Here is a 144,179-nt window from a genome sequence, read left to right on the forward strand (position 1 = left end):
TGTTAAAGGGAAGAAAAGCAGAAATATAAACTGATGAGAGCTTGCCTTATGTAGCTGCCAAACATGATCCTTTGGCATTAGCAGATTAACCTAAAAAAATTCTGGCCTCTGGTTTTTAATCCGTTTCACATCCCACCCATCATTACAGGCGAGGCTGTTGGCAGACCTGGACGTGTGTCTGAGGGGATGGGACCAGTGAATGTCCTCAGCAGGGGATGTGTGTGTCACATGGGGTCCTGGAAAAACTCCATCACCCTTCCACTGAGCAGGGTGTGATGGAGACAGGGTGCTGGGATGACAGCAGATGGATCTGAGCTCTGATTTCAGCCCAGGCAGCAGGTGGGGAAAGAGAAATAATTGATACAAGGCAGGAGGCTGCTGCAGCACCACGCCCAGCAAGGACATTTGATGTGCTTCAGTCCAAGCAAAGCCACAGGCTGCCAATCACCCAGGATGTGTGAGAGCATCGCAATGGAATCCCAGGAGAGACCTGTCTGTCTACCACGCAACACACACCCCTGAACACAGCCTTGCAACAGCCTCTGGGAGCCAACATGCTTCATTTTACCAACAGAAAAACACTTGCAACCTCAGTTCCCAGGAGGGAATGATTGAAGGAATGTCTTTTGGCCAAAGGATGGAAATGGATCAAACCTGCACATCTGCCCACAGCAGTGCAGGTCTGCTGGGTGCTGGGCAGGTGAGGGGAGGGAGGGCTCTCTGTGGAACAGGGTTCGCCTGGAGCTGCTGCTGAACTCAGTTTTTAATGCAGTATTTTCGATTATTTCCTATTCACTTGATACGCCACCAAAAGAGATCCAGTTCTCCCCTGTTTTAGCCTCTGCTAAAACCCTCAGACCACATCTTCTCCTATAACAAAAAGTATGTGGAATTGGCTAAAAAAGAAACATTCCTGTTCTCACAACACTTAAAAAAAAAAAAATCCACTTCTTTCCTAAAGAAAAAATAGCACTTATAAGACTTTATAAAACTGCTTCTGTCCAGAAGGCTCCTGCGTCATCTCAGCTTCGTCCCTTTAACCATTGCTGTGCCAAGCCTCGCTATGAATTATTAATCAGCCCAAAATAGCTGCTGAAAAAAGAAGCAAAAGGGAAGGTTCGATAACAGCAATGCATATGGCATAATTTATTTTCATCTTACTGAAAGTCTTTAAGAAAATCTTTGAGAGCTCGGGGCAGGACAAGGGAATGATGAAGCCGCAGGGATGCAGGCAGGAGCCCACGGCCTGCCAGGGAGAACGAGGGATGCCTTCCTGGACTTGGGGAGTAGTTGTGAAAGGGAGAAGGAGAGAGAGGGGAAACCGAGCAGCGAGCTGAACTTGCAAATGTTTTTGGCATGAAATCATGAGGGCAAATGCAGAGCTATCCGCCCACCAGCACATGTGTGGAGCTACCACTTTATGGGGACAGTCCTATATATATGCATATGTGTGTATGTGTCTGTATGTGTAAGGCAGCGAATGAACTGGAGAGGTGCTGTCAAGGGCTCCTCACCCAGAGGAGAAGGCTCGTGGCCCTGCTGCACAATCCCAGTGCTGTGCAACAGTCTTGGCACGAAAGCTGGGTAAAACCACTGTTTGGCAGCAATGTGGTGACTCCAGGAAGGTGCCCTGCCCCTATAGGTGGGGATGGTTTGTGGTGTTTTGTGCCCAGCCATGGGGTGACCCTTTCCCTGCAGTGAAGGTGCTTTGAGCTCAGCAGTGGGGTGACCCTGTCACCAGCAGTGCCGGTGGGATCAGAGCAGAACAGACTCTGTGCCTCAGTTGTGGGGAAGTGTTGGGAAAACCGCACCCAAGCAGAGCTGCTGGAGAGAGAAGGACATTTTGTTGTGAAGGGGTTTTTCTTCTTCTTCTTAAGATTTTTTTTTTTCCAAGCTGCATTTCTTTGAGAGGCTTTGTGGACAGTGTGGGCAGAGCCAAGTGGAAGGAATTTAAAGGGAGAAGCCAGTTCAGGGTCACGGCCTGATATGCGAATGTAAACCAAACAGTTGTGGATGGTACGAAGCAGCTCCCCAGGGCCGACGCAGGGCTGTGGACATGCGCTGTAGGACTGGCTCTGGGGGCTGTGGAGAGCAGTGTGCTGGCTGGCCATGGGCATCCCACAGCCAGGAGCACTGGGGGGTGTGTGGGAAAACAAGGACCATGGCACAAGAAGGACCTGCACAGGGTGACAAGGCATGGCAGGAACCCACACAGCAAAGAGTCCCTTTGAAGCACAAGTCTGATGAGGAGCGGCTGAGGGAGCTGGGGGTGTTCAGCCTGAAGAAAAGGAGGCTCAGTTGGGACGTTCTCATCTCGCTCCCTACAACTCCCTAGAAGGAGGGTGTAGCCAGGTGGGGGTCAGTCTCTTCTTCTCCAGGGTAACAAGTGATAGGACAAGAGAAAATGGCCTCAAGTTGTGCCAGGGGAGTTTTAGATTGAATATTGGGAAACATTTCTTCACCAAAAGGGTTGTCAAACACTGGAATAGGCTGCCCAGGGAAGTGGTAGAGTCACTGTCCCTGGAGGGATTTACAAGTGGGACATGGTTTAGTGGCCTTGACAGTGTTGGGTTAATAGTTAAACTCGATGGTCTTAGAGGTCTTTTCCAACCTTAGTGATTCAACGATTCTAACAAGCCGGACTGGGCTGATTTTGGTCTTGGCCCTTAAGCTGGGGAGGGAGTTCCTGGGCAACTTTCCAGCGGGGGCAAGGGGAATCTGGGAGAGAGCAGCTGAGTGAACATGGGCTGAGGAAAGACAACATCCACGCCAAGAAGCCTTGCAGGAAAAAAAACAGTTGTTTGCTCTGTTGGCTTCACATACAGTTGAAGACTTTACCAGTAAGGGGTCTGATGCTCTATCAGGCTATTATGGCTTTAGCAAATGAAACCTGGAAGGCTGGATTGCTCTTCTCTTGCTCTGTGTGTAATGACCTTAGTGCCATTTCAGAGTAACCTCTTCTCTGGCACCTGCTTCTTTCCAATTCCTGCACAGCGAGGTTAGAAAATAACCATCAGCAGGAAGGAAGGCTGTACCGCAAGAAATTGTAGCTTAGTTTAGTAAGGCTTTTGGATCCTGTGTGCATGACCAGATTTTGTTCTCACACTGTTTTAATCTTAGGGACACTTCAGACACAAATTCCTTACTTGCTTTTTACTCTTTCTTCTGACACTTTGGCAAAGTGTCTCTCACCTCCAAGGAGTCTCTCACCAGGTACACGTGGGATCAGTCAGACCTCTGGGACTGCAGAGTTCGAGTTTTCATGAGACTTAGCAACGATGCAATTTTAAAAATGGCTTGAAAGGTAATTTGGGAGAGAAGGAAATGTTTTCCCTGCAGAAGCTGGCCAGGTGGGCAGTGCTGCAATTAGAATTTCCCTTGCCACAGATAGTGCAGGAGTACTGCTAGAGACTGCAGCACCCTGTGCAGCAGGGGACACTTCCCTCTGGTTTGAGGGACCCCCACATACCTCTTCAGACCTCCCAGCCAAAGCAGAGGGTGTTTATAGGGGAAGTTTTTCTGGCATACATACACTAGGAATTGGACTGAGCCCACGAAGTTCACTGTGGATCAGAGCTGCATTTTGGAGCATTGATGTCGAGGTTACAGACTCCACTGCTGATTCCCAATCTCTTGAGCCATCTGGCTCCCTAGCAGTATTTTATCTTTCTCAAGTGCTATCAATGCAGAGGCCCTGCTCTGGTGTGATGGCATTTTGAAATAAATTGTCAGCCAATTCGGGTTATGCAACCACGAAACAAAGAAACAAAAGTCCCTCCCAGCAAAAGGTGTCTGATGACGATGACATTTATGGGAGTAGGTGGCCCAGGGCCTTCAGGGGAAATTCCCGATGGATGGGAAAGTAGCAGTGATACAGCAAACCCCTACAGAGGGTGGGACCATGGGCACATGGTGAACCACCAGAGGAGCTGTGGTTATGAGATCAGATGGACGGCCTGGGGAAAGTCAGCAGAGATGTGTGGAAAGCCTGTGGGCTGCTCCCAGTGTGATGCCGAGATAAGCAAGAGATGGGAAGGGTGTGGTAAGGCAAACTCCAAAAGACTAAATACTTGCTTAATGCCAAGAAAAGAAGCAGGTCCATCCTAATGATGACGTCAAGAGAGTACTCCGTGCCCTGGGTTAGTCATGCTCCTTAGTGCTGGGTTGAATCTGGGCTGTGTTTGACCCTGCCGCTCCATCCCTCAGGAAGCCAGGATTGAGCAAGACCACACATCACCAGCACACCTCCGGAGGGAAGTGATTAAGCCATGAATAAGAGATCCACCAGCTGTTGTGCTTTGTGTGTGTGCACACACCATGGAACTACTGCAAAAAGCTAAGCCTAGGGCCAAGAGAGCCTGGGACCAAAGGTGAGACCTCCATGAAGGACCATGACAATAACTACACGACTAAAAGCATGAGCAATGGAAACAGACACCATGCTAGCGTGGATGTTTGAATTTGGCATCTTAATTTTAAACAAAGGAGGATAGAAGAGTATTTTTCAAATCCTTCTCATTAAGTAATGCCCCCAGCTCCCATTTCAGCGGGAGTTGAACACGCACAAATCTTTGATGCCCTTGGAAATTTTGACCTAACTTTAGTATCAGCCCTACAAAGACAGCTGGGTTTGTTTTGGTTTTTTTTTTTTTGTAGAAGTCTATCATAGCTGGCTTCAGATTCAGCCCTTCCTTGTTTCTGAACAGCTTTCGTGTCTGGCCACAACACCATTTAAAGTCATTGACAATTACAATAGAAGACTAATCCCCAAAGACTTCTACCACTGGCTTCTGTAAAAACAGGCTTTTACACTGGGTGTTGCTAAGGGCACATATTTTCCCCAGTGGCTTTGGACTTGGACTTGCTGTCCACATTCAGAGTAGAAGTGGAGTAGGCACTCAAATAGCATCAGACTCTGATCTGGCCTTTTTCACTTCCACAGCAGCCACTATGAGCATCCAGAGTTGAAATGATGGCATTCCCATCCAGCAGCCCTCATGGCACTGCCCCCAGACTCCAGACATGCACTGGTTGGAGGAGCATCCGACTGCTCTGGGGCTGTTGGAGCATGCTGGAGCAGTTGGGCTGGCTGGCTGCAGCTTTCATCCTCCCTGGCATCCACAGAAACTGAAATGACACAGGAAAGATACGGCAGAAGATGGAGAAAATAAAGAGGTGGAGGCAATCTGGAAATCACAAACTAGGGAAAGGCTGGGCAGGAACAAGGGAAAAATGCAGGGAGAAAAGAAAGAAAAAGTCACAGCAAAGGAACCGCAGTAGTAGCCCCTGTGATACAAACAGAAGCAGTTTAAGGTTTGTGTGCATTGTGGCTGGGCTGTTGCCCGTGGTATTTAACTTCACAAACTAACCAAGCCATTATGCACCGGGGGATCGTTAATGCAGCAGATGCAGCCAGACAAACGTAGGAGTGTGTTAATATAAGGCCTGATGTAAAAAACACCTGCCAGTTTGGCAGGGTGTCTCAGGAAAGATACATGTGGCTCGTGTGAGGGTGCAGTATTTACGAAGGTATCTGCTGCTTTCCCATCACACCATGTGTAATTCCCATTTGCCTTAACAGGAGCTTCACACAGTGACCGTGTAACAGAGACACCGGACTGAAGTTGGATGGATCTGGTCCCGTTTACACCAGCAGGGAAGCTGACGTCTTAAATGTTCTTCTTATTTTTCCTTTTTTTTCTTTTTTTTTTTTTTCCATCCAAAATATCTAGGACATGGAAAGAAATTCTCTCCTACAATACCTAGGCTCCAAGGCTGCTGTGTTTACAAATAGCTTAAGCTTTTATAAGCCTGAAGGAATTGCACTGATGCCATGAAGTTACAAGGGGAAGAGGTACTTTTAGAAGATTATAACAATGTGGCTGCGTTATCCTAATTCCGGATGTCACACCACTGAAGTGGATGTGTGACACTACCAAAGTCTTAGAGGGGCTGGCACATTCTCCCAGTATAAGATTCTCTTACAAACTGAAGTCTGGGCTGGTACTGGGCAATTAGGCAGCAGTGCTGAGCCAGGCTACTTCCAGGAGCATCCCAGGGATGGAGGGCTCTGGCTTACATGTAAATAGCAAAGAGCAGACAGCTGCATTGGTTTAAGATGTTACCCCACAGCTGTCTGGCTGGGTTCTTGGTGGGAGGCTGCCCGTGAGCAGGGGTGACCAAATGGGAGGGATGCCTGGGTCTCAGCTGTCCCAGCTCAGGGCCCAGGGGATGCATGGAGAGGGTAAATGGAGAACTGGAGCTGCTGCAGCGTGGGCACTGATGGCTCCAACACAAACCGGGGCACCACTGGCACTGGTGCAAAGTGTGGTGAAGGGAATGCCACAGACCATCCCAGGAAAACTAATCAGAGCTCATTTGCTAGGACCCTCAGCAAACAGGTTTATTCTCTGCTTCCCCATTGCTCCATGGGATTTCTTTCCCATGCTTTGCTCACTTTTGCCTCTCTCCTTGCCCAGCTATCCTTACTGGAGCTCTGGCACATCCCACTTCCTACCTCTCTGCAAGATGCACGCACAGGAGAAAGCCTCTGGCACAGGTAGTCACACCATGGGAGCTGGTGGTGGACAGCCAGCACCACAGCCAGCCTCAGCAGTGAGCCGAGACACAAAGCAGGGATGCAGGGAAAGCTGTTCTTTTATGTCCTGGCTTTTGCCCTTCTTCTTGGTGTTTTAAACCTTTTCTGCTCATCTTGCTCTTTTCAGATTTTCTTCCAGCCCAAGATAACTGCAGCAACAGAACCCACTGCCTTGCATTTCATTTTCAGCCTCTCAGTCACCACTTTATTTTGCCTTTTCATGAAAGAACGCAGTCGCATGAATAACAGGATTATTTATCATCCTCTCCCTTCCCTTCCAGGATGACTTGCTGTTTATGGAAAGCACTCGAGTGCAGGAGAGATCGTGCTACAGTTAAACAGACAATGCTTAAAGGGCCATTGCCTGCTCGGTTTTTACCCTGTACTCCTCACTGGTTTGCAAGAAAGAAGGAGTTCTGTATCCTGACTGATGGGTACAGCTTCTCAAACCACCACTGAAAGGTAAAGAAATGCTATGTTCAGTAGGATGGAGAAGATGATTGGACTCGATGATTTTAGAGGTCTTTTCCAACTTCAATGATTCTACAATTCTACGGTTCTGCACCTTTTTGCAAGAACCAAAAAATTCATTTCTGGTGTAAATGTGGTTACGTGTTCCCTTTCCAGCCCAGCAGCATATCAAGAACACATTCTTAGTGACCATGCAATGGTGTCTAGCAGGTGACAGATCAAGCTAAGACATCTCCATGTGATTCAGCCAAATGATGTGACCACTGTGTGCTTCTCAGGTCTGTTGGACCTGGAACATAGCAGGGCAATGATAAAACCTGTCCTGAGGTGGTGGGTGGCTGTGAGAAAAGGGCTCTGGCAATGGTTGCTCCCAGCTTCTCACCTGCAGCTTGGCCACAGCCCCATGGCAGGTTCATTGTGTTCTCTCTGCATTTCTGATCACTGATGCACCTTGTGGCTACAGGGCATCATTATTAGCTTTCTGTAAGAAATTGCTTAAGTACAAAGTGTTGAGAAGAAACAGCTGGAAAGGACTGAATTCCCTCGTAATTTCTGCTGAGGAACAGATGCCACAACATGGGTTGCCTGCTCTGGTCTGGCAACAATTATTAGTGGGTCTGTGGGTAACAGTGTGCCTCAAAAGAATGGAAGTGCTCAGGGAGGATCAGCTTTGGAGACTGAGTATGGGCCCCATGAAACCCTTCTGGAAAGATACTGCACTGGCTGGGGACTTCAGGCATGATCCTTTGAATAATGTGTAGCCACTGAGACCATGTGAGGACTAGGGTGCTGCGATGCAGGAAAATGAAAAGAAAAAGGTACATCACTCTACACCGGAGTTTCTGTAAAAAAAAAAAAGGCAAAGCAATCACCAATCCTATTTGCTCTTCTCCTTCCCCTATATTAACTGGGTTTCTGTGACAAAAAGGGTCAGAAATTCAATTAGGAAACTTCACAGCCATTACAAACATCTGCAGTTCAAAATAAATTAGCAGTTTCACTATAGCAGCCTCCATATCTCCTGCGTCCTTTTGGTACTGCTGGATCCTGCAGTCTCTGGTGTGCACAGAGTTGAAAATGTGTGTATCATTCTCGTGAGTTTTTATTGTAAGGGAGGGAATCTCACAGGACAAATGTGTAATGTTGTAAGAACAACAAGGTTGCATAGATACAAGAACACAAACGGGGCGGCTTGCACTTTGAGAACGAATACGAATTCTTCAGGAAGAACAACTATCTCACTGTGTTTGGATGGAGCTTAATAAAACTGACTGCTCCAAGCTAGGCCTCTACAGGCCTCCAAGCTACAAACAATGAAGAATAATATCAAAATTTTATGGTACTTAGCATGGCTGAGTTACATCCTGGATGGTCTCCACAGAATCGCTGCAACTGGCTTTGATTTGAGTCAGAAGAGCTTTACACCCACATTGCCAAGGAGACATGAGCACACCACACATGGGACCCCAGGGGCTGAGCCCTGTGTGTATTGCTCTCATTTACAATGTGTATCAGCATACCTTAAGCTGGGTTGGTACTTTTACAGTCATTCAGCTGGATGAACTACGTATTCCTGACAAAACACAGCCCATTTTTATTAGCTTTATCCACCAGGCAGAGGATATCCCGCACTCACAGCAGCTCCGTTGTCCCACAGGGGTGGGGAGCAGGGATCAACTTCATACACCCACCAAAATAGCGGCCAGTGCTGGTATGCAAGTGCCCTAGTTTAATGCCTAAACATGGTATCTTGCTACCCAGGCTGGCAGGGCTGCCAGTTTGTGCTCCAGCCCTGAAGGTGAACTGTGTCACTCAGCAGTGGCTCCAGCAGCAGGGAAGGTCAAACAGCCCCTTGCTTTCTGCTGTGCTGCTGAACCTCCTGGGTAAGAAGCAGGTGGGGAGGGGGGAGAAAAGAGCACATTAACAAGAGCATTACTAACTGTCTTTCTCAGCTATTAGACCAAACCATTTCTCCGGGGAAAGTTGGGTCTAACCCCCTCTGAAGTCAAAAGGGCAGTTTTGGGTGGAGGATCAGCTCTAGAGGGATCCTGCCCCATTCACTGTAGGGCAAAGCATCTTAAGAAATATTGTGGCTTTAAGAGTAAACCCACGTAGGTGGATGTTGGCCATGGCCACCCTCTGCGTTCAGGGAAAGGACATCATAAATCTTTTCCACACCACTTCTGATCACTCCATTTAGCTGAAACCTTGTAGCAGATTTGCATCTCATGACTATTTAAGAAATTATCAACCGTGAAAGCATCTGGAAAGCTGCACCAACAAAAGTTTCAAAGACAACAAAGCTCAGCCAGAAGGACAGAGCCAGTGCAAGGATCCAAAAGGAAGAGTTGAGAAAGAAGGAAATCATGTTTGTAGGTGTACCAGCTGGAATAGTAACTGCCTTGCTTGTTCTTCTTGCAGTTTTCCTTGTTGCTCTTTATGGGCTAAGATTCAGGAAAGGGAATGGCGTCTGCCATCAGTGCTTTCTGCATTTGTAATTCCTTGCCTGTACGTCACCTGCACCTCTGCCAGCTTCGTGCCTGTTAATGCAGGTAGGCAGGAATTGAGCTGCAGAGTGGGAAAACAACCTCCCCCCACCATGGCCACATGCCCCTCTGAAGCTACATGCCAAAGAAATGTTCAAAACCAGAGAGGAACTACCCAAAGTGGGTCAGATTCCTGTCCAGCTGGATTTTATGTTCTGAACTTTTATCCTTCATTATACACTGTGTGGCACTGACACAGAACAGTGCAGGTCCAAATCTGAGACCTGAGACCTGGTCCCTTTCCAGAGCCAGGACACTCTTGGCTCCTGGCCCTTTCTCAGCTCTTGTGGTGGGATATATCCTGTAGAACATACTGAGCTGCTTTGGCCAGCCCCAAACACTACAATAAAAACAGTTCACCCTTCCAACAAAACCCCTTACCCACATTCATTGTTCTGTTAATTTTAACTGGACTATCTATGAGGCAAAATCCCCACTAAAATCAAGTCTGAAAAACACTCAGACAGGTTTCCCAAGACTCCCTCAGCAGGAATGTCATGAAATGCAACGAAATGATTCCTCTTGCAACCTCAAGACTTATCAGGGGGGACAAGCAAGTGTCGTTTCAGCCTGACATCTGAAATAGAAGCCAAAGGCTGAAGGTACCATTTTGGAGCCAGCTCAGTGCCCCCCATGGTACTTGACTCCAAGTACCGCAGTGCCCACCTTGCTGCCCATCCCTGCACTGCACTTCTCCCAGTGACCTTTCCACAGCCGGGCTGCCCCTGTGCATGGCAGCCTGGCACATGTCTGTGAAACATGACTTGGCCCTGCTACATGAGCTTGACCTGTGTTTCTAACAACTGAGCCAGCAGAGATTTAAATGAGCTCTGTAGTGGGTGCTGGAAGCCTGATTTGGGGCACCCTGGCTTCAGGTGACACCGTTCGCAGAAAGCACTGGTGACACTGAAGTGGTTTCATTTTGTGTCAAAGAGCTTCTGCATCCCTTCCCCCATGCCAAGTGCTTTGCAAACCCTGGGAATCCTCCCTCTCAATGCTCTGTCATGGTGTAATTCTATTATAATTCCTCACATTTGAGGGACTTCTAACAGTACATGCTTTAAATTAGACAAGGCAATATCTTGCTCGCTGCTCTCAGATAAATAAAAAAGGGCAAAACCTAATTTTCTGGTGCTCTGTTCTTCGTACTGATTTTCTTTTAAACCTACAACTACCATCCTGTCACTCTTTCCTCATGTGTGGCTTGTAGGTGTTACATAAAAGATGCTGCTTCATGTCTGGTGCACACGTGTGTGATAGATGTGCAGACTGCAGGAAGGTGCCATGCTGAAGCAAACACGCACTGGTGTGATGTTTTTCACTCAGCCGTACCTTTGCGTGCTTGTAAGGACTTACAGGGCACAAACACATTTTTAGATCAAACAACAGACAAGGACAAAATGTGTTTTGTAAGCAAACACACAACTCAAGTATAAAGTTGTTTGCAGAATCTGTGTGAATTTTATTTACGTTCCCTGGCCTCTGCTCTCTCCTGGGATCTTACATATTTTGCATTATTATCAAATATTTGCAATGATCCCCATAAACAGTCTAATGCTAAAAGCTACTCCAAGTGTAACTTGACCCAGAGGAAAGATGCTTATCTGAGCTCCACAATGACAGATTTAAAAAAGATGCTGATGCAGTAGTCTCCTGTAAAATGAGAGAAAGGTAAGAAAAATCAAAACCGAATAGATTTTTTTTTTAATCAATAGATAAAGCAGGAGTTATCTCTGTTGGTTTTCACAGTGGAATACCACTTGCAAGAGCTACAAATACCCAGCACTTCTGATCCCAAACACTCTAGGCAACCAAGGAAGAAAGGAGAGGAGTAAATGCTCAGCCAGCCTGTACTGTCAGAATATATTTCACTGTTTGGTAATTATTTTTTTTTATTACTATGACAACACAGAGCATAAGAATTGTTTCTTTAACCCCAGCAAATGATAAGTGCAGATGAGACTTTTTTTTTAACTGAAGTCATCACTTTTTACTTCTGCCATGTAAGAAAGTGATGGCACTATGAGAGTGCCCTGCCCCGCTCTGCCTCCTCCTGCCCTGCATGGATGGCTCTGCTGCAGTGTCAGTGTGGCACTCGGGTCATTTTTTTTATATCAGGAGGCATTTGAGAATGGCTCCACACTGGCTCAGCATTTTCTATCTCGAAAAAAAAAAAAAAGTAGCAGCAGTCTGCTTTTTAAAGTGCTTCCAAATCTTTTACATCTCTTTTCCTTTTCTCTCTTTTCAACCCCCACCTTTTTTTTCCCCCCTTGTGGTCCTGGAGACCACCCTGTAAGCCTACATGACATCATGAGAGAGAATTAAATGTACTTGAAAGGCCACTTCTGTTTTGGTGGGAACTTCTATGCAATTGCAAAGTGCCCATTAAAGCACAGGTTGTTTCCTAGAAGCATGTCCAAGCCAGTAGCGTGCAAACCCCTTCAGGGCTTCTAGAAAGCATTCGCTTTTGAAATGCTGAAGGAAATTCAGAGATGAAAGGATAAGTCTCCCTGGCTGTGCATTTACAGTCTATTGTCTTCCGTGAAGGATAGTATCACTCCTCAGTTGTGTTATTGCAGTTAATCCACTTAAATGCTATTGGATTTTCAGATGAGCTGAATTCTTTGCATCTGCTATTAAGAAGCTTTGTTTAGATGAGAAAGGCCTGTTATTTAAATCACAATGAGTTCAGGGAGATGTCAGGGTGCAGCAGGCACCTTGTGCCAATCTGCGCCGGGGAGCAGGGGGCAGTTTTCTCGCCGGGGCAGCGGGGAGGCAGGATGGGAAGGGAACGCCAACGGAGCGGCGGGGCCGGACTGGGGCCGGCTGCGGGGTTCGGAGACAGCTTGGTGAGGGTGCGGGGTGCCGGTGCGGTTGCGGGGGGTGGGTCCGGCTGCGGCGGAGCCCCGGGGCGCCGCGTCCCCGCGGCCGCGGCGGGGAGCCCCGCGCCCGCGCTTGCCGCAGCCGGATGCCGCAGGGCGGAGGGCGCCGCTGCCCCCGCTCCCCCCTCCCCGCCTTCGTTCTTTTTGGGGGTGATTTTGTGTTCCTTAAGGGGGGTGTGTGTCTCCGTGTGTGCGTGTTCTCCTTCGCAGTGAAGGCTGCGCTGCAACAGCAACGTTAAAACCCCCACACCACAACCCTCCGCCGCTCTGCTGCCCCTCCCCTTCTGCAAAAGGAAAGCCCCCTCACAGCCCCCCCCGCTAAAAAATAATAACAACAGTAAGAAAGCGCGCACACACACGCGCACACACACACACACACGATCGCTCCGTGGCCATGGCGATCCGCTGTGCCTTATGTAAAGGCAGGGCACACGGCCGATCCCGCCAGGTTACACGCCGGCTGCTGCGCAGCAGCGCCCGCCCCCCCGCCCGGTGCCGCAGAGGGCCGGCGGCGGGGGCTGCCCTGCTCCCCCCGGCCCCTGCCCGCCGCCGGCTCCTTATTTTCCCCTCGCAGTGGGCAGAGCCCCCTCGCCCTCGAGCAGGCGCCGCAGCTGCCGGCACCCCCACGACTTGTTGTTGGTGGGTCTGGTGCCGGAGCACCCGGGAGGAGGGGCGGGGGCGGCGCACGGCGGGGCGGGAGCGGTATATGCTGCTCCTCGCCGGGGCCACCCTCCAGACCGGCCACTGCTCCGGAGCGAGCCCGGAGCTTCCCTCCGCCTGGAGTTGCAGTTCGTCTCCGATCCCCTTGGGATTTAAACCTTCTTGCATATATATATATAATTTTTTTTTCCCCTTCCTCCTCCTCCTCCTCTCTTTTTCTCCCGTGCAAAGTGGAGCAGGAACTGCACCAAGGCAGCCCGCGAGATCCTGCAACACTGCTCCGATTTAATTCCCTGCTATTATTCCTAATTAATTATTATTTTTGACCTCGCCCCCCCACCCCTCCGCAGGGGGGAGGGAAGCGGGACCATTCTCGGCAAGAGAAACATTTCGCTCCGTATCTATAATAAAGATTTTTGATTTTTCCCCTTCCCGAGGAGGGGCCGGGTGGAGGGCAGGCACGGCAGGGGGGGCCGGCCCTCGGTGGAGAGCGCAGCCCCGCGGTCCCGGCGCGGAGCGCGGCCGCGGCGGCGGGGGGAGGCGGCCCCAGCGCCGCCCGCGAGAGGGGGGCAGCCGCCCCAGACAGGTGATGGGCGTTTCGGCTGCGCTCCGGATCGACTCCTTGGGTTTCACTTTGGTCTGATCTAAGCAAATATGCAGAAGTACCGGCTGGTCTAGTCCTAAGAGCCAAGAGGAGCGAGCGAGAGCGGCAGAAGGGAGAGCAGCCACGCTCCCGTAGCGAGGGGAACGTACAAACAGCGGCCGCGCCGTCATTAAGCTACCGCCGCCCCGGGCAGCCCCGACCCATCCCTGGATGCGGAGGACCCCCGAGCCACCCCGCTGCCTTTCCCCTGAGGGATGGTACTGAATTTCTGCGCGGCAGGAGCCGGCCTGCAGCTCCTCTCCATCAGCGTTGCCTTCCCTCCGTGTCTAAAGTGCACTAGACCGCGATGAGGACCTGGGCTTGCGTTTTGCTGATAGGTTTTGGCTACCTGTCCTTTACCTTCTCCGAGGTAGGTGAGAGCGGCTCCCTGCGCTCCCGCTCCCCGGGGCACGGCCGCAGCCGGGGGTCGGGGCGAGCCGGGGCGGAGGGCAGCGGGGAGGGAGCGGGCTGCCCACCTGGGCTCCGCGGGCATCCCTGCGCCCCGGCCCCGCCGGCAGCGCTGCCCTGCCCCGGGCCCTGCGCGGCCGAGGCTTGGGAGCAAGTTGCCATTTCACGCATGGCAGAGGCGAAGGGGAATGACCGTGCATTCCGCTCCCAGGCTGCTGGCTGCCCTTAACAATTTATATATATGTATATAATATATATATTACGTATATTATAAATGCATGGTAAAATATCCACGCCCCGCGGCTGCCAGCGAGCTGCGGCTATGTGGGAGCCGAGGGTGCGCGGAGCCGCCCGGGCCGGCGCGGCCGCCCCCGCGGCGCCCGGCGCTGCACCGCGGGCACCGCCAGTGCCGCGGGCAGAAGTTGGGCGAATCCCCCCCCCCCGCCCCAAAACGCCCCTCCCCGATTTGTGAAGCTCCCCCGGAGCAGCCGAGAGCCAGCCAGCCCGCCCGCCCGCTGGGGACGGAGGGGGCGCGGAGCCGCGTCCTGGGGCTGCTACAGGTGGCCGCGGTCGGGGCGGGCGCGGTGCTCGGCGCTGCACGGCGGCTGTAACTTTTCTCGGGACCGGGTCTGCTTGGCACTGGGAGCCGCGACGTGGGCGCTGGTAGGATGGCGGCGGCCCCGTGGGACGCGGTCCTCCTCCTCCTTCTCCTCCTCCCCGGGTCGGGGGAGCCCGCGCCCGCGGGGGACTTGGCACCCGCTCGGGCGAACTTCGGCAGGCGCTGCCCGGGGTGGGCTCCAGCCGCCGAGCGGGGCGCGGGGGCACATCGCTGCCGGGCACACGCTGCCCCGGCCGGGCCGTGCGGGATCGAGCCGTGGCGCAGTCGGGCGCGCAGGCGGGGGCGGCGGGAGCGCTCCGTGGAGCGGGGGTGGGTGTGTATGTGCGTGGGTTTTTCTCCTGCTTAGTCCAAACGCGTCCCGCGAACACCCCGCGCCCTCCCTGCACCCCCAGAGCCCCGCCACGCCGAGCGCCCGGCGGTGCGGGCGCGCCTGGCGGGGACTGCGCGGTGACCCGCGGTGTGTGTGTGTCTTTGAAGGAGGCCGAGATCCCGCAGGAGCTCATCGAGCGGCTGGCGCACAGCGAGATCCACAGCATCCGCGACTTGCAGCGCCTCCTGGAGATTGACTCCGTAGGTAAATTAGTCCCGTCCTCCTTCCTTCCGCGCCGTCGGCCGCCGCCGCCCCGGGGGGAGGCACCGCGGGCGGCCCCGCGCCCCGCTCCGGCCCCCGCGCCTCGGGGGCGAGACCCGTGCGGGGACCCGGCCTCGGTGCTGGGCTTCTTGTCAGAAGGGAGGCGGCGGCCAAGGGGCCGATCGGGAATTAAAACTTCGGGGAGTTCAGGGTGGAGAGGGACCCAGTGACCCCCCGTGTTTTCAGACCTCTCCGTCTCTCAAGCGGAGAGAGGAATTTCCCTGAGGTTTGTTGTTGGGTCTTGTAATGCTCTGTTATCTTTAAACTACTGTCCTAGAGGTATTTAAAATATTTGAAACAATATTTATGAATGAAGTAATGTCTCTTCAAGCACTGGGCTTTATTAAAAGGAAAATAAACCGTCCGCGCTGATTTTAAACAGGAACCTGCATATGAAGCTTACCCTGAAAAATACACTTTTTTTTTTCTCCAAAAGAAAATAGTGCAGGGTTATTTTCTGCATCATTAGGCATGCAAATGGGTGTAGTGAGAACGTGCAGTTAAACAGATCGTTGCAGCAGTAAATCAGATCTAGAAGCACTGTATTGCTGGGTTTCTTATCATTTGGTTTCACTTGATGCACTTTGTTCCTGATGATTTCTTCCCTCAGTTGAGAGAGAAACCCGGCACTTTTGATATGCCCAAGGGAAACCTGCATCTTGCTGAAGCACAAACATGGAGAAAAATGAATGAGTTCTTGCTTGCACTGGTACTGGGCCATCCCCCTTTAAACCATATGCTGTGTATTTTTGTAAAGTCTGTGCCAGGTTCAATCACCTTCATTCAGTGTTGCAGGATCCTTCTAGAGTTTTAACTCACTGCTTTTTGTACAGTGCTCTATTAATGAGCAGGAATGCATTATTTTGCAGGCATAGCTTTCAATTTTCATGTGATTAGGGAGCAAACGGTTTCCCATTACACCGAAAATGGGAATATTTCTCTCGTGACACTTTACCATAGAGGCTAATTACTACTTACCAGATTGGCATCGGTTTAGTATTTTTGGAGAGTGGTGCTTCATCATTGTTGTTTATCACTGCAATTAAAGAAACTTTCACAACAGGGAAGGGGTATGCAGTACGTATTTCCCCAGTGAAGGCTGTTTTGGACAGACAAGTGCACTGCTGCTAAAATCTTTTTCCCAGTGAACTCGGTAGAGTTGGCTGCTGTTGCAGAAGGGCTGGATCTGAGTGCTCACATTTTAAAATAATGCATGCTGCTTCTGCCTTTGAGTCAGGTTCTGTAGCTACCAGAATACGTTATTTTTTCAAATACCTCAGTGTAAGAAGCACATGCTTCATTTTTAAATACCACTTAGAAGGAGAGCAAAAGTTCACGTGGCTCCATTGCAAGAGAATCAAGCAGACAAGTGGAGCAATGGCAGGAGATGAACAAATTGGTAGATGGAGCAGAGAAATTTATTTTGGAACATAATTATTTACCTCGTGGCGAATATTAACCAGGGGATACAAGACCAAAAATGGAAGAGGTCAGCCACGAGTTTACCATTTCATTTTGCTGTTTTCTTGCAATTTGTCAGTTTAGAAACCATTAGAGAAACAAGACACATAAATATTTTACTATTTCAACATGAAACAGTAATTCCTTAAGACATGAACTCAAACAATATTAAAAAATAAAACGAAAATATTCAGCCTTTCACCCGGTTCTTGCTTATGTGAGTGCTCCCTTTGCCCGTGTGCTGAGCTGTACTCTGAGCTACACAGGCACGATTGGGTCTTTTCAGAGTAACCTGTCTTTACTACCAGCATTTGCATTTTCTGGGCACAGTCCCACGGGCTTTACTGTCATGAGTAATTCTTACTAAGGGCTTATCAGAGTGACTAATCAAACATTGAAATTGCCATGCTTTCTTCAGTAAACAGGATCAGGCCTGTTTACTATATTTAGTATTAGCTTCAATTAGCAAATCAAATGTCTTCTGGTTGTCCCTGATAAATTGATATTTATGAAATGCATTTCCCTAGGGCTGCAATTGCCTTTAGGGAAGGGCTAGTTCAGTGAGGGCTTGTACAGTAGGTATATTCCTCTTTTATAGCATATACTCATTTTAAACTGAGGCTCAGAGCAAAATCACTCCAGTGACTGTTCTCTCCCTCATTTTAGTGTATGGTATTGCCAGTCCTTCTGCATGTGAGTAGCCCTGTTTAAACTCTGTGGGTGGACTTGAGAATTAAGAATGATCTTGTAGGCTAAGAGTTTGCAGGATCAGGCATGCATGCAGAAAATGTCTGATATTCCTGAGTAACAAGGCGGAATCTGTGGAAAATGAGGGAAGAACAGTCATTTTCTCTCCTGCAGTGCAAAATATATATTTTTAATTGGAAAAGTAAGTTCTGTAAGTCAGAGTGGGCAGGTTTTTCTTCTATTCTGACAGATTTGGTCTCTATATTGTAGCGCAGAGATGACTGATAACCCCCTTCATAAAATTAGAAACCACACCCCCAGACCATCTGGCATATTACTTAAAGAAAAACACTACCCAACATTGTATTCAAAAAAGAAAATCCAGGCCAGTTTGTCAGAGCCCAGTGCTGCATGTCCGAAAAGGCAACGTGAAAATTCTCTCTTAACATCAGAAAATAGGGGTCTTGTATTAATTTGCTGTGGTTGGGACCCGTCGGCAGTGGCAGAATTGCCTTGGCATGAGGGAGAGCAGAATCTGACCCTGTTGGAAGCAGAAAGCATGCCCAGCCCCAGGAAGTAGGCAGCTCTAGTGTGCAGAGTACAGTTTTACTACGAGCAGACTAAACCACCGAAACGGGGGCATTTCCTATATTCTGCCTGTGAAGTTCTCTTCGGCTTAGCAGGGTGGTTTTTCTCCTCGCGCTTCACCTCTCCCGTCTGTCCTGTGGGAGGTAGGGTTCATTTCATCACCTATTATGTTTGCCTCCCGCTGGGAACAGATTTTCCCCCAGTCATCTCCCTGCGTGGGGAAAGGCAGGGCTGAGTGTGCTTCTTTGCATGGTTTAAGGGCATCCACCGCAGGGTCCCCTTAGGCCATGTGAATTTAACGGCCTGTGATTAAGAACCAGCAGAGCAGCTTTTGTTAAGTGGAGAAATGTTCTAAATTAGCAGTAATACTTTCATGAAGAAGTGTTAGATTGCTGCAGAGCTCAATCTATTGGAAAATCTGCTGTTGACTTTGTGGCTTTTGGTGTGGTGCTCAGATGGAGGATGTTACAGTGTTGGCTTTCCTTGCACCTCTTAGACATGATGAGAGGAGGGCATCTGCCATGTGTGTCCTGTGTTTTTCCTGAGACAGATGAGGGAATACTCCTCCTCCTTTACAGATGGTTGATCACATCTAGGTAAAAGAAAAAAAAAAAAGCTAAACAAAACAGGATCTTGCAGGCTGTTACTTATATTTCCTTCAATAGATCAAAGTTGAAAACTTAATGACATCTATCTCTGCAGTTGGATGTCAGAAGGGCGTATTTTGAATCAGCCAAAAAGATCAAACAAACAGTCTGATGTTGCCTTGGGCTTTCTGGCTCTAGGACCGATTTGTAAGACAGACCATTTCTGTTTATTGTACCTTACATTGAATTCCTGAAAAAAAAAGAGATGATGAGAATTTCCTAAACTGCTGCTGTTGGTACTAGAAGTCTTGGATCTGTACTTTCTGGATGCACATCAAAGTGACGTCTAGGAGGGTTTGTGTTGAGACTGCATGTATTGGGAGTTGTACCTCACATAAAGCAGTTTGGAAGGAAAATGGTAATGCAGAAGTATAAATTGATAAATATAAAATAGCAGTAATCTTAGGATGCTTTCCACATGCTTCTTCAGGGAGAAGAGTAATCACGTATTGGCAGTGTCACAGAAACTCTGTGATTTATACTCCATGACCCAGTGGAAAATTGCCAATCTGACAAAAAAGAACAATTTCAGCTACACTAATGGATTGACCAAGGCTAATTGCAAGAGTTTTTATGCCCATCATTGATATGTTGTCAGTACATAAAAGATTACAGAGAAATTTCTTGATCGGCTGCCACGAAAACATTTTTTTATTATTAAAACGTTAAAAGAGAACTGCATTAATCTGGCTCTGTGCAGCATCCTCCATCTTCACTTGGTGACAAGCAGTGTTCGATTTCTAAACTAAGAACCACCCGTTTCTAGGCTTTCTGCTCTGAGCCTCATTTTGTGAGGCGCTAAGCACCCATAAACTCCCATTTCCTTTGCTAAGAGCTCATCCTTATCCTGCAACTAAATCAGTACATTAGGGGGAAAAACTGATGCAAATTAGGTATCAGCCTTCCTTAAGTCAAACTAGAGAGTGCTATTTGTAGCATTGTAGTTTAGGTGAAATAAAAGTAAGTCTTCTGGCCATACATCCACGGTCCAGTGTGAGTTTCAAGGCTGACTGGGTGATTTTTCAGTCCTGCTTGGGCAAGACTCCTGTTGACTTAGAGATTGCTTGAAGTGCAATGATTTTCCCATTGACTTCACTGGGAAATGGAATTTCTTCCAAATGCCTGTGGGGATCAGGGGGATGCCAAATGCCTTTAGCATTTTAGTGTCTTCTGGCTCCAGCCATGTGCTCTGTAATTCTGTTTATTAAGAAAAACCCAACATGGATGCTGTGTCGATAGAAATAATACAATTTCTGTTGCATAATGCACTGAGGTTTGACTGGAACTTGTTTTGCAGTCTGCTGTGCTGGCTTTGTAGATCTCTTTTTTTAAGCCTCACAGAAGAGACACGAACTTAGGAAATGATATACATGTTTAAGATATGTAGTGAGACAGTGAGATACAGTATGAGCCAGGGGCCTTCTTCACCTTAAAAATCATCTTATAAGCAACACATGCTCCTCGACGTGTCATTTTGCTTTGTAAACATGACGATGGAACGTGGCTAATTGCAGCTGAGTCGAGCAGTTATATATAAGCACATGGCTTAACATATTGGTTAGCTGATCATACTAGTCCTTTAGTCTAACCAGTTTCTTTAAACAAGACAGCAAGAAATCCATCATGGTAGAAGGGAGCTATGCCAGTGTGTTGAGTGTGGGATTAGGGCCTGTGGCCCAGCTGGCAGCATCCACAGTTTCTCTTTTCAGCAAGGATGCATGTGCCCACCAAGCAGTTCAGATTAGAGGTATTAGTTTTGTGTTTAATCTCTTTTTAAACACTGTTTGCTTGTGGACAGAGATGCTTCTTGCTCTGAGCCTAGCTTGGATCTTAGGCCGAGCAGAATTCATGCTGCTTTCTTTTGAGTATCACTTCATTGCCTCAGATTGAGGGAGAGGTTATGACAACTCGAAGCTGCCAAAAAGGAGGTCAGTATGAAGGTGTTGGGTGGCTGAGTGCTAGGAAACAGAAGAGGGCTGGAGACACATCAGAACGGATCCTCATTTTGCATAACACCATTTGGGATCAGGTGGATGGCCTGGTGCCATTGGAATGGGATGTGGGAGACCTGGCTTCACTCCCCAGCTCAGTTGCAAACTTCCTGTGGGATCTCTGGCAAGCCATTTTGTTTATCCCACTGATGAGTTTTCTGGAGTATGGGGTACAATAAAAGCAGGAATAAAATCCATTAGTCATTGCTGTGTTACATGACAGGACTGGGACTGCAGATAAGGCCCAATACCAGATAATTGGTCAGGTTCCAAAATTTCCCATCAAAATCTATGAGAAACAAGCGCCCTACATAGGAAGCAGGAGCCAGTTTATTTGGGTAAATTGAGACTGGATTTCACAATGACTTATTTCATACAAGGATCTGTTCAGCTGATAAGGAGAATAGGCAGGAGCGGTGGGTGATCCTGGCACTGTCTCTTGGACCTCCCATTATATCTTCTCTTAGCTACCTAAGTGGAAATATAGTATTTTCCAAGAAGTGATGATAAACCCTGAGGCACAGAGCTCTTTCTAAGGTGCTGAAGATACTGCTGTCTTCACATCTTACCTGGCTCTGCAGGTGATTTCACAAGCTCCATGTTCCTTAGGGCACGGTTTCTTGGAGGGAGGAGGAAAGGAGTTGGTTGGTTTGTAGACCAGAGGCTTATCATGTGTGTTCTTAGTAAAGCTGAGAATAAAGCAAGTTCCAGACTCAGAGTCAACTGAGTATAGAAAAGGAACTGGAAGCAAGGAGTGTGACAGTGCAGAAGATGGGAGTATAGGATTTTGGTAGCTCACAGAGAGGGTAATTGAGTCCTGTGTAATATCCATTTACATTTTTTAGTGCACATCACAGTTTTCTTTGGAGCCAGCAGTGAAACCTTGGAACTCTCCAGTGATGTTACAGAGGACACTCCAAGCAGCAGAGTGCTAAAATCCTTAGTTTTGGTGTACTGGAATCTGTGTGCAGTCCTCTGTTTGCTTACATCTTCCTGATCCCCTGTTTGCAGATTGTGCTCGTCATTTTCAGAACCCCACTGCATGGGACACGACCTGAACTGCTTCACTTAACAAAACCAAATAGTTGGAGCAGTTATTTTGTTGTTTTTTATGATGAATGAAATGCCAAGTTTTCCATCTTTGCTTTTTCTCATGGCCCTTTAACCCATGTGGTAGGCTTATTTAGGGAACAAGACAAGCCTGGATGCAGTCCCAGAGTCTGCAGTAGCTTCAGATGCCCCTCCAAAGGTTAGGATACTTCACAGGGGATTTGTTCTGCAACAGAGAGGCTAAAAGGAAACCCATGCTAGTTACTTTTTGCTTTTGATTCTGTCCTAGTGCTGCCCTGAAAACCAAGCAAGAGAAAATTTACAGAGGCAGCATTGTTGCTGTTGGGTCTATAATACCATATTTTCTACTGTAGCCTCATACAAGAACTTCAAAATGCTTGTTAGAAACATTTCACATGCAGTATTATTGTTCCTATTTCTACACCTTTCCAGTAAGAAAAGCTGTATTATGCCTTTCACATAAAAATGCAACTGTTTAACTTTAGATATGGTTCTCTGCCACAGTGTGTGCACTGTTTCAGTGTAAAATGGATATTAGAATTAAATTGTGCATGCTTATACATGACATTTAACTATGTCTGTGTCTTTCCTGCCTTTTGCCCTTGCAATTGCATTAGCAGGGAGTATATTAGACTAGTTGCAGCAGGATTTGGTCTTGTGCATATGAACGGCACAGATTTATATGTATGGAACAGCACTGTAGAGACATTGATGCAAATAACATACCTGAGATTTAATATTTTGTTTCCTGTCCTAGGATATGATGATGTTTCAGAAACAAACTTGAGATCCTATAGTGTTCATTCTGCTAAACATGTGCAAGAGAATCGTCCTGTGCCCATTCGCAGAAAAAGAAGCATTGGTAAGAAACAAGCTGTTTGTACTTTGGGAGTGAAAGCAGAGGGGGTGCTTTTGGTCAGCCAAGCAGGACATTTCACTGGAAAAATGTGACATACACAAAGGGAAAAAAGGGCATTTCTAGTTTCTGCCTTTCTTTTTGCACAAAACGAGCCATTGCCTGAGAAGCTGTCTTCTGGAGGATGTCCATAGGAGACAGACAAGCACAAATTCTTTACATTCACTTTCTTGTTGCAGCATGTTCGAAAGCTAGACCTCGGTTAGAAAATGCTGTGATATTCAATGTATAATTCATAGTGTGGGGAACAACTACAGCAGTGTGCTTTAAAAAACATCAACAGTTGGTAGAGTTTTCAGTACAGAAGCTCCACAAAAGGAAACAGCTTGACTCTTTATTCACAAGAAAAATACAGTTTATCCTAAAAATTAAAAGCCATTGATGGAAACGCTGGGACATTGATTTCCATCATTGCATAGGGCACCGGGCATGTTTACAGGGGATTTTATTCTTATTAAGCGACGATGACGGTGACCCGACAACACCCGAATATAAATTTAAAGAGATGCTAGCACAGGGTTTGTATGCAGTGCTTGTTCATCTGATTAGGCCTGAGTGTTCTGCCGTTCCCATTTGAGTGTGGAAAACATCCATGATCTTATCTGGGATGGGTAGTTCAGAGTCAGTCTATTTGTGCTTTCAGCTGTGGTGGTACGCAGAGATAGCGCAGCATGCTGTCAGCGTGGATTGCAGTGTGAATTGGCAGGCGCGCTCGTCACATTGAATGCCTCTAGAGAACAGCGGTTCTGAAACAGTCTGCTACACTTGGCACCTTACCCTGCAAGGTGTTGAATGCCTCCCCATAAAAGTCAGTGGGAACTGGATATGCTCAATAACTTGTGGGAGTTGCCAGCTATCTTGCAGTATTGGATCCGTTAATTTTCTTGAGTTCACAGCACCGGGGATTGAGAAAAAGAATTTTCACTCTATTTAGTCCATTGAAACGCATCTCTTTCAAAACTGAGCCTAGATTTTCATGTTACAGGCACAGGCCAGGCCTGAACTTCTTGTACTTCAGAAGTAACTGAAGAAGTGCAGGCAGTGTTCCAGTTCCTTGACACATCTAACCCAAAGCTATCACTGCTTCCACTGTAAGGCAAAAAAAAAAAATCCAAGCTGTCTTTGGAGAACTTATCGTCAAACAACTTGTCCCTGTGATTGCTATTTTTTGCTGGACCATTTTGAAATATCAGCTTGACTTCTTAGGCAGTCCCTAGGATGAGAATGATAACATGGTTTGGATTGTGACCGCATTACACAGTAGTACAGAGCTATATAATATGGCTGAAGCTGTGATTTGCAGGCTCACCTTACCTAAGGCCCAGCAGGATTTGGTTTAGATGCAGATTTTTTGGTCATGCTGCTCTTGTGGGTTTGCCTCATTCACGAAATAATAAATTAAATAAAACCCACCATGTACAAAGCTTTGATAACTTCAGTAAAAATTGCAATTGCCCTTTGGAATGGTGGATGGACCAGACTCCCTGATGTGGGGATGTTAAGGTTTTGGAAGTGGAAACCCAAGTCTCGAAAGGTTCAAGCTGGTGCAGGTTTTCTCCCAGCTGAAGCAGTTTGGGTATGACTCAGATATCCTCAGTGGAACCGCTGAGGTGGTATTTGCCAGGTGCTGCATGTTTGTGTGATACCATGTGTGTGCAGGGATTGCCACAGTGCTGGAAAACAGCAGCCGCTGTTACGCAGTCGCTATGAGGCTGTAGTAGAGGGTCATCAAATCTAGAGGAGCCCCTGGCTTGCTGTCACTTCTAAAGGGCCAGGATTGTCTTATCTAATGGTATGTGCTCCGAGCTATGTCGGGAGCCAGGCCATTGTAAACCCTCGTTTCTGGGCTGGGCTTTTGGGAGTGAGTCAAGCTTCTCCCTCGAGTAGCACACACACAGTTTAGTGGCAGGCAAACAATGCTCAGCACCGACTTGTCAGTAACCAGTGGGAGCTCAGAACAGGAGCTCAGAACACCGTCTCAGCTCACAGCTCAGGGGTGCCGCTTACGGAGGGTGTAAAATGTCTGCGTGCTGTGGGGTGAGAGCAGCTGCTCACCTGGAAGTGTGAATTTCTTGTGCCCGCAGAGGAAGCGATCCCGGCTGTCTGCAAGACACGGACGGTCATCTACGAGATACCTCGGAGTCAGATCGATCCCACCTCGGCCAACTTCCTGATATGGCCGCCCTGCGTGGAGGTGAAGCGCTGCACTGGCTGCTGCAACACCAGCAGTGTGAAATGCCAGCCGTCCCGGATACACCACAGAAGTGTCAAGGTGAGCACATCCTGGCTGCAGAGCCCTCCGAGGGTCCTCTTCGGTCCGAAAACTCCGTATATTCTCATGGCTGTGCCGTATGACCTGGATCTTCATTATCCATCCTCCTGGCCACAGGATCGGATAGAATGCTCCTCTCCGTTTTGAGTGAGCAGATGGCCTTTTCAAGTTATGTGATCATTGGGAAATCTCGGGTTTGGATTTGATTTTCGCAGGATTCCCTTTAGGTTTTCTTCTTTTGTAATGAAAATAAAGTTGATTGTGTCTTTCCCATGATCTCGCACAGTACAGATCTTAAAGTTAAGAAGATAAAATGACTCAAGGGGCATTGGGCTTAAAAAAATAAATAAATCACAGTATGGAATGCTGTTTTCTTAATTAAATATTATGCAGCCTAAATTGGGCTTTTATATTTGACAACATAACACTTTTGATCTGAAAAAATGTGTTTCAAATTATCTTACCCCAGGGATAGAAGACTCAACAGCTTCATGCTGTATTTACTCATTAGGCAAAATCCCTATTGCAGCTTTCCAGTAAATATTACGTGAAATATTTATGTTCATTTGGCTTCACTGTGTTCTAGTTTTTATCAGTATTTAAACAAGTACTGTTGATCTACATCTGTGTGTAGGAGATTAGACTTACACTTAGCATTTATATTGTGAAGACTCTAAGTTCTTGTTGTTCTTGTTGCCCTGAGTATTTTAAGAGCAGAGTTTAAAAAAAAAGAAACCATCACACTCTTGAACATAAAATTGCCCAGCACAACACACTAATCAGTGTACTTGCAATGGGTTTCTTATTTAGAAAAGTGCTGTTCACGTAGTGCTGTATATCCTAGACAGAAAATTTAGGCACCAAAGCCATTTCATTGTTTTTCATACGTGCAGACATGACTCTGAGCAGGATTTCTTTTTCTTTTCTCTTTCTGAATATCTGAATAATAAGCTGGAGAAACATCTGAGCAGATTCCCTCAGTGTTTCCAAAAATAATCATACTTTACACTTGCTTACTGCCTTTCCATTGTGGGATATGCTTTGCAGAAACAATTAAAAATGAGTTAAAAATTGGGATCAGTAATTATTTGATGGTTGAGAACAAACTGAGCAAGTTGAATGACTGCAATTGTAAGCCTTTCCAAATAGGAGCTAAACAGTAGAGTTTAGTGCCTCAGGGTTTAGTGCTGTTGCCTTTGGGTTTGATGAAGCTTCCAGTTAGTTTTGTGTAGCAACTAACACATACAAAGCAGCTGGAAGTGCCCAAGAAAGAGTTGAGATGTGTATTACAAACTTGCTGTTGGTACCTGTGTGTGATACTGCAACCTTGTGCTTCTTTTCCTACCCCTGCAGTGATGGGGGAGACAAAGATGAGAGAGAGGTTTGGCTGCCAAAGTCCCCCACTACTGGGGACACCAAGCGTCCCCTAGAAGCTGCAAACTCCCCAACTGGCAGCAGCTTTGCAGGATGTCATTGCTGGGGCTGCTTCCCTCATTCACTTTGCTGATATGGTTGTAGTGCTTTTAGATTTGCATTCATTTTAGTAGGGCACAAGCTAAAAGTAGGCTCAGCTGAGCAGCTGCTTTTCGTGGCTGTGTAAATATATTGCCACCAGCAATATCAATATACGTCAGCCAGCTTTGGAGGACATTTTTTTTTCCAAGCTCCAAGACTGCTCCAAACAGTCATTAAGTAGCAGGGAAAAAAAGGACAAGAGGTCAAGCAGGAACAGGATGTTCATTGTAAAGGTTGTAGGCTGACCCCACTGTCACACCAGAACTCTCAGAACACAATCCATATTTATGCCCTCCAGAGTCAGATCCTCTTGTAGCTTTGATGTAATTGATGGTTTTCTGAGCCTTTTGCCAATCCTGCGTTTAGAGCTGAATGTCTGCTCATGCCATTAAGTAGCTGGCCCAGAGTGAGGGTCGCTGGAAAGGTAGGGGGAGCGGTTTTGGAGAGCCTTCTCAGCTGTTCTGCGGTGCAATTGGAAAGCCGACTTGTGTTTTCCCCTGATGTCAGACTGCATAAAAGCTCTCTTTTGATTGAACATTGAAAAGGCTTTCCCCGCTTCCTCCTCATTGACAAGGTAGTGAGATCATAGCTGGCCCATTCACACTAGAAAAATGTTCATCCAGAAAGGTCAGCAAGTAGGTTTGCATCATCCAACAGGCGAAAGCAAAGGGTGTTTTCTTTGTCTTACTGAGGGCCACTGTAGTCAAGTTTAAGAGATGACTGTGGCAGTGTGGGAGGAGCAGTGGAGGTGCTTGCCTTGGGCATTCCGTTCTTGGGACATGAGTCAGGGGCTGGAGGGTTGGGGGATGTCCTTACTTTGCCTTCACTGAGCTCTGGTCAGTGAAGCACCATTAATGGGCTTGTGGAATTGGAGCTGTAGGGAGGCTCCAGGCCAGGGGTGTGGGTGGCAGAGCTTCCCTGAAATGAGCCTTCTAAGATTTCCCTTTCGTGGGGTGGGTTAGTGAAAGGTAGGTTTGCCTTGCACCGTAACAGAGTGAACCCATGAGAGCACAGCCTCCTGGCCCTAAAGACATCTCTGTATAGCAAGCTGCACCTGCAGAGCACTGCAGAAATCAGACTGAAATGAAGAGGCTGGTTGGGAGTTGCTCTTTGATAGGAAGGAAAGGATTGCATTTCTCTCCTGGTAGAGTAATGGTGACAAGAATGGGTGAGTTAGGGGTGTTGGTGTCAGTTACAGAGAGATTTCCTCCTCTGTCTGCAAAAGCATTTCAGTAACATCTGCAGATTAGTTGCTTCTGCCCAGAGAGATCAAGTACTTACCAAGTACCAGACTTGATTTTTTTTTGGAGGAGTTCTGAACAGAGTCTTTTGAAGAGGCTTTTTTTTAGTGTTGAGCATGATGGTGTTCTTGGTGGTTTTGGTCACAGCAGCATAAAATAGTTAATCTTACAGAGCAAATCTTGACTATACCGCTAATTTTAAATAGCCAAGCTGAACATTATGGTTGTTTGCTCATTTTCAAACTAAGAAACAAGAGCTAAATGACTCCATCTACCTCAGGTTGGCCTTCAGCCATAGCCCTGCCAGCTTCAGCCATTTCTGCATATTCAGTGTTGAACTAATCTGGGGAAATTTAAGCTGGTACATTCTTACAGTACAGTAATAGGAGAGAAAGATGCAGAGAAAGGACCTGGAAGGGAGGGAATGCAGGAGCAGCTCCTCAGCTGTCATCGGGGAGTTGTTCAGAGGTTCGAAGAGAGATGGAAAAAAATGCAGGAATTCAGAGTGAGTTGTTCAGCAGAGCTACCCAGCCTCTGAGGAGGTTAAAAAGGCCTTGCAGAACAAATGGGACATGTAGGTAAAATGGCTGTATGTCATGTTTGCAGGTTTAAGAACATTTTTCTTCAGTGACTTTCTGTCAGTAGGATAAACAGCAGTTTGATTTAGCTGTGGCTTAACTGGCGATTACAGCCAGCACTCGGTGGGACCTGCAGGCAGGACTTGGTATCAAAGGTCAGTTTAGGAATGGGAGAAACAAAGGAAACCCTGATACAGGTGAAGGCGGAAAAGCAGCGATGTGCCCTCAGAGCGTGAGGAGCCCTGGCAGAGGGCAGGGTCTGGCTGCTCTGCTCAGGGACGTGGCACACAGAGACCCCACATCAGCCATTCCCTCTGGCAAGGGGGTGACGAGTTTGCTTCAGCTGCCCCTGGACCTTGAGGCTTTTCTGAGGCAAGGATTTTGGCAGAGTAGTGACCTGTAAATGTGTTTTTAGGGTGGGTGGGTGCCAGGCTCTGAGGTGCTGGGCAGGCGCAGCTGGCACAGTGTGCCCTGGAAGGCACCATTCCAGTCCTGCCTTCCTGTCCCAGGAGCGGTGACTTGCCAGGCCCCCCAGCATCCCTGATGCCTCCCCAGTACTTTATTCCCTGTTGATTTATGTCTTCCTTGTAGACAGGTGTTCCCTCCATCCTATCAGCATGCATAATACGGAGGCAATATATTCCAAAAGGTATCCTCATTCAGTTGCTTTTAGGGTTTATTTCTCAACCAGTATTTAGCTGTCAACCACATGAGTTCTGCTGTTATGAGGAACTTTCTGTGCCTTGCAAGTTCCTGCCCATGATAAGGTTTGGCTTTGTGCTAGAGGTATTTTGGACATTTCTGCTTGCAGTCTAGTTTTTTTCCTGCTGTTAGTCCCTGATTTCAGCTCTCCCAGAGCAGCTTTAAAAAATGTGTTCCCAAGATGTTTCCATTAGGCCATATATTTTTATCAGATTTTATTTTCATTTTTACGTAGCCACCACACTGTATTGTAGGATGTAGACCTAGAGTCTACACTGATGCAAGGATGGTGCCACTGATTATACACCATTTAAGTTAGTCAGTCATTTCTCTGCCTTTCTCTTGAAAAGTTTTTACGTAGTGACATTTTGTGGGTCTGGAGGATCTGAGGATTTTTATTTTTGTTGCATTAGAGACAAGTCAAAGAAGCTTGTTGATTTGTGGAGGACTGACCACCTCAAGGCATTGGGTAATACACTTGAGACTAACTGTACAAGATAAACACTGGGGAGAAAAATACAAAGAAGAAAAAAAGATCTGTAGACAAGGCCAGCTCTCATGCTGTTCACAGCTATCCCTGTTTATGCCCACTGAAAATCTGACCTGCAGCCTTCCTCATTGTAGATCAGCGTTGTGTGTGGCAGCAGCACCGTGTGTGTTAACAGGTGACACAAACACTGCAGCTTGTTTGGTTTGTGCTGCTTCAGTTTGAATATTTGCAACGTCTTACAAAATGACATTGCTTTAACTTGTGTAGCATGAAGGAGGACAGTGGAACGTGTTCTGGATTGTATTTTAACTGCAGTAGTAAAAAACAGCTTTAAATTGCTGCGTAAATTAATTATGATCCTCTTCAAAGTATTATCTTTTTTTTCTAACTGGTGTTTAATACCAAATAGCCACAGGAACTCCATGTATCTTTCAGTTTGGAAAACGAAGCAAAACAAGGGTAGACTTTTAAAAGCTTGATTACAGTTTATTTTTGTTGCGTGTAATTTTCAATGAGACTGGTTTATTCTAACAGCTGTAATAAGCATGGCAGATCTGAAAGCTGTTTCATGATTGCTGGGTCTCCTTCTTTGTCTCTGATGATGGAGGTGTCTTAATTACTGTTTGTTTTCATAAATTTTAAGGATTAGTCATCCTTTGATGCCGCATGACTCAGTTGTACCATACATTTTCAAATCTTTGTGTTCAAAGGCTGGATGTAGTTGGGTTCTGATAGGAGATTTTGAAACATACTGCTTCAACCCATAGCTAGTCTTTCAGCTGAAGCGTTGTATGTCATGGCTAGCTGCTGATCTGTTTATATGGAGATCTGACAGTTTTGGAATGCACCTTTTAGTGTGGATACTTTATTATTGCATCTGTCTCTGTAACTTTTGTTTGCTGGGTAAATGAAAATCATCTCCAGATCCTGTTGACACAGGCAGTGACTAGAACGTGGATCTGAATTCCTTGTTCCATGAAGGAAAAGGCAGATCTCCCATTGGCTTTAAGAAGGCCAGGGTTTTGCTCTAGCTTCTGTCACTGTCGGTCAGAGGTCCTTGATAGTTGTGTCCAGAGAGCCAGAAGAGTGTTTCTGGGAGCTTGGAATGTGATGGGTTTTTCCAGCCACCGCTCCCATTTTGTGACACTATTCCAATTTTGGAAGGGCAAGGGAGTGATTTTCATAGTGTGAAGGTTGATTTGGAGCATTAGATCCCCATCAAACACACAAGTAAACCATGACTGGGAGAGTCTAGTGTAATTGTGGATGCTTTATTTGGTAGCGACAGGAGCTTTTGGCTGAACCAGCCTTTATGGCTTTGTCATGTAACTTTTGTAGAGACAACCAGCCTCTCCTGTCCTTCTTCTCTCTTATTTATGCATCCATGTGATATGTTGTCTTCTTGTTTGTTGGGACAGCCACATTGCAGTGCCCTTTTGTCAAAGGATGAATAGGACTGAGAAGCCATGATTTCGTTTCAGTGATTTCCATTTCAAGCAGCTGATTATCACTTAATCTGCAGTGTTCAACACAAAACTACACATTGGACCCCGTACAAACTCTCTAGGACTCTCTTTACCCAGATAATGCCATATTCCCTTGCACAGCCATAATCATCACACCCATTACACTTTGCACAAGTCAGTGCCCAGCATCCCACAAGCCATTTCAGCACCCCAGAACATGAGTGTTCCTGCCCTCTGTGCCATTCCTCCTCTCCTGGCTGCCGACCTCTTGGTGAGGATGTCCTAAGGTTTGGCGTTCCCCCAACCAGTGTCCTTCTGTTCTGCACTGGTTCCCTTCAGATGAGAGACCTGTGTGTAGCCAGAGCTGCTCCAGCAGCACGCTCCTTCCTCCAACCTCACTTTGCCCTCCAGGATTTTTTGTTGTAAGGATCCCATAAATGGAGCAGTGCACTTGGAAGCAGTTGGAAGGACTGGGGAGGAATAGTGTACCTGCCAGCAATCCACAGTAAGGCCAAAGGCTGTATCCAGTTTGCAAGTGGTAGTTCCCTTAGACCTAAAAACTATTCATGGGAGCTCCTGTAAACAAGTTCTAGGTTGTTGCAGGAAGTGAGAAGGAATGGGATTGCTGCTTTCTGAGGTGATGCTCAGGTCCTGGCTATGTAGAGTTGAGCACTTTACATTCAGAAGGCTCCGAGACACCAATTTGTAAATAATAAAATGAATTACAAGCCAGTCTAATGCTTTCACTGTCAGCCTTTAATAACATGTACAGAAGATTGTGCTAAAAGTGGCAGTTTACAAGAACAACCACTGATTTGAATCCATATGGAAGTTTATTGTGATATGTGTGAAAACTGAGTTGCTTAAAACTTCAAACCAAAATGAATGGGAAATTGTTTTATCTCTTGGGGGAAAAGCAAATGGTTTCAAACTGCTGAACTTGAGTAAACAAATAGTCTGTGCAATAAATAGTTACACGATGCACAATTAAGATAAAGGATGATTAGTATGCTAACGTTTTGTATGGGTTTGGCTACATTAAAAACAGAGGTATATAGTTATGTGTCTTCAGTTCTGAACTATAACCATGTAAATGTGTCTCAGTACGTACCTCATCGTATTTTATAGGTGGCAAAAGTGGAATATGTTAGAAAAAAGCCAAAATTAAAAGAAGTTCTGGTGAGATTAGAAGAGCATATGGAATGCACCTGTACATCATCAAATACTAATTCAGATTATAGAGAAGAAGAAACTGGTATGTTTTCCTTTTATTTTTGCATTAATGCTGATTTCATATGGACCTTATATTTTTATTAGTAAAGAATGCAAAGCAAATGTTGCTTCCAGTGAACTCAGTAGAGAAGCTCCCAGCTACTTCTCTGTGTGTTGAGGATGCAAAATTAGGGTCAGTTTGTGCTATATAAGGAGTTTGGATTTCAAGTTTAAAGTGTATCAGTTCTCTTTAGGTTAGACTTTAAATAAATGTAAATGCCCAGTAGTATTCAGGTCTTGCTTCACTAAGTTAAAGGTTGTCATGTTGCAGCTTATTGGAGAGCTCTGTTGCCTAATTTCTTTAGACTTTGTGGAGACAGGGCTAAGTCTGAGATTTACTTGACCTTGGGGAAAATATTAATGAAATTAATGTAAAGCACTTCAGAATAAATTCAGTGTTCAAGGGTAAGGAGTTAGTTTTGTAACAGCATTGCCCATTCCTGTTGTTTTCTTATGTATGTATGGTCAAGAATTTGTCAGTTGTCACATTAAACCTAAATTTGCCTCATTGAGACAACATTTAAGTTACAATGGGGAAAGATTAATGGGGAAAATGCTTTTTCAATCTGGCTTTCATAAAATCACTCTAAATTGATCTAAAATCATAATCTAAAATCATAGCTCAGGTCTTCTTACTAGGGTGCAATCAATGCACAGCTTGACACATGTATTAAGGAACCCCACTACAGTAGAAAGGACATCTCCCTTTCTTCTGATACTGATTGAAGGCGAACTGAAAAGTTTGTTTTGCACCTCTGCAGGAAATTTAAGGGTGCAGTAGATCCAGCCCAAAATTAACAGTCAGTGAGGAGCAGGTAAATATAGGAGGAAAGCTGCCCAAAGGTGAATTTTGTGGGTGGCTGGGTAAGGAAGGGCTTTTTGTACTGTCTCCCTCCAGCATGGAGACATAAAACTGGTCCCAGCAAATGTAAACTTCAGTTGCTATGAACAGAGCAGAAGAATTAGAATTTGTATAAAAGCAGATCTAGACCTCTGCTGTGATTTTATTGGACATCAATTTATAATCTGAGCTGAGTGTTTAGCTGAAAATATGTGGAGTTATGAGTAGATAAAACCACATTTGAAGTGGTTTTTTTGGATGTCTGTATGGTTTGATATATTTTATGTGTCTTCTATTTGGAAAAAAAAGTTTCTTTTGATCAGTTGCACTTTTCCAAATTGTCTTTAACTGCCAAAGACTAAGCAGTTAAGATTTTAAGATGAAAATTTTTCTTTCTGATATGTGTAAAAAATGGGGTAGAATTGTCATGGAAAAATATAGATTTCTAGGATTTAATTACTGATGGGAACAAAACTTGCACCAGCAAGTGCATGGTGAGCTGAAAATAGCTTAACTCCAGAGCTGAAAGCAAATGTTGAGTACTGCATGGTAACAGTAATTATAGCTGGATCTTGGAAATGACGTATGCAATGCCAACTTCATTTATTATTTCTTTACTTTTGTATAATTACTTTGTAAACCGAATGTCAAATCAGACGTTATAAAGTTATTACTTTAATGCAAAGGATAATGAGATTTCTCTGAAATGTAAACGGTTTGAGTATTTATTACTTCAGTGTTCAACGAAATGCATTACCTTAGGGCTTTTTACCAGCCCTGCCCTTATGTTAACAGGAAGGCCTAGGGAATCAGGTAAAAAACGGAAACGAAAAAAGTTAAAACCAACATAAAACCTACTGGAACTATTTGATATTCAGGTAGGACCTATATGCTGAACACCCTAATAGCACAAGTACTGGAAAACTTAATCAAATGCCATCACTTCAACTTAATCACTGTTCAAAATCTTGACACTTGCTACCTCAAGGCTGCAAAGAGATTAGATTTGATTGGCTTTGATAATTCTACCTGCTGGTATTTTCCCTTTAAGCTCCACATCACCATCAGCATCTTACATTCTTTAGCTACTTCCTTTTCTTGCCTTTTTCATTTCTTTTTTATTGGAGGGTGCTAATACTTCAGCTTCTGAAATCTCAAGTTCCATTGCCTCTGCTTGTGTTTCATTATTATTGATTTCTGAGGTCAAAGCATCACATAATAATGCATGAATGAATTACCAGGTTACAAATTGTTGTGTTCCCAGTCCTTGGCTGTAAAACATTGAGTGTACATACAGCAAATACTATTATATGTGTGACCATCAAACCCGTGTTCTGGCACGAACTGGGATTGATTGTTCATGCATCTGATAATCTGCCTACCTGGCAAGGAAGATGCTTAGAAATACCACTTTTTGTGTTGCAGGTCCCTGTGTTATTTACACTAGAAAATTAAGATCTTTTTTATTTTTTTTGGTCTGTGCAGTCTCAGTAGGATGATGACAGTCAGTCATCAAAATTCATGAGGTTTTCAGTGTAGTGAAAAACTAACACCCTCTCAGTGCAAAACTGACTGAAATCCTTTGGCCAACATATTAGCAGTGTATGATGATGGCGATACACATTCCAAATTAAATATGGAATTTCCATTTCTAAATGACTCGAAAGTATGTAAACTGCAGCACTTGCAACTGATTCTAGTATTTGGAGTGGGAATGATTTGGATTTTGCAGTGTATGTGCCTAACGCCTGGATGATGGTGAATTTAATTTCAAGCCCCTGTTTTTGCACGTAAACTCCCAATGGCAGTTTTCATTTATACTGATGTACCGTTTCTGAAGAATGCTAAACTTGATATCCTGTTTCAGATTAACAGGTATTTATTGGGAGTAGTATGATAGAAGCAAAGATTTTCTAAAATTCAACTTTAAAAGTGAGCATGTAAACTCAATCAAAACAGCATTTAGAACTTCTTGTCCCAGGTTAGTGACTCTTCATGCAGAACAGTTTTTTTTTAAGTCATCTGCTTGGAGGACAGGACCTTTGATTCTAATCATAGAGTTATTGTATCTTTTTTCTCTCCTACAGATGTAAGGTGAAAATAAGCTAGAAAAAAAAACTTCTCTCTGGGACATGGATGTACATGGTTTGTTACATTCCTGAACCTACTATGTATGGTGCTTATTGACTGTATACTTTATTTGTTCTCCCGTGTGAAAAAACTGGCTCAAAAGAACACTTAATGAGAACAAAGAGACAATGTACATTTGTTTAATGTGACATCAAAGCAAGTATTGTAGCACTCTGTGAAACAATAGGAAGCTTCCCTGTCCAAAAAAGAAAAAAAAAATGAAAGAAAGAAAAACAGAAAAGAAAAAAAGACAGTTGAATGAATGGAGGATACCAAAAGTACTCAAAAACATGACAAAAATCTAAGTGAATAGTGGATTTCTGTCAGAGCAGTCAACGGCGCTTTACGTCAAGAAATGTGCCTGCGTTCTTGATGAAGATGGATGGACACTGGTGGACTTCAGGCACAAAAAAAGCAGGAATGTACGAAATGATCAAATGCCACGCAAACACTATAGAACAATACATCCTTGCTTGGTGGTGTTTTAAAAGTCTATACAAAAAAACCTTCTGGGGAGCCTTAAGTGGATTTTTTTTTTTACACCATAAAGTGATTATTAAGTTTTCTTTTTACTCTTTGCCTAGCTTTTTATTATCTCTCGGACTACATTTGCCAATAACACATATAAAAGACTGGTATAACAATAAGCAGAACACAAAACATTATGGTATTTCTCCTAGTGGGATGCAAACTAATGAGATGTATTAAAATAAAAATGGTATACCTATGCATAATTTTCTAGACGTTTCTTGGTTTATGTTCCCCAACCTCCCCCGTAATTTAAAGCATTACATAAAAGAAAAAAAAAAGAGAAAAAAAAGAGAGATGTGCGTAAACAAATCATAGGCTATCCATGCAAAAATCTTCCTTCTTTTTTTCCTTTAAGACTTATGCCAGTTGCCTACTAGTGATATTGTGTTAGCAATTGTCATTCTTATCAGTATACAGATACTTTTATTTCACATGTTGGAGCTGTGTGAAATGTACAAATTCTTGTATCTGCATTGTATAATGTCATGGTGGCATGGGAACTACCTTGCTGCAAATATTTGAACAAAACCTAAAATTCTTTATTTTTGGTAAAATGTTATGCTTTATGTGTATTCAACAGAAATATGTGTTTTTGTAAAGGTGAAGTTTGTATTTTTATCTAAAAATTAACAGTTTTATATACCTGAGAAAGCCTGCTATGTTTTCTTGAACCAAAAAAAAAAAAAAAGAAAAAAGAAAAAAAAAAGCATTTTGTGGTCATATTTTTGTAGTAGAATAGCCCAAATAACATCAAAATCTATTTTAATTATAGCAGGGCAGATAAAATACTCTGGCAGCAGCTCCTGTTTTTTCAAAGTGCCAAAGGATTAAATGTTCAGTTCCCCTCGGATTGCGGTGGGAGCCACATGGCTAAATCCTTCTGTATTGCTTTGGAAATTTAGGGCTGTGCCAGATATGACATGGCTACTCACTTGGCCAAAATCACTGCCCCACCCCAGTAGTTTGGATTATGTACCCTTTGTTTTATTTGGATTATCACACTGGATATGTAAAATGAACTACTGGATTCTTTTATTGTGAAACATCTACAAAGAGATGAAAGAGTTTTCTTAGTTTGGAACAACAAAAAAGTTTGTCTTGAAGACAGTTTTTCCACTCAAAAATATCTTCAAATGTGAATGAACTGCAGAACCTTAAAACAACAAAAGAGAGCAAGATTTTTAACCTTTCCACTTCTCTAAATATAGTTCAAACATTCCCCTCCTGTTCCTGTAGCTATGTCGAATTTCAACCAAACAAAGCAATGTTAGCTAACAGGCATTATTGGCTTCAGATGCTAATGCAGAGATAGAGTTAGTCACCGTTCTATTTTGTGATCATTTTCCCAGTGTATTTGTTGAGCACCAAAACTGGAAATACATTTAACTAAGATTGTCTGTGCTTGTTTTCCACTAAGTGTACTGTTCACAATGTTATGCACATGAATGTATGTGTCTGCGTTTAAAAAAGTGTATAAAATGTAATTTATATATTTATGTTTCAGTGGGATGCCAGTAATGTTGCTCCGTTCCTTTTTTTTTTGTCTAAAAGATATCTAATGAAAAAAAAAACCAAACATATATCCATTAAAATCATGTAAATGAAAAGCATTATGTGACCCACTCAGACACTGTGCAGGTGATGAAAGGATGTCAAAGTCACTTAAGTGGAATAATTTGAAAAACAACTCTTTGAGAGTCCTGCACTGGCATAAGAAGGTTGTATTGGGATCTGTGGGCCAGCTCCCCTGGAATGACTCCACGGAGCATCCTGCAGCTCTGCTGATTTGCATCACGAGGGAGTCTGGCCTTAGAGTAAAGTCTTGAAAACAAAGCCAACCGAGGGGCACGTGTTTTGTTGGTGCCAGCAAATAAATGTGTTATGCCAAATTCAGCAAACCAGGGGAGAATGAAGACTGAATGGAATCCTTTCCAGTAGTCATTTGTTTGAGACTTGTGGTCTCGAGTTAATTTTGTTACGGGGAATGAAATGCACACGAGTCTTTGTTCTCAAGCACAGTGTTCATGTGGCATGCGGCAGAAAACACAGAAATCTCAGGGCTACATTCTCAGCTACTATAAATTGGCAAACGTTTCTGACTTCAGCTGCCCCCAAGCTAATTTACATCAGATGAGGATCCAGTCCATGCTTTTTAAATTACGAGGAGTAGTGTCATGACATGAGCATCACTTCCTCTAGTCCAGCTGAGATCTTACCCGCCACCCTATCCAACGTTGCAGGCTGTGGGGTTAGTCCTTCAGAGTGGCAGATACAACCAGAAGGAAGAATGACACTAAAGTTTGTGACACGGGAGACATTAATTCAAAGTTAAGTTGGACATTTCAAGGGCCATGTCCTCAGCTGGTGTAAATCACCATCACTCCATTGCCTGCAATGGAGCTGTAGCAGCTTACACCACTTGAGGGGCTGGTCCCTCATTCTTGCTCATCTCTTCCACTCCTCGGTCCCGCAGGGATCCCAGGTTGTCGTGTACGGTCAATGTAATCCTGTGTTCTCTAATACTTAAGCACAATAAGTGAATATAAGAATGAGTGTCAGACTTAACTTTGAATGTCCAAGCTCTGAAATGGTTTGTTTCACCATTGTGGCTGTAAATTAAACAGTTCTCTGTGCATTTGTGAATGCCGTGTCCTATCTTCTTCTGCTGTCTGCTGGAGGTGGACTCCCTCTGGACTTGTAATGTGCTGCATTTGGAGTGTTACAGGGAAGGGTGTGAGCAGTTGGAGCCACAAGGTTTCTGACTGACAGCTCTGTGGGGTGGGGGGCTAGTAGGGGGCTTAATGGAGCTGAGGATGATAGTTGTCATGAGTCGCGCTTCCATGCGATGCTGTAACACCCTGTTGGTTTTGTCCTTCCACATTGTAGGTAGTGATTTTTCTGTTTCACATTCTGCAACCACTTCCTCTGTCCAGGGATTCAGAACTTGTTGATCTGATTATATTGGTTTTTTGAGGTCTTGTCTGAACAGAAAATATAGAGAGAGAGGACTACCCCAAACCAACCTCAGTTGTTAAAATATGGTGCATGATCACTGATTCTCCAGTCAATTCATTATGTTTAATTCTGTGCTTCATCTTTCCAGACCTTTCAGTTGCTTTTGTTGAGTGAAATCAAGGATAATGTGCCAGTTTGCTTTCCCTTTTTCCTCTCCTCTGCCCTCCTTGGCATCTGCTTTATTGGACAGTGCAGAGTAACTACAGGCAGTTGCTCCTCTCCAGCCCTGGAGGTTCCTAGGCAGCTCCACCACTTTGTCTTTGGGCTTAGGCTTTTTAACCTGCTTGGAACAGCATCTGTGGGTCTCCTCCCTCCAATGGGTTTCAGCATTCCAGCTGTGAGGTTCTCTTGCCTGTCCTTCTCAGGTCCATGTTTTCTTTCTGTGGTCTCTTTTCCAGCTATTCTCTGCCTGACTTTCCCATCCCTCTGTTTCTGTCTCTCAGAAATTATTTTACCTTCCTAAGATGTGTCTCATCTCTCTTTTCTCCTGCCTGACAGAACAACCTTTGATCTGTTTGTCTCCAGTTCAGCTGCTTTATCTGTGTGCCCCGAGATCCTGCATCCCAAACCTATAGGCACATAACTGACCCACCCCCATAGACATGAAAGACAAATGCTGTTGTATAGATGTGTTTTTGTGGAGAGAAAAAGATTCAGCTTTGCATTTGGAAAAATACCCATTACTGAAGACTCTTTGCTAAAGCTCTGTCCAATCCCAGCAACATTGTGACTCTGGAAGAATGGCAATGAAGCTATTCCAGAGATCTGACAGTTTAATTAAGATCAGTGGCCTCATTTATGATTTAATTTGAAAGTTTCAAATTTTATTTTGAAGTTTCAAAGCTACCTCAGATTTGCAAGCTCACATTTTACTGTAAATTGAAGGAAATCATGTTTGTAGGCCCCTTCCATAGCTTTGAAAATCTTACTGAGAATGGTTATCTGACCCTGTCTTGAGCTGGAAATTACAGTTGTTTTAAATCAGACACTATGTGAGGTTTTCAATGAAGTAATTTTCTTGGTGTTTCTAATACACAGCTTCTGGTACTAGCAGATCTCAGGTGAACTCATAAAAATCCCATTAAATTTCCTTTAATTTCAAGTAACAGAGAAAGGCCTATCAGTGCTGCATTCCTCAAAAATCAGCCTATGTTTTGTATTTATTATTCAATTTAATTACTGTCTGTGTTCCCACATTTTAATAGCAAGGCATTATTCCATGTCTGAGCTTTTCTATGCTGCTCTTTGCTGTAGCATCTCTGCGGCACAGCCTTGAGCTGGTTTGTATTCATATCTCTGAAATAAAGAACTATTGTTGTCCCATTTTAGGCGAGACCGAGGCATGGAGAAAAGACTGTGCAAGGTCATACAGCAAGGCTGTGGCAGAACCAGGGATAGGACTCAGATCTGAGTGCTCATCCAGTGCCCTAAATCACACGACCATCTTCCCTTTCCAAGAATGAATCCTTGCACCCTTAGAGCTAAATACTGAAAAGATTGAGGGTAAGTCATTTTGCCTAATTACTGTGCATCGGATACATGATCAAAAGCCGCTGCTGTATCATCAGAGAACGTAGTGACTGATGAAAATCCATCTTTCTGCCCATGCAATTAAGGAGCCTTTTATCCTCTCATGAGCTGGTCATTTCCTTCTCAAAGGAGTCAGCCTTTCGTGACTTACACTGAAAATTATGCACGTAGAACAAGACTCAGATTTTATGGGAATTTACAAAAATTCAGTAGACAATTTTCATTCCTTCCTTTTATGGTGTGGGTAACATTTCCTAAGGGAACTGTTTTTATCATGGGCCCAATCTTAAATTTTTTTTTCCCAGACGCTAACGTGGAAAAGCACTTTAGGAGATGCCTCTGTTTGCTCTTCAAACTAAGCATGCTCCTAGCTTTGGACAAACATCCCGCTGACCTCAGGCAAATGGAGCAGAGTTGATGCTTTCTTATTTTTTTAAGTAGGGTGTGCCCTCCTGACACAGGCTCCTAGGTGTGGGATGGGGGTCTTCATGCTCGTAGAGGGTTGAAGTATGTTTTAAACAACCTTAAAGATGAAGTATCCAGACTAGTATATACAACTAGGAAGACAGCTGGGAGAGTTCCACTCTCTTCTGCTCCCATGGAGGCTGCCATTTTGAAATACATGTTTGTTCTTTTTGGGGAAAATACTTTCTTGGCATGGGTGGATTCAGGACTGCAGTCACTAATGCCAGTGAGCCCATTTAAGATTATCTGTTTGGGTACCTCAGAGAATATAATCGAAAAACTCACAGTTGTACTGATAACAGACAAATCTGAGATGGGAAAAAATTAATGAGAGCAAATCTCATGTGAAATTTGGCAACTTTTAGTTTAGGGAAAAAAAATGAATGAGAAGGTAGAACAAACAAGATCAAAAGCCCGATCATTCTTTTTGTAGTTGTGGCATGTCACCTGTCCCTTTAGTCATTCTAAATATTTGCTGCATCAGGCTAAAGTATGTGCTGAAGTAGCTCAGAATCACTACAACATGTAAAAAGTTATGGCTGGTTCTTGTTGAACTGCTGCCTATTATCATGGCATATGACTGTGAGGTGGGGCCTGCAATCACAGTTGTAAATCAAAGAACAAGTCATAGGTTAGGTTCTGTTTTCCTTAGATATTGTCTCTAAGTTTGTTTTCTGTATGTTAGTCTCGAGTGACGTTTGGTGAGCTTTCCAAATAGGTGTAAAGTCACGAATACCCAGTTCCCAACCTGAAAGTAAGGAAGTGCCAACTCTTGGTCATGTTCACAATCAATAGATGAAATTCTGGCAACTTCTTAGTGGTAGAATTTCTGTCACTAAAAGTTTCAGTGTCACATTTTTCCAGTGTCAACTTCTTCCCTTAGAGGGGAATGCAATCACTATTATATTTGACTCATTAGCAGGCCATCAAATCTGACTTGGTTTGAGTTTTGAGTAACTCAGAATTTCCATTTGGACTGATACCTGTGCATGCTGGTTGTCTTCCAGGAACTTAGATAAAAATACACAAAGAAAGGCTCACTTGTGTACTTCAAAAGAAAAGAAATTCACATATGAAGGCTGGAGTGGTCCCTCAAACCAGGAAATAAGGAGCCAAGTTTTATAACAAGTGTTACATACTCATCTGCAGATCAGACTTGGTGTTTTGGCCTCTATGTACTATCTTTGATCTTGCATAATGAAGGCAAGTGGTTCTACTGTCCATCTTTGAAACTGAGGGTAGGTGATAAGATCAGGGGTGCCAAAAAGCAGAAGCACCCAGTGATGCAGTTGAGCTCTTAGTGCTTGAAATCCCCTGGGGATTTTGAAAACTTCCTGATTCTGGAAAGCAATCACAAATAAGTAGATTTTGAAAACTTCCTGATTCTGGAAAGCAATCACAAATAAATAGAAGAAAGGCATTTTAAACACTGCTGAAAATCCCATCCTGGATTATTTGGCAGGTGAAAAAAGAATCCAAAAAAGAGACTACTTATAATGATCATTCAGTGACAAAGTAGATATTCATGGAGAATGCTCGTGCTTAAATCTCTCAGCGGTTAATTATCATCTTTACAGACCATAATACTGGAATACTTCACTTATCATCAATACATCAGGGCTTGGATGAACTTTGAGACGCATGAAAATGAGACACTCCTTGGACTCATGGTAGCTCTGTGTTCTAGTAACTGATCAACCCATTACATAATTGGTCAGATCACTAACTTGCATAAATAGATATAACTCCGTTGACTTCACTGGAGGTGACAGTTACCTGAGAATTGACCCGAAACTCTTGCCACAAAGCAGATAATGGTTTCATATTTTGCTGTTTAGTGTTGTAAAAATAGACTCATTTCCTGGAGCAGTTAAAACAAGAAAATAGGGAAAAGCAATTTCCCACAGAGACTCATCCACACTGGAATTCACCGAAGTCCCCGGATGTGAACATGTGCTGTTAGAAAACATAAAACAGCAACTTTGTTTAGGGAAGCCTCTGACCTGTCAAAAATGCAGAGCATTTCTTACCAGACTTTTCCTTGGCAATTAGTGGGTAGAATTACTCATAGAAATTGTTTTGTTTGCTCACAATGGGAAAAGCAAGACATAAATTCAAGATAGCCCCCGTTTGACCACAAGAAAAAAGACTGTTCACAGAGGGCCTGTGGGTGAAGTGCTGAGTGGCTTCAGCTCCCTTTGGGGATGAACTCAAATTTTTAGACCTCAGTGAAGTATGAAGAGCCCTTCCAGACTTACTGAGCATCCCTAGCTGTGATTTTTTTCAACAGTTTAAGGGCTTTGGCATCCAGTTTTAATTAATTTTTTATGTGACTTTCAAGAAACCCTTTTTGCCTTCAGAATGTCTCTGTTCTGAAGAGAGACTAATTTCGACCCAATGATGTGATCATGCCTTCCATCTCTAGATAGCAGCACTCAAACCTTAGGTTTGTTTTTTGTTTGGTGTGTTTCCCAGCAGTGAATTTTCAAGTGCCCCATTCCCTGCTGGAACAGCCTGACAGTTCAGGTGTGGAGTTCCCCCCACTCCAGCCACGCATCACCTTTTCCTTAGCACTTGGGCTTTACATGTGTTTTCTGTATAAAGGTGGTGCTGGTTTAACCTGAAGACCAGGGAAGTTTCAAGTGGTCAGATTTTGTGCTATGGGCCCTGTTCTGCTGCTGCTGAGTCTGTTGCCCAGCTGTGTCAGCTCTGTGGGGCCAGAGAAGGAGGGAGAGATGCTCCAGCACTTCGAGGAACTGGGCTGAGGGCTCTATGCTCACACACTTGGAAGTGAAGGCATTTCTTGGTCCAAACTCACCCACAGTAAAATAACCTGCTCAGAGGTCTCCTTGGAGTCAGGAAGCTACTCAAAAACTTGTTCAAGATCTGAATTCCCCTTGACTGCAATGGGTTTCCCCAGCAAAAATGAGAGAAGCAATTTGTCCCAGATAGAGTGGTTTCTTCAACAGGAGTTGATTGCCCCAAATACTGCTTTTAAATCAAATTTGAACTGTTTTTTCTGGAAGATGTTTCTCATAGATGTGCTTCAGAAGAGCTTGCCTAACAGCTTGTATCCATTTGTTGAGAAGAGCCTGCTGGCCCATCCAGAATGGTTAGCCTATGCCTGCGTGGCTAATAGGGATTTTGGGACCTTGAAGCTGGGGTTAGCAAGTGCAAATGTTTCCCATTAGCTCCCTGCATACCCTAAGTTGTGATTCATCAAGAGAGACGGTGGAAGGCTGAACTTGAGGCATGAGATGTTTCTTTGGAGTTACTCGTGCCTAAAGTTAGACATGATCTGAGCTGGCTTCCTAAGCTGAGCCCCTAATGAGCCCACTGTGCTAACACAGTGTAGTTTAGTCTTTTCCTCCTATGCATTGACCAAAGTGATGCTGTTTCAGAAGGGTCTGGAACCTTTCAGAAAACCATTCCATAGTAACAAGGGAAAACTTGAACTATTCAGTGGCTTTCTACCAGCAAGCTCAGCTACACTAGAGAGCCCAAAGCAATGCTTGCCCTCTCTGGGCCTCTTAAGGTATTTTCCTTCCTTATTTTCTTTAGCATGTTTCTTTTTTAAGTGAGAAAACTATCTTAAAATGGTACCGCAAAAAGGTGGGAAATTAGGTAGATCATATCATCTTGATTCCTTTATCTCACTTAATTAAGGAGAAGTTTGCCCATAGTGATCTGGTATTTCCTAAAACAAGCATACATGAAGAACACTTTGAGGAACTTCAAAAGAATTTTCAGGCTAGATCAGGAAAAGATAAAACCAGAAGTGGAAACTTCTAATACACTTTATAGCTCATTACTTACAGGAAGTACATTGTTACATAGGATACTAATGAGTTCTGCAGGATGAGGTTTCCAAAAGAAAAATAAAATGGCACCTTCTCTATCTTAGAGGAAAGGTCTGAGGGCTTTTGCAATTATGACAGATATGCAGTGGATATGTATGGTCATATCACCTGGATAGAGTCTATCTCTGGGAAAAGGCTATTTAGAGTTTCAAGTGTGTACACTATTGAATTTCTGCAGCAACTTCCTGGTCTAGCTGTTAAAAGTGATAAAGGGAATGGTAAAAGTCTATCTTGTTTTCAGGTGCTCTGTTCTACACCCCAGAGGGCAGAAGTGCTACCCTGTGTATAGCTGGCTGTGAGCAGGGTGGCAGGAACACAAATTTGGGTGACTGAGGATGAACATGTAAAGTTGATGCTGATGTTCCCAATCAGGTAGTGAGGCCAGCAAAGTGGAAACAGCAAAATGGATACTCAGATTTTCCAGTGAAAATGGAAAATTATTATTTGACAGAGTCTTAATTAACTGAAATGAACAAGTAATTATAAAATCCTGATTTTGGAATCCCAAACTACTGGATTTACTGTTAGTGAGTTAATGCTGTCAGAAGTGTTGTGGTACAGGAATATTTCACATCTGTAAAGCACACAGAAGTCCTAAGGATAACAGGTAACAGTTTTCTACTGTCTGAAGAGTTCCCTGGTGTAAGGAGGCCCCTCGATGGTGCCTCAAGAGCTGAGGGGTTGTGCCCCAGGCTCAGCTCATGGTTTCAAGTCCAGACGTGCTGTCCCCAAGTCAGCAGCACCTGGAGCTGGGTGCACCTCTGTCACATGCAGTTACTGCACACATGCCTGTTACCTTGTGTTCTCCACCATGGGGGAAATGTCACCTGCCAGCTCCTGTATTTCACTCAGATTGTGAGGATAGCTTTGCTTTATGTATGAACATATTTTAGGTGGCAAAGCATTCCCATCAGGACTGAAGCACATGGGCAGTGAAGCTTGAACATTTTTTCCCTGTGTACAGGCAAGATATTTAAATATGGGATTAGTTGCTCTTTGTATCTTCCAGGGCCCAGATACTTCTAAACCTGTGGTCACTGGAAGGCTGTCTTGCTGAAAATCCAGAGGCCTTTGCACTTGTGAAAATTTCTACTCTTGCTTGAAAGTGCGATTTGGACTCCTGAGTCTCAAAGATGCTTTTGCAAGTGTTGTATCTGTCTTTCTGCTTTTCTATAAATCAACTTGCTTGGCCTGAACTGAATGTTTAAATAATAAACAGCTGAAGGACAGTCTGATCGCCTCTTTCTGAGCGTTTCCCATGGGGAGTGCTTGGGGTCACATGGCATCTGCTCTGACCTTAAGGACCTGCTTTCTGGAGGCTTTTTTACGATGCTGACAAACCTCACATTTTAACTAGCTGTTAAATAAGCCAGTCAGTGGTAACTATTCAGGACAGGGATTAGAAGAGTATTCTTGCTAGGATACAAGATGGCTCTGTCCATGTGCTGGCCAGGGATGAAGGGCTGGAAAACTGTGTGGTGGAAGAGACTATTGTGATTTTCCACAACTTTCCTTGCAGCTGCATTTTTGAGAGGAGAGAGAGAGATGGCTAGGCTTGCAGTAACATGTTGTGCCGTCATAAATGCTACAGCCACCATCTGTTTCCAGCCCACGACTTGAAAGAAAACTGAGCAGTAATCTCATAATTCACATGAGCGTTTTACACTTCTGAACCCTTCCCAACCTTTGTCTAATAATGAGGGGAGTGTGTGGTGCTAAGTTTTATGTTTTTTCCTGCACTTATTAGTGTTTATTTGTATGTCTCTTTCTCTTTTGTTGTTTCTGTTTTGTTTTTTTTCCATAAAAAAAATTTCACTGGGAGGAAAATCAGACCAGTTCCACAGACAAAAGAAACATAATGAAGGCAAAATCCCAATTCCATTGATCTTGCTGACAGAATTCTCCAAGAGGAGGTGCATTTAATATTCCTCACTGTGTCTGCCTTATTTACTTGTTGATTAAAAGAAGGACAGTAGAAAGTGAAGAGGCAGGTTGCTGAACTGCCCTTTCCCTGCAGAAACAGAGCTGCTAGAATAGCTGGACATGCGCATTTTAAACCCAAATCTCAGAGAGGATGGTAATGGTAGGTTGGATTTTAATGAAAACAAATTCTTCTGCTAATCTTCGCTTGGGGCTGGCCCTCCACAGGATTAAGGATACCACCTGCTGTGCCAAAGACATGCTCAGGTTTGAGGCTGCTGGTGGGTGGGAAGAACACAAACATCTGAGAGCGACCACGGTCTGTCCTGTTGTAGTGCCCTCAGGGAAGCCAAAGAGTTGAGATCATTTAGTTGATGGAAATACTGCTCCCCTCCAGCCTGCAAAGCAAGGATAGCATCATTAAGGATTTCTTTTTGGCTGTTCTGCAAAACCAAGGGCTGCTGTTTCTCTAGGCCTCCTCTCGTCCTTGGACCCAGTTTGCACATCTCCTCCAACCACAGCCAGACCGGCTGAATGAACTCCTGCTCTCCTCTGGCCTTAGGAACAATGGCTTTCATCATCCCCACCAGACTGCAGAGCACTTTAAGGATGAAAGGGCTTCTCATTTCATATATCCCACTGCTGCTAGAACTATAAATCATCAATGGACTGAATTTATAGCCAACTGCTACTGCAAGTGAGTGAAATTTATTTTGTGTTGTCATATGTATGGTCAAACTGTCCAAGAAGTTGCCAAACAAAGAACTGAGCTGCTGATGGGCAACCCACTCAATCTACTCTCATTTTATTTAAAAATAATAAATAACTATCAATCAGAAGAACTTATTTTGACATGTGCTACCTGTTGGGTGATCCTGAGTATGTCTGAGATGTGTCCATAAATGGAAGAAAACTGCCAGCTGTTGCCAGGTCCAGCAGATATTACGTGGATTTCCACCAAGAAAAGGTTTGTGGGCTCACTAGGGTTGGGGACAGGTTAAGGGCCATCTCCGTTTTTAGCACTACTTGCTGTTCTGAGAGTGTTTGCTCAGGTAGCAGGTGTGCACAGGGGCCACATCCAGCCACGCTGACCTCTGCTTGAATCAATGACAAATCTGCATTGACCTGTATACAGCAGTGGTCCTTCTTCTGTCTCACAGTTTGATGACAGGTGGATTTTTTGTGGATCTTTGGGGTCTGGAAAGCTGACCTGTGTCTATTTTGGTGCCTTGTGATGGTGACGAGCTAAAAAGGAGATCGTAGAAACTCTTCAAGTTGCAGAGGTCTGAATCATGCATTTCTGTGTGATTTTCTTACAGAGCGAACAAGCTTGAAAGGTCATTTTTGTGTTTTACCCAGGCTCATTAATTATAGCTGGAGGTGTTGGGAGCTGCCTTTCCCTGCTTGCTCCTGTTGTCCTGCCCGATTCGATCCCTGCAGCCTCCCACCCCCTTGTCTGCGGTTTATGGCCACATCTGGAGTGTCTCCCTGCACACGTGCTGGTAGGAGCCTCCACCCTGCCAGCACACACATTGTGGCTCTTTGGTGTTCGTGGAGTTCTAGGCATCTTTCCCCACACTTGTTTTTGCGTGAGAGGGAAAGAGAGAAGGGGCACGGGAAGGGCAGTGGCAGAGAAGGCCTCTGACATGAAATTCCCAGGAACAGGATTTGCACATTTTATGACCGTTCAGATGGAAATGCAACGGAGCTGAATTATTCCTCCTTAATCCTGCTTTCTCACTTTTCTCCCAGCAGCCTCTTCCCCTCCAGTTTAGGTAATACAGAAGCTTATAAACAAATCCCCCCGCGTGAAAAATAGCAAAGCCGGGGAAAAAAAGGACCTGGGTTAGGGCTGTGATGGATAGACAGGTGGAAGGCAGGCACCAGAAGGGAGGATGAATGGTAAAAGCCTTTGATGGAAACACTAAAGAGCTATTGAAAATCCAAGGGGTAGGGGGAGGGAGGAGAAAGAATAGCAGGAGGAGGGAAAGCAAGGCAGCCGTGCCCCCGTCCCCCCGCCCTCTTTCTCAGGATGTTGAAAGTATTTGTCCTTCGTTACAAAATGATTGAACTGCCGCCAGGCCAGGCCACCCTTCCAGCCATTGCACTGGGAAACTGGCACTTCTGAAAGCCTCGTCGCCTCTCAAATTTTATAGCTTTCCCTTTTTGTGGGAGTTTTTGTGTTGTGCTGTTTGCAGGATTGTTTTCAGATTTGCCGCATATCAAAGAAACTATATTTTGTTGCTGTGACAAACACAGAACCCAGGTAATGAAAAGAAGAATTAAAAAATAAAGGCCCATTTTTATCAGAATACCCAGCTGTCTGCCTTTCATTGAGTCAGAATTTCATACATTTGGTATTCAGTGTGTGAATTTGGTTTACCTCTGGTGCTTTTTGAAGGAGGAATTTCATGCTGTAAGTAAAGCTTCTACTTTACTAATGTCTCTATTTGCACAAAAGTGATGCCTATTCTTCATGGTCAGAGTAGTGAGTATGATCTTGTTGTATCATGATTAAAATAGTTTTTGCCTCAGGTACACATAGACAACAGTGGAAAAAAATAATAATTTCCCTTTTCAGAATGGTCCCTGAAGTTCTACAATGTCTTTATCCTGCAGGATCTACAGATGGGAATAACTATTGAAGATCTGCGTACGAGACTGTTCCTGCTGCCAGAGGCTGTATTTTTATCATGTATTTATATGTGTATGTATTTATATAAGCCTGATGCTTGGAAAGGACTTCAGCCATGTGTTTTCTCAAGAATTAGATTTGGGTGTCTGTAGATGCAGCCTCCACCCAGGCTCTTGTTAACCAGAGGACGACCCAGGGCCATGGTGTGTCCCTGATGACAGTCACAGGCCATCCCTGTCAGAGAGGTTGAGGAGCTTGTGGTGCCCTGGCCAGGTGGATGATCAGGGCTGTCCCTGGGCAGGTGCCTGCTCTGCGTGTGGGGTGGGCACCTCGCCCCCACCACAGCCCCAAAGGTGCTTCTCCGAGTACACTGTGCAGACAGTCATCTGTCTGTTGCCTCCAAGATTAGATCCTGGGATTAAGTCTCTGATGAGCTGGTCGTGACATATAATTAAAATAGTCCTAGAAGAGCAGAGAGGCAATATGCCACCCCTACACAGCTGAGTACTAGGGGGCTGTGCTTCCTCACAGACCTGCTGCAGCTGAAAACAAATCTCTCCTCTACCATAATTTACAATAGCAATTTCCACCTAAACATCTCCAGTGGCTGGTTATGTTTGTTATTGTTTGCAGAGAGAGGGGTAACACTGCCTTTATCCCCACTTCCAAAAGAGGAGAAAGGGTAAGTGGTTCGCTCAAGGTTAGATGGGGAGTCACTGGAGATGGTGCTCCAGTTTCCTGCCTTCAAAGGAATTTGCTGCAGTGACCAAAGCAAACAGTCCCTGCTGTTACTACGCCGGACTGTGGCGTGTCATTCGCACTTTGTATCTGAGATGCTGTGTCTGGGTAGGTATCACTGTCCTTGTGAACTAACTTTTAGTTCTGGAGCGTGGGTGAACACTTGTCATCATGCCAGGATGACACAAAGTCTAGAAATTATGATGGCAATTCAGGTCATGGGATAACAGGGGAAAAATGCTGTCTCAGAAGTGTCCCTGTCTGGTGTCACCGCTGGCAATTATTTAAGCTGCAGGACATGGCTGTGGCAAAGATCAGGTTGTATCTGATATGAATCATGCCTTGAAATAACACTTTCCTTCTTACATTGTGAAAATTACAGCAGTATGGGAAGTGAGGGAAAATGGGATTTCCCTGGAGGTTAAAGATTTTCCTTTAATCAGCTTTCATAATGTTAATTAAACGTTTGGAACAATGGCTCAGTCCTGGGATCCGCCCGCTCTTGCATAACTATCTCACAATACCGTTTTCACTTTCATGTTTATTTGCCAGCATGATTCAAAGTGAGAGCTGAGCAAGATCGCCTCACCAAGGAGCTATTTGGGATTTGGGAAAACTCACCTCCCTCTCTTCCCTCACCTAGAGAGAGAAGACCCCAACTCTGCCCTCCAAAGGAGGAGCAGCCCAGGGGGATCGGAGCACTTTGTCTGTCATCATCACCCCATCTGCAAAGGGGGCTAATAAAAACTTACTGGTATTTTGAGGCTGGTACATATAAATATATACCCACCCATATGGAGAAAAGGGTGTGTTTATAGAGATCAGTACATGGATAGATCTATTCCGGGTAGGTAAGATAGATTACAGTGCCACTTGTTCCCTGAATTTTTCACTCTCTCTGTAGCGTAGTTGCTATGTGCCCATGGGACCCATCGTCTCTGGTCCTTTGAGCAGTGGGCTTAATATAACCCAGTCTCATATCACACACACATGGAGCATTCTGGGGAAGATATAATTTGGGGAGTGGTTCACCGGCAGGGGATGACACTGATTACCCCAGGGACCACACACCATGGGAATGGGAGTTGTGCCGGGCACATTTCCTGGGCCTCTTGGTGTCAGACTGGGACGTCTCTCCTGGTGGTCTGAGATGTGTCAGTGTGTCCCAGAGCTGGTCTAGCGATGTGCTCGGAGCACCCACCAGCCACGCACGTGCAGGGGGTGCACGTGCATCCAGAGCCACAGCCTGGCCACTTTGTTCTTCAAGTTAGAAAAGACCTTTTTCAAAAATAAGGTATTAAAAGGTACAAATGTCAGACACTATCAGAAAAGAAAAAACGAACCTTTTATATTTTAGGTCAAAGTGTTATCTAGCTCAAGATTTCTAAATATGTGCAAAATGCAATTTCTGCAGAAGGACCATTAATCAGTCCCTGGAAGAACTGCCTTTTCTGCCTTTTTTTAAGCTGCAAAGATGAAAACAGAATGCAGTGAGTGCCGGGGCAGCTCCATTTTCCCATTGTGCGGACGGCGGGTCTTGGAGCAGGAGGGCACCTTTATCCATGAGGGCTCCTGCTTCCCTAGCAACGTGTTAACATCTCTGCAAAAGCTGTTTAAATACACTGAGCTGCTTGCCATGCAAGCTCTACATGGCAGTTTCCCTGTTGACACATGCTTTTGTCTGCTCAGAGGAGGTGCTCTGTAAACACCAGCGTTAGACGGTTTTTATGTTACTTATTTCTGATTCATTGGTTCTAAATTAGTAGCTCAGAGGCACATACCTTTTGTACAGGCAGGGAAAGGGATTGCCTCTTCTCCCCACCTTTGGAAACTTTGACCTGCTAAGATCACAAACTGTAGGAAATCTCAGAGGCGAAGTCCCAGGTACCACCAGCAGTAAAAGCTTGGAGTAAACAGATTAGGTGTGTTTGAAAAACGCTTTAAGGGAGCTTGGACTGGCTCAGTTTCCATATACCACAAGCAAGATTAATTTCAAGACTGATTTTGATGGTATGAAGCCTTCCTCCTTAATATAGAAATTGGCTGTGTAATTTATATATATATATATATTTATCTTTTTTCCTGTTCGGCAGTGCAGGACACGAGGAATCGAAACTTCTTCTCCACACCCCTTTGATTAGCACAGGAGTGGCAGGAGGAATTTTTTTTCTCTTAGTCATTCTGGGCAACCTTTGAGCCCAGGTTTTCCACCCTGTTCCCATTAGGAAGCGGCAGAGGCCACGCGAGTTCCTGGCCAGCTGGGAGCCGTCAGCTGCCTTCAAAGCCTTGGCCAGCCCTTCTGTGATAAATCTATGGCAAGGTGTGTATGGTATCAGCCCTGTATCCCACATAGTTCCTGTCCCAACAGTGATGAAATTTTTAAAAAAATTAGAGTACAGAAGGGGTAAACCTATTTCTTGAACTTATAAGTCAGTTTATGGAGCAGTCAAGGGTATTAGGGTTGGGTCTTACTCATGTTCAACTGAGGGCTGCTGGCTGTAGGTTTTACCACCCTTTCACAGGAGTGCAGTGGCAAAACCCTGGAAGCTGAGCTGGTCCCTCCCTAATCCTCCCTTGCAGATGGCAAAGGACATTGTTAATCTACACAAAAAAGAAATACAGAATTCTGTCTATATATTTTGGCCTGAGAAAAATGAAAATTTTGTTGTCAGTCTGGCTTGGCATCACCTTTCCAATTCTCTTTTGTTTGGTCTCTCTGTGATTCATCTCTCCATTTCACTTCTCTTTTGTTTGCTCCATAATTGCTGGCTTAACCTGGAGGCATGAGGCTTCCTTGTGGAAACATCACCAGGCTGTCAGTCAGCCACGGAGAGGTGGTACAGCTGGTACAGTCCATCCTCCCTCTCAGGAGTGAGTGAATCATCCCTTGAATATGCAATATCATCCAGGACAGGAGCCAGGATTCTCAACAGGCACATGAATTCCAACATCTCTGGAAACATTATTTCCACATTTTGGGCAGACTAAGAGACAGTAAGTAAATAAGCAAGCTGTGGCATTTGCAATCTCTGTAGTTTTATTTAAAGTGACTGCCTGTGCTCTAAATGCTTGTGTGGGTATTAAAAATACAAAGAGAAAAGCGTGTATCCTTGATCTGATACTGCCCAAGGCAGCTTCACGGCATGGCCCATTTAATGCCATTGAGCAGTCCATTGAACAGTTAAGAACCCACCAGAAACAGTAACTGCCTGCTTTGCTCCTGAAAACTCACATGAACTGACACATCCCAAACCCTCTCTGTTGCAGGCCTCTGGATTTCTCCTTTGAAACAGTGTCTGTGCTGGCTCTTGGTCCTGCGTGGAGTTGTTTCCCATCACCCTCAGACAGAAGCAGTGAAGGGCACACAGGCTCCTTCCCTCAGCTGGGATCTTGTTCAAAGGTGTCTCCTCTCCAAGGAAAAGGCCAATTTCCCATGATCGCTCCTGGGTTGTGGGTGGAATGTATCTGGAGAATCAGGGAATATTCACTGCATCATCAGGTAGCCCATGACACAGCATTTTACAACGTCAACTGGTTTTCCTGAGCTCTCGTGTGTTCTGCTCGTGAATTCATTAAAGCTGCCCCAGAATGAATATACAATTAGATTTCACTGTTGAATGTGTGAGAGAGATACAATGGGAAAGGAACACTGCTCTGACTGAGCTGGAAAATACTGGTCAGAAGGGCTATGATATGGTTTTCTCTACTCTGTTATTATTACCAATAGCTAAGACTTTTTCTGCTTTGCTTTTGTGACAAGGTTATAGTTATGTGTTAACCTTCATCACTCCTTCCGACGATAACAGTGAAAGCAAAGTACCATTAAAATTATCTTCCTATATGTTTAAACCACTCTGGCACTTTTCCAAGCAGTATTTGTGCCCCTGTTTATGCCGCAGACCCTGGTGACCCTGGAATACTTTTATTTACGACAGCATAAGCATCATTTCCATGGCAACATGCTTTTCAAGCTGCAGATTGAGGATTGCAATTTCCTGAGCAATAGAAGAAGCAATGGTGGATTTTTTTTTTCCTAATCAGCTAGTAGCAACTTTCATGTGCAAAACGACCAGCCACGACAAATCATTTAAAAGCTACATTATCATCAAGGCAATTTGAAAGCTCAGCATGGTTAGCCTAAAAATAAAAGAGAGTTAGATCCAGTTGTTTAATGGAAATGAAGATCGTGCGATGATATCCTCGCTGCTACTCCAGTAAATTGGCTTCAATGTGCTCTGCAATGCTGCCTAATGAGGAGCAGAACAGTTCCCTTCGCTGGAATGACATGTTATTTACAGGAAGACTAGGACATGGTTATGATCCTATATGGTTTAAGACAATGCTTTCCCATATTGGAGGAGACGACAAAGCCTGTTTGAAAACAGCCCAAGCTATCAACAAAGGAATGTTATTAGCAAATATGCTGGTGAGTGGCTCATGTGAAGCTGCACTCAGTGCTTTCTGCCTTCAGAGAGCACCGGGGTGGAGCTGATCCTCGAGACGGAACGGCTGCCTGTGCACACACAGGTGCCAGCACAGCCCTGCCCGGTGCTGTGAACAGAAACACAGAGCTGAGTCTATGGGGAAGCATCATTTGGCAGTGCCACAGCATTGCTTCCCTCCCCCAGGTCAATTTTGAACAGTGGTTAAGCGTTGTCACTCCACAAACAGGGATGCTAAGGGGAAGAAAGATGCAATGATGTGCCCCAGTTTGCCCTGGCTGACACTCAAAGGTATTCCCTGGAGTCCCAGGACATCATCCTGTCTACCAGGGGCCATGATCCATCTATCAGAGTAGGGTGTTTGAAGGCTTGAGCTGTCCTCTGCTCAGCCAGCTTGATGCCCAGCACCACTGGGATCATCACCACTCGCTGGAGGACAGCACTTCTCACAGCTGCTCTTCTCACCATCTCTCACTGGCAGAAAATTTGCACTAAAAATAGTGCTTTAAGGAATTCAGAAAAAGGTGAGGATTTTCTTTCCTGTTAGATTGCCCTTGAGAGCATAGAAATCTTGCTTCATATCCAGGCAGGATTTGATGCTGACGAGCCTAAGCCCAGGGAACTGCTATGTGCCAGAATGGGTGGGCTTAGCAGCACTTATTCACACCTCTCTATTATCAGTTACTCGTCTCTGAGTTCCAAGTTACACTTAGTGGTGAGGGTATCACTTTAGAATTATCAGAGACAAATTTCCAAGTCATGGTAGAAATTTAAAAGAAAATAGGTTTTACTGCTGGGTTTCTTTTCCCCAGAATTATTTGGTGTGACAGGTAAAGAAACATTAAACTACATTCTGTTATGGTAGAGGTACACCTTACTTGATAAAAAACTGATTTGCTTTGGGCCTGCAGTAGTTTTGTGGCAAAACCTTCACTGGTTTTGAAAACATTAGAACAGGAGACGTGGCCTCCAGTTTTAGGGGGCCCTCACATCTTGCAAGGTACAGCTGGTCATTAACTCTCCTGGTGGAAGCTGAGGAGATGCTGCTGTTAAACACCAGGTTTTCCATGCCAGGGGCTGGGGAAGTTAGTGTTCTGGGGTGTTAGATATTGGACCAAGCACACCACAAAGCTCAACATCAAAAGCTTTCAGGAGACATCAAGAACTGCAACAAACCCTGGACTAGATGACCTTTAAAGGTCCCTTCTGATCCAAACCATTCTGTGATTTATGACTGAAGTCTCTGCATGCTAATGTGCAATGCCAGCTGTAGCATCCCAGCATCCTCCTCCCTTTGAGGTCACTTGTCAGACTTGATTTGGAGCCTGGGCACCTGGGATAGAAACTCAGGCAACCACTAAGTGTGTTCTGCCCTGGGGAGAGCGCTCACCCTCACGCTGGCTGGTGATGGAAGAGGAGGAAGGTTTTTCAGCCTGTTCTTATGGTTTAGACTTGAACTTGGAACTGTTTGTTTTTGCTACGCCACCCCTTCCGCCCTAGTTAATAGCCAACTTTGAAACCCAGCTTTATGTCCCATGTGTTTGATTTACATTTCAAATGCAGGGCCAGGAGGGCAGGCTGTCTAAATCACTTGTCAGCATAAGGGAAGGAGGTGACACAGTGGGAGGAAAAAAGTGAGATGCGGCTGTGGCCCAGTATAAACTCTCAGGCAGCTGGACAATGCTGTTATTGGGAGAGTCCCCAGCAAGTGACAAATGCTCACCTTGCTCAAAGGTTGGGGTATAACCCAGGCACCACACAGGGACCAGCTTGTCTCCTTTGATTTACACTCCATTCCTCCAACTCTACAACCCTGTATCCTGTTTTCCTTCTCCTCTGCAGCTGTATGTGGAGGTGAGAGCTCAAAAAGACCTAGTGAGAGGAGTTTCTTTTGAAACCAAAAATAGTCTGTCACGATTTTACCTTTTTTTTTTGGTCAGCATGTCTCAATCTTGAATTTATCATCAATCTGTAGCTGAATTGGCATACAGGAAGCCTCTCTAATCGCCAGTTGAAGGGCACAGGGCAGAGCGAGTTCACCGGCCACTCTTGAAAACAGTCTGGCTGGAAATATCATTTTCAGCTGCTCTTTGATGAGGTAACATCAAGGAGCAAAGCAGTTGCACACACTACCCGGGCCACTGCCAAATGGTTTGCAGGGCCAATCAATGCCACACTGAGGAAAAGGGAAACATTTGCAAAATCGGTCAAAAATGAATTAGATGTGTTTTAAAGCAATTACTTTCCAGACTGTTTACTCTGAATTACACAAATATGGTTGGCCTGTCCTTAGAGACTTTCTCAGGCTTGACCTGATGGATGTGGTGATGCCTAATCCTGCCCTGCTGATGCTGCCTGGAGGCGAGTTGGGCATGTCTCGACAGCTCATCAGCAGAGTCTTGCTGGCTGCCACACACTGCCCTGATGCGTTTTTACAACAGGACAACCTTTCCCTTTCATCTTTTTAAATTAAACACAAGATCCTCGGGCTGCAGAAGGAACAGTCCCTTGTGGAGGTGGCAGGTGGAGAAGACAGCGCAGAGCCACAGCCCAGCACCATCAGTGGTGTGAGCATCATGCCTCTCCAGCGAGCCACACCTGCTCCAGCTTCTCAAGATTTTACTGGAAATAGCTACCTCTGCTTCTTGCAAGCATGTTAAAAACTACCTGCCGGGTTCAGCCGATGTAAATCCCCATAAATTCATTCACCAGCCTTATTCCCTGAGAAGTGCTGCTTAACGCTCTGTTTCTTCATAGCTGCAATTTCTCTCAGTTTATTTTAACGTGGTGCCTTGCTCTCAGTTTCACCACACATGTCCTCTGTATTGCCAAAAAGGCACTGGTGAACATGAGCTGTCTTACCAGAAATCACATTCCTTGGCTCATTTCTCCCTCATTTCCCTTTACCTTCCTATTTTAAGACTGCATGCATGACATACCTGTCAGCTAGATCCACTCAAATATTTATCCAGTAATTTAATCAGTGAATTTCATGGTACATTGCTAACTACATTGATGATTTTTTCCCCATTCACATAGTTTGGGTTGCGGTGTGTTCGGGAGCCGGAAGGCTGCAGGTTCACGGGGATGTATGAACTCAATGAAGTTTATAAGCCACAAAGAATTTCTCCTTTTTTTTCTTGCAGCCCAGAGACCTGTGAGGAGCCTTGGCTGTGTGCTGTGCTGAGGGGAAGGGGAAAGTGCCAGAGCTTGCTGAGACTTGGACATTGATGTGACCCCTCATCAGCCTGAGCTGTGGGCCAACTGCCGGCACATGCCAAGGGAAAAGCAAACAGAAAAGGGGCAGAGTCCACTGAAACAGGGAGTGAGGGATTTTACCTTTAAATTTCAGAGGACACCCTTTCCCCCCTCCCCTCCCCGCCTAATCCCCAGTCATTCAGGAGAAAGAAACTAGTCTTTCATAGGAAACTATTCCCCACAAAGAAAACTCACTCTTAAGCCAATCCCAGCTTCCAGGCTAGAACAACTTTAGGGGATACACCAAACCTCCAGACTCTGCTCTTGAAGCCCACTATGACCCCAGGCTGGATCACTTGCAGCCTGCACGAGCTCCCCAGAGCCAGGGACCAAGCCTAAGCACCCCAAAGCCACCCTGCTGTGTGCTCCAGGGCTGGTTAACCCTGGGCTCTGGTGGTTTGGCCAGTCAGCCCTTTCCTCACCTCAAAAGAGGGCCTCAAAGAAAGGGAGGATGAGAATTAGCACCCTTTTATAGTGTGAGTAACTGCTCTGCAATATGTTCCCCCGGGGCAAGGTATGCTCCACAGCCATGATTTCAAAAGGTGTTTGAAAAAAAAAAACAACAAAGAAGGAATGAGGAACTAACTCAACACACCCTGTAGGTAGGTTCTGGCTTCCCAGGGGAGAATTAGAGTACAAACTTCCAAACAGTGTGCTTAAAATGTTATAAACAGTTTTTCCTTTTTCTTTTCCCCCCTCCCTGAAACCCTGTTTCTTCACAGGATAATGCTCTGCCTTGATGGGATGAGAGAGATGTTGCATATGTGTAGATACAGATACTTTATCATCCATTTCCATTAATAGCTATTAAGAATAGGGATAGAAGTTATAATCTCCCTCTGTTGCATCCTGTGCCCAGTCTCCAAGAATCCTGTTACTTAATGTTTGAAACATCCTTTGGAGGTAGATGAATATAATCGTCCCCCACTCATTCCTGGCTCTGGAAGCAGCAGCACACCCGGAGCTCACCACAAGCACTGGATTTGGCCACAGTGGTTCAGGCATTTGCTGAAGGGCTTTGCTGGGCTGGTGTGCTTGATATCTTGCAGGATAGGGTAGAAAGGCAGTGAGAGGATAAGGATTTTATCATGTTCCCAGGAAAGTTCAGTACAGAGTTTCTTTGATTTGTGTGGAAGAGGAGCTGACCCTAATAGTTGGCACGGCTGGGAAAGAGGCCTGGGACATCCCAGTGTCCCATCCTTTCCTCTAACCATTAGACCACACTTCTTGGAGAAATATGGGACATGGGGGGATTCACACTCTCTTGCAACCATGAAAGTTGCTCCAAAAAGAAGCAATATTTTTATAAAATAACTAATAGAAATCTATAATAATTACACAATCATGTATAATTGCATCAGTATAAGTACCAGGCTGGACACCATGCCTTTAAGAATATCTTGGCAGTTTTGCCAAAACAGCTGATAAGTGGAGATTGATACAACCTTGTCAGAAGTGTGGATTTTTTTCCTCCTGTAATACCTGCACTTAGCTGAAATTCCAGAGGTGATTGCATTTTACTCAAGTGTATCTCCTACAAAAGTGGCATGAGGTGTATTAGGAAATAACTTAAAACTTATTGAAATTCAAAGCATTTTCAGTGTACCAGTAACCTCAAACAGTTCTGGTTAATGGCTGAGGTAACACTGCCTGAATAGTGTTAGCTGATTTTAGCCAAGATCGGAATATGAAAATGTTCTAGGCTGGAACATCTTTTCTTAAGGCTCTTGTAGATGCAATCAGACTAGGTAGCTCAGCATGCCCTGGTTTTCTCAAAACTCTTTGAAAAACTTATAATAATAATTGCAGTATATTAGTTAGTCCTCAGGGATAGCTCCATTTTCCATGCATGTAACCTTTACTGCTTTGGGATGCAAGCTATTTGTTTTGGCAGCCTGAAACAACCCATAACTTCACCATGATAACCATTTTTAGTTTGGCCTGCAGATGTATTTTTTTCCCCCTTTTTCAAATCCATCTGTCCTGAGAAGTCAAATTCTTGATTTTATCTTGCACCACCCACCCTCTTCACTTACAAAGGAGACCTCTGAACAAACCCTCATCCTATTGCCTTGCTCTCTGGTTTTCCCTTGCCTCATTCTCAGAGAGATTCACGTTTCTGTTTCACTATGTCTGGATTAAATACTTCTGTCCCTGAAATTTCTGGACTCTGAGGTAGAGAGGTTTTGTGTTTATTACCTTGCAATAACATCTGAAATATTTTTGTTGACTTTACAGCTATGTTTAAGAAAAATAAAAGCAACTCAGAAATACTTTTCCTACCTTAACAAAGCTGTTGATGATGGGTGCATGCATGAGAAAAGAAACCAGCACTTCCCCCATCCTTTTCTATTTTTTTCAGAGGAAAAAACAGCAAAAACATCTCTGCTAGAAAAATCATTCGGTCTCATTGGCAGTGCTTTGCCATTCACCAGGTTCATTCAGGCTGTTTTCATGGGTGATTCTTTTTTCAGATGTCCAGCATCCAAATATAGCACATGTGGATGTTTTCTGTCTTTGAAAAGAGAAAAATAGTCATTTTGATGAAGACAGTGGGACTGATGCAAAGTGCAGACTGAGACCTGAGCGCCTGGTGAGAGCCCTCAGCTGATTTTGATCTTCACATCGTCCTGGGGACAGCTGTGGGGAGTCTGTAACTAATTCATAGCAGAACATGGGGCCATTCCACACTACCACAGGATCAAGTTCAGTCCAGAATCTTCACAAGGTAGGAGGGACACAGGTCTATCTTTGCCCTGTCCCTTGAGAGTGTGTCCCCCATGAGCTGTGCAGCCTTTGGACCAAGTGCTCTCAGTGCGCTCGTCAGCTGCCCAAGTGCAATTAGACCTGAGCAAACTCAGTGATGGAGGGGAGAATTATGCTGAAGAATTGTCTTAGGAGTGCTGTGAAAACGGCAGTGATTTGTGAGACACTGGCAAAAACGCCTCTGGTAAAACATGTACTTCTTCACCAGTATTTTAGGCGTAGGAACAAAATGATGTTGTGTTTCTTGCTTCCCACGAAGTGCAAAGCTGTTCCTTTAGGTTCATCCCAAATCATCCGAGTGACTAATTCCCTCTCGAAGTTAGCAGGGAGAGACACGTTGGTCTCTTACATGGAGTTAGAAGGGATTATTGGGTTTATCACCATCAGCCTTCCTACACCCCAGAGCCACTCTTATTCCCAGCCAGATGTTCAGAGGTGGGCCCAGCATCTGGGCGGTGCTTCACCAGATCCTCTGAGTCTTCACTGACGAATACCTGCAAAAATACTTTTTATCAGTTTGACTTGTCACAAGTCCACACAAAACAGCCCCACAGGCTGGATTCTGTTGCTTGGACTCCCACTTGATCATCTGTGGTGGGTAGTCAGGGACTTTTTTGGGTTTTGAGCCTCTGTTTGGGGAACTCATGTAATTGCCCATTTTGCTGACAATCAGAACTGCTCAACAAACTGCTGCTTTTTGGGAACCAATGCATAGATATTCTTCAGTAACATTAATGGGTTTACCTCTGTGCTTAGGAACAGATGAATCTTAAAGTAATTAGTATTAATATATTAGTATTAATATATGTAATATTTTAGTATATCAAGATACAAGTATTAATGAGTTAATGATAATTTCTGGCTAATTAGCATCAGGTTTCTTTGCTCAGTTGACAAGTGTACTGCTTCTGGAAGTTAGGTTTGATACAGTCTTGAAGGATCAAAACTTTTTTTTTAAATTGTAATTACTATTGTTTTCAAAATCCCAGTCTGAAGCGTATTGGACTGATTTCTCCTAGCCATAGCTGGAAGGTGTCCTGTGTCATTCCAAGGAAGGTTACTGGGTAAGTACAAACATGCCACATTTATTTAAATCTGTCATTTCCTTTCCCCATAGTTACTCCTAATTCAACACCATGAAGGATTTGCCTCCTTGATGATGTCAGGGAAAAGTCTTTGTTTAAACCTGCTCTGCCAACCCAGTGACATAACCCAAGCTCTCAGATATCTGTTTCCTTGCACACAGGTGTCATTTCTCTGGGTCTTTCCAGTTCTACTGCTAAACTGTATCCCATTTATTCTGGTTATCTAGAAATCCTCCCTTCCCCTCCAGCCCAGTCCACCTTTCATCCCAACCATCTGGAAGACTGCTGTTAGGCAATGCTATCTTGGTCTAATTTGCAAGAAATAATTGATTTATTACTGCTACATACCTTTCCTGATTTTCCTGGGCATGGCAGAAGTAACAGGCTGTTCTAGCCTTAAAGAACTTCATATAAATTGCATTCACACACAACATATCTCAGTGATAAGGGGACCTGAGCTCAAAGGAAGCCGCATCATATCTCAACTCTCTGGAGCTTTGAGAGGTTTATTTTAATAATATCCTGACTTTAGCATATACAATCCACGGTATTTGCCAAGCTTAAAACAACAGCCACAGGAGGATCCTGTCGTACGTTTTGCAACCGGTTCTCACATCAACAGAGTGCTGATCCTGCATGGAATTCATTCCACATTTTATTCATTATCTGAACGAGTTATCGAGACAGCTCTCTGCCTGGCTGGAGGTACCAACATAGTGCAGACAGATTTTTTCCCACAGAACTCTCTGAAGCGATACTGTCAGCATGGCTATATTTAATGGGCTCTACCCATGCAGTCAATCTCTCAGTGCAGAAGGAATAGTTTACAGTCTCTGAAACCCTACACTCCCCTCTGCCATGGAGCAGGAAAAAGTAACATCTACCGTCATTCCTTTTGCATGTCGCTGGATCCAGGGGGAAGGGAAAGCTAATAAGACAATGAGGACATTGAAAACAATATTTTAAGAGGCAGAGCAAGGCAAAAAAAAAAAAAGAAATCAGTAGTCAGCAGTCAGCATCTGCAAGCAATCTTTGACCACAGCTAAAGGCTGCCTTTAAATTCACATATGTCATGCCCTACTTACCTTAGCTTTAGGCTTAGTTTGGAAATAACCTGTGATCTTCTTTATATCATTGCTATTGCTGAGTAAAGAGTTAGGACAAAGACTGTTGCATGCAGAGTGGTTTCTCCCAAGTTAAATGACATTAGGCAGGAAATAACTGACATTTTGGGAAGATAACATAGGGCAGCATTATATGCCTCTGAGTTCTCCCTGCCATAGCCCTGCAGCAGTGCCTGACAGATCTGTGTGCCACACACATCCAGGTAAAGGTCATTTGTCCAAAAGTGATTTCCATGAAATAAAATTGCCTGTTTCCCACTTTCAAGGAAAGGTCTAGTTTGTGGATACGGCAGAGAAGTGTCATTAGGTGCTGATCAGGGGACTGGGGTAAGTGGCAGGGTAATGGTGTGACCTTCACTTCACATCTGAAATAAAAGCCTCTCGGGGTGTGGAAGAGGGGTTGGTGAGTGATGTCTGTGAAACCTGGGGCCAGGCTATGGGAAGGCTCCACTCTATGCATGACATAAGCACCATGGGGGGGAAAACGATCATTTTAGTGAGGTTTGGCAGGATTCAGCATCAGGACTATGATGCTGACAAAAAATAAAATGACCGGATGAGACAACACAGCTGGATGGCAGCGACAAGAGGGATGGAGAGCACTTCACCTGGGAATGAGCAGTGGCACAGCTGTGTCAGGCAGCTCATCGTGATTGAAAATGCAACACAGTTGTGGCAGGGAGAAGGCCAGGAACTTATATAAGACATCTTCTGTCTCTCTATGTCCAAAACCCTATTTCCAGGGTCTTATTGTTAGAAGTGTTACTGAGTTGGGAAGTGTGGAGGTCTTGAAATGTGAACATTTGAAAGCTACCTTATAGCTCAAAGCTTTGGGATTGATATTTGTCACTTCTTACCATGCTGTATGCAGTATGTGTGTAAAGCCCTTTTTCTACATCAATTTTAATTGCCCAGCTTAAGGTTTGCCCTTCTACAAGGCACAGGTATAAAGTTGACTGCTCTTATGACACAGTTTAATTCTCCAGTTAGACAGGAAAAGATCCAGAGTCTTTTTGCCCACTGTGTCCTCCTCCTCCCCCCGTTATAAAAAAAAATACCAAATGTGCAGGTTATAAATAACACAAGTTATCTAACATTTCACCATATAAGGAATGAGCAGAACTGGAAATGCTGATTTCTTTTTTGCCTTTAGCATTCAAATTAAATGGACAATGTGGCAAACTGAATATTCCCAGCAAAAATGGTTTATGGGTAGTTCTGGTGTTCTTGTGTCCTGTTCCAGCTTAGTTGGCCCATTTGCTGATGTTTCAACAGCCAAGAACCAGAAGTTTGACATTATATTCCTGAAACATATTGGTCTCTGAACAATTTGAAAGCAAGGGAAACAGGATTCTCCCGCTCTTGTGTTACATCCCATGTAAGGGTAGGGAACACATAGGAAGGGACTCTTTGTAACAGCTATTGGGATGTGTATGTACTTGCCAAAGACTATCATGAGCTCAGTAACATCAACTTCATTGCTGTCTTTAGCCAGAGAACTGATATTTTGAGGGCAAGTACAGACAGTTAGATCTGTTGTCATATAGATTAATCCTGAGGTAAGAACTGAAGCTAATCTAGGGCTAAAATTGCATCTGAAGTAACTGGTTGGTTTACACCATTTTTCCCCCCCTTATTAAATAGTAGATGTCCTTCCAGCCCCCCTTTTCCCTATGAACAGGAGCTGATTTGGTTCTGGGAAGCAGTTCCCTTCCCCTGTGCTTCTCCTCTGGAGCCTGCACTGGCCTCCACTTAATTCATATGGAATTAAGGAAGGGGATGAAGGTATGAAGCTGTTCTGAGCCTCTCTCTCTCTCATACAGGGAGATATCAGCTACTGAAAAACAGTTTTGTATCCCCTGGTAACACCAGGCTCAAGAAACATTTCACAAATAAAGAATCTGGCTACCTGGTTATTAACAGCCCAGTGCTCGCTTCCAGTTATCTCCTACCCTATTTGCTAACAACCAGGTATGAAAACATTTCTGCCAAAAAAATTAAAATAATGGGAAAATTCACTGATTTTGGAAACAAAGTGAGTTGAAGCAGTGAACCGCAGTACATGTTTTTTTATGCATGTACAGCAGCATAAGGAAACTGTGGGAAGCTAATTTGCAAGCCTGTTTACTGAATACCTGGAACAACTCCCATTTCCCATTTAAATTAGCTACAGGAAGCCAAGTGTCTAATTTGCTCCTCCAGTACCTGCTTGTTCCACTCATTTATGTCCTTACCCTCGTGCATTTTAGCAGAGCATCTCTCCTGGCATTTCAGATGTTTATTGCTGCATCTATAGTCTGTGGTAGCCTCTCCTGGGAAAAATAAACGCAGCCTGCTGCAGGCCGGGCTTGCTGGCTCTGTACCTGCCTTGCACTTCATGGGCACAAACAGCTATTTGGAGTCAGGAGAACAGCAGGTCAGGGTTACAACATCCAAAAAATCCCTGGGCCAAACACAGTATGCAGCTCTTGCACAGGCAGAGTGAGGAGCAGACTCCTCTTTGCGGTCAGCGCTAAACCTGTTCCGTATCCGGAGAGGTCTCGCTACCCAGTGTTAAAGCAAACGATACCCAAGCGGTGTAATAGTGGTATTTAAAGTAATCCTTTCCACACACAACAGCATCTCAAAGCTGCTTTTCAACCTTGTCTGCTCAGAGCCAGCCCAAGCTGTGAAGAAAGCCTCGTGTGTCGTCAGTTTTGTTGTCCCCTTGGAAAAGGAGGGGGCACGGCTTTGGCTGTGAGAATTGCTCATGGAAAACGTCCGGGGTTTAGTCCCTGTGCTCTGGTCTCCAGAGTCTGTGAGCTTGAAAGCTCAGCTGTGCGTCTCTAACCAATTATGGGCTGTGTTAGCATTGCAGCTTGCTTTTCCAGAGGCAGGCTTCTCACTGGAAAAATGTGAGAAGTGTCAATAGATACTGACAGTTTTGAGAGCACCGGGCCAAGGTTTTGCCTTGCCTATGGCCACAGTTATATAATGGTTCTTCATCATCTGTGGACTTTTCTTAACCAAAAATTGATCTGGAATATGGAGGTAATACAGGCAGTGGAAGGTAAATGCCTCTTGTTTAGCAGTTGAATGCTTTTGTTTACTCGGAGTAAGATTGAACTAGATATCTTTAAGGTCCCTTCCAACCCAAACCATTCAATGATTCTATGGTTTTTAATGGCATAAAGCATGTGGAGCAGCATTTTAAATGCCTTCTCCAACTGCTGGTCAGGTTCTTTCACCAGCCTGCCTCTCTGAGTAGAGGTCGACATTTCAATAGTACAGTAAATGCCATTTCATCCCCTTACATTTTCCACATTTGTTTGTTTGCTATTGACAAAGGAAGAAAATTCCTTTTTTCTTTTCTCTCCTCTCCCTCCAGAGAGGTCAGGATTTATCCCTGAATGATTACATGATCTGTTTCATGCTAATTAAATAGAAGGCAAGTAAGAACTATCATTTCTGGAGTCCTTAAGCCCAGAGGTCTTATTTTACATTTCAGAAGGAAATTGAAAACATTATTCCTTAGAGAACTGAGATATAAAAACACTGGGAAATATTCATGTAAGCAGAGCACACAGAAATATCTTTCATTTATGTTCCCATTTGTTAAAACAAAACGGTACTTTTTTAAGCAAATGATGAAAACTGAATACTTTCTTCACAGTAGGAATATCACTGGTATCAGTCTTGTAGCCAGAATGACCATCTCCCCCCCGGCCCTGGAAAACATCCTTTACAGTACAGTGGAGTCAGGATTTGTCCCAGTAGGTGACTTGTCTTGCTAAAGCTGTTGTAATTTGCACTGTGTTCTTCTTTAAAATATTCATTTAAAGAAGGGGTTGAAAAAAGAACTGTCATTCTCTGAGTATCAATGTTTGATTCACTGTTTTGACTCCTTTAAACACTTATCATTATGTCTTCCTCAAATGCCATACATAGTGAGTGAAATGCCTAACCTGTAGTTAAGAACAGCATATTTTTAAATCAATACTGAAGACTAGGTAGTTCAATGGAGTTCTAATAAAGAAAAACCAACCCAAGCCCCCAAAAGCTAACAACCTGCAACCTGCAGCTGCTTCTTTTACCTCCTCAGTGACTTAAGATTAATTTTACAGGCTTTATTACATTACATGATCTCACCCTTTTCTTTCTCCAGGTGGATGAAAACATGGTCATTGAAATGGTATTCCCATGAAACCACTGAACTCAGTTTGGTGGAGGAAGAATGGGGCATAGGTGGTAAATGTTTCTGGGACTAAATCACCTAAATTAAATTATGGTTCCTAGAGAACCTGTCTGGAGAGAACAATTTTAAAGCAAGGCTTATAGTAAGACAGGTAATCAGTGGAAGAAAACCTGGTGATCAATCAAAATAGTGCTGAAGAAGGTGAATTATGGAGGGACTTTGTATTTAATTGGCTTTGGATACAGTTATAGGTAAAATCCTCCCCCCTTACCTAAGGTCTTACTTGACATATATGAACAAGGGATTCAGTGGAAGGTGGATGGGGAAGGCAGCAGCAACCCATAAATGCTGCACAAAATAGCCAAAGCCATTTATCTTAGTGACAGTCATTAAGGAAGACTGGTAAGTTCCTTTCTCCAGTGGATGGTCTCAGTGAGCTTTGGGATGTCAGTGCAGCAACCCATATCACCCCTGCAGAGCAAACTGAGGGTGTTTTCAACAACAACACAGGGGCAAGTGAAGCCATTACTGCAATATTTCACAGAGTTTGGAAAACTAGACTGCGTGAACATCCTTCCTGCAAATGTGGGAAACACTAGCTCTGCCATACTATCCTCCATTGCACCTTCCTGAAGGATTGGGAATGTACCTATCAAAATCCCTTCGATTTCATGGTTTTTCACTGGCTACTGATACCAATGAAGGGCTTCAGGAATCCTTCCATGTCCAAAGCAGCTGTTTTGCACCTGGTTTTATGGGAAACTGTGAAATGAGATTTTCTCAAGATTTTTGGGGGGTTGAGGGTGGGACCTAAAGAATTTAAAACAATTATATGAACCTTCATTACTTACTGAAAATCATACATTCTGGAAGAATTCAGTATTAGAAATCTAATGAACTGTAAGGACCTCACATTTCATGTTTTGATCTTAAACTGATTTCTGATAAATATTTTCAATCATGAAGGCTGGCTATGGTGACTAATCTTGAAAAAGTATTTCATACTAAGAGAAAGCCACAAAAGATTTGGTTTCTGTACATAAATAACCCACAGAGAATAAGCATGATACTATAAACTGATTTTCAGTTATACAAAATACTGTGCTAAGGCTGCTGGAAATTTTTCCATCAAGATGGAAACTGTATTGTCAGTTGAACATTTTTATTAGTATTTGCTTTAGTTACATGTCCATTTTCAAGCAGAAAACTGATATTTTTTTGGCTGAAAGTTCTTCCCTCCTCCAGTTCCCAGTGCAAAAATGTCCAACCATTTTCTACTAAACAGGTTTTTGGCTTTCAGGTTTCCAAGAAACAAGGCAAATATATCCACCGTATCCCTTGTCTAAGCCACTTGATTTTACTACAGCACTGGGGAGGTTCACAGCTCAGTAGAACAACAGTGTGCTGTGTGTGCCAGCAGATATGCAGGAAAATCATGTCTCTGCCCCCACAGCTTGCGGTGTTCAGGGAAGAGAGGGAGAGGAAAGAGAAAGGGGAAAGATGTGCCTGAGCAGAGATTTAGCTGTATTTTACAAGCCCAGTCATTCTTTCCTTCCTAAGAGTTCCAGTGAGACCATATGCCTTGGGGTGAAATTTGGAAGAGGATGTTACGAGTGAGGTAGGAGGGAAGAATGATGGAAAAATAATAGTGGAAAGGAGAGAAAGAATGTGTGAAGTGGGAGAAAAGTGATATAGAGAGGGAAGAGATCAGAAAAGGGGGGAAAAACCCACAATGGAGGACAGTGGTGGTTGGTGGGGGACCTGAACAGATAGGAAGGAGCAGGACAGAGGGGACCCCACAGCCAGGGTCACTGCAGGTGAGGAGAGCAAAGCCTGGACTCTCAGAGCTGAGGAGGTGGCAGGGGCCCAGAGTGATGCATCTCCCCATGGCTGCTGCTCTTCTGTGTGTGGGTCGCCCAGTTCTGTGTCCTGGCCAGGGTCCTCTAGGAGGAGAAGGTAAGAACTAGAAACTTGTACAAGGGGTAATGGCTTTAAACTGTCAGAGGGCAGATTTAGATTAAATGTTAGGAAGAAATTCTTCCCTGTGGCCAACTTGGACAGGGCTCTGAGCAACCTGGTCTAGTGGCTCATGGCAGTGGGGTTAAAACTAGGTAACCTTTATGATCCCTTCCAGCCCAAACCATTCTGTGATTTTATGACTTCTCACCCTTCCCATCTGCTGCTGGGACAGTGTTGATCCCAGGGCTTTTGCCCCTGTGGCAGGTCAGCAATGGGGTGGCTGGGAGCTCTCTGTGGGGAGCAGAGCACAGTGTATGGTGTGATTAGAGTGGTGGTGGCTGCAGAAAGAGTATTTACCACAGTGGAAAAGGATACACACAGATGCATTTCATTCTTCTACTCTTGAATCGGTAACAGGCAGCACGGCTGAGCGAGCCAGGCGATCCTATTACATTTCAAAAGGTAGCCCTAAGAATTCATCTTCCCCACACTCTGTGCTCCCATATGTTGTGTGAAGGAGATGGCTTTACTGGAGCTACTATCTCCTGTTGGCACGATGGGTATATTCCAGGAAAGCTATTAAGTGAAACATCTAAGTCTGGTGCCGATGGTATTTTTCCTCCCCCCGAGCAAACTTTCTTTCTTATCTCTGGCTGTCTCATGTCTTAGCACACATGAAAATTTCACTGATATGAATTATATAAATCCACTGGAGAGGCTGCAGAACAGGGAGGCTCTATTGTAAAACCACAAAAAGCACCTCATGGGTGAATGAATATAACAGAACAAGAGAAAATCATTAACAGTCCACAGGCCAGCTAAGTGTGCTGACCATAATTTATTCGTATTTGCTTAGGTTTCTCTTCTGGTTCTGACTAGACATAAATTAGAAAACCTGTTCAACCATATCATGATCTCAGGGACAAGTGCACCTTAAAAACTGACGGCAGAAGTGCCTTCTTTTCAGCAATCCTCACAGCCTTCAGGAGGGTAACAGACATCTTTTGGTGAATTGCATCCAAGTAGTGTAAGATGTCACCACCTCCCTGGTAGCAGAAGATAACACTCAAGGTCAAGTAGTCCCCAAGCCTCCAGTGGCCTCTTTCATCACCTTGCTCCTCCGTATATGGTTTGGACATGTTGGAGCAGTGGAGTGAGGAAGAAAAGACAATGAGGGGAAGACCCTCACATTTCGCAGAATATTCTAAGTTGGATGGGACCCACAAGGATCATGCAGTCCAACTCTTAAGTGAATGGCCCATACAGGGACTGAACCCACAACCTTGGTGTTAATGGCACCATGCTCCAACCAACTGAGCTAATCTCAGAGCCATGGCAGCTCCCTGGGTGCTTTAGGTCTAGAGGTCAAGGCCCAAATCTTCTGCTGGCAGAGCACAGACAGCCTGAGAAGACCTGTCACAAGCAATGGTGGAGGAAAGCCTCATCCCAGGCAGGTGTTTGGACAGGGTGCTCTGGTGCTCCCAGCCTGCCGGAGGAAACAGAAATGGCAGGAATGTTCCTTGGAGCAGTGATGAGCAAAGTAGTGGAAACACCTGTTTTTAAGCCATCTCCCTGAAACAGTTTATGGAGAAAGAAGCAGCCCTGGCTCTCTCCAGTGCTACCTGGTAAGTTGTTGAATCTCTCCCTAAGTCATGTTCACTCAAACACCACTTAGAGACACCATTAAGATCTGTTCCTCAATAAACGTTTCCCTCTTTGGGAGGAGACAGAGCCCACCCAAGTTTGGCCAGACGGTGAAAATTTGCTCTGTGTTTGGCCATCTGAGTCAGAGACAAAAAAAAAAGTCATTGTGTGCATGAAACTCCTTTCTGTCTTGTGTATGGGGGTGGGGGACCCTACCAGCATTTTGATGATGTTTTCTGTTTCCTTGCTGAAGTTCTTATCTCTGTGCCCTGCTCTGTTGATAAACTGGGGACACTTCTGAGAAGCCTCACATGGAATCAGTCCCATTCACTTCCTGCAGCATGGCAAGGCACAAGGGAAGTCTTTGCAGAAGATCTCTTGGTCGCAAGGGATTTGAGATTTGGTTCCCAGTCTGGCTAAAACAACTAACACCAACACCTCTTCCACCAAAAGAGAGAGCAAAGGTGGCACTGGATCACAGAGCTCCACAGGGGAAGAAGGTGCATTTCATATTCATGGTCATTCCCCATGCAGGAGGACAGCTCTGACATTTGAGTGATAACCGTGTTGTCAGTTCTGGGTCATGAAAATCAAAATGCAAATCTACTTTCTCTGAATGAAGAGTGCCTTCCCAGGTTTTTTTTTTATATTCACTGGACATTTCAGTTAGTTGGGTAAGACCACTGAGGAGAACGTGGCTGGTATTTTAGGTGAAGATACTGCCATAAAATCCTTTGAAATTAACAAACCTATGGCATCTTCTAACTTTCTAACTGAGACTCCTTGATGCCGACTGAAGGAAACAAGAGGGGAAGGACAGAAGTGAAATCTGAACTAAGTTACAGAAGGGTTTCATGGCCATCTTCCCCTTGACTGAGGATATGAGTTCCTATAAATGTATTTGTAGTTATGCAGGTGGCTAGGTCAGCCTCCTTCTCTATCAGCAAACCAATAACAACAGAGGAACAGCAAACCTGAGGTGTTTTCAGAGCCACCTTCCGGAACAGGAGAGGGTTCCCCACAGGGTGCAGGTCAACAGCTGCCTCTGCAGCTGAGGCAGGATGAGACCAAGGCAAGGAAATAAGAGATGCTGCTGAGACAAAACTTGGAGGATGAGGTTGCTTTGGTGATCACTGGCATGTAGGGTCCTAATTGCTTTAGGTGCCTGATGACATGATTTGGAGTGGCACAGGTAGTCATCAGCCTGGTTCTCACGGACTTTGAAATCTGAGCCACGGCACAAAGCGTTGGGCTGTTCTCAGCTGCTGATTGTCTTGTCAGCAAGGCAGTCCTGATTTCCTCTTTTGAAACTAGGTCTTGAGAACTGAGATTAACATTTCCCAAGATATCTGAATAACTTAGGGGCCTATTATCTGGTATTAACATTTTTGAGCAACAATAGTTGTAGCTTGGATGAGAGATTATTTTTAATAATTAAGAAATTACCTAGGTAAGTCCTCCAAAATGCTGTGCAGCTACATCTGGGTTTCCAAGGGGTTCTGCTTCTTTATCTTCTGTGTGGGATCTGTGATTCTCCATCCCCAGGGAACAGGCAACCACACATCTTTTCTTGATGGCTACATGGATAAGGTCCCAAATTTTTCTCTCTTGAAGTATGGGATCATGGCAGAGAAGAGGTTGACAACCACTGGTCTATATTTATAATTTCCTATTTTGTGCCAATCCTGTTATCGTTCTCCTACTATACTGCACTTTTAATCTTCCCAGGGGTCTAGTTCCTTTGAAATATTTTCTTGGGTGTTTTTTTTTGTACTTCACGTTTTTGTACTGAGATCATCTGATTGAAAGTAAACTTTTTTATTTTGTTTTATATAGCACTGGCATTTTTGAAGAAAGATATTGCTAAATTTCCTAGGACTTTATTGTATTTATGTCTAATTGCTCTTTATTTAAAATCCGTGGCTAAACTCCTGTTGACCCAATAAAAGCAAGTTCTATAAAGAAAAAATATATTTATAGGATTATGAAAAGAATGGATTATTGCATAAGCTTTTCGTGAAAGCAGTAATTAACCAATTGAACTGTGTTTGTGTGGCCTATTGGTCTATCAGGTATTGTCAATGTTTCCATACATTTCCTTTATTAATTTCTAATTCCCTGCTGAGCCAGTAATATTTCCAAAAATACTTAGGCAGAGGGTGAATTCATGGCTACCCTATTAAATGGTAGCGTGTCTATATTTTTGTGATCCGGTCACAGCAGGAAGGTTAGCAATGTTTGGAAAAAAAAAAAATGCTGCAACCTATGTAATTGTTCTGCAATATCTGGGGCAGGGAGTGCAAATCACATGTTGCAGAAACCTCTCCTGGGAGAGGCAGGTGGAGGAGCAGGAATCCAAAGAGCAGCAGTGCTGTGCTGTGCCGATAATGGCAATCGCTGCGAGCACCTCTGACATCACCAGTCGCTCCCAAGCACGCAGTTAATAAATATCCATGATGGAATTATTGCTGAGTCACTGTAGGAATCCCCTTTGGCCTCACCAGGGCAAACAGGAGCCGATCTCTGCCACGCAGATGTTGGTCTAAACCAGTCTGCCATCAAGCAGGTTGCCACAAATGAGTTCACGGTGGAAGGGCACTCGGGGACAAATTTTGGCTTCAGTGACTGTGTCAGACATTAACTGTGTGGCTGTGGGTGCAGCCAGCTGGTTTGCTACCTGGTAACCAGAGCGGGATTAGAGGTAGTTAAAAAAAAAACCACTTTGGAAAATGTCTAGAGGGGCAATAAGTATCAATTTTCCATTACAGAATAATTAGTTAGGACACTGATAAATTCTTTCTCTCTCCCACTTTACTTGTCATTCAGGCTTGTTATTGGTGTGAAGAGCTGTCACCTCCAAGGCATGGGGGGTCCCTGCCTTTTGTGCCTGGTCTCTGCAAGCTGCCCTGACACAAGTAGTTAATAGTGAGGCCAGTGAGCAGACTTCAAATGGTTGCAGCCCAAAATACATCCCTTGCATCAGAGACCCTGTGTTGCAAAGGGGATACCACGTTGCTCAATGTCCTCAGTGACTGTCAGCTTTTAGAAAGCTGGAGCAATAATCTGTTTGGAGGCCTGGGCTCACAGCTGGACTGAGCTCTGATTTACCCTTCCCATGTGTGGGGATAGGTCTGCCTGTGTCTTTTGTTCTAAATTTCCATTTTTCTCCAATAATGTCAGCTACATTTGGATTGCCAGGACATAACATGATGGTGTAGCCCTGAGGACAGAGCTGCTTCTGACCCAGGGCTGAGCACTTCTGCTTTTGTTTTATTTTATCCAGGAACGATGCTGTAGGAAAGTAACATTAAGCAAAGTCATGTCACTGGTTCACTGCATTCTCAGCAAGTCCTGGGCTTTGTCAATTCCTCATGGAGGTGCTCACATACAGGATCATTAAGTTTTGAGATGCCAACACTGAATTTTTTCCCAAGCATCCTTTTGTTCTCCTCCCTTCTCCCACCCATCACCATTCCTTAAGCCTCCAGAGAAATGATGCAGTGAAAGTTTGCATGGAAAACAAGGAAGGAGCTGTAGACACTGCTTTCACCTGCTGTGATATGCACAATAGCTGGACGCTGAAAAGACCCTTTTCATTCTTCTAGGAGGAGAGTCTCATGTGAGCTCTCAAAATAGGACTTTAGCAAGCCAGAGCTGAATTTCATCCAGTCCCATTCTCTGCTGGAGAAGGAAAATCTTGATATTATTAACGTAAGAGGTGAGGTTAGCTCAGGAATCTGTGCCAGAAGAGGCTGAAATCCCTGCTGTACGTTTTGGAGAGCTGGAGTGTGATGGTTACAGGATGGGGTAGGTGCCCAGTTCTGTGGAGTTTCAGCTGGAACCGAATGGCTGATGTGCCCTTGAAAATCCCAGCCTGCAATTCCTCCCCACTGCAGTTACAACAGCACAAAGACAATGTGGTAATGTCTGCTGCGTTACAGAATCTCTTTATCTGGGGAAAAAAAAAGTCCTGTCAGACTAATCAGAGAATTAGCAGTATTACAAAAGTGCTCCTCACAAATGCTAAAATGCAGACATGACTCAGATTAATTTTCAGATCAGGAAACTTATCTTTCTAGTGTGCAGCACTGGCCTGTGTGAGTGGATTCTGGCTTTAATACGGATTTGTTTGGTGGCACTTGGCAGAGAAACAGAGAGCTTTTTTTTTTTTTTAAATTATTATTATTTCAAAATCTACTGGAAAGGATTTAGAAGCCTTTTGGAAACATTACATTTTCTCTATTTTGGGGAGATTTTTGACCTTTCCTAAAGACTTTAATTGTCCAGGATTGTCACATCTGATTTCTTTAAATACCCATAAGAGGAAAAACTCACAAAGCAAATGAAAGGTTAGTGAACTTTGCTTTATTTTGCTCACAATGCGAACTTTCAAACGATTGGAAAATAATTTCCTTCTATTTTGAATGATAGAAGTTAAAGATAGGATGACCTATTAGATCACTGCGAGCATTTCCTTGACAATGTGGTTCTGTTTCATTAACTGGAAGAGAAGAACACAAATTTCTAAAATCAGGGGCCAATAGTGGTGCGTGGAGACCCTCATCGTGAGGAAGACCTGAGCCAACTCAGCAGGGACCGGATGCCTTCACCACCCGGCTTCTGTTTGGTGGCCTTATGAAATGAATGAGTTGCGTCTGTCTGATGTGGAGTGACCGGGGATGAATAGCACAAAAAGCACAACTATGACTGCTCCATTTATTGGCCGTTTTGGCAGCATGGCTGAATAGCAAATGGATGTGGAAAACTGCTCAGAAACTCCCAAACAGGGACCCAGCTATGTGGAGGAACCTGCACTTCCTTCAACCTTTGACATTTTATTATTAACTACTAATTTTTCAATCCATAGCCCATTTGAAGGGCACGAAGAGAGGCAGCTTAGAACAACAATCATCTTGTTGGTTAAAAGCACCAGTCTGTGCTCCAATGCTCACATGACAAAATTTGTTTTCCACAATGTTTCCTGGGCACAGCTTAACTGCAGGGTAAGTTTTTATTGGGTTCTTTTTTTTTTCCTTTCTTTCCTTAAACCAGTATTACACTGGTCGAATGTGTTTCAGATGGCAGGAAAAGACTTGTTCTTGTCCGGTTTGGAAGTAATCATGGAAAAGCCTCTGAGTATATCTCAAATGGAACAAATTGTTTGGATCTCCTGCCCACTGGCTCTGCAGTAGCTCCTTGGGACAATCTTATTCAGTTCGAGGATTTTCCATGGCCAGTCTGCCCTGGAGTTTAAAGGTCCTTGAGCAGTGTCAGAGGGTTTTGCTTTCTCTACATCTCTACAGGGTGACAGACACAATTACTGCTGTTCCAGTTGAAATTTATCCTGAGCCTTCATGGCACTTTATTGACTTTGGCTGAGGCTGGCTCAGAGCTCCTGTGCAGCAGGATGATGGATAAGGCACGTATTGCAGGCTGTCAGTCCCGTGCACTCCTGAAGCTACAATGGCACCTCCCAGTAAGCTGAGAGCTAGATATTCAAACACTGTGATCTTCAGAAAGCTGATCTGTACCCCACCAGCAGAGACCTACCTCTTCTCATGAATGCAGAATAAAATCCTCCTTCTTTTAGGAGATGGGAGAGGAGTTGGATACTCTCCCAAGTGTGCTAAGGGTAGGGAGAATTTAGTGGTAGCCGAACTGTCATAATATCCTGGTTATAGCCAAAGGCAAGGGTTCCAGAAGCAGCTGTTTCATTATCAGAGACTTGAGTGTGATATGCAGAGTTTGGATATGTGATACAGCTGTAGAGGTTTGCATCTGGAATGGAGTTGGATCTGAAGAGACCGAGGTTGTTCGGGCGTCATTTTGTTGCTGAGAATGTCCTGTCAGGTTAAATCCAGACCTGTGGTCCACACTGCATCTCCAAGAACTGTGGAGTGAAATGGAAAAGAGGAGAAAGTCTGCTGAGGGATGGGCAAAGAGGAGAGTGGTTGTCCAACTGCAGGGCGGTGTCCTCATTCAAGTGGCCCACCAGACAGGACACAGACACGCTGGCTCCACACATCCCTCACATGGCCTCTGCCATGGGGCTTTCTCTTTTTAAAAGTGGTCTTTCCTTCGTAGCTGTCACTTTGGTCCTCTAAGTGGGGCAGTTCCCTGTGCTGTAGAAGATGCAGCTGGTGTAGAGCTTTTGCATGTCCCAGGTTGTCCTTCACGGAGGCCAAATCCAGGTCATAGCTGAAAGATGAAACAGATCCACATTTGCTGAGCCCTGTGAGAACTACAAAGCTACAGGAATTGAGAAACACAGTGCTGGGAAGTCCAGCCTCCTGCTCTCTCAGTTATCAGACCCAATAGTCCCCCACTGATTTTTGAAATTAGTTTCTCTCTGTCCCCTCTCTCTCTGTCCCTCTGGAGGGTGGCGCCAGAGAAATACACATAGATGCTGTTACAAGGCAGGGAGCTGAGCCCCTCTGAAGCTCCATGTCTTGTGGGGTGTCAGTCCAGATTTGTCCTGAGGCTGGGAAGACAAGTCCACATGTTACCTGGTGCACCTGACAGTCTTGTTGTGGGGTAAATGCCACACAGATGAAGATTTATTTCCATTTCTGTAATGCCTCCTTAAAAGACTGAGATGGAAGAAACAAACAGAATGGCAGAACAAACCCTGTTAATCTGTGTGTGCCCGTTTATGTGCCTGAATAGAAGTGCCCAGCGACTTTTGAGATGCCTTTGAAAACTTTGGCCAAACTCTTTCCTTATAAAGAACTCAGTTTGATTTGGTTTTCCCAGCATGGTCTCAGCTGCAGAGCATTTAATTCTCTTGAAATAGGTAGACTTTGTTTAGTCCTTCTGTATTTGTGGAATTTTGCATATCCTGGAGAAACCCCTTTATTTCCTACGTTTTGAGAACATTATTCTCTAATAGATTTGAACTATATTTATATCATCATTTATATTTTCTCCTTGTTATTCTTTGCCCTGACATAAATTGCTTTGGGGTGGATTGGCCCTTTGAGCTCTCTTGCTTTCCCTCTGTTTTCCAGTATTTCTTTTGAAATGATATACAAGAACACACATTTCACCTTGGCATTTGGCAGACCCTTCCCCTCTTATCTTGTATTCATGAGCTTTTAGAAATGTCCTGCAGTAGCCTTGCCTGACTGCTGGGTGTCTAAGGCTTTTAATAGTTCTGCTAAGTTTAATTGTACTTGATTTTGCTGCTTCGTTTTTATACGCATGCCAGACAGCTCATCCCCTCAAGAATGTCCTGAAGGCATCCTCTGCCATAATAAATAACAGAAGTGATAGTTAAAGTATACATATATAAATAAAGTTTGCTCTAGTGTGTGAGTTTGCCTAGCAAATATGAAAATGTGACCGAGGGCCTGCACCTCTGCATTCAAATCCTCGCTGTACAGTGAAATGAACTGGAATGTGCTACAGCGATTTTCTTTGATAATGTCTGGTTTATAATTTACTTTTGGCTGAAGCAATCAGTGAGGGAAATCCATTTGAATAGCTTTGTAAGAACGCTTTCTTTTTCTGGTGCTGCAGGCTGCAACTTTCACACTCTGAGACTAAATCCCTTTCGCATCGTCCAGGTCCTGGGGAGAGACATTTATTTAAAAGTAGCTGAAATGAAGCACAGAAACAAACTGTAAGTGATTTTTGGCATTACAAGTGCAGTGACTGTAAAGCAGTGGCTCGGCTCCATACTTTAATAGGCTTTAACGTATCAATTATAGTGCTGAGTAGCAATTAGGGCAATACAGCAAAATGCAGAGTGACCTCTAAACTGTTCCAAAGTTGTGGGAACTGGTGGGAAGGGGGATTTGGGAGCAGTCTGAATTCTGATAATCATACCACAGGGTACAAAAGAGAAAATGTGACTATTAATAGTTGAATTTGGTTTCAGCAACTCAGGCAAGCCTTGTGGGAAGAAGGTGAATCTTCCCAAAGCGTGGAGGTAAGTAATTGGGCTGAGCAGTGGATAACACTTCTGGGACCCCAAGCAACAGCGTGCTGGTCCTGCCAGCCTGCCCACTCCATCACATGAAATGTGTCTAAAAGCCCTGCACCACTCGACTGTGCTCAGCTGCTCGGGAGCCTCTCGGGAGAAGGTTGAAAGCTGAGAGCTGGGGAATTCTGCTTCTCGTTTCAGCATGGCCTAACGACACCCCCAAAAATTCCACGGTACCAAGGGATGCCGGGCCTCCAGATACTCTCCTTCCACCCCGCACTCAGCTGGTGAAAATGCACTCATCCTGGCTTAGAAAGGGTACTCCAAAAATTTTGGAGGACAGAGGCAATGCACCCCCTTCACGATAATAATAATAATAATGTTAAGAGTGATACAAACCACATAATTACAGGTTTTCTTCTCTTAATGGTTGTTTTCTGCTCAAATTGCCCTGGAGACAGAGTGAAATGTCCAGTGGTACTGTGTATGTTTAGTTGTGGGGATGACAACCTAAATCCATGTGTGCCCTGAAAGAGGCAAGACCCAAACTCTTGTTTTCAGGGTGGAGTCAAAGCCCTGAAACACTTCTCCAATGTTTGTAGCCAGTGATCAGTTCTAAGCTAAAGAAATATTTATTTTAAAGCGTAAACTGAGCAGTGTGATTTTTTTTTTTTTTGCCCAGGATATTCCTCTTGATGTTACTATTTTGATATGCCTAAGTTCATTGGTATAAATAGGGTGCAGTTGTCATCACATTTAACTATAAAAAGCCCTCCTCAGCTGACAGCATAGGTATCATAAAGTCACATCACCCCCTACTAAGCAATTTTCACTAGAGCCATATGCAAGCCTCTGAATGACAATCCTGCCTTTCTGGCCTTGGCTGGCATATAATTTAGGAGCAAGGGAAGAAGCAAAGATTTGTGGGCTTGACACAGAGCACCAATGAATCATATACTTGAAAACTTTATCCACCATAGCTGAAAACAAAAATCACATGCAAGCCAAAAATGCAAAGTGGGCCCCCTGGATGTGACATGGCTTGGCTCACCTCCAGGAGGCTTCAGCAATCTTCTAGCATGATTGGAAACATGCCAACAAGTGTCCTTCATGAGGGTGGAGGGAACGAAACGCTCACAAGAACTAATTTCTTCATGTGAGATCTCACAGAGAGAAATGGCTGTACTATCCTCGTGAAAAGGGAGATGAAAGTTTATCCCATTTTAGGACTCGGTCTTGTCTATCCAGCAAAGTACTTATATGGGCCCCATACTGTCCTGCCTGAGCGAGTCGTGGTCTTTAACACATTCATTTTTGTGGGTAGGAAGGGCTGATATTTGTGCTTCAGCTGGTGAAGGCATGAATGGGAATGCAGTGTTACACCCCACACTGAGAGAATGGAAATTAGCATTGCTTCTCTCAGCAGCAGAGCAAGTCAGGAGGAGCTTTACTTGAGTGTATCTGAGCATAAAAAAAGTAAAGGAGAGGAGAGTCAGTCTGAGCGAAGGTAGGGAGAACTGCCAAGACTCAACTGGATAAGTAACACGTAGTAAATGCTTAGAGTCACCTTGCCAGACAAATATTTGCCTTTCACTTTGAATGAAGACCAAATCATGTTCTAACTAGTAAGACCAAGAAATTCCACACATTTTAGTAAGTTGAGTGTCCTGCAGAAACTCTCATGGTTAAGTGTATGAGGGCAGACTTTGGGGCTTTGCTGGACAGACAGGAGGAAAAAAAATAACTCAGGAAGATATTTCAGTGTAGGAAAAAGATCAGAGGGAACACTGGAAGCTGGGAACAGAGTGGAAAAAAGCTTTGTAAATGAGTGTGGCTAAATACACCACTGTACTCGGTTGATAGACTTCATATTTAGCAATGGTCAGAGGGGTGGAATCCAGGACCTGAAGAGGTCAAAATCTCTGGAGAAACACTGGAGACAAACTGTCTCCTCCCTAAATCAGATTATATCTGATAAGTATATTATGGGAAGAATTAAAATCTAGAGTAAAGACCACTGGACATTTCCAGTAATTTCTAACAACCACGTAGACTTCCTTCTCTTGTTCAGTGAACCAAATGCAGAAGATGATGGCAGACAAAGGACAGCAGTAGAATTGTTCTTTTTGTGGCAGATGTGACCTTGGTGTCACTATTTAAGGACTACACTTACAGGCAATACTCATTGTTCTCAGGCCATTTGCTCTGTCTGCTGTAATAGCCTTTTATGACCAATTTTTGGAAACAACTGATTTTACCAGCTGTTACTAGGTTGTTACTAGGTGAGTAGCTCTGGTTGGACTTAAATGCATCTAACTCAGTTTTAATGAAAATACAAAAAATAAGGGAGAAAGGCTGCGATGGACCAGCTACTTGATCATTGGGCTATGCAAGAGCAGAATTCAGACATTGGTGTGATCCCTGTTACTGTAGACTACTCCTCCAGTATTTTTTTTTTAACTTTAAAATGAGCCAGAAATGACACCTTCACCATTTCCCTAGGGAAACCTGGGATCCAGAGCTCTTTGCATTCAGTAGGAATCTTTCCATTGACTTTGATGTCCTTTGGACTAGACCTTATATTTCCATGGTATTTCTGGGATGTGTGTCTGAAATTCACTTGCTTTTCTCAAGCTTTCTCATGCATCATTCTGGCCAACACAGTTACTGCCATAAATACAGCCTGGTGCACAGTTAAGAGCTCTTCAGTTTTTAGTCAGCAGCAAACACTGTCTGATAGTCTGTCTAATTTTCCTTTCCAGCTTCATCCCATTACAGCTCCTTATATCCCCTTGGGCCACCGTGACTCCTCTCCATTCTAGCACCTGTGCAGTCATGTTTTGTGACCTTGTATCATGTATGTAAACATGAAAAACTTAATTAAAATGAACAAATATATCAAATTGTTTCACAATATACAATCTAAGTACTCATGTACCCTTCAAAGGCATATCCAAACCACTGGAATAACACACTGTTTAGCAACTATTAATTAAACAATGTTTATACAATGCTTTGAACATGTAAAGTGATGAGAGTTTCCAAGCATATCATGAACATCGTTATCACTGTTATACAAAAATCAGGAATGTGCTGAACTTCTGTGAATCCCTCCCAATTACCAAAGATTTTGTAAGCTGAAGAGAATCAGCCACGGCAAACTAACAGATAGTCTTTCTTCCAGCTGGGCTGTCCTTTTGTCTACAGAAAATGGTAAAAAGTGTAACTTCTTTTACCCATCTTGTTTATTTAAGCCCATTTGTCAAAGCCTACCGCAGAATGGTTATTGTAGCTTGCAGAAATCCTTCCGGGTCAGAAAGTCCTTTGGAAGTCTCAGATCCAACTGCTCTCCCTTCCCATTCCCCCCTTTTAAGTCCTGAAAGTCTGTCAAAGTCTGGGCTGAATTCCTGAAACCAGTTGGAGTGTAGTTTTTCTTTTGTTCCCCACTGCCAACTGCAGAAAGCTGCGTTCACTGGGTTTTGTAGTCACCAGCTTTAAAATCCCTAAGTGCCATAGCTTCCTTTGAATGGCCAGATGCAAAGCAGCACTTTAAACCTAGGAATGACTTTACAGAGCTTTTCACTTGCCTTGTTGGATGGACTGCTGTGCTGTCTCTGATTTCAGGGAGGAATGCCTTAAGCAGCCTGTCTGTTTCTTAAGACTATCAGAGGTAAGGCTAAAACTTGCAAAATAACATCCAGAAAGCCCAGATCGTTCTCTAATATAGAAACACTACGTTCATCCTTGAGGTTTGAAGGCTAAAATATAGTTCTATCAGTGTAATTAATTCAACTTAAAGGGATGTCTTCCGCTTTTAAGTTATAAACATTTAAACATGGTTTAAATGGAGAACTGCTTCAAGTGCTGTAGGGCTACTGAGTTTTACTGCACATGAAGGTACTAGATGTTTGGTTAATTTTTGTCTTCTTACTATTCACCAGTGAATTAAATTACTGTTCTGCTCATGGATAGAAGTACAATCTGATTCATTAATCACATTGAGATTTTTAAACCTGCACTAGTCTGTCACGACTTGTTCTTCATAAGGCTGAAAAATATTTCTTTCATCAGAATGGCTTAATGCCTATAAACATGTTCTAATTATATTTTCTTGGAATTAATCAAATTCATTATGTTAAATTTGGGATCTACATCTGAAGTGAATCTGAATTGTGAGTGTCTGCCACATTCCCTTCAGACATCAGTGATAAAAATATTGGTGTGGGATTTTCAGAAGTACTTGCTTTTGGCCTAATCCTTTTCCTCTCAAAGACAATTGAGTTTTACCCTTCCTTCTGCAATGTGGATTTTGGTCAAATATGAGCACTTCTCAAAACCTTATAGTTTTGCAAATTTTTCAAACAACCTAAGACAAAAAGTCTACACAAGCTGTCATTTAGAATGAACTATAGTTATCCCTGTTTGGTTGGTGTTTTGTTTCTTTTCCCTAAAATAGAGGCTTAGTGAACATTTGGGATGAAAAGTGACTAAGCTTCAGTGTAGTCTGCTATCAGAGATTTGGGGTTTTTAGATGAGAAAAATCTGTCAGATACCTAGAGAATCCCTTCCAGACTCAAAAAGTCAATGGGCTTATACAAAGAAGCCCCACTTGCACAGAAACTAAGACAATCTTTTTGATTAAAAGCCCTCTGAGAGGATGATTTTTATCTCATTAGTTCAACCACAGTTGTTTCCATTACAGCTTATTCACAAGGACCAGATCTTGAGGTCCTTAACTCAGAGTTTGGTCAGGTCAAAGAAAGCTTTTTCCTGAGTAAAGGTGCCAGGATATGGCCATTCACAGGTTCCTGATCTTCCTATTGAAGGTAAATGAAATCGTACTTCAGAACTGTTCAATGTTAAGGATTGCCCAAAAGGAAAGGGTTGAAAATGAAGGAAGAAACTCTTGGCCCACTAACCCATCATCAATGTTGTCAAATTCCATATTTTATCAAGCACAACCTTATGATGTGGTCAGGCAACGTCCAGAAACACACCACCCATCATTTCAAATGTTTCTTACCCTTGGTTCTCTTTGGTTCGAGTACTATGGAGTCAGCAGTGGAAATGATGCAAGGGGGTGCAATTCTGAGAAGTCAAGGAGCCAAAAAAATTAATTTCCCACAGACAATTGTGCCTATCAACATTTATGAATCTTGCTAATTGCATTCCAGTAGCTCTGAGGGCCCCTCACTGAGATCAGTGCCTGCCACTGTAGCAGGTACATGGGATGGGTTTCCTCTCCCTTTGCTGTCTCAGAATTGGCTGTCTGGCTGCAGGTGGGTGTTTAGACTCCCATTGTAACCTGTGGAGTTATATCTGCTTCCAGAAGCCAACTCACTGTATCCAAGCCATAACTGAGGTGTGATGAATCACCCTCTGGCTGTTCTTACCTCTCTCGATTGATGACAGGGAAAGCCCAGATGGGCAGGCAACTCTGTGTTAAGAAGCTGAAATTGGATGAGATGGATCCCACCCAGGTTGCTCACACATCTCTAATTACAGCGTCAAAAGATCTTGCATATACTTAAAAATATGTATATTTAAAATAGCCAGCTCAGGCACAGGGTGGGCAATGGGACGTGGAAGGTAGGTTTAGGGACCTGGCCTGAATTGAGCAGATGTTGTTGTAGACCACACTGGGAATGTCCAACTGACCTTCCTCAAAGTCAACATGACCACGTCACCAAGAGCTGTGCAGCTTGTGGAGCTGTGGGGGCTCCAGGGGGGAATAGGACAGCAAAGGGTGAGGGAGGGAGCAAAAAACTTATGTACGTGGAGTGACAGTGGCAGCAGTTCCAAATCCCTCAGCTGTAACCACCAGAAAAGTCTTTGGCTTTGCCTGAGTGTCAAGACAGTTGCAACCACACCCAAGAACTCCCAGGATGAAAACTCTTGTCTTGATCTTCCCAACACCAGCTTCTAAGTGGCTTGGCTGCAAACAGGTTCTGCAGCTGATGCATAATTAAAGAGCCATTTTCATTCATTTCACAGGCAGTGCCCAGATCTCTCCAATGTCCATTTGTTACAGATTATCACCGATAGACCATTAAACTTAGCCCTGGGCTGTCCTTCTGTGCCTGCCTTTTGGTTAAGCACATGTGTTTCGCCTGTCAATAATTACAAGGAATTGAGTCTTGGCTCTTTTATTCTGGGAACTGCCCTGCTGCTGGAAAAAATCTAACACAACCGTATTAGTGCGGAGTGTTCAAGATTGTGACACTGCTTGGCATGAGAGATGGCTGCTTCTGACAAGTTGAATGCTAATTTTTATTGAAGGTAACAGTACAATGGGAAATTGGTCTCTGCACTTCACTTAGGCAAGAAATTAGGAAGAAAGCCGCCAGCAATCGCTGTTTCAACATTATAAACTTTGCTTTACAACATGCTGCTGAACCAGAGGAAGCCCTTTGATTATTAGAAATCCATGTGGATTGCTGATCACTGGGGAAAATACGTTATTTTTTCCCTCCACGCAGAGACAAATACACGTTTCTTTGTGGGGAGCTGAAGCAGTAATTATCTTAGCCATTGCAATGCGGCAGTGCAGTAAGCCTGGGCCAGTGATCCAAGATTTTAATCAATCAATGGAAATATCCTCTACAGAAGGAAAGAAGTTGAAAGGAACAGAAGACACCGTGGAGCTTGCTAGCTGTACCTGACCCCAAGTCCTTTGCAATCAGTGACCATGGGTTGACCTGTGTGTTGCTATGTGTGGCTGATGGGTGCAGCTCCAGCACCCGGGTTTTTGCTTGGGTGCCCAACAAAACCCAGGAATACTTATCCAAATTCTGCCAGTCTAATGCCTTTACTTTGCACTTTGATAATTTATAATGTATATTCATATCTCATCTGACAGGTGTCCAAATACGTGAGATGAGCTTAGAAAATGCAGAAAATAAATACAGGATGCAAAATATGAGACTTCTTTTTCTTCAGCTTCTGGCTTGTTAAAAACATTGCTCAGGTTTTCCTTCATAGGCACCAGGAGTTAAAAACTTACTATTTCTTCTATTTTAAGGGAAAGCTCTGAACCTCATGCAGACACCTGTCTCCAGGGAGACCATTTAAGAAAAACAAAATACCAAGAAATGAGGGACAATTCAAAAGAGTTAGAAGCAATGTATTAGTGTGAGAAATATTGATTGGTTTTTTTGGAATTTAATTTTCTGCTCAGCACTCCAAAGGCCTTAGGTACTGAAAGGTGCTCTATTACTCATTTTATCTATAAAGCTCTCCCCCTTACCACATCCTGTAAAAGCACTCAGGGTGTTGTATGGTAATTAAAAGGTGATATTAATATTTCCTGACACGCACTATAAAACATCTTCAATCAGCTTCCTGTAAGTATCACACACATAAGGAAAGAAAAGGAATATAGTATAAACAGAGAAAGAAAATGATTGTGAAGGTGGTTCTGTATCAGACTGTGCAAAGATTCCTCTGACTTTCTGCTTGAGTGTCCTTTTTTTCCCCACAAAAAGTAGTAAATCATCTTGGTTTCCCTGTCTGCTCTGCCTCTTGGACCAAGACAGCTAAAATCCCCAGATACTAATGTTTTTCAGGCTTGTTTCCCATTTGGAGCCTCATGGGCAAATTACTCTGTCATACAAAGATTTTCTGTAAGAAAATAGAGGAATTTATTCCTCAGAGTTCAGATTTCTCCAGCCTTTGTGCTGTCCCAACCAGTGGCACCAGAGACACCTGATTTGAAGCGCTGTGGTAAATTTTTGTGCTTCTGTTGTGATGTTTTGTAATGTGGGCTGTAGGCAAGGTGACCTGCCAGATGTTTGCATCACTTGTCCTTCCTGCGAGAGAGAGAGAGAGAGATGTCTGTCAGAGCAGTGCTTTATATGGAGAGCATGGTTACAAAATAAGTTCCCAAACTCAAACTGCTAAAACATCCATTCTCGTGGAAAGCTCCTAATGCTGTGTAGTGCAATTGAAAGGGATTTTTTTTTTACTGTGGGATTTGAATTTCTGCATTTAATTTGGGTTTTCTGCTTGTCTTGTCGCCCCTTCGAAATTTTTCTCCCTACACTGAGTTTGGTATCTGCAGCCTCCTTTCCCCAAGCCCCTTCCATGTGACCTGCATGACATCTGTCTGTCAGCAGTTTGTAGACAGAATGATGCCAATATTAGAAAAATAACTGCTAGGAAAGACATCTCAGCTTAACAGACCCAGGACAGGTTTGGGCACAGATAGAGGGCTATGAAAACCTAAACCACACATAAAAATACAGACCCACCCTGAGCTGATGTTTTTGCCCCATACTTCAGGACATCGTTAAGATCTCACTTTTATCAGCATGAAGAGGAACAAGGTATTTAGAAAGTGTGGGATATAATTCAGAGTATTTTATAGACATGGATGTTGTCTCACTGGGCTAACTTTACAACATCAAGCCAACCTCTTCTAATGCAGTGCAACCAACACCCATTTATTGCAGGAGAAGCTGGTTTTAAATTTAAATTTGAGGGGTTTATTTAAGTGCTGAAACTGTTACAGGATTTTTTACATACCAAAGTTCAAGAGATCAGCCATAGGGATGGACACACACATCAGTTCAGTGTGAATGTGACAGTCATTGGTACAAAAAGCTTCAGAGTGATGTGAGGAATACAAACAGGGGCTTCTGTGAGGTTACCTGCACTCCCTCATCATTTCCTTGCGGGTTGCATCTTGATTTTTAGCCATTAGAAACTGGTTCAAGCCCTAAAGAAGGATGCTGAGTAATCACACCATGATTTTCCCTCTTGGTATTATTTTTGTCACTCTCTGGATATCCTCAGAAATATTCAGCCTCTTTTTTGATACTGTTAAGCCCTCTATGACTTCCTGTGGTGGTGATGTCCATAAATTCATTGCATCTGGATTTAAGCTATGTTCCCTTTTATTGGTTTTGGATTTGTTGCTTTTCCATTGCATTAAATGTCATCTTGTTCTTCTGTGGCAGCAGCACAGAGGTCAGAGCACCTGCTCTGGGAATTTCACAGATATCAGAGATACCCATGCAGGGCTCTTTCTAATCCTTCCAGTCTCTTTTATTCAGCTGGGAGTTTCAGCCACCCCTTGAACATTGACTTCCCTCCCTCCACCCTTCCCCAAATCCCTCTTTCTTCCAAGCTCAATGCTGTGCATTAGTTTCTGTTCTGCCATGCTTTGTTGTGTCAAGCCCGACTCCATGCTCAGCAGTTCAGCAAAGCACTTCAGGCCCATGGTAATCTTTAAATTCAGAACATGCTGAAGTGCTCCACTTAACAGAGATCAGATCATTCATGTGCTTAAAGATAAGCATTTGCTTAAGTACTTTGCTGAATTCAGGCCTAAACACACACATTAGATTCATCAGCTAGGACCCTTGACAAATTTTACCACAAAGGTGCCTATCTCTCTCCATTGACTATAAAGGGAGTCTAGATGACTAGTTTAGACTAGATAGCTAATCTTCAGACAGCTAAAATTAGGTGAGAGGAATCCCACCCTCTGTATCTATCAAGGTGTCAGGCACTGATCTCTGTTGGGGGGCCCTCTGTACTCCTGTGAGACAATTAATGAGAACCAAAAATGGTGATGGGCTCAAAAGGTGGTGAGGAGGGAATTTCGGGCTCCCTCCCTCCAACAGAACAGCACCCAGGTGCAGTAGGTCAGGAAGTTAATGGTTTATTTCATTCTCAGGCCTGAATTCTGCCCTACAACAACACTGGGCAGTTTTTAAATGATCCTTGGCAAAGATGAGATTTTGAAGTCCGCGTGCTTTAAAGTGAGCTACGTGGCTGCCCCGCTGAAAAATTCCTCAGAAAACCTTCAGCCTTGACCTGGTGGTTCAAAGTTACAGAGATTGAGCTGAAACGTGACTTTAATGTTATCTAAGCTTTTTGTTTCAGTTTTGATCATTAAACTCGGGGTTGCCACATAGTCAGGAGTGATATTGGGTTTCTGCCAGACCTGCCAGTGGCACGAACACATGAGCCATTACGTACACAGTAACTCAAGGGTGTTGTAAATGCTGATGTGTCTGCAGGGTTGCCTTGTCTATAATGTAAAATGTGAGAGCTCTCAGCTGCATACTAAAACAGTGCCTATGTTAAACAGCATGGTTTTGCAATGACCAAGATTTGCACCTCAAAACCCAGGCTGAGGGTCCAGAGTAGCTGATGGAAGGGTTGCACCCAGATTTGCCCTCCCTGGCTATAGGATGATACACTACAAAGTGTAGTAACCAAGACACTTGGGAGTATGTGACTCCCTACCTGGCTTCTTCATTTTGGCTGATTATCAATTGCCTTGGGAGTTTTAGTAGCCCAAGCCTTGATTTTGTCCTGACTTTGCCTGGCATGGTCTGCTTGACCACGAACAGAAGAGATTAATTCCGGTGTAAAAAAAAGGATATTTCTGAAGATATTCCCATTTTTCTGCTGAGTTACTCTATTAGGAGTGACATATCTCATTAAGCTTCCAATGCTGTGTCACAGCTTTAGGTCAGTTCCTTCATCCAGGGCTGCTCACCAGCTTTTGGGCAGGACCATGAATCTGTGGTCTGTGGCCAGGCACACAAACAAAACCAGGGCTTTGCAGCCTTGTGCAGAGGACCAAAGCCAAACACAAGCACATCTGACCTGGGGACATGCCTGCAAGGTGCAGAGGAGCCTGCCCTTGCTGCATGGCAGCTTCACTCCTCGGTGTGTCCTGTGTGGAAATGCTCTGTCATTGGGAGTTCACCAAACTTTGTTTTCTCTTCCTTTTTCCCCCCTTCCCTTCACTCATTCCCTCCCTTCTCTATGCCTCTGTTGCTTTATATTCAATTTTCACATTAGTCCTCCAAATAGGAGCCTTTCTTCTGTGAGCAACGGTGGTATCATGAATCTAGAGATGATGCTCTTCACCCTGCTCATCCTGGGCAGAAGGACCTTCCTACAGTCTTCTCCAACTGGTTACCCACAGCAGAACAGAACAGCACAATCAGCCTGGATCTGAGACAGCATTTTGACTTCCAATAAATGTTGCTCTTCTGACGTGATACTCAGTGTTCCCTAGCTAAATGTCACCAATAATAATGGCAATCCTCGGAGTGGAAAGACTTGGGGTTTCCACCGTGAAATGGTTCATTTAAAAATAAAAAATGAATCAGAATCTCACACTTCTCGAAGCCAAGAACATTATGTTGGCACTGACGCATCAGAAGGGAATTAGAAAAGTCTCTCCTGGGCTGCAGTGCTTCCTGGCTGATCTGCAGGATTCCTGTGTGTTCCCCACTGGGACCTGCCCCAGACACAGGCAGGGTAATTCGACAGTGGAGGATCAGATCACTCGGTCTGTGCCCTAGGAAAGAAAAGCTTGTGTCCTGACAACATATTTGAGCAGCACAGTCTGGGCAATACATTGAGGCATTAAGCTGTGCAAGAAATGGAATGTCATAATTACTCAGATTTGAGGGAAAAAAAAATCAGCAAGGAAAGAGTTACCCCCCCTTTCTTCTCCCCCCAAAGCATGTCATTTCTTAGCTGTGCCTCTGAAGTGTTAGTTTGCTTTTGGCATTTTTCCACTTTATCTAAACCTCTCAAATAAGCCCTAATGACAGCATGAGTTGCATGTTACTTCATGTACTGCCTTGCAAAGCACTGGAATTCCTTAGGTGTCTTAAATTATGGGCTCTTTTATGACAAGTGACTTATATTCTGCCTGATATTTACTAAAATACTGCGAACGACACATATATTGGATAGAGTTCATATCACAATTGCATAGGCATTCACTAGTCTATTCACAGTTAAAGCCTCGTGTTTTATTGAAAATGGACTTAACAGTCTAATGAACTCTCACATGGGAAAAATACAATGAGAATATTGGTAGATCTGTATGTCACAACCAGAAAAACTAACTGCATAAGCCCTTACCAAAGCTTTACTCATAATATAAGCTCCTTCATTCACCTGAATGAAAGAATTTGTGATAAGTTCTTAAAATTTCCTTTGATTTTTCTACTTGGATCTTTTTTCTTATTTCATGGAAAAGTCTGACAAACCTTTTTCCAGCATATTTTCATTGGGTTGGGACCAGGATTTATTAGAAATAATAAAAAAAAAAAAAGCTCATCTCAGGGAATTTTTGTTCCTGGGAAAAAACAAAAAGATCTGAGGAGTTTCAGTTAAACAACGGCTATTATGGGGCCATTTCTCCCCTGGCCTATAATAGGTTTTGTCATTTAAACTTTTGGAAACTGGGAAAGCAGGAATATTTCTCTACTGCAATAGAAATTTATATCTACTTTGCACATGTCTAAATGAGCACAGGAGGGACGCAGTGGTGGGAATCTGGACTGTGGATCTGCACAGTCTGGACCACTAAGCTTTTTCACTGATTCCCAGAGTGAGGAATGATTGCTCTGACATTTTTTCCCTCCTTTCAGTACTGAGATTCTTATGAGAAATCCAAAGCTGCTATTTTTGGCAGGCATGAATAGCATGATTTTTGGTACCTTACTTAAAAATATAATAATTTTTTTTTTAATTGCCACAACAGCTTTATAGCCCTCAACACTTCTAAAATGTTTCAAGCATTAAAAAATAAGCCTGTAAACTAATGAAGAGGGCCCTTAGTGCAACATCCTGCTCTCCACAAAAGCAGAGTCACACAGAATATTAAGCCCTAAGAGATCATACACTTAACACTTTCACTGATACAAAGCCAAATTCTGCTCTCATTTGAACTACATAAAATTTAGGCCAGTGGACATGAAAAATACCCCAAACTTGTAGTTTTCACACAAATGAAAATAAGTCATAATACGCGAGAGATCTTTGCAAGTGTGGGCACTAATTCTTGACCTCTTGTTTTTGAGTTTGTTCCTAATTCAGAAACATTGAACATGAACTGTATGGAGCTGCCAGCTCTAAGAACTTAGGTCAGGAAAAGTGCTATGTTTGGGGGTTTTTTTTGGTTTTTAGTTTTTGTTTTGGTTTTGTTTTTTTTTTTCTGGATCTTTGTATTTATTCCAAATAAACCACTTGGACTTAAGCACGTCATTTGAATGGAAGCAATTTCTTGTGCACTGTGCTGTGCTGATTTGGGCTAAATGGGAATCTCAGAAACTTGTCAGTTGTGGATATTGACATTTTCTGAGGTATTTGAAGGTGAGCTTTTATTAACAGCTCTGTCCTTCAGTAGAGGTTAATAAATCACTGTTGAATTTGCAGGCACTCTCAGAATAGATAGGAAGCCAATTGGGCTCTGAAAGATTACTCCTCTGTTTGTTTAGCCACTGGCTCTTTGCTTGTAACCGATAGGTTTAAGAGCTGGGAACGCTGCATTTCCCTCTATGCTTTAGTTGACTTGTTAGAGATAGTTGTTTGTGTTTGATAAACGAGAGGATGATGAGGCACTGGCTAAATGTGAGGGTGGTTTTTTTTTTATCTGCAAAGGTTAGAGATGGGAATTCCTCAAGTAGGCAAAGCCACTGGCTTCTGGCAATGAGTAACTGTTTTGTCTTGGATGCAACCTGAGCTCATTAGTGCTCTCTCTTCCCTTCACACATGCACACACACCCTCTTGGGTCAGCTCCAGACCCGCATGATGGCTTAGGGGGAGCCAAACTGCTGCTTCTCTTCTCTTGGCTTAGAAGTCTCAAAGTGTGTAAAACGCACATGTGTATCAGTGAAACCCCAGCTGCCTGAGAACACACTTGATTGCACTGGAAAATGTGCAAAATTGCAAATGGAAATGTGCTAAATGTGCAAAAAGTGGAAAACGTGGGGGAAGTGGGGGAGAATATCTGAGGGAGCCACTGCAGTTTAGAGAAGTGTCAAAATGGACCAGGCAAATTTAGGGGCCATATTTGTGCTCATGTGGGGTAAACACAGGACCAAGTACATGCAGTTTGCTGCAGCACTAAACAGAGAATAGGTATTGGACTTAAATAGCTGTGTGCACTTGGCTCCTGTGTCCTGACCACCTGTATGGAGGTTCATGTGTGGACACCCAACAAAATAAATTGTACGGACAAATTATTACAAGAAGTAAACACCCCTGGTTTTTCTGAAAGCCTGTAGCTAAGTGCACAAGTTGGGAAACATTTCAGTTTTAAAATCCTATTGCAAATGCTGAGATTCTAGGCAACATCTCTCTGCTCTCTTCTTGCAGATTTATATTTGTGGTATCTCTTAGCCAAGGTGACCACGGGCAATCACGATGGTCTGGATGGTACTCAGGGGTGTCATCCAACCTCAGCTGTTCTCTTGATTCTGCAGTCCTATCCTTGGACATTGCTGTAGTGCGAGATGGTTTGAATTTGCAAGTTGTCTTCAGTTTGGCTTTTCTGCCTTACATAGAGGTTATTTTTGATAAGTGCATAATCTAAAAATAATGATTTGAATGTAGTGATTAAAAGTGGGTCAAAGAGGCCAGGATGTGAATTGTACCATGGGAGTGTTTGGAGCTTGCACTTTAGCTGGTAGCTCCCAAAAGGCCCTTTGAATAAACAGGCAGTAACTGCAAAAAGATCGATGGTTTGGCAATCAAAGTGGCCAGTGATCAAAAGTTGCCCCCTTATTGGAGGAAAGGAATGGGTTGAGTGATGCTGGACTGCCTGAATTGTAAATTATCTTAATGAAGAGTAAACGCATAGTGTGAAAAATGAAATAAAACAGCTTTTTTTCCCCTTAGGCTTTCAAAAAAAAAAAAGATTATTTCCCTGGTGAAAGCAGATGTTTAATTGCCCAACACCAGAAGCAGAATAACACATGGCTGGTCTACCTGTGTATGTTACAGCTGCGTGTGCTGAATGCTAAACCTGCTCTGCTACAGCTGCAAACAGCGTCTGTTCACACGGTAACCGTGAACGGTGTCATAGTGTCTAAAAATCAGACCCGCCTGGTACGGTGGGGGAACAGGGAAGCAAATGTAATTCTTGCCATTATTATGAATACCTGCATAAAAAGAGTGGAAGTAAGCCCAGTACAATGCCAAAGGTTCCTTCTGTTCCTGAGTACAACGCAATAGCCCCAGAGCAGTTTTTTGAAACCTCTTTCCAATCCTACCACTGCTCCATGAGCCTTTGGTTGGTCTGCCTGGAGGCTGAGGGTCCACACTCAGCCTGGGCTGCATTTCAGCTCCCTGAGGCTGTTGCACCACCAGGAACCTCCCACGGGATTGTAGGACTGTGGAGCAGCACGGACAAAAGTCACAAGGTTTGTTGGAGCAGTGGAAGGAGAAGGCACTTCTTTAAAACAAGTGGCATGGTCAGAGCTCAGAAAATCGTAAATTGGTTAAAATTTGTATTAGCAGTTTGTTGTTGGGTTAATCTGACAGCTGAGCTGCAATCCCTCCTGTTAGTGTTTGCAATGGGCAATGCGAGATAGAGCTGGCATAGCACTTCCCAAGGCAGGACTTCCATGACAAATATATTCCACCTTTATTTCTTCTGTGTCTCTCAGGGCAGGGAAGGGAGGAGAAATCACTTCACTCTTGGTGCAGCTGGCAATGATGTTACGAGAAGCAGAGGGACAACTTGGCACCCTGTGTGACTCTTGCAGGGAGCAAGCCAGTAAAGATTAACACCTGTTTCCAACAACCACATTCTTAACTCGCAACTTCCTTCCACAAAGCTAACTTTAATTTTTTCTTCTCTCTTTTTGTTTTGTTTCTAGCAGCACACAGCTTTGTTGACAGCAGAGGCTTGTGGTGTCCCATGTGCCCTGGTAAGTCCCTCAAACAAGCAAGCAGACATACTTACCCTTGGAAACTCTTCCAAGGTGAAAGACCTAGGACACTTGGGATGTCACCATGACACATGATTTGTGAAACAGGAAATCTGAACTTCAGGTCCAACATACACACAACTCCCCCAAGCCTCCAATTTAGGAAAAAAAGTACTTTTGAATGTGTTTGATGAATAAGCTGACTATTTTTATTTGGAAATTGTGTCCAGCTTGCTGGGTCTGAACCCTGGGGAGAGCCCCAGGAGAAAGGCAGTAGGAAGAGGGGAAGAAAAAAAAAACAAGGTCTTGTGAAAGTCACAAATGAGGGAAAATATGTAATATTCACTTATTTCTGGTTGCAGAGCTTATTTCTATTAATGCACAGTCCCAACAATAGCTGGTTGCCACGATACAGGGCAGTTGCCAGAGAAGGTGCATAGCAAGGAGGTGAATAGGTACTCCAGGGAAGTATAAGCTTTTTATGGTTTTTCAACATCTGACCTCCTAAAGTCTTTCTCTTTGCATTGCCTTTGATGGATGGAATTGAAACTCCCTGCAGAAGTGAGATGTCACTGGCATTGCTTTGGCACTCAGCTCAATAACTGCCCTCCCAACTCCCCTGGGATCAATAGCAATAATTAATATTGGGATGAATACAAGTAGCACCAAGCCTGCTGGAGAGCAGTGGGTATTATAAAGAGTGTCTGCTTCTGCAGGAACTTGGCAGGGTGGTGATGGAAAGGACATGGTGATGGGAAGGGAGAAGTACCTTCAGGAGCTAATGGAAGCATTTCCCTGCCATGCTTTAATGACAGGCACATTGTTTCTGGCTAGCATCCTTCTAGACTTGCTCCTATGGTTTTCAGTCCTTAATGGGAAGGAAGGCAGCTCCTTCTGGCTTACCATTAAAATGTGCCATTTCCCTTTAGATGAGTATCTGAAAATGGGCTTGGAAAATTCATCAAAGCTACCCAGATCTGGGAATGAAGGCAGTGTCTAAGAAGGAAGTTTCAGAAATAATGGAGGTTGACACCTCACTTCCTCAGTGTCTTTCTGCTCCCTCCCGAGATTAGTGCTTGTACCAGCTCAACACCTTGACCATACTCTTTAAGCTGCTGAGTAACTTGTCATGTCACAGATCGCTCACATCTTTCCTACTCTTCCATGAGGCAGTTTTTCTGTGATGTGACACAATTCACTGGACTGTGAGGGAGCCCTTCTGAGACACAAAGCCTCCAAATACAGAGCTGTGACAAAGAAAGCTTTGCAGAAGTCCTATCTCACAATAAATGAGATTACAAGCATGGAGACAACAGGAACCTCACAGCAGAGCTGCCCATATCAGTGAGATCATGTCTTGCTGTGAATCATCTTGAGTGAGATGAAGAGAGCTCATGGTCTGTTTGAAGGGCCAGGCCACCCATGGCTTTCTTGAATCGTCTTTGTCTCTCCAATTTTTCTCTTTCCTAGGCTGAAAAGCCCAGTTCCACCTGGGTACTCCTCTACTCAGATTTAGAAAATGTACTGTTATGGTTCTATTGTATATTTGCTCATCTGTGAATGTTTGGGAGGCAAGTCTTAAAGGCTATTTTGCAGACATGGTCTATCACCTGACAGTAATAAACAAAAACATGGATGCACCTCGATTATGAAGGCCAACCAACCTCCCTGTAACAAGGAAAGTGTTTTCTGTTGCTGTTGTACACGGTTACATCGCTGCCCATGGCCCTTGGCAGCCCCGTCTCCACGCGCTTTGGCCGCAGTCGGAAGACTCGCAGGCCTTGCCTTTCCCCCACCATGGCAATGCTGCTCTCAATGAAATCAGGACACAGCAATCCTCCTCTGAATGTGACCTTTCCTTTCAGCTTCTCCCTTGGCGAACACAACTCGCAAATGGCTCAGTTTCCTGCGGGCTTGGTGTAAATTTTTCGGCGTGGGGACTTTTGTCTGGTGCTGCTTTGCAGCATGAAGCTGACAGGGGTTTATGGCTCAGGAGGGACAGAAACTTTGCCGGTTAAACTTTTGATGCATGATCCCACCATGTGTCACTCAAAATAGCTCTGCAGACTGATTTCTTTTCCTCTTCCCCTGTGGTGATGATAGTTGGGCCCCGTCAAATAAGCACAGAGAAACCCCAAATGCTCCAGCCCTGTGTGTACAGAAAGAATAAATATTTCTCTTATCAGTGGAGCAGGGGAAGGGTAGTGCAAGGATATTTTGCTGACAAACTCAACTTATTGTGCAATTAACTGGCATAGCCTGACACCTTGTATTCATTTGCATACGTTTAAATGAATTAGGCAAGTCCTAATGCCAAAGCTGTCACCCAGACATTTATATTTATGCAAACACACCCACCTTGGCTAAAAAGGTCATAACTTTCAGCATGGACTTCGTCTCTCTTTCACTTGATTACACCTATCCTCATATAGACAGTTTTAAATTATTTATTGAAGATGCCTTGATCCTTATAATATTTCTAAATGAAGCATAAAATCAAGCATTGTCTCACATATTTTGAAACACACAAGCTCCATTACTGTTTTATAATTGCTAATTAACAGATAAATGTTTCATACTCCCACATTTTTTATCCTCCAGATACAGCAAAGCAAACAGATTAACAGAGGAAACCTGAGGACTGCAATATCTGTTTTATGATAAGAGCATTTAGTAACTTAATCCCTACTATGCTCAGCTCTCAAAAACAATGTACTGGTGGTTATGTGATACAGAATAATGAACCAATACAGAGCTACATTTGTGTTGTTCTCTGGTTAGAATGGGAGCTGAGATTTAGACTGTTAGTTTGTTGGGTTTTTTTTCCTGGGCTTGCTACTGGTTTAAATGACTTATCTAAGGCTGTAGAATAATTTCAACCATTTTATAAGTATTGTGCTATAAAATGGAGAAAATACATAAACCCCTCTCAGATGTGCACCCTTGTGTATCATTGCATGGGGGCGTCATTGTTATTAGACTAACATAACAACCTAATGCAAATGTCTAGTATAAAAAATAATGACAATTAGCAGTAACACAGGATGGCAAATAATCGTCTTCAGGTGACAAATGCAGGAAACCTGAGAAGTACCGAGAAGGGAGTGGGACTTCTTCGGTTGCTTCTTAGGACTAATTACCTAATAAAACCAGGATGTGATTGTATGATACTGAGTCATAGATTCAACATGAGACGCTGTGCTATATTAGAAAATGAAGTAAAAAGGTATTTTGAGTCTCTCTGGCCAGGAGTAAATCTCTTATCTAAAAACCCCACATACATTATGGTTTCAGATATCTGCATTTTTCTGGCCTAATTCCTGATTATTGCAGAGGAGGTATTTGTTTAGCATGGGACTCTCCCCAAAGCACCACCATTTAAATTCTCCAGCTTGCAGCAACACACTTTCTATTTTGGCAAGATGAATCTTCTGGTATCTGCATACTTCTCCTGTTCCTTCCTTCCTGTAATTAAGGGTAAATCTGCTCCAGGATCTGTTCTTTTGTAGAAGCACCATTTTTAGAGCAATACATCATTGGCAAGTCATGACACTAACAGATCCTTGGAGAGGGCTGCCTCTCTAAAGAGATGTAATATCACCTTGATCACTGCTAGACACCACTCAGTAAAGAGCTCCATCAGTTGGTGAAGAAGCAGGAATAAACTAATTTTAGCTATAAGGATGCAGGTGGAACCTGCTTATCAATGAAATAACCTCAACAACTTATGTCTATTTTACCTTTTCCTACACTCCCAGTAACCTTATTTTGATTTTAGGGATTCAAGTTGAGCTAGATGGATAAGTCATGTTGAGATTTTTTCCCCCAGAAATATTTATTTGCATCTGAAAATTAATCACTTCTATTTTTGCACTTCCTGTGCCTTTGCTTTCCATGGACATTTGGCTGATATTTTTGCATTGACACGAGTGTTTGCAGAATGCAAACATCAGAAGGAGTTGGGTCTGTGCCTCCTTTCATGGGACTGAGGAATCACTTGTGTTTACATGCCATGGCTCTTAGTCTAAGCACTTGCCCATAAAGAGGTTTGTGAATTGGTTACTGATCTCCACCCTGTAAAGCTGCAGATGATAAGCCAATGGTTTCAGAAACTGCTGTTCCACAGACCAGTCTGGTCCTCAGATCTTGTCTTTCTTTATTCTAGATGAAGATCAGCTGATCAAGGTGCTGAAGATAAAGCATATGACAAAATTGACCCATTCATCAGCACAGTGTAGAATATTGCCCAACAGTCAGAAGGCATTAAAAATATTCAAAATAGAACTGAAGAAACTAACAGAAATAAATGTGAAAAGAACCACAGGCATGTTCATCATGTAATAGCATTTTTGGGGTGCTTTTCTGTGTTATTGGGGCAATCCAGAATAGCTAAATGAACATCCTCAAGGGTGGTTGCTTAAGGAGCTCAACCCCCGTGACAAAATTAGATGTCCAAAGCTGGAGACTCTGAATGCTGCCAACCTCTTGGCAAACTTGGCCTTATCTTTAGTTATCCAGTAGCCTCTTGAGGATGTAGATGCTGGAAAGTGAAACCACTCTCCCTGTCATGGTGATATTTCCCCTTGTTACTAATACCCGGAAGGAAACCTGATGGATTAACACACTGGTTGTACTGTCAGGATGATTCACAGGATGATGTCCCCCCTGGCCCTACCGTGTGCCTTGCTGCTCCACCAGCTGCACTGCCTTGCTGCCTGTCCATCCATCCATCCATCCATCCATCCACCCACCCACTGCAGCAGTGTGAGCTGAGCCAGCCCTGGTGTGTTGTATTGTTCTCAGCTGAGCTCAGAGCACGTTCGGAAGCAACACCCAGAGCCGGGATTTCCTCCATGTCAGCACACGAAGGGGCTCTCCTCTGACTCATGGACTGGTCCCAAAAATAGCAGGTTCAGAATAGAAACCTTTGTGCCCTCTCTGTCCTGGAGAACAATGCCTCACACTTTTTTTCTCCTCAAGTATAAAATAAATCCCCTTTTTGCTTCCAACTTGGCAGTGTTAAGCTGGACGGGCTTGGTCCAGTGCTCAGAGCACCTGACTGTGTGCTCTCGAGGAGAGGAGTCAATCACTGGGACTTGCATTCTCTCATTCTCAGCAGGGATGTTATTTAGTTCATTCTGACCAGGGCTTTCTGTTTTTTGTCTGGGGACATGGAAACTTAAAATGGAAAGAGATTCAAGCAAAGACTTCTCTTCACAGCCTGGTTTTTTTTATATTTTTGCAGGGCAGTTATAAGGACCCAGACAGAACAACCAATGAATACAACAAGAAGGAAAAAGAATATTCATGAAGTGTAAGATCCTTCACACAACTGAAGTGCCTGTGGGGTTTTGGAGTGTTTGCTTACTTTCTATTTTTATTTATAAAATGTCTAAATATCTGTCAAGCCCATCTGAGAAAGAGTAAGACCCTTCTACATATAATTGTGTTGTCAGTGCTTTACAAATCCAGTAACTAAATCTCTGTGGGTTGGCAGCTGCTGGTGTTCCCTGTACCAACCCTATTCCTGTAGGGCTGCAAGGGAGTCCTCAGGGAACAACATCGGCAGTGGGACCCCAACCTGTCAGCCCTTCTGTTGCTGGCACCCATCACTCGTGCAGCCTGGCTCCTCTACAAGCTGGCAGCATTCTGATTTTGGGAACTGATCTGCTGGATTTTAGCCACTTACTGTCTGTAAGGGCCTTATCCAAACTGCATCTCTTCAGCTGAAGACAAGACTGGGTTGCTGGGCTAAGCTATACACTCTCTAAGCGTTGGGTAGGCAGTCTAACAATATCAGAAATAATTTTCACAGCTTCAGATGATTTCCAGAGCTTCATTTCTTCAGTTACTCTGAAAATCCTGGTCTTGCAACCCCATGTGGGAATGCTTTCTGGGAGCCAGGTTGTTTCCTCAATGGAGATGGTGACTGTCACACAGTCACAGAGAAACAGAGTAAACCATGCCCCAATAAAAAGTAGTTCCAAACACCAGAGAAAAGCATTTTAATGTATCACTCCCTGAGAAGTAGGAGAGTTGAGATTCAGCTGGTCTGCTTTTTAGAGAGAAAATCCCAAATCTTCTCTAAAGTATGTGTTGAACTTTTGAAAGTCTTCCACTTCCCCCTCTTCCTTGCCCATCTCTACAATAAGTACAATTTTTAGACAAGGCAGGTCTTTGTGCTCCAAATTTAATACATAGTTTTTGACCCATAGAGTGATAAGCTGGAAAATAATTGGCTGGATTTTCCCCAGTGTTGAAGAACGCCTTTCAGATTGACTTGGGAACTTGCCTATTCTCGTCTGCCCACCTGGCTTTCACTTTGATATCCCTCACATTATCATAACTTTTATTGTGTTTTCATGTCAGTCAAGCCTTCTTCACTAAATTACTTTCATTTGTACATCCTCTCCTGCTGTTTGGTCTCATCATCATCTAAGATTTAAGGTGAAAAAGTTTCTTCTATTTGACAGGGTGGGAGGTGGAAATTACTATGTGAGCAGTAAACTACAGGTTACGTAAATAATATGTCATTGTATATCACCCAGTGGAGCCTTAAATCAATTAATTAGTTTGTATAAAGCTTTTGTCTGCTTTTTAACTGCACCATATCCAAGTTGATTGCACATTTGCTCTAAGTTCATTGTTTTGTTTTCTTTCTTTATGTCATCAGCTTTCAGGATTCTTATATAGTTACTCTTTGTGTGTTTCTAAAGATTGTTTTTCTTTCTTTGGAGGCTTGGTTTATGTTTTTTTCCCTCCACTTCTCGACACATCCCTAGCCTGAGGCAAAAGTGTGCGTTTTGTTCACGAAAGGTAGACACAGAGATATTCCTCCCTGTGCATGGAGTGAAAGGCACGCTGGGATACGCTGGATTAATGAAAAAGGTACTGAAAAGCAGCTGGTTGATTCAGAGAGAACCATTCACTTGCTTTCATGCTGGTTCATAGCAAGAAAAAAAAATCTATAGACTGAAGTGTACTGCACAAATAATTTATCTTAATGCCAAGAAGCCTACCACCCTTTTTACAGGCTAAGTTTTCTTTTACAGGTATGCCAGGAAAGATTGCTTTTTGGTTGAAATTGAGGAGATTATGATAACCCAGGTGAACCTTGGTTTGGAAGAGGACAGAGTTGATGGAATATTATATTTTTTTACAGTCTTTATTGAAAAAATTAAGAAGTTACTAGTGTGGGGAAACAAGGAAGAGAAAGACATTTTATTACATTGTCAGTAACTGTCCATGCTGAAATACTGGTCTAGCCTGACTGCAAAGCCAAAACAGACATTGCTTTGATGTGATGATTGATTTTATTATTCCAGCTGAGATTTTTCTCTTTCATTTTTCTGCAGATCTCCTCTGCTCAGTGAATCACGAACTGTACAAAAGTCCTTTAAAATGCAGACTTGATGTATAACAATATTGGGCAAGAAAATATTCAAACAGCCATGAAACAGCCATCAAAAGTGCTGTTCCTTGTTTCAATCCCTGCAAGAAATCAAAACCTTTCAAGCAGAGCCAGATTTTAACGAAGGGTGGCTGTTTAAAGCAGAGTTGCCAAAAGCCTTGGCTGTGCCTGGACTTTTATTTTAAGTATTTGTACCATTAAATATTAATATAGGTCAAATAACTGATCCCCCTGAGCAGATGAAATCTGCACAATGAAAACAAACACACTGTAAAACATGAGCCAATGTTACCCACAATGTTACTGCATAAATATGCAAATATAGACCCCAATTTCCCTGAACAAGTTTTCTTATTGACGTTATGGGAGAATGAGAAGGAAAATATAAAAATTAAATAATAGTCACAGCACTGAAACTTTTAAGAGCTGATCCAAGGCTCGCTGACTCAAGGGAGCTTTGCCTCTACTACCTTAAAGAGCTGCAGTGCTGCAGAACCTGAAACACACCCAGGGAAATCACAACGTGGTGCCACACACACAAGGCAATGTCACATTTGACAGCAGATGTGTCCTTAAGGAGATATTGCTGTAGGAATTAAAAACAAAAATGTGGAGTGGATCTGCTCATTTTTTACTGCAAAATTTTACAACAGGCTCCCAATTTTTGCAGCAGTCCTGTCTGGAGCTGGGCCCAGCCAGGCAGGCTCTCCATGTCACCGTTGGAGCAGGAATTGGGGTTTTGCACCTTGGACAGCTGGTGATGATGAGAAATATGGGAGATCCTACAAGAATGTGTGAGCTGTCTTAGGTCAGGGACCTTGGTGAGGTCCGGGCAAGATGTACTCTTTGTCCAGCTCATAGTTAACATTTAGAGGAATATTGATGAAGAGTATGCAATAAAATTGAAAAGGAGGAGAAGTACATAGCAAGGATGGAAACGGAGAGTTCATTGAATTGATCAGTTTTTATACAGCCTCAAATACTATTCTAGAGGGGCAGCCATGGAAAGCCTTTGCCCTTGATCCTTTGATCTCCATTTGTCCCAATCTTCACAGCTGGCAGAAGCTGCAGCTGGGTTTGTGCATTCAGCAGCAACCTGTGTGCTTGAGGCCTGGCTGCTCTGGGATGTGTGAACACTTGGAAGTGCTTTGAGTTTGAACTGGATACGGCAGAAACTTAAAGAAGCTGTAAAAATACCCTGGGCCAACTTCTGATCCCTGTTATTTCTCAGCAAATTAGGAATAACTATTAAAATTACGGCACTGACATTGCAAAGTTATACATTAAAAATAATGAGTGAAGTTACAAGAGCACTTAAAATAATAGTTTAAATTATGCTTAGTGATAGTTTTTGCTTAATTCAATGTTTTAAGGTTTTCTTTTAAAAATTAGAAAGTGAGAATCCTATCTAATCCTGTGCTTCCAGCAGCTGAAGAGTTAAGAGTAATCCTGATACAGCAAAACTTAAAAACCTTCACACACGGAAATATGGATTCCTGTAGCCAGAATATTCTGACAACCCACACAACAGTGGATGTAAAATCCAATTTCAAATTTTAAAAATTAACAGTTCCATGACTTAAGCTGCTTTTTGCCATTTTTTTGCTCCCATCATGTTTGGGAGCAAATGATACAGGAGGACATATATTTACTTCAAAGATCTAGAAACTAGATTTTCAGCTTCCTACAATGCAGTTCTGAATTGCTCCCACCCAGTAAATAAAATCAAATCCATGGAAATATTTCCTTCAGAAAGAGAAGTTTAGGTTTCTCCAAATACTTAAAATATTAATTAGAAATATTTCAAATATTAGGTAAAAACATTGACATTAAAAAGCAATTATTTTATTTTGAAAATAAGTTTTAAAAAAATCTAAATGTTCAAGAAAAGTCTATATGATAGGAACTTTCCATTTAATTTAATTTGTCATATAATCTTTCCACTGTACTGAAATCTGTATTTGAGGAAATTTTCTAATTTCTTGCATTTTGAGTAAAAAATTTAATCAAATTTTCTAACGATGCACATCATTCTGGAGGCTGCTTCTTAAAATCTAACCCAAACAGTCCAAAATATTCACATTAGTGTGCTGATGTGAATGAGACAAAGCAGGCCTGGCTTAAACCCAAGTGCTCAGCCCTTCCAAAGCACACTGATTGGAGTCATAACCATCCAGCTAAATGGAAGCTGGTAATTAAAAATATGCAAAATGGTTTGGAAATAATGTGGATCTCTCTGAATGTGGATTTTGAATATGGGTGTCTCTCACATGGGTAAAGTGGATAATTGCCTGCCTATCCTGCTTCTATTCATTGAAAATAATTGAGTTGTTGTCAAACACTTCTAACACTGCCTATCACAATAAATATGAGAAGACAGAGGGGCTCTTTGAATAATCTCATTTTTGTGGCTGAGGAAGCTGTTTCTTTTGTACTTGCCTGGGGAATGGCGCAGCAACAGGAAATGAGAGCAGCAGAAAGAATGGAGAAAGCACTGCAGACTTTGCTTTATTTCTTTATTTCATATCTCTACATTGCATCTAACACTCCAGCCTCACACCTGTGTTTCTCCAGGGACTTCTTTTGTGCAAAAGCCCATGGCTTATGCATATTATAGGATTGGTAGGATGAGCCTGGTGCATGGGGACAGTAGGGTGGGGACCAGGGATGCCAGACATACATGGGGAGCTTTGCAGAGGTCCCCAGCTGAGGTGCCTGTAAGTCATGGGGTGCTTGCCAGAGAAGTGGGGCATCTTTGGCTAATGATTGAACAAACACCTACACAGCACAATCAGCTGCAAAATGTCACCAGTGTGACTGAAAGCCCATCAGGGTGCACAGAAAACCTGCTTGTAAGTGACAAACCAGCCTGACTGCGTGGAGGGGGTGTTGTTATCTCCAAGCAAGGTCATGTGCTGCTCTGGGCTTTGCTCTGGTCCTTGGGCGCTGCAGAAGGACACTTTTCATTGCCATGGCTCCCTTCTCTTACAGACCAGCATGGCTTTGCTTCTCAACAGCCTGTCCCAAAACACCTCCCTCTGCACATCCTTCCACCACAGTGCTGCTTCAGCAGCATTTCCTAAGCCCCGTTTCCCGCACTGTCACAGCTCTCCATATGCTACTGCAATTCCCTTTCCCCCATCTTTTAATCTTTTCCTCCTTCCTACAACAGTATTCCCTGCTGGTTTCAACAATCCCATTGCACTTTCCATCCTGGTGCTGCTTTGGGGGGTGGTTATTGTGTTTTGCACACTTGGATTTCTGCACAGAGGATGTGGATTGGGTGACTGGAGCACTGAAAAGGTGACAGTGACACTCCCAGAGATTTGAAGACAGGTGGATTTTTTCATCTTTGTTTGAATCTCTCTGGCACACAGTGTCTCAAAACAGCTTCCTGTCTGCTCCCCAAAGAAACACTGACCTCCCCCTGGCTCTTTCTTATTCACGTTTGAATTTCAGTTTTGCTCTGAGGTGTCTCCTCTCCAGCCTCTCTCAGTCTCTCTCATGCAGTTTCTGAAATAACAGTGCAGGCTGAGCCAGAGGAACAGCCACAGAAAGAATCACTCTCACATCTCCATCCTCAAGGTTTTCCTGAGGATGAGGATCCTGCCTGGAGTATTTCTGGACACATGGTGATAAGTTTCTCAAAAATTCCCTTTCACCTTTAGGGCCCTGACATTTCTGCTCCCACTTTTAATGTAAAGCAAAGCTCAACCCAGAGATGCTGCAGCAGAAAACTGTTGCACGTTGCAGCAACCAGAGCAAGCCTTTGATACCTGGAGGCTGATTCAGCTGTCCCCTTCAAAGGGCTCTCACCATCAGACAAGCTTTTGCCACAGTAATAATGCAGCAGTCTGAGGGCCCAGAGATGGTTTTGTCCATGCAGCATCACTTTTGTAGAGAATAAGATGCACTTGGGACCTATTACGGTCCCTGGCAATTAGACAGAGTGCAGCATCTCCAAAATGCCATTGTCCATGCAAATTAATTAATGCTGTACTCCTGAGACAAGGATTGTCAGCAGTGGCAGTGCTGGAGGCAGCTGACCTACCTGAGTGTGTTGGCAGCCTGGGGCTGCTGGGGAGAGGAAGGGGGTGCTGCGGCCACCTTTCACCTGGGCAATTCCATTCCTGGAGGCCAAGTGACTTCCAGAGGCCACACATCAAGTGCCAGGCACTGTCATCCCTGGAGCTCAACCAATGCCTGGATGAAGGCAACAGGCCACAATATCCCTCTCCATACTGTAATTATTGGTGTGTTTCAATAAATTCCTCCAGGGACATGTGCCATATAAAACGTGTAAGTCGAGCAAACAGGAAAGCAGATCAGCTTTGCACTGTCATTTATATTGGAAGAGTAGGCATGTTAAATCCCCTTTTCCACAAATCCCTTTCAATAAATCAGTTTTGGAGCAATGCAGCTGTTTGTCAGGTGCCTTACCGGTGCTGTGCTCTCAATGACTCTCTGTGCTAAGGGATGTTCTTGAAAGTTATGCTAACATAGTCCAAGCAGTTTTGGAAAAAAGAGGAGTGTGTCCAAACAGCTGGAGTGAATGAGTTCATTCTATATATCAGGGAAATGCACAGCAGGCAAAGGGTGGCCAAAATTATAGGCTAGGTACTTTCAGAATGTTCTTGGCTGGCTCCACAAGCAGGTGTAAATCTGCTGGATGCATTAGAAGCCAGTGCAATTCAGATGCAAAGTGAGAGCCTTTGAGTAGTCCTGGAAGAGACAGCCTGGAATAGAGGAAAGCCTGGCTCCTGCTCATTAAAATAGCTGTGCCTGGGAGCTTGTTGGCTACACCTGCTCTGTAGGAGTACTGTCAGTGCTTTCTGCAGGGCACTGGTTGTGCACTGTCTTCTGAAGGCAGGTATAATGCTCAGAGGCACGCCCCAAATATGCACAAGGTATCTTGGCCATGGCATTAATGTCATGGAGTAAAAGGACTATGAGGAAAGCATAACATGGAAGTGATGAGAAAATTAGGTAGCTGATTGCTGGCAAAATATCTTTCACTGGCTCTGTTCTAACGAATAACCCATCGTGGCTGCTGAGCTGGAAGGCCCCATCCCTTTCCACTGCCCTCACTCACCTTAGTTTTGCAGGACTTATCTTCTCACATGGGAGAGCAGAGTCCCAGGATTTTATCTTGGCTACAAATGATGTGGGAACATTATTAGCCCCTGTTAATATTCTTTAGGGCAAAATACTTTTGTTACCGATTTATTTCCACTACCCTCCAACTTGGCTTAAAAGTGTTCGAGCAAGGGGAAGAAGGAGCCAAAGCACCCTGGCTAAATTTTGGTAAAATTTGGGTTTCTTTACTCATTTTTGAACCTTAAAGATCTGCATTGCATTCAGTCATGTAACTATACAAATTAAAAACTCGACTTGGCAAAAATCACCCCGGAGTCCTTTGTTGGCGCCTTTCCTGGAATGCCAGCTGTTCCAGAGAAGCAGAGGCCAGGCTCTGCTGATTTCCCTAGCCTTGCAGATACCTGCTCCAGGTTTTTTTTTTTTAAGAAATAGTTTAACATACAGGTGGTTTTGGGATTGAAAGTCACTGTTTTTTTGTAGATTGCCAAGACTGATGTGACATCAGGTTCAGATCCAAGTGCTATCATCAGGGAACTGAATTCCAGTTTTAGCAAAGGATGCAGTTTGAAGTCCATCTCTGAATTCAGTGGCAGGTATTTTGGGACAGGAATAAACCCAAGAACTGTTTTCTTCTGAAGTGCAGTTCAAGTGAACTAAGTTCTGTATAATGAATGGTGATTAACACAACTGATTTTATTATGACAAAAAAACCCTAAAAAACAGCGATGGAAAGTGCCAGCATCAAAGCCTGTGAACATTTTCTATGTTTGCATGTTGGAAGTTATATATATATATTTAAATGTTAGACATTTAAAGGTTTTGCAGATTCCTGATGTAGAGCAGAACATAGTGAATTGCTTTGGATTCATGGGGCCACACTCCCACAAAATGCCACTATACATTAATTGGCTGCATCACCAATACCTCTGCCTGAAAGTTGTATTTTTGCTTCCCTGTAATGTACTTAGAATTACTGGGACATGTTGAGTGATTCCCTTTCCTGAAAGCTTCTATCTCGTAACATATATCCAAGAAAATCAACCCTAAGTGAGAGAGAGGTTAATGGGGGAGCATGAGAGATAACAGTGATAAATTGAGAGAGGGAAGGTTCCAACTAACAAAAGAATTGAGAAAAGATAATAATTCACCATGAGAGACCTGTCCACATTGGAAGAAGTTTCCCAGAGAGGCTGCATTTGGAGTGTTGGGATAGACAAAGCCTTGGGCAACCTGGACTGAATTCAGTGTTGTTCCTGCTCTGAGTAGGAGACTGCATCAGAAATCTCCTGATGTCCCTTCCAATCTGAACTGCTCTATCCTTCTGTGAGAAGGCTGTGAGGCTGCTGAGCCATGAAATAACCACTCAAATCCTCTCCCTATTTTTTTATCTTCTCTGCCCAATTTATCACTCTAAATTAAAAGTGCTGATGGGCTGCATTTGGCAGAATAATAGGCAAGCAACATAGGTTGCAATCTAAATATTTGATTCTGCCATCATTTTATTGCTGTTGAATGAAGATGTGGGTGAATTCCAGCAGGGAATTTACAATCTACCTCTGTCTTAGTGATTACTGATTTGATTTCCAGGTGTCCTACAGCTGAGTACTGTAGTTTCACATTGATAAAAGGTTTCCACCTTTCCTTGAGAGCTAATTGTGTAACATGCAAACAAGAAATCAACCACGAAAGCATGGAAATTCCCAGGTCTTCATTTCCTCTCTATTGTTCGAAATTCTGCTGAAAAGGTGGGGTTGGGTGGACACAGCTGGGACAGGGTCAAGGGTTTGTGAAGTCAATATACAAATTAAAAAAGTTAGCAAGACCTTGATTCTGAGTGTCACAGTACAAAGTGTTGTGGGAAGGAGGATGCACAAATTTCAGCCTCTCTGTTCACTGTGTTTATGCAAAAGCCCTGTGCCACACACCAGCAGAACTGATTAGGGTGAGGGCATTTCATGCCAGTGAGCAAAGATGGCCATGCTGAAGGCAGAGCCATTGCCCTCATCCACTTCTTCAGAAAGGCTTTGACATAACAGCTTTTAAAAGGAGGGAAATTTCTGTCGATCCACACCAAGCAAGTGCTTTGCAGTGCTTGCTGTCTATGCCTCACAGGTAAGAATCCTTCCTTCAATATGCAGCACTGTCAGCACAACTAAAATGGCAAGAAGATACTACGAGAAGTGCACAGCAAAATGGTATGAAATTCTTTTTTCATTCCTCAGGATATTTCTTTCCATTGAATCTATCTACAACTTTTAAAATGACGTTATGATTTCAATGAATTCTTTCTTGCCTTTGGGGCTATTCTGGGTAGAAAGGCAGGTAAGATTTAAAGAGGAGGTCCCTGATGTTGACAAAAATGAAGGTTTTCAAATGTAAAATCCACTCGAGCATCCTGGTGCAGCCAAAGGGATTCACCAGGTCTCCCTCCTAATGCTGTGTCAAGAGAGCATAAAGCTCAGAAAGGTGATCCACCCCAGAGGCACTTTAGGCAGACTGCTGCAAATAGAGACTAGCTTGGACACATAGCAGTGACACACAGCCAAAAAGTAGCTGGTCCCTGCAGAGCCCTAGTGCTGTCCCAGATAAAAACCCGGGCCAGGTTCCTCCCCGAGCGCCTGCTCTGCTCCGCTGCCACCCCCCACGGCTCCAGCAGAAGTGCTGCTCTCTGAGGCCAGCTTTGTGTTGTGCTTGGCACGCAATAAGGCCCTGAAAATAATCTCTTGTATTAGCTGAAACCCTCTCATGCCAACTTCGTGATCCCTCTGACATATTTGCTGCCAGCTTTTGGTGTCAGTGTGTTGGCCCGGGTCTCAAAGCAGTTACATTTTTAATGCTGCACAATGCGTACCTTCTCTCCGTGCATCCCTCTCCTGTGGATGAGCAGGACTTGAGGAATTTGGCTGGATCATCCTTTTCCCCAGTAAAGACTGGGGGCTGATGGAGAAAATGATCTGTGGTCCCCCACAGTGTGTACCAAAATGGCATGTGCTAAGTCCCATTCTGATTTCTAAAATGCTGGGTAACAGCCAGCGTCCCTGCTCCTCCAGCCCCATACAAAGTCTTCGGGACTGTCAGTTCTCCAAGGCCTTATTTGAACAATTCACTGAAGAACTGGAAGGGATAAGGTGATCTAAAAACACAGTGAAATTCTCCAAAAAACTCAGTAAGGTTATTGCTGGATTTTACCATATTAATAAATAACTCCAGTCTGCAGAAAAACAGTATCAAAGCATTGTGGAAAATTGAACAGCCATCCTTATAAAAAATAACCTTATAATCACAATCAGCTAAGCACACCTTGAAGTAAAACCTGAGTAGGTGTAGGAAATCAAATGTTTTAATGTCCTCCTGTAACCCTCTTCTCTCAGGGGCCAATTTTCACTTCACCTTTAGAGCAGCCAGGCATTTTGCCTAGTTGGGTTTAGCTGGGCATTAACAGAAGCCCAGGCAGGAATCCAGTGTGGACCAGGAAAAAAAGGCCCTTTAGTTGTTGAAAAGTAGAAACTGTTTCCAGTCCTGTGATGGAGAACGATTGCAAGGCAGTTGGTGAGATCAGTCTTGCTTTGTCTTGCTGTGCCAGGCAGTCTGGGACCTGAGGTATAGAGACAATTGCTGAAAGAACAAGTTTTGTAATAACAAGACCAAAACTCAAAGCAACAAAGGCATAAAAACATCACAATGGAGAAAAACAGAAGGTGACCACAGCTATGGCACAAAGTCATGAGGAGCATCAGTGATCACACAGCATTGGACGTGCACCCACAGAGCAATCCAAGCCAGTCATCAAATGGAAAATGAAACAGTACCTATATTTTTCTTTAGCTCAGGCTGCCTTCTTGTATTCGAGTCTATCACTGAGTATTTTGCTGCAGTGTATTAAATATCTCAGGTGGCATTTCACTGATACAAAAAAAACCAGTGAAATGTGTACAGTGCTGGAAAAATTCTTCTTACTCAGCATCTCAGTGGTCCTTCACAGAACTGATATTTTTCTATCAAATACCATTCAGTCTCCTAAATTAAGAGATCAATCTCAATTTTGTTCCCAGATGGGGAAATTTTGGTATTTCCATTTTGTCTACATGCATAAAATAAAAGCAAATGGTAATTTATCTTTTGCGGACAAAATGAGTTTGGGTTCTTTCACTTTTCTTTTGGCATTCCTTCCTGTTGACAGCATGATTTGCACAAAATTACATTCCGTTGATAAAAATGTGCTGAAATGTCTTTCAGTTTCATTGACTGAATGATTTGCAGTAAGAGGTTTGACAAAATGCACATTGTCGACAGAATGAAATGGGGCGGGTGGAGGAAGGAATACACTTCAGACATATGGAGCGAGCAGTTACACACTCACTTGGTTTGTTAGAAACCTCTGCTCAGAGGCTATTAAAAGAATTGTCTGGGATTCAGATAGGACAATAGTTACTCTGGAAAAATCTCATTTGCACAGATACATCTGGCAGTGGGGAAAGGCATAAAGAAAGTTAACGGGTGCAGAATTTGGCCAGAGATCATTGCAAGTGCTGTTCTGCTTCTTTAGATGTCTTTCTATCCAAATAAATTTCCTCCAAAGAGTTTACAGATTTCCTCATGCAGCTTTTAAGGGAATACTTGTACTGGAAATGAATGAGACAGGGAAAAGAAGTATGTTAAAATTTATGAAAACATCTGTTGGAAGCTCTGAGAAAGATGCTTTTGTTTTAATCGTCTAAGCAAGACTGATGGATTTTATCAGAGCTAAGTACCAAAGAGTCCCAAATGTGCTCTTTATCCCAAAGGCGAAGCACTTAAGCATATGCCTAATTTTAAGCATGTGAATAATGGCCTCGTTGACTCCAGTGGAAAACTCAAGCGCTACAAACTTGAGTGTGTTGGATTCTAAGATACTTTGGATTAGTGTTAAAATCATGACCAAATTGTGCCAAAAAATAATCTTGAGCGTAATCTTACAAAATTATTGTTGTTAGGACAAAGTGGTTTTGGTAAAATAAGTCACATTAGGTATGTGGATCTTATTTTGATATGGTCTGATACATTAGGATAGAAAGACAGTTACTGATAAAACAAGATAAATATTCATTTATTCAAGGAGATTGACTTGATAAGCTTTAAGTGCAGTAACACAGAGAGCATCAACCTGGTGGGTATGCAAAAATCTTGTTTGCAGGGATATTGCTTCATTTTATCCAAACTTGTTCGTTACACAATGTATTTACTGCTTTAAGTCAATTCTGCAAAGAACTTTAGCACCTTTTTTTTTTTCTTAGCTGTTTTCTCACAGCAGCATCCTTTTGTTGAGCACCAAGTCTGGCTGTCAGTCAGAGAGGAGGAGGAAGAGCAAGAGTCAGATCTGTGCTTTCTTTCACAAGTGGTTCTGTAGGTGTGGTAATGAGCTGTGGCTTCTGCTGGGAAATTTGGGTTGTGAATTAAGTTGTAGACGGTGTTAAGTTTCCATCGCAATGTCCAGCTCATTTTTCTGTAAAGGTTGCTATGGGTATCAGAATGTGGTGCCAAAATACCTTAAGCCACTATTCCAATTATTCTTATTTCAGGATGTAAATGCCTTGATTCCACCCCCACACTAAAAATCCCGCTGGCAGAAGCTGGATGAGGGGAATAAACAATTGTTTTTCATGTGCACATACTCAGTTCATTTCACTCTGCTGTCAAAATCGATTGCATTTTTCTGTTCAAACATCAAATGTACCAAACCAAAGGAAAAACCTGTGAAAAATGCTGCTTTCACGGGGACAAGCTCCTTGTGGTTGGATGAACTGAGGCACTGCAGGAGCTGAGGAGCAAAATGGGCTGTAGTTGATAGGCTGGAGGAAGAGCAACTCCAGCATTCACCTCAAATTAGGGTAGACTTCGGGTTACTGTGATGTTTGTGGTCCTAAAAGAGCTGATTTTCAGGAGTTACAGCCTGACATAATGCTTAACCTGGAAGCTGGGGGAATAAGCTGAGGCAGGACCAGTCATGCAAGGTAAGAGCATCTTCATGGCACCTATCAACTCTTGTGTTCTGATGAGGAGACCAATGCTCATGGTCTTTTCAGACAGGCATTAGCCAGGAGACCAAATTTATCATGTTTGACTCATTCTAAACACTTGCACCTGGTGGCTATTGATTCCTAATTTTGGAAAGCCTTAATATACATTACACATGGCCCTTTTGAATGGAAATGCTGTCTAATGACATTTAATAGTGAAAGAATCATAGCTGGAAAACAAAATGTTTTACAGAAATTTTGGAAATTGCTTTTTTTTTGGCCATGAAAAAGCTTCTTCTATTTTGCTTGAAGGATTTCATCATTCTTTTAGTTCTTAAGCAGTAATTGTCATCCAACTAACTGAGAGTTGGAAGTGCAAACTTGTCTTCAAACCTAGCAGGGGATGTTGGTTTATGTTATGATGTGTGCACATCTTTTCACTGAAAAATTGCATGTGTTTGGGGCTGGCCCTACATCTTGGGCAAAATGTGGGAGTCTTCTCAGGAAAATGAGAGTCCAGGCAGATTTCTGTCCATGAACTCAAGTGGAAGTCAGCTGGAGGGAAGATATAACACAGATAATATTGTCAAATACATTATCTAGAAAGAAGTTTGCATGGGGGAAAAAAAAAGATACAAAAAAAGCTGGATTTTTCAAAGCCATGGAAAGGAATGGTAATAGTAGAACCGAAGTGAAATGTTAGAGAGTATAAGCTATAAGCTGCCAAAAAGAGTCCATCAAAACAAAATTTACACTTGAATTTAAAACCAGGCAGATCTTTCTGGAAGAGGGAGAATGCTGGAGTACAGTAACCAAGCACAGAGCTGGGGCTTACCTAACCATAGGAAAGGGTAGAGTCTGTCAGAGCATTTTCTAATTCTGTTTCTATTATCTGGGAGTAGAGCAGATGACAAATCTGTTAGTTCAGAGTGTTGACACAATACACTTTTATCACTTTTTGTCAACAGAACATAATTGTGTTCAGATTACTCCATCACAGGGGAATAGCCATAAGATCATGCTGTCCATAAAAATAAATGTCATGTTCTATTTCTGGGAAAACAAGAGGGAAATAGGAAAAGCAGTGCAAGAAGAGAAAAACCTTGAACAAACTCTGTTCTTTGGATAGAATTTTAGTTACACAGACACTGTGATAGAGCAGTTGTTCACCCAAACCTGACACCCTCAGGCCCCTGTGTTGGATGCCAAGCTCCCGTGCTTCTAATTTGTTTCTTTCCCTGCCACCCCATCCCACCAAACCCAAACACTTCCGTGCTCTCTTCCGGAAGTCTTCTGTAACTGATGCCAACTATGGATCATGAGCAGCGGGTCATCAGCAGGGGTTACAGAATCCCACTGAGAAGGGAGAGCAATGCTCTGCAGGGCTTGGAGGTAGTCAGAGGAGTGGAGCAGTGAGGCTGACATGACAGGTCTCCGGTTTGAGCTACCAGCCTGACTGCCTTTGTTGTTGGACTTCATGGGTCATGTTCCCAAGAACCTGAAGTGCAACCCCTTTGGGGAGATGGCAGTTGTGGGCTATAAGCTTCTCTCTCCCAGGCTGGATGCTCTCTGACTCTGAGAGGGGAGGCATTAAATTGCATCTTGCTCAGTTCCCCCAGAAGATCATTCCACCTCAGGCGTTCATTTCCGAGACAAAATGCAAACTCAGCTGCAGGAACATGTCACATTTTTCAAGATTAAGTAAAGTGAGAACTAGTATTTTTAATAAAGTTGTTGGAGATATTCAGTTGGCTTCATTCTAACGGAAATAAAATTCTGCCCATCCATCATCTTTCCTTGTGACACTCTGGAGACAGCTGTAAATGGAAATGTGGGGGCTGAAGGAGTTTCAGGCAGGTACCGATGTTTGTGCACAGCAGACAAAGGGGATTAGTCAGTGTGGGGAGGAACCAGCATCACTTTGGACTCCCTCATGGTCCAACACAGGTGCAGTCCCTCCCAATTTCCTGTAGTAATTACGGTATGAATCACAGCAATGAATTCAGGTTTTAAAATAGAATCATATTCTTAAGGGGAAGAAACAAACAGAAAAACAAAGTTCGTTGTTAAAATCCAAATTCCATCTCCCTTGTCCCAAATTTTATTTTCTCGTAAAGTCATGTCACGTCTCACACCTTCCCATTAGTTTTTGACGTGCTGCTTTACCAACTGAGAGACCCAGAGGGGATGGGGGATGTAGGAGTCTTAAAAAAGAAATAATTAATCTCCACTGAGAGTAACATGCTGCCACATATCACTCAGCATTGCAGCAATAGCCTGATGGAGTCAGGAGAGGTGACTAAGAAAGAAACAGGAACTAGCTTTTGGTGTTTGATGATGAAAACTGAGATATTTAAAATCTCCAGTGCCCATTTGCTATGCAGTCTGCTCAGACACATTCAGCGTGATTACAGCACCCAGACAGAAGAGTGTCATCTTCAGTGCTCTTGGTGCCACTTTTATGGCAATTTAGAAAATGATCACACAGAGATGGAAACACTGATTAGTTAACACAGAGAGACTTCATGTATTCCACTCATGCAAGGCTTTGAACTTCTGGAAGCTATCATACTGAGGAAATGTCTCTCCTGTAGGTAGCTATGATTATATTGCTATCATTATTTACTGACACTGTGTGTAAGCTTTGTGCATGAGACAGAGTGTCACCAGTCTAGAGGGACAGCTACACCTTAGATGCAAAGAAAATACTCATTAAAGCAAGAGGCTCTTGGGAGAAAGCATCAGCCATCATCCTCTTATTGCTGTCAGAGGGGCTGATACCATACCTAAGCCTGAAACCCTCCAAGACTGCAGTTTTGGTTTGAGTTTTCACTTCGCGGTCTAAAAAAAAAACCTTTTAGGCTGAGATGGAGGATGAGAACTAACCCTGGTAGCTTCCCACAGATTAATTGTGAGCAGGTACACAAACAGACTGTCCTTTCTACATTACCCAGCCCAACTCTCCTCCCTGACCCTACCTATATCTCTTTTTCAGTAGCATCAGGTGGTGGTGAAGCCTGGTCTTCTGTCCCCATTTTCAACTCACCCAGGTATGCTGAAGCTGTTTAGAAAGGGAATTATTTTTTTTAATTGCACAACTGGAACAAGTAGGAGGACTACAAAACCCATCCAAAAGCTCCAAAACCAGAACAATGAGCAAATGTTAGAGATATGGAACAGGATGCATTGCTCTAAATGGTTTGCAGGAGGCACACAGCCACAGAAGGGAGCACAGGAGGCTGCAACCCACTGCTTCCAGTACATTCTCTAACTGATTAGGTCCCTTGTCCAAACCTAATATCTCAGCACACTCCCATTCAGTGGGACGCCCAACCTTGGAGTTTCTCTCTGTGATTTGCAGCCAGATTAATTTTTTGTTTGTTTCTTCACAATTTCCATAGGCTGCAAAGCAAATGGTCTGATTTCCCCTTGGTTTGGGTTCTGAGATATTTATATGAAAGAATGAGAAAATGGCCATGTGCATAGCTAGATACCCCGAAGCCTGCCACCAGTGGTGAGGATTCAGTGAGCAAGTAGCTGGGAATTAAACTGATGTATCAAAGAGAGAAGGGGATAGATAAAGTGTCATCTGGTCACAGCTGTTCAGCTGCTCAGATGAAATGCAGAGGGTTTCTCAGGTGGAGCAGGCAGGAGGGAGACACCAAAACAAGTTTTCATCTTTGCTTCTGAAGAGTGTAAATGAGATCACAGCGGAGTAGCAGCAACAGATGTTCACCCCAACCACTATGTCAACATCCAAAAAATCAGTATGACAGGGAGGCTTCACCCCCTGAAGTATCATATTTGACAAAGTGGCCCTGGAGCAGGTGGGGAGCTTCAGATAATTGTTTTTGCTCCGTGACGGGTGAGCAGTGTCCAGCTCTCAGGAGATGCATTCAGGACTGGCTGCCATCTGATCCTGATGAATTGTGGCTGAGTCTTAGATGTAGCTCTCAAACAGACATGGGACTGAACTGTTGTTAGGTAGATTGTGGCAGTTCAACTGAGAGGCACAGAAAGCATATGAAGTTTTGAGAGTACAATGGCATAACTGGTATATATGGAGGAAAAAAGTAACATTCCCCATCTTTGGCTTTGCTACTTAAAAGGGGAAAATTTCCTTTTAATTTGTGAAACAAACATCCCTGACTTGCCATTAAGTTTAGCTTACTGGAAATTTTTAAAGAAAATTCTAACTCAAAGTTGCTGAGGCCAATGCCTTATTTTTGCATAGTCACTGGTGCCAAGTGCTAAAACACAGCACTTTTTAAAAAAATAGAGGCTTTGAAAATAACACATCAGCCTCTCTCCAATTTCACAGTCACTGTTGTCCTTCTCACCTAATTTCTCTCTTTATTAAAATAGACTGATTAGTGGTACCTACTTGGTATGAAGCACAGATTCTCTTTGAAGCCACCAGTACAAAAAAAAAAGGTAAATGGGGAGAGAGAAGGAACTAATAAATGATTCTGCTGAACACCTTGGCTAGTAATACAAATGTCAACACAGCCACAATTCAGTGAGACACATGTGTGCTTACATTTAAGCATGTGTTTAAACCTGTTCTGATTCAGCTTCCTCCCAAGGACACACTTCACTTGTGGGACATATATGACTTAAGAGCATATTTAGTGTTTCAGTGCTTTGGTACCAGACCAATAAATGCCCTTCACAAGTAGCTGACTATATGCAGTTATTTCTCAGGTAAACAGTGTTCACAGCTGCTGGTTGCTGTGCTATCAGCCCTGCTGATCTTCAAGTGCAGCATTGATTGAAGGACACTGAGTGACAGAAGGAGTCTCTGATAATGTGCCTCTGCATCTATGTACCTACACTTCTCTTTGTGGGCCCTGGCAAACTTGCTTTGATGTCTAAGAAGAAGATCAGCAAATCTGCCAGTTTGTGAGTTCTGGATGGGAATGAAGTGTTCTGCCATGATGGGCTCCAGCGCTGGCCAAGAATGCTGTGGTGAGGCAGAGAGGAACATGAGCTAGACTTGTCAAACAAAGGTCTGAACATCTTCTGGTGGCCTCTGGCATTTCATAACTGTCTTTCCAAAGAAGATGTCAAGGATCACCTTGGGTTTTCCAGGTGTTTATGACTTTGGTACTTTGATACTTGGAAGAGAACATAAGACCTGCCTTTGATGCAGCAAAGTGAACCGATGTTCTGGTGCCGTTCCTGCGAATTCAAGGGGAAACTTGGAAAATTATGGAGCTGACTGGAATCTTACAGTTTTGTGAATGACATTTCTTTCTTTGTGGGAGTCATCTCAAGCTGTGCTTTTCTCATCTTTTTTCCTGTACAGTGACAAGACAGGACAGTGAGAGGAGCAGACTCAGCACTAAGGGTGCAGAGGGCCTTGCTGGGCAGCTCAGTGGTCCCACTGCTTGTTAAACACAACAGTGCAGTGCGTGGATGCCCAGTAAATGAGTGCAGTTCATCACAGCCTTTAGAAAGCTAATTGGCTACTAAGCTATTGAAGGGTCAAACACATTAGTGTCTAACCCCACTCAGCTCTTTGAACAGTAAGTCTGATCAGTAGAATTCTTCACTGTCTTCCACTCCTGATGTACACTTATGAGTGACCTTTTGCTGTGGTGTGTGTGTGAAATGGATAAAGACACAATGCCTAGAAATAGCTTGCAGACAGAGTTAAAGGCTGTGCTCAATACAAAGTGCATGATGCTTTTAAAGTAAGTAATTAGGGCTGGCTTTGTGGGTCTGCATTTTACTTAGAGTTTGAAGCAGATGAAAAGCATCAGATTTGATTTTCAGCCCTTCTTTCAGACATAGAGAAACTTCAATACAGGTGCATCGGGCTTGTTCAACCTGTTGATGGCTGAAAATCCATCAGGATTATTTTTGCAGGATTTATTTATTACAGATCAATCCTGAAGTTTCATAAATGTCCCCTAACTTAACAGGACAGACCCCAATAGCAACACTAGGTGAAATTATTTTCTTGTGTGTTTTCTGAAGAGGTGGCAGAACATCAGAATTGGTTCCAGGAATGCTGGTTATTGTTTTGATTTTGAAAACAATTTCTTGTGGTCTGGCTGCAAATGCATGAACTGCTGTCTTGAATATTCCCCAGAACTCAGATTTATTATTTAAATACAATCTAAGAGCGGGAAACTCTTAAAATTCCCCAATGCTCCCCTCTAAAAATAAAGATCCATTAGTTCAACCATGATAAATAATTCTTAATTGTTCCCTCAGGTGAAATTGGACTCCTATCTCCTTGAGTTTCCTTCTTGCTTTCTCTGACTGTGGGTGCAGCATTTTTGTCTTGTTCTTCCAGTGACATTCAAGTGTTAAAGCCGTGCTTTGTGAAGCCATAGGAAGGGCAATGCTGGTTCTGATGTAATTCACATAGTAGCCTGGAATGACCCCCATCCACTCATGGTGACTCCTGTTTGTTTTGGCCAGTGCCTAGAGCTCCATTTTCTCCCCTCTATCTGGAATATATCTTGCATATCCTCCCTGTTTATGATCATACTCGCCTCTGATGTTTCCCTTTTAGCATTGTTATCCATCTTCTGGATTAGACATAAACCCAAGGTCCTGAATGCCCTTAGTCACTGAAGATCTGATGGCACTTTTCACAAAAGGAGATGACTAACCTCCATGTCATGGCCACGAGCCAACTTGGCTAATTATGCTCTGCCTACCAGAAATTCCTCCTGCCCTTTCAATGACCATGTTGTTTTTCACTTTCTGTCCCAAACAGCTATTGAATACAGGCTATTTTTCACTCCATGCTGCAGTTCAGCAGTGAATGGCCCTTCAAGCTGGTAGCACCTCCTTCTGCTTGTAAAATGCTTTGGGTCTTGGGGGAATGATAAGGTGCTACAGTTTGATTTTTGGAGGCGGTCCCCAGTCTTTTCACACCTTGCTCTGGAAGGCTTCTGCCCCTGTTTTCTCCTTACTAGCTATTATTATTTCTAGCTATTCTTATTTTGATAACATTTTATGGAATGATTCCAGCATTTTTTCTATTTCCCATCTTTCTTTTCTTGATGCCTTTAGAAAGAAAAGCTGGGGAAGGTGCTCAGATGCTGTGAAACAGCCCGTGGTCCAAGACCTCAGAGTTGTGTGCATTTCCAGCTGCTGAGAAACCCAGCCAAGGGCTTTTTCCATATAAGGGAGAATTTCTGATTTAAATGAGTACTATTAACTCTGGTTGTCTTCTGGTTGGTTTTTAGTTTAAAATTAACTGAACATATGACTGAATTTTTCTCAGGGTGGGTTCCAAAAGAATCCAGGGGGTAGGAGACTGTGGTGAGACTTGGCAGGTAGGAGGGCTGCGCCTGTGAAGCCTCCTCACTGCAGCTACAGAGTTCTCTCACCCTATTGCAAATTGCCATCTTAGAGATATTTCACTCAATCAAAAAAGATGTAGTGCAAAACAAAAGATACCAGGTCATGCCAAGAAATATGTGGGAAGGGTAGAGAGAATGTGTGAAGCACCAAGAATTATGTGCCCAAGGGATAATCAGATTTGCACCATTTTTCTATTCTTTTCTATTCTATTTGATCATGGTTTGCCAAAATCAACACCAGTCATTTTAATACAGGTGCCTTTGTTCCCAGAAATGGTCTGAGTGAAACCTGGGATTCTGAATTCTTTCCCACGTCATGCTGAACCTTGGGAAGCTTCCCATGCAGTGGGTAATCCTTTTATTATTTTTTTTCTTGTCCTGTTTACTGTTATTAACTTCCTCCACCCAGCTTTGACACTGCTGTTGTAGTACTTTGCTCTCCCACACCATGGTGTGACAGTGGGGCACTGCCTGTTACAGATGGAGCTTGTAAATGTGACTTTGGTTGCTGATGTGTCTTGGAAGGTCCAATCCAAATAATATCTGAGATTTTAGTATTGCAAATGCTGTATGGAGGGGCTGTTGGCCTCAGTAGAGCCAAAATTTGGGATCGAGGCTGAAACAGAAAAAGGCCTTGGAAGTCTGCAAGCTGCCTTCCACACAAGCTTTTCAGGTACATTCAAGTGTAGAATATGAGAAAAATTGCCTCAGTTTCACTGTTCCTTTAAAACTTGAATCTCAGTCCAAGATCACAATTAGGTCCTCTCAGGTTTATAGACTTATAAAGGGACCCTGGCCACTGTTTTGAGTAAACCTGGACTAATTGATGTCTTAGTATTAAAAAAGTATGTGAAATCCATGGTTCTGCAGAGTTCCAATATGAAAGCTGATGAAACTTGTTGAAAGGGAAAGGTGGCTGGTGTTTAATCACATACCTGAGGCACAAGCAATGGGGGTCCCTCTTAAAGAGGTTTTTGGGACAAGTCATGTCACATCTTTCTGTATCAGGTTTATCATCAGTAATGACAGGATGAGAAGATTTATCTGCCCTACCTGCCTGCCTTATTTACAAAATGTCTTGAAAATCCCTGGAGACGGTGTAATAAGTGTTCAAATTGCTTCATTGAAAGCCATTTAAAGTTTCTGTCTTTGGAGGGGTAGTAAATCTTACCTTTTATACAGTGAAAAGGCAGCAGCTGACCTATTAGTTTGCATCCTATATATAGTGATCCATCAACACCAGGATCAATTTCCTGAAGGTCACCAGGTCTTTTAAATCCTGCCGTCCTCTTTGAATTCAGACAGTGGGGATTTGGCTTCTCTCTTCCTCACCTGCATTTTCCCTCCTTTCTCTTCTGATAAACATAGGCATTGCAGCTTTAAGATTTTAAGACCTTTCCCAGATGGAAAAGGTCATTTGTCTTTCACTACTCAACACTTCCTTCATGAGTTCATTTAAGCATTGCCAGGCATCAGAAGAACAGAACTCAGCTGTAGGGTTATCTGTGTCTTATTCCCCTTTTGTGTAGGTGGCAAAACTGATCTAGAACAAAACTGTTTGGTTCCCATAGCAATTTACAACATGTAGCAACCATAATACTGTACCCTTCCCACTCCTTATCTACACCTGTTATTTCTTCCTTTGCCACCCAGCTAAGAGCTGTAACACTGGCACTGTTTTGAATGGCATCAAGCAGGCTGTTTCCTAAGTTTCATGCAATTTCCCCCTGTTTTTGGTAAGGACAGGATGCGTTTTTAATCTAAGTAGCAAAAAGCAAACATTTTATTAAGCCACTTCAAATTGGATTCTCAATGAAAAGTTAATTAAAGGAGTGGAATGAAGAGATGTTACAGTGCATCTACTAATCTTGGTACATTATTTATATGAAATCAGTCATCAAAATTAGTCATGTGCACTATCTTGCTGTGTGTGGTCTGGTTTGAAATGGTGTGTTTGTTTCCATTCAGTTCCACTGGATACAGTTAAGATACGCATTTGCTGCGTTACGCAGTTGGATCATATTTTGAAAGTTTATTATGCTCTCTATCTCTCTGTATCTGCAGGCTCAGAGTCAAGGGACCACTAAAAGCTTTCAGCTAAACTTTGCAGTGTGCCTGAGATGAGACAAGTGACAAAAGTCATCCTTTCCTGTAAGTTAACAGGCACAGCTGCCAAAACCTCTGTGGGCGTGGTGCCGGCTGCTGGCACATCCCCTCCCAGACTTCTGCTGTGTTTCAGTGTGCTGGGTGCTGGGGGTGCATCTGGCTGCTGGGGCAAGTGGAGCAGTGGCCCACAGAGCCCTGGGACAACAGGGCCCTGCTGTCCTCAGTGGCAGCAGAGCATCACCCCTTGCCCCCCGACCCTCACCAGTCTTCAAAGTGCTCCCACTTCCTCTGGCTCTGCTGTTAGACACCAGTGAGGTCTTACCCACTTCCTGCTTTTTTTCCTCACTTTTCTTCTTAGGGTGTGCACCAAGAGGAATCGGGGCTAACAAAGTAATTTCAAGTTCTTCCTTTGTTCTGGGTGGTCAATGGACTGATCCTTCCCTCCCCGCCTGTCTCATCCTCTCCTGCAGGGAAAGCAGATAGAGTTACGAATTTCAGGCAAGGAGAATAGTTTAATGATCCCTCCTTAAGGTCACTGTCAATGCTGTTGCATAAATTGACCTACTAGGGGCTTCTGTAAGAGCAGTGCTGTTAACTGGACACGGGGGAGTGTCGCATTACAAAGCAGTGCATGGAAGTTTCCCAGTTAAATCACTGAAGCATTTTAATTGACATTCAGTAACTCTCTCCTTTTCTGACAGCTGCCTTTAATAGAGAGAACACAGCTAATACCAGTTATGGGGTCGTTCTGTGCTCCCTGGTACAGCTCCTGGCTTGAGCTGCAGGGACAGAGCAGTCCTTGAGAAATGTGCCTGAAAATTTCACCTATTCACTGCAAAGGGGAAAATACAAAAACACAGGCACTTGCTCGACACAACACATGGCTATGAGCAAGTGCAGCTTTGATGGGAAGAGCCAGGTTATGAAATAAGTGTCCGTAGTGGCTGTGGACTGTCCAGCTCAGGGGAGAGTCGAAGTGCTCTGTGAGTTTTTCCCAGAAGATGCGGGAGAGTTTGCCTGCTTGTTTTGGGGAGCAGGGAGAGCAATGCAGGGAGGAAAGTATTCCAGCTGGTTCGTTTTCCCTTCAGTCCTTCCTCATTGATGTCCCTCAAATCTATTACATTTTTAAACTGGTGAAAGGCTTCTCCAACTTCACATCAACATCTCCTTGTTTGAAGACAATATGCTTTTGCAGACTTTATAACGTGGCAATAATTTCATCAACTCCAGCTTTACTCTGCAACAGCAAATAGGCAAATACCCTTTCACCATCACACTGCTTTGTTTACCTGTGGGCAACTTAAGATTTGATATAAGGACCTGATACAGAATTCATCTTGCAGTCTCAGACCAGATATAAAATCTGATATAAAATATACAAACACATAAAATCCCCAGATCCTACAGACTGGCGATTTGTGCTCTTGAGCATCTTCTCTTATGTACAGAGCTGAAATGTGCTGTGCTCACAAGGGAGAGCAAAGTGGCTTAGGAAACCTCACAACTCTGGTGAGCTCAATACAACCACTCTTGCTTCTGTCAGGTAGGACCTCACTCTGGAAAAAGTCTAATTTTTTCCCAACATTTACCTCTCTGAGCTGTTTCTCCCAGTGGATGAAAACCATGATCCTTTCTGCTCTGATTCTGATAAATGGGGCAGCTGGGGTAAAGCTCTCAGATACAGTGTGAATGAATGGGAGGATGCCAGATATGAAAAATCTGCTTGAAATTTCAGTGCAGCTTCTAGCAAAACTAGGAAGCAAGCCACTGTCTAGATTATTTTCTGTATTTTATAGCCTTTTTCTGGTTACAATGACTATATCAATATCTTCACTTTCTCACAGAGGCAAGATTCATTCTCTGTTCCAGAATGAACTACAGCAGTAAGCATAAAATGGATATCTCTTGATCAAGGATACATCTCCTCTGACTTTCCTCATAAGATATTAATAAGGGAGAGGCATTATCAGTTTCCATTTAACAGGTGTGTGGAAGAGGGGGAAATCTCATAATCATTTAATACCTTCTGCAGGAACATCCTTCAGCTTTTGCTAATTATGAAACTGAAGCCATTTTCTATTTTGTTTTCCATTTAAAGCTGAAGACGAGCTTCAGGAGACAGCAACAGCAATTTATTTGCTAGGTTTTGCTTTCTTCATGCAAGGGAATGCCAAGGTAACCTCACAGGGTTTCGTTTAAAAACAAGAGTTCAGAGGAAAAAATACCATGGCTTTAGCCCACTGTCTCTGTTAGTTTATTAAAATATTAGTCTTGTAGGTGTGTTAGATTGATTTGCCTTGCAAGGTGTTTAAAAATAGCTGTGAGAATAATGGGTTTCATCAAAAATCATTAACTGGGACGTTACTTTCATTTTTTAACCACAGAACAAAGTGTCACAGCCAGATTAAACAAGCCAGAAAGCATTTGGAGTGCACACAAACAGCCAGCAATTTTTAAATATACCTTAACAGTGGAAAATCCTGAAAGATATCAGCCAACTTCCACTGCAGATTGGTCAGAATCCCCAAGAAAGGTCAGATTGTTTGAAGTGGCTGGTATTTGTACCAGCTGACACAAAAAGGTTCAGTTATTTATAGTGGTTTGCCTGCATCCCCACAATGCTAAGGGACTGAATGAGATTGCAGAGATGAAAAGGACATTTCAGTCTAACAACTGCAAATAGCTGTAGCTCAGCAAACTCCCAAATTATGGCATTACCAAGCCGGAGAGCTGCCCAGCTCAAGCACAGGTCTTAATCCCTATTGGGTAACAGGATCCCATAGAAACCTTTTTTTTTGAAGGGTGCCTTTTATTTGGATAAAATTTAGTTCCCTGTGTAGTGCAATGAAACTTTAGGGCTTCCCTTCCAAGTTTCCCTTATGAGCTGTGTCGTCTTTATCTGGTTGTGTCAGCCAGCCACTGTGATGGAGTTGTTTTTTTTAGCTATAGGACTTGGACAGCGAAAGAAGAAACTGGGGTCATGTGAGGAGAGTGTTGGGACTGGGAAGAAATGTGGATCCGAGTTCATCAGGGTGAATGCTCACCCCTTTTGCTGAATATTTGGTAGGCGAGTGACCCTCCACAGATCAAGAGGGAGTAAAAGAAGACATTTCTGATGAAAAGCAAAACATTGCTAACACATATGGGAAAAGATAAGGGCAGTGATCATGGCCAATAAGAGTGAAAGCTCCTATAAACTAGCCCAAAATTCCAGGAGATGTCTCTTGAAGAAACCACCCACAACTTCCAGTTTTATTGGGCTAGTCAGGTCTATGGGAAAAGGTGCTTTCTTCTCGCTGGCAGGTCCCAAATCAGCAGGGAATTAAAGACTTTGGAGGTTGGCCCAAACAACCAAATGGAAGGAAAAGGCCTTTTCAGTCAGTTCAGCCTCATGGGAAAACTCCCATTTTGCACCATAAGCAGCAGGCACAGAACAGCTGAGCTGTTGTTTCTTTAAATCAGCACTGGGTTTGATGTGGGATGCCCTTTGGAGCATGGTTGATCAGGCCAAGTATGAACAGGGTGTTATCTCCGAACAGCTCATGAGCCTTCCTGAGCAGATAGCCTGGAAACAGCCCCAATGACTGGCCCTAATCCTAAAGCCTTCCCTCATGCAGATAAACCCCCTACAGAGAGAGGGACAGAGGAAATTACTGATATTCACTCATCTATTTATATTTAGACAAAAGATTAAACAACTTGGAACTGTAATGATACGTCCGTGGCGTGGCTCCTGCGAACATGTAAGCACTTGCAATACTTCTCTGCACAGGCTTAACTGGAAATGGACTGGAGATTGTGGACATCTTCCAACAAAATGTACTTATTCAATGAAGGAAAGCTATGTTTGGACAGGAAACCAATTGTTTTTTCAGGAGGAAGTTACTGAGAACCACCGTTTTGATTAAAACAAAAGATTGTGTTTTCACTCAAAAATCCTGTAGAATTTGTGTTTTTCTAAAACTCTAAACAATTCCACAGACACGAAGCATTGTAAAGAGTGCAGGCATGTTGAAACAAATCTATGCAAATAGGATGTTCTGATGCTATCAGGGCAAAATCATTCAGGATTTCCATTTCATGGGAAATTTCAACCTTTCTTGTTCTTTTTCCGGTTAAGTATGAAAAAAAAAATAAAATCAGAAGACTGCAATATCCGTGGTTTCAAAGGGAAATTCCAGGTTTCAACCAGCTTTACTAAACATCCCTCAAGTCTTGACTGGCACTGGGCCAGTGCCAAGGGAAGCACCTGAGAAATTTTATGGAATTGCCATGTTATTTCATGATCCTTTCTCCCACCTTCTTTCTCTGAGTAGACATTTCCTTGCAAAGAACACCCATTCTGTCAGATGATAGAAGAAAAACGTGAGAAGCAGCACCTCTTCTCCTGCTGTGTCCTTCCCCATGACACAACCATGACACGACCTTCGACTGGTCACTGGAAATGCTTTGCTTTTCACCCTCATGTTATTTTTGTCGAACCAGCCATGCAGAGCAGCACCTTCTGGTTTATGTGGTTTTGAGGGATAGCTCCAAGAAGCAGTTTCTGACCAATGCTGACTGCTCTAAAGAGACTTTTTAAAGGGTTTTGGTGTTAGAGAAGACATTAGCAATTGCTTTTCAGGTAGTGTTTCATGCCATCTCACTGGAAACTCACACAGACTGGACTGCCTTCCTTTTATTTGTGCTGGAAAGACTGTTGTTATGGTCTCAGTGCCTCACTTTTCCCTCCCCTTCCCCCTGAGTCCAAACCCTACACCAATATCCTGTGCTTGGAATACTCACATGAAAATCAAGAGTGACAACTTCCTCACCATGGGACACCAAAGCTGCCTCTGCAGGACAACAGTTTTCTTTGGGACGGTCTACAAGGATGGCATGAACCTCTGCAGGAATGCAGTGTCACCACAGAGTGGGTAGGAGTGGAAGGGACCACTGGGGGTCATCTAGTCCAGCTCCCTGCTCAAGCAAGAATCCCTAGACCACAGTACTCAGGACTGTGTCCAGACAGCTTTTGGATACCTCAGGAAAAGGAGACTCCATGACCTCTCTGGGCAACCTGTTCCAGTGCTCGGTCACCTGCACAGTAAAGAAGTTCAGAGTCTCTTTTTCAAATGCCTGGACTTTTAAAATATAAATATAAAAATCACTGATCCAGCAGTTCAGAAACCCAGTCTTATGATTCCAGTTTGCCCCTGGCCTCACCAAACACAAGGCCACAAGCAGACTTTTCTTCCCCAAGAAGAGATGAGGGAAGAGACCGGTGACAGACGTTAATTAGGGTGTCAAAATCACCTCTGGAAAGAGCTCAGACATGTTGGGGAGCCTCCCAGGATAAATTTCTTTCCTTGGAACTTACTTGTGAGTCCTACAATTAGTGTGGAACCTGGCTATGCAGTGCACAGTGCACAGGAGGTGGCATTAAGGAGGACCTGTTTTCTCAGACTTGTTATTTTCCTCCTTGCTTTTTGCAGTATGTATTTATGTTAATTGCAGCAATACATCTGTCCTCAGAGTTTATCAGATTCGAGGAGATAAGATATTGCCATCAAAGCCCATTTTGAGCTATGAGCTCCTCAGTAAATCAATGTTACATGAATTAAGATTGCCTTGAGATTGTCTAGAACGTTTCATCTGCCCATATCTGGAAAGAGTTTCTAATCAAAACCCTGTAAAAGACAGCTTTAGGAATTTTCTCTTGCAGCTTACAAACTCTGTGGTCTCAAACAAGCTTTAATTACCAGGGCTTTAATGGCAGCAATTTTATGATGTTTCAGAAGTGAAATGGTTTATACTCTGGTGATAAAGACTTCATAGGAGTCAGTAAAAAATAAAGCAGAATTCCACAGCAGGAGATGGATTTTTTTTTTAATGGATTTTTGCAGACAATTCTTAGCTTTTTCCACCACAAGGAAAGATACAAAATGTGTTAATGGGCACTTACATCTTCTTTATTTTCAGTAGTTTCACCTGTTGCTCCTACTTTTGAATTTTTATACAAAAATTCAATCCCATTTCTGTCCATTTGAATACAAAAAATGCCAAGCATATTTCCACCTACCACAAAATCTACCTTTCTTAGAGACCACCTTAGAGAATCTTTTCCCTGACTGCAGAGGACAGCTGTCACCACAGCACAAGCCCTACCACAAGCTCCACGTGGTGCAGAGTGATTGGCATTCTGCACTCACAAAGGCCACAATGGAGGGTAAATATGGAAGGGTGGTCTTGCATGTCAGAGCTGAAGTAAACTTGTGGTGGTGTTGGGGTAGGTGAAAACTGCCAGTACGTACAGGAAAAACTTCAATTATCCGGTGCTGCTGAGCTCTGGACCTCTAGAAGAATAAATATTTACTATTCTAAATGAAATATGTATTCCACATGAGTGTTGCAGTCTATCTTGGATAGCTTAGGGAAGACTAAAAGTTTTCAAGGGGTTCTTGAACTAAAAGCTTTCCTCTATGTAGAGAGTTGCTATTTTAAAGTTCTACCACCTGCAGGAATCTTCCTCTCTGTCTCAATCTCATCAGGTCTGTCTAACTGGTGACACTGTCCTCCCTGCAGGCACTGGGGGCCAGGGCAGAGCCTAATAACTGATGACTCTGGAGCCCCAAATCCTGTCCTTGCCTTTGCCACCAGTCTGTGGGGTGAAAATGGGCAAATTGTTTGTCCTCTGTGGTAGCGTCAGTCTTATATCTGAAGTGCCAGCCAAGCCTTTGCTCAAGGCCAAACTCGTGCGTGAAATTTGGATGCAGGTGCAGATGAGTCAAAAGCACAAGGAAAGAAGACAAGTTTGACTCTTCTGGACTGTGACTTCCTGCACTTTCACGGCGAAATGACTCCAGGAGCTACTACAAAGCAAATAATAACACCACAGCTTTTTACAGTTCAGTTTTAGTTTGCTGGAAGGAGTGGGTCTGACCCAGTCTCAGCCTGGACAAGCCTCTGTCATGTGAAGGTTGCTTTGATTTATGCCTGCACTTAACAGGATCCAGGTGGCCCAAGGAGAGCGTTCAGTCGTTGTCGCTCCCGCTCCAGATGAGCGCCGGGTGTTTCTCACCGGGTCACTCAAACAGCAATATAATGTTGGTCATTCCACAACACTGTAAATCAGGCTGCAAAACCCCACATTTGGAACAGTTAATGTCGTTGCCTGGGGCGATACCGCAGACACGGCTTTATTTGCTTTGAACAGAATTAAAATGAGAAATAAAAACGCTGCTTTGACAGCAGCTTAATTTTAAATAGATGGCATATTAAATACTATTTATTAGGGTTAATTATGCAACCTCTTTCCATTGCATCTTGTTTATAGGAATGGACTGAATCACCCTGGCTTGTTGTGCTTCACATCTCTCTGGGCTGGCTTTCATTTTGGCAGAGCAGTTACCCCTTTGCAATATTTTGATACACATCACAATGTTTTTGTCTGCAAAGCCATATTATCAGACTCACATTCTCAGACAACCTTTGGGCTGAGTGGGTTTCTGACCCTTGGCAACACAGGTATTTTTCTATTTACCACCTTCCTAAAAATACAAATTGTTGTAGTGAGGATAATTGATCACACTCAAGAAACACGCTGGTTTGTTTCTGCCACAAGTTCCTTAACCCTTGCTAAGTAGTATCAAAATTTAGTCTACATATCTGGTTGTAGATTATAAAATTACCTCTCATAAGATTAAAAAAAAAAATTGTTTAAAAATAAAATTAAAGAATTGGAAGACAATGAAAATACCCAAAAATCATATGTCTGTGGGTCATCACATTGAACATATATATTTCTAAAACAATCTAGAAAGCTGTTCTTGAGTGCCAAGAGCAATAGCAGGGTGTCTGTGTTCATACACATACATGTGTGCACATGTACATGCACACACTAATGTTTCTGACCCTTTTTACTGGGTATTCTTCCCTTTTAGGAGCACAAAGTCCACTGAAAGGGCCTCATTTTCACTGGCTGGAGCTCAGTATATTTTCACAAACCATCTTGTATCAGAATTTGGCCCTGAAAAGCTTTTTTTTCCCCAGTGATACATAATAAATCTTCCATCTGAGGGATTTTCAGACACGCTCCTACTTGACTCAGGAGTAGCGTTCATTGGAAAAAAACTTTGATGGAAAGGGTTTTTTTTCCTCATCAGTAAAATGCGGTAGCGCTAAAATAATAATAATAAAAAAGAAGTTTGTGAGCTCATGTTGCTTTTGGGGAAATTTCATTTAAAAAAAAAGTGATGAAAAAGTTCCAATAATGTTGAAACATCCTAAATTATCTCCATACTTGAAAAAAAACCTTCAGATATATTATTTTCTTTTGAACTTGTGTCATTTGTTTTTAAAAATTGATACTGCATTATATATTAAGTATTAAAGAGCCATTAGTGGAACACAACTTTTAATTTCTACCAAATCAAAAGTTTTCCATGTGAAAGAAAATTAATTTTGTCCTGAAAAAGAATGATATAATTTCTGGAATCCCCAAATCTCTGTGCAATGAAATTCCTTTTTGCTCAGGAGCAAAATTATCAGTGGTGAAAAAGATCCTCAAAAAGCAAACAATGTATTGATTCATTAAATAAATCCTTTTTTCACCCCTGAGTCCTGCAGTCTTTCGAGTTCTAACTTCGCTGGCTTTGTTTTTTTTCAAATGCCTCCGATTGTATTTTATGGCAAACTTTCCTATTCCAGATTCACGGTCTGGTGGCTGAAATTTCAGAGAATGCACTGGTCCATTTCATTCTCTTGACTTCAACAGGTTTTCTCTTGAGGTTTGCTGTATGAAAATTGTGTTATAGTTAATCAGCAAGAAGTTGCCCTAATGCCAGATCCATCCACAAGACTTCCTAAGTTTTAGAAAAGTAAAAATACTCATTGATGGTGTGACATTTCCTCCCAGGGTCACAACCTGTGGTTCCTAACCACAATTAAGAGGGTTTTTGCTCACGTTTCTTTGCAGGAATTTGCTCTGTGCTGTGTAACAAGTAAGGAATGGTGGGTCACAAGCAAAACATCCCCAAGTGAATCCTTTTAGAAGCAGTGTACTTATGGAGAGCCACAGCAGGGGAAAGCCTGGAGGACAGCAGACCAGGTGTCACCTGGTTGATCAGCATTTTCATGAAACTACCAGTTACAGTTTCCTAAGGAGACTTTTATATTAGTTGTGGGTGGATATGGTGAATAAACAACTGATGATACCTCTGAGATCTTGCTCCAAGCCAGTAGCTTTCTTCCATCTACAGAAAACTGGTGAGACCACGCTAGTGGATCTCCAAGGTTTGCTCCACTAGAATGAACAAATAAACATCAGCCAGTACGTGAGGTAAAGGTTTTTTTTTCCTCTCTCAATGAGTGATTTCTTAGAGGGAACAAAAGTGAGGTATGTTCATCCAAGAATGTCAAAATACTTTTGGCAAAAAACTATACTGTTTGATTTCATAGCTGAGATTGCACAAACTACGTGGTAACAGGAAGGTTTTATAAACAGGAGTTGTGGATTAGTGCCTAAGTTGATGTGACAAGACTTTTTCATCCTGTTGTCATAAAGAAAAAAACCCAAACAAGTGAAAAACCAAATCAAAATAAGAAAGGCCCAAATAGGTGGCCAGTAAGGTCCAAAGAGCCTCGAGGTTCTTTTCTTCTGGATCTTGGTGAGTCTTTCAAGCTCTATGTCCTGTGACTGTGGATGTCTCTCTGCTTTAGAGTTCTCTGCTTACTGAATGATATCAGTCTTCCTCAAATGCGAAGAAATAGGCAGCCTCTCCATGGAGCAAAGAGAAAAGGAGAACTTGTCTTGAAAGTATCTCAACCTGCAATTCTCCCCTGTAGGTAGGTGTGGAATAGTTCTCTCCACACCTTCAGTTTTTCCCTCTTTTCTAGTGGAGAAAAGAACAACACCACAGGGAAAGACAGATCACAAATGAGGGCTCTGTGGTGAAAGACAAGTCCAGATATCCTGGCCAGCTTGCATCAAATGAATTTTCTGCTGGTGTCATCTAAGTGAATTAATATTAGTATGCCTTTCTCAGTCCTCAGAGCTGGATATCAGACGCTTCCAACTGCTTCCTTCGATGCCTGTCCCCTTCTTCTCACTTAAATAATTTGGACAGGAGAGAGGATGGAACTTCACAGCTTGTCACCTGAGAGCCAGCCAATTTTCTTTGCCCGTGTTTTGAGATGAATAGAGACAGAAGAAAAAAAAATGGAGAAGTCTATACACTTAATCTAGGAAAAATGCTACGGCCAGGGAAGCGTCAGTGCTGTGGGAGAGAGCCAAGAGCAAAGACACTGAAGCTGGGACTGCCAGTCTGCCCTGCTGCCCTCTCTGCTCCTCTTAGCCATGGCAGCTGCAGGAAAGGTAACCTTCACAGGATGAAGCTGCACCGTCTTTGGGTTGTGCCAACAAACCCAGACTCTGAAGGGTGTCTTGTTTTTCTGTTTACTGTTTGTTCTCAGTCCTCCCAGTCTTCCCAAAACTACTTCACGGGCAGAATTTCAAGGGCAAAGCATTTGATTTTTCCAAGTACCGGAGTTTTCTGTGATCCTGCTCCAGTTTGAAGTGGTGTCAGTGGATGCATTAAAACATTCCCTTTTTTGTGTGCTTTCCCATTCTGCTTTGGCAGCAGACCGGCTTAAAAATCCAGAAACGATCCCTCCAGTTGTTGTTTTTGGGCAGACAATGCAGGCATTGTGCATTGCTCAAATGGAGCAGATTCCAGTTGTTTACACTTCTTGTGGCATTGTTAGGCTTAAGCAATTTGTCTGCTGATAGCCCCATATTAGGAGTTCTCATTTGCAGAATAACTGGAAGATATGATCAGAAACAGATCCGTGGTAGTCCACATGTCATTGCCAACCATGTGGAGTGACAGACAGCCTCATAAAAAGGCTACAGGGCGAGCTGAGCCAGAGATGTTTTGCTGGCCTGAGTGACACTGTTATGTACAAATGATTCACATCTGTCGTGAAAGCAAGCATCAAAATATGTCAGATGGCAGCTGAAGAGAAGGTAGATAAGGAGAAAGATGTGACAGTACTTCCAGCTGGATTTTCTTTTTTGGACTTTGGAGTCTCTAAACTGTAATGCATTTGACTGCTGTAAGACATAGTAATAATAATAATAATAATGATCCCTTAAGCCATTTCAGGTGTGTTGGTGTTTGTCATCTGCTTTGAACTCTCAGTTTTGCTGCTTTCTCTAGGGAAGGGTAGTGTGTGAACAGGGGCAACTTGATATGGCTTTCTCTTTGGAAAAGCTTTCTTGGAGTTTTCCAGTTTCAGGGAGCTGTCTATGAAGCCATGCATGTGATCTAATTAAAAGCTTATGTGACTGAGGTAGATAAATAAGGGGAGGTTTTATTTGAAAAGAGCACTTGCTGCATTTTGGTGAGGCTTTTACCTGAAAGACATTTTGATTTGCCACATCCCACAAATGTTTGCACCTCCATGCTGGCCTGCAGGCAGGCAGCATTGGTTCCTGTTCCCAGCCCTTTCTGACACAGGATGTGTCTTGCTGCACTCCTATTTATTTTCTGCAAACTTAAATTCTGGTTCTCACCAACATGCCTTGCCTGAGATCAGTCCCTGCTTTGTAGCCCACAACGAAGACAGCTCACCTTGAGCTTTCAGGCTTTATTTGTTGACCTTGGTCTGCAGGAAGCCAGGCTGCTGGAGCAGAGCAATCCTTTCTGGGAAATAACTGTCTGTGACTTTGTCATACGGATCCTCTTGTTTAGTCCCATCTTCACAGCTCATTACAAGTGTGAAACCACTCATTTAAAATACAGCTGTGGCCTGTTGCATTTACCACTTACCGAGAAAAAGTTCTGTTTTCTGAGCTTTAGCAGAAGTTACATGTGGCACCACTCAACAATATTGGTTCCTGGTGTCATTCCACATGGAGCTGACACCAGCAGCTATCGCTACAGCACTGTCTCTTCCTGTTAGCCTTTGGCAAAATTACAAGGAGTTGGTAACAAGGCCTTGTAATGGTCTCTACTGGAAATCTGCCATGCGGGGTGTATCCTTTTGCCTCAATATTTTGGGGAACGTTCTAGCAAAAATGGTTTCATTATTTTGAAGGCAAGAGACATGACGAGAAAACAAAATTAACAACTTTAAAACAGTGTTTGCAGCTATTTCATCCATAAGTTTGCAGTGCTGTTTTGCTTTGGGATAGGAGCTTGAAAATGAGCTGAGTAGCTCACCCGGGGACCAGGTTACAGCTTTTAAAAAGAAAACTTCTGGAATAATTTTGACAATCATTTTGAAAACATTGCTGCCTGCACATTCTCAAGCTGTTAAACTCCTGAGGACATCATGCTGATTTTGGAGACAGTGGCTTCAACAATCAGACCATGGATTTGGAAGTGCTCTTCGAGGCTGATGAAGACCATTCAATATGGGATGAGGAACAAGGAGTCTTTCTCTCACTCAACAGACCCTACAGCACTGAAGACAAATGAAGCTGCTGGTGGGTACTCAAGAGAAGCAAGAGGCAGTCTGGGGTGCAGCAGGAACAGCAGAGGATAAAGATTGGGTGGGTTAAAAGGCTTTTGAGATGCCATTTTATCCCTTTCCAAATTTGGAGGCCTGTTTTCCCACTGCTGTTTTCCACCTAGCAGAGTGTCAACAACTCATTTGCCTCATCCCCCATCAGGACTTGCCCAGAGAGCAAAATGCTGCATATATTCTGATGTCAATTCCTCTCTTAGCTCAAAAGGTAGAGGTGTATCTTGTATCTCTCAAAGTCCAGTCTTGCTGGTTGGGTAGATGAAACTTAGTAGGTTTCCACCTGCAGAAAGCCCTGCTTTTTATAGTTTTCATCTTCTTAAAAAAAAATCCAAGGGTATTTTGTTAGCAGATGTTAGAAGAACTGCATTGTAGTGTCTGGCATTTCGGCCTCTAGCAGTATTTGAGAATGGTATTGAGGAAATGAATCATGGTTTGTGCTGAAGGGGGCTGTTGTTACCCAGACTGTTGCCTCACACGTCCTAGGAGCTGGAATATACAGTAAATGAGGCAGGGACCTTGGTGAAGGACACAGATGGATGATGGTGAAGTTGAGGGACCTGAACCCCTGACCAGAATCACTGACTTTCTCCTGAAGTCCAGCAGGGAGCTCTGATGTGATGCTAGGTAAATGACTTAGAGGTACCTTTCCTTATTACTTCACTCATGGTAAATTCCTCCTTTAATAAACTCCCCTGATACAAAGAAGGGTCCAACCTGTAAAAAGAAAACAAAACAAACCACTAGGATCTCACCTAGACCTGGAACTATGAGGTTTGTATTTGTACATTTCTACTTTTATCCTGTCAAAGTACAGTATAGTCAGCCCCTATGTTATTCACACTAGAAAATATGACAAGTTTGGGCTTAATCCTTCTAGGCCTCATCTCCCAGGATTGTTGTAAAGATTAACTGATGCTTGTGGAATATTGTCAAACTATAGCAGCAATATAATAGGAAACTCAAGGAATATATGAACACACCTTGGTTCAGTACAATGCTTGGATGTAAAGAGCAGTAGATAAGACCTGAAAACACTGTTGAAATTACAAGGTTACAAGAGAATACAAACCACACACGGTTTCAGCGAGCCCCAGCCACTCTTTGTGATAAACAGAGTGAGAAAATAACATGTGTTGAGATAATTCATGAAAGTTCTATAATGGGCACACAAAAGGGGAAACAACAACTGCACACGAGACTTTAACAGGCATTTCCTACTGTGCAAGCACGAGACCTGCCAGCCTTGGATTTTGGTGGTGTAAAACTGTGGGCTTGTTTTTGCAGAAAATGTAGGGATTTTGCATCAAGCACAGTGGAGCACCTGAAGGTGACCTGAATCTGCTGGCACACAGAGGACTCCCATGAGATGCTGTTCCTCAACACCAGGTTGTGCCTGTGCTTTATTCCAGCCCCAGGAGTGGTCCAGTCCCTCAGCTGTGGTCTTGTGAGCCACTGAGGCACGATGGATTTTAAATAAAGTTTTTTCCCTTTGTGGAAGAATCATCCCTCCAGAGCTGAAGGAGTCTTCTGTAGCTAGCCAGGGCAGTGCAGAACAGATCCAGGAAAGAACAAGGAAGGACTATTTGAAGATGGGACTGAAGACGGATTGGTGTGACCTGAACCGGGTTTAGGAAACCCTATATGTAAAATAAATGCAGTTTATTTTCTCTTGCTAGACTTCCTTGTTCCACACTTTTCATTCACCATGAGCCAAAAGAGACCAGAATACTAACCCTCAAATTATTGGCAATTTGTTCAGCTCTCTAGAAAAATGCCTCCAATAAACACAAACCCTGCAAGTCAGTGTAGCATTAAATCAAACCTTAAAAGATGAAAAATGCTTCTTTCACTGTTTTATCTGAAGCCAAAAAGGATATTGCTTTACATTTTTTCAAAATAGAAGTGCATAGCTTTACTGCTGCCTTCCAGCATCGAGAGATGTTCCCCCCGGTAAGAGCTCATTAATTTGAGAGTAGGCTTGATTAGACTAGAACTGAACAAGACCAAAACATTTCATTTCATTCTTTCACACTAATCTCTTGGCAGAAGAAACCCCTTTTTGCCCATCACCCCCACTCAAAACACAAACAAAAATAAGAGCTCTCCCTCCTTCAAAATCTGTATGGACCACAAAATAGCCTGAAGGGCTCTTTTGTTATTACCATAAAATGCATTACACAAGTGAATAAAATAGCTGTTGGTAGCTCAGGTCTATGGGATACTAGTAATCCTGTATAATTGCCAACTTGTGGGGCGATTGGTGAAAGAAACCTTAAAGCCTTTTTATTTTATCTTAGTAATGATGAGGGAGTTACCCAAAACATATGAATGCACCTCTCCTCCTTTAGACCATCAAAGGTTCAACAATGAATTCCTTTCTTTGAGAAAGCTGGGCTTTAGTCTGCCATGAAACTCAATCCAGGGCCCTCTCATTAATTTTGCTAAATAGATTAGCCAATTGGAGTTGCTGCTTCAGAGGGAAGCAACCTCCAAAACAAGTTTTTCCCCATTCTCAAGGTGAGATGTTTTGCTCACAGGACATCCTTTCAAGTGCACTGGAGTACTTTTAGACTGGATTAGCTGAGGCAAATGGATTAGTCTTTGTAGGTATTAGAACCAAGGGCCTTTAAGAAAGGAAAACAAGGTGCCTAGTTTCACCAGTATGCCACTAAAAGCTACTTAGTGCAAACATCCGTAAAACTGTCAAGAATGAGGACTTGTAAAAGCAACTGTAAGCACATCCTCAAGCTAATTGTAAGACACACATTTACACAGAAATATGCAAACTGCAAACACAGGCTGAATAGGGACAGTCACACATGGATCTGATCTTAGGGAGCATAAGGAATTTTTACCGGTGTTTTGAAGGACACTTGAAATGCTGCAGCATCTGCTATTTTTTCTTCCAAGCAAGTCATTTGATTAAGGCATTAATCCTCTCACAAAAGTAAGCCCAAATGACACTCCTCTTTACTGACTTTCTGAGGGTCCAGCCCAGAGAAGTGCTAAGCTTTACAGAATGGGGGAATCCACACATCATTGGTAACGTGCAGCCATTCAGGGTTAGGGCTGAGACTTATTCCTTGCATTCTCTTCTTGCCTAAGTGTGAAATAGTAAACCAGCAGGAGCAGAATGATTGTGTGAAGCTCAGAAAGTGACTGAAGAAGACAGGAATTTAAAATACTTCTTTCTCCTAAAAGCTGCCTCCCTTATCCCAACAAGCATTGACTTGACTTAGTGTTAATGACTTAGTGTTAATGAAGGACATATTCCTATTTCTATAGAAAAGCTTAAAAAAACCCCAAACCCCAAACCCCATAAATTAGATGGATAGGCAATACTCACCACAAATAAACCACACAGAAATAGAGTTAAAATACACAGTTATGTGACCTGCTGCTCAAATATCCAAAGGTTTTTAATCTCTGTGGAGGGTTCAGATGTTGCAGAAACCTTGGCACGCTAATCATTTTAATCATATCTACGGTTTATATTATCTACTGCTTATTTTATACATCTCTGCAAATAACTGCTCCTCACATGTCTCATGTCCTTGGTTGTAACAGAGGCAGTCACATGTGTTTGTCCCAGCAAACGCATATAAGGGTATTTTGCAATTATTCCATTTGTCACTAGAAACATTAGGAATTATTATTCTGCAAGGAACCCAAAAGGCAATGCTTTTCCCATTTCTTTCAACTGCATAGATCAAGGAGAACCTTGATTTAATTAATGTCTGTTGTCATGCAAAGGAGGGGAGTTACTGAGTCTTCTTTAGTTTTTCATGAACTTTCCTCTTTTCTGCTTTGTCAGTTGAAATATTCTTTTTCCAGTGATGCTGGTAAACCTACTGATGTTATAAAGCAAAAAATGTGTGAAAGCCTGTCTCGTTACCCATCTCTCTGGGTATAGCCTTACTTCTGAATGGCTGTAGTAATATCACACTTAAATGACAGTCTCAAAATTGAGAAATGGAAGAAATCTTTGTGAAGAGTGGCTAATCCTTGATCTTACTGACCAAAATCACTAAAAGAATGAGAATGAATGGTAAATACTAGAAATTAATTTATTAAATATAAAAAGGCTTGAGAATTATTGTGTATCAGTAAATAGTCTACTTAAAAATTCCATGAACAAACTTGTGTGTAATGTTGGGATAGTAACACTCTGTTGAGTATCCTTTAAAAATCTGTCTCTTTTGCCAACTGGGTGAAAGCACATAGAAGTGACACATACATTTGTGAATGTGATCAAAATATAATTTTCCTTATCTTTTGCATGAGTACTGTAGGAATACCTATAAAATCCACCCAGACATAATGACCTACTGTTCAGTAACACCTTCCATTCAAAGTCCCACAATTCATTACAGTAATTTGCAGAATCTTAACAACTCTCTGAAGAAGGGAGAACATTTTTCTGATCTAGATACGTCCTTTTGGCAGCTACACTGGGAGCAGTGCACATATCCTAGGGATGTCATTGGCCTTTTGTCTGCTTTCAGAGCAGAGCCTGCCACCCTCAGTGGGCACAAGGGCAGCTGTAGGAGCTTAGACCCCTTCCAGAAACACTGAGATAATCTTCAGGGGTTTTATACATGCAGATATGAAATGTTGACCTAAATTGTAAATGTTGTTTTCAGAAACACATCCCACTGTGAACAGCTGGAGCCTTGGATGCTCAGTACATCTGAAAATCCAGGCCCTTGGGATGCAATATTCCCTGATGTAACCTGCAGACAGCACTACCTTCCAGCATACAACAACTGAAACAGGGACATTGGAAAAGGCCTTTGTTATCATATACCATAGAATGTTTTGGGTGGGAAGTGGCCCAAAGATCATCTCATTCCCACCCCCTGCCATGGGCAGGGACGCCTTCCACTAGACCAGGTTGCTCAGAGCTCCATCCAACCTGGTCTTGAACACTTCTGGGGATGAAGCAGCCACAGCTTCTCTGGGCAACCTGTGCCAGGGCCTCACCACCCTCACAGTAAAGAATTTCTTCCTAATATCTTATCTAACCCTGCCCTCTGTTAACTTAAAGCCATTTCCCCTTGACCTGTCACTCCATGACCTTGTCAGTGGTCCCTCTACAGCTCTCTTATAGCCCCTTTAGGTACTGGCAGGTGCTATAAAGTCTCCCTGGCCACCTCTTGTCCAAGCTATCCTATCACTCTGTATGTGACCAAGCTACAGAAAGCAGAGTTGCCCTCCACAGTATGTTTACATCACTGCTCTCTCCAGGTTGTTCCATCAGTTAGTTGAATAGGGAGCATCTTTGTAAAAACAAGCTTGCTTTTATGCAGCACATCAGGGCCATCAAAGCTTGTGGAAATCCAACAAAAGTACCTTATTTACATGCCTTGTCTAACACACATGCTATTTGTTTGTGGGGTATAAAGAACAGCTCCCCACTAGTGACACATCAAGGTTTATGTTTATTCTCTTTGCTGACCTCAGTGAAAGAGGAAGAGGCTTTAGGTAACACTCTGGAAAACAGTGATGGAGCTGTTGTCCAGTATAAGAAATTTGCATCTGCAATGTACCAGCCACACTGCAGGTCTAGGAAAGCAAGAAGTGCCACATGCAAGCTGATGAGGAATACAGACACACTGCATCAGATCTGCTAATTGATCTGATCATAGATCAGGCCAGCAAGCAGGGACAAGTGATAGTAAAGTAACGTGAATGAAGGTAATGAAAACAGACTGGAAGCAGATTTAGGATGAACATAATTAGACTTAATGTTAGCACTGAAAGCAGAGATTTGGGGGTTGGTGATGCCTGGGGCTAGTTGACGTTTATCAGCATAGCTTGACTGTCTCTCTAAGTGGGGTTTTGTACCTGGGAAGGGATTCTGACATTTTGTTCACAATTGGACCACCTGCTCATGTCTCATCAGCTAAAAAGAGCTTAAAGGCTTCTTAGCACACGGGAGGTATGGATCAGGCATGCAAAAATATTTAGGTCTTGGATGCAGCATCTCTTAGCCATAGCCACAGGAACAGATGACTCTTATTTATGCACTTATTCACAATAATTAAGGCATAAATATCTAAATAAACCCACTTTCTAGCTAGAAATACATGAAGAGTTCCTTTATATGCCTGAAGATATAAACATGCCGAAGTGCTGGGATACGTCAAGCTTTCCTGAGCTCTCTTTCGGTGCTTCTCGCCTACCCCAGCCCCAGTGATACTGTGATCAGCACAGACCAAGGGCCCCACCATGTGTCTGCTCTGATGTGTCCACTGTCAGTCTGGGGAGCGTGTCACAACCTCACTTTGGAGTGTAACCTTGACCATTAACAGGCTGAATATGCTGTGTCTCATGAACGTTTGCTTTGCTGTTAGTTTTAAACGTCCAATCATTTCCTGATTACTCCTGACCTGATGTAGTGAGCAAATACTTCTGGGATGATGGTGGCAGGTGCCCCATAGCAAACCCAGGGGGAACAGGTTCTCCTCTGTAACACCTACAGACAGTTTGGGGCAGGACAGTGACTACCTGCTGTTGGGACCAGACTGATTCATGTCACATTTTCCTCTCTTCAGGGTACTTACTCCTTCCCTTGAAGGGGCAAGGATACTCTTGTTAACAAGTAACCAATTATGACTTTTTAGTCAAATGCTTGGAAAACATACGGGGTAAGAATTCTAGCCTTGGCACATTTAACAAATGCACTAAAGAGCCAAAATGGACACAGTGGGATATTTATTTCTGTCAAGGATTGAACAAAAACTTCCAGTTGAACCTTTAGAGTCCCTCCCCTCCTCCTTTCCTCTCCTTTCTTCCCCCTACGCCCTTTGCCAAAGTTCAGCTCAAGTTGATGAAGAATGTATATTTTTTGAATGGTAAATGCCTGGCAGGCCTAGGAACTATCTACAAGACAGGTGTGTGGCTCAGGCAGCTTCCAACTGCTTGCTTGGGACTGATAGTGCTTTTGTAAGAAAGCAGCTTCAATCCTGTCCTGGAAGAAACATTCCTGCCCCTGGGGGACAAGTGATTCATTCAGTCAATGAGGTCAGTTCTACTGCAGATCTGCCTAAGAAAGCTGCCAGCTATATTGAACTTAATTCATAGTCACAAGCCATTATGGAATTTGTGCTTTCCACTGTTTTGCAAAATGGTAGAAATTGTGACCTTGGACTAAGCTTGGGTCTAAAATTCAGTGTCACAAGGATGAGCCATTATTGCAGCCTGAATGGGAAAGTAGCATATGAAAGCAAACAAGCATGCAGGGGAATGAATCTCCCCCAAACTGAAAGGTGAAGTGAGAAAGAAGGAGGAGGTAAATAATACCTTGAATCAATCTGCAAAATTTATGATTGTTGGTTCCCAGTCTCCTTGCTGTGAGGGGGTTCCTCGCTGAAGGGGATGCTCAGGTGCAAAGGGGAGTGAGTGGGGAGAAACAAGACCCTAAAACAAGAGCGGCAACTGAAAAGCTTTACAAGGTGTGTGATGAAAACACAGCTGCTGCCGTGTCTCCAAGCACAGGGTTTGTGTCACTGCAGCAGATGCAGCAGAAAGGAAGAATGTGTAAAAAAGAAGGCTATAAATCTCTGGGTCACAGATCCCAAGGTGTTGCTGGTGGATGTCTGGGGCTGTCAGGAGTTTGCTGACATCCCTCCTCCAAAGACTTCCCAAGAAGCATTCTTGCCTCATCTGCTCACCACCTGCCAGCCCCTTCACAGGGGGCTGGAGGACTGTCCCCACAGCAGGTGCCCTCCCTGGTTTGGCTTTCCTCTTGCAGTTGAAAACCTGAACTAGCTTTGGGCTGCAGATTTTTCTTCTGGGCTAAAGTAGTTGTGTAAGTATAAGACTCTAAAAAAAAAAAAAGTTATCAGTTTTAAAGGAAGTAGTAATATCCTTTAAGAGAGGTCAATGGGATTAAAACATCTGAGTCTCTGAGTCTCCTCTGATTTTGTTATCAACTTTCCCCATCATTCTGAATTATCTCTAGCCCAATGGAATTGCAGGACAGATGACCATTTTTGTTGATTTTTGCCAGTTGAAGGAAATGTCTTCTTTTAAGAGGGCTTAGAATATTCTGAGGGGCCTTGATAGATAAATCATTTATTGCTGGGCTGCCCAAAAGTTGTGTGGGACTGTCAAGATGCCTGGGAGGAAACTGTATGTAGGTCTGACCTTAAGAGTCTTGGTGCAGAGAGGGCTACAGTAATGTCAAAGCCAGGTAAACATGGTTCTGCTTTCTAACTAGGGCCAAATAATTCAAACTAACAAGGCACTGAAGCAATATCAACAATAAAATAACTTAAACAAGTGAAAATATACAGAAAAGAAATCAACTTTGACAAGCAGAAATTTCAGGAGCTGTTTGATCTTCCAGCTCCATTCAGTCAAGGAAACTTTCCTGTCACTGCTCTGATTTGACTTTCTGGATTGATCAGAACTACCTGACAATTTTCTCACAACAGAGATTTTATTGAAGGCTTTGGCCATACTCTCCCATGGGTTTAGACACTTGCTTAGTGAGCCTACAATGAGCAAACTAGAACTTTTTGTGATTACCCTCTAAAGATGCAACATGTGATGTGATTTATGTATGACATTTTTTATTTTTAGTGCTTTTGGAAGACCTTACAAATTCTTCACCCTCCTGTGCAGACCCAACACCCATCAGTGACCACCCTCCTCCCTTTGTGGTTTCTTATACTTGCCCAAATGTGTCAGTGGGAAACAACTGGGCAAAAAGAAGTACAAAAGTTCCAGGTTTATGTCAAAACCATGGGAGGTAACAAAATATGAGGACTTCCTGATTCAGGAAGCTGGCCAGGCTGGTTTGGGTCAGAGGAACCTTCACCTTCCTCTTCTTTGGAAAGCCTGTAGCTCTTGTGTCAGAGACCATAAGGTTTCTTCGTCCTTTTGACCCCACTCTTACTGCTGTGAGCCTTGTTGGTTTATCTTTTTGAGTAACAAGGAGTGTCAATGTCTTTGTGTGTTATGTTCCTTGGCCAGATGTAGGGTGGCAGTTGCCCAGTGGCTGCTGGGTCATCCTGTGCTCCTCTGTTGTCTCCTAGGGTCAGGGATCGATAGCTATTGATATGTTGGAATGTAATTGATATGTTAAACCCAAGCTAAGTGACTGAAATTAGCAGCATCCTGGAGAAAGCTGTGTCTGAATTTGCCATTTCATCACAACGTGAGTCAATGAAAGTCACATGTTTTACAGAACTCTAAAAAGCATGGACATGGAGAAGAAAAACAGGAACTGGTTTTAGGGAAGGTTCTTTTACCCTCATTTCCGGAGTAGACAACCACAAGACACTGTATGACATCAATTTTCAGTGCAGGGCCTCTGCAGGTGTCTAAAAACAAACAATTGCCCAACAAAATGCAACCTTTCAGACAAGTTTCTCATGCATACCTTCAGAGTTCTTTAAATATTGTTGAACCACTATTCCTTAATCCTTCTACACCCTTTGGGCCTGGGAATTGTCACATACACGTTATCAAAATAATGCTTTATGATCATCATTGGTAATGAAATTTTGTGTTTCTAATACATCTATAAGGGTCAGAATTCACAGCATAAATTCACCTAAAGCAAAAATAATGTAAATGGGTTTTACTCTGTTCTTCCTGCTGGCTGGTTCTCTGTTGATGTGCAAAACAATC

The 144,179-nt window shown here is 43.3% G+C and overlaps 1 protein-coding gene and 1 long non-coding RNA gene across 8 annotated transcripts; both read left to right on the forward strand.

The window, feature by feature from the left end:
* Positions 1-13,209: 13,209 nt before the first annotated feature.
* PDGFA (platelet derived growth factor subunit A) lies at positions 13,210-49,475 on the forward strand. 7 transcript variants are annotated; one of them, XR_003534275.1, is made up of 8 exons: positions 13,210-14,170; positions 15,305-15,401; positions 22,661-22,765; positions 24,904-25,091; positions 32,212-32,338; positions 40,202-40,375; positions 47,121-47,344; positions 49,267-49,475. XR_003534275.1 is itself a non-coding variant. In XM_027683567.1 (7 exons), the coding sequence occupies exons 1-6, from the start codon at positions 14,108-14,110 to the stop codon at positions 40,333-40,335; spliced, it is 714 nt and encodes a 237-aa protein (XP_027539368.1). In that variant the 5' UTR covers positions 13,210-14,107; the 3' UTR covers positions 40,336-40,375; positions 46,247-48,959. The 7 variants fall into 7 exon arrangements, 4 of the variants coding, with proteins under 4 accessions (XP_027539368.1, XP_027539367.1, XP_027539369.1 ...); XR_003534276.1 differs by lacking the exons at positions 40,202-40,375; positions 47,121-47,344; positions 49,267-49,475 and adding exons at positions 33,992-34,074; positions 35,064-35,177; positions 35,284-38,500 and having other exon boundaries at positions 13,212-14,170; XM_027683567.1 differs by lacking the exon at positions 49,267-49,475 and having other exon boundaries at positions 46,247-48,959.
* Positions 49,476-77,981: 28,506 nt separating this feature from the next.
* LOC113967891 lies at positions 77,982-100,790 on the forward strand. The gene is made up of 3 exons (XR_003534305.1): positions 77,982-78,093; positions 94,042-94,092; positions 99,338-100,790. It is a non-coding gene; the product is annotated as an uncharacterized LOC113967891 (long non-coding RNA).
* The last annotated feature ends 43,389 nt before the right edge of the window (positions 100,791-144,179 follow it).

Source organism: Neopelma chrysocephalum, unplaced genomic scaffold, assembly GCF_003984885.1.
Source record: "Neopelma chrysocephalum unplaced genomic scaffold, ASM398488v2 Primary Assembly neopelma1_65, whole genome shotgun sequence".
Taxonomy (NCBI): Eukaryota; Metazoa; Chordata; class Aves; order Passeriformes; family Pipridae; genus Neopelma; species Neopelma chrysocephalum.

What these genes read in the sequence shown, in the direction of transcription:
- PDGFA (XM_027683567.1), top strand. Translation starts at nt 14,108, where the DNA reads ATGAGGACCTGGGCTTGCGTTTTGCTGATAGGTTTTGGCTACCTGTCC. An exon ending in TACACCACAGAAGTGTCAAG is followed by an intron (nt 25,092 to 32,211) that starts GTGAGCACATCC and finishes CGTATTTTATAG; the next exon opens with GTGGCAAAAGTGGAATATGT. An exon ending in TTATAGAGAAGAAGAAACTG is followed by an intron (nt 32,339 to 40,201) that starts GTATGTTTTCCT and finishes GTCCCATTTTAG; the next exon opens with GCGAGACCGAGGCATGGAGA.